Source organism: Balaenoptera physalus (genome assembly GCF_965194825.1).
Source record: "Balaenoptera physalus genome assembly, chromosome: 3".
In the NCBI taxonomy this organism is placed as follows: domain Eukaryota; kingdom Metazoa; phylum Chordata; class Mammalia; order Artiodactyla; family Balaenopteridae; genus Balaenoptera; species Balaenoptera physalus.
This window is the reverse complement of record NC_138890.1, coordinates 11,266,317-11,406,673: the sequence shown is the minus strand read 5'-3', so window position 1 is coordinate 11,406,673 and position 140,357 is coordinate 11,266,317. Positions and strand designations below refer to the sequence as shown.

Genomic DNA, 140,357 nt, shown 5'->3' with positions numbered 1-140,357 from the left:
GCACTAGTCAGTATCGCCAAAAGAAACAGAGGAATTCCCTGGTGGTCCAGTGGTTAGGGCTCCACACTCCCACTGCAGGGGGCACGGGTTCTATCCCTGGTCGGGGAACTAAGATCCTGCCTACCTCGAGGTGCAGCCAAAAAATAAATAAATAAGGTAGAAACAACCCCGATGTCCATCGATAGATGAATGGGTAAACAAAATGTGATCCAACCATACAATGGAATATTACTCAGCCATACAAAGGAATGAAGCGCTGATTCATGCTACAATGTGGATAAACCTCAAATAAACCTGAGTGGAAGGAAGCCCAGACACAAAAGGTTATATATGATTCCACTTGTTTGAAATATCCAGAACATAAAAATCCATAGAGACAGGAAGTAGATTGATGGTTGCCAGGGCCTGATGGACAGGGGATGGGGAGTGACTGCAGATGGGGACGGGGTCTCCTTTTGGGGGTGATAAAAATGTTTAGGAACTAGATAAAGGTGCTGATTGCCCTACACTGCAAATGTACTAAATGCCACTAAATCACACACTTGAAAACTGTTAAAATGGTAAATGTTATGTTATGTGTATTTTACCACAATTTAAAAAAATATCAGGCAGGGGCTGGCTAGGAAGAAATTTGGGCTACCATCAGGCCCGTGGCCAGAGTCCCAGAAGAGTTGTGAACAGGGACCCTCTTTGGTTGGATAACTGCTGCCAGGAGCTGTGCCGGATACGGATGTCAGGTCCCGCTGAATGCTGGGGAGCAGGGACCCCTGGTGTGCCCCCTTTACAGAAGTGGCAACTGAGGCCCATGAAGTCAGGGAGCTTGCACAGGGACTCAGCATGGCCAGCTGGGATTGCAATGTGGGCCTGTGTGGCCCCGAGCCCAGGAGGTCCTTCCAGGGAAAGCCATCTGCAGGCTGAGGGTGCTGAGTCACTGCTGGGGGTGGGACGACGCGAGCCATCATGGGACGTTAGGGAGGGAGGGGGCGAACGGCTCCTCTTCTGACAGCCCCCAGGCAGGCAGCCTCACGGGCTGTGACGCCCACCCCAGGCAGGCCCAGCACACAGGGGCCAACAGAGGATCAGAAAAGAGCTCGAATCCCAATAATCAGGAGGTGCTTTGGTTAAAAGCCTGGTTCTTGGAACCAGGTAGCTGACCCTGTTGGGCTGGGGGTGGGGCTTCACCCCTCTGAGGCTCAGTTTCCCCTCTGAACCTGCCCCTCTCCCCCCTGGGTCAGCGGAGCTTTAGCAGAAGGTGGTGCTATATGTGGGCTGGTGCAGAGTTGAGCTCAACCCCTGGAGAGTTCACCATCCTCCAGGGCGTCTCGCCAGGGACGTGAAACCTGTCCCCCAGGGGGCGTGGGCATCTACTTATTTGTTTAATTGAGAAACTCGAGTCACAGAGAAGACATAGGCTCGATCTGAAACGTTTGACCAGGACCAAAGTCAGCCCACCCTGCTGGGAAGTGGGGACCAGGGGCAGGCACACACAGCGTGCTCTGGCTAGGTGATTTAGGACAATCGATCGATCGACGATTGATAATCCTTTCTCCGATGAAAGAAAACGAGACAGCAGAACTGGTCATCTTGTTCTTGGAAGAGAGAGTGGTTCCGTGATCAGGCAGAACTGAGCAGAAAAGCCCTGCATTCCACGAGAAGGAGAGTTAGAGACAGACAGAGAGAGAGTGAGAAAGAGAGGGATAAAGAGAGGGAGAGAGGGACCCTGAGACTGGTTGATAGAATTCAGCCTTTGGGCTTCTTTGAATTGAAGCCCTGGTGGGATGCGAGTCTTCACTTGACAGATGCGGAAACTGAGGCCGGGAGGGGGTACCAGTCCCCTCTGTTCACCATCACCCAGGCCTGCAGATGTTGCTCTCCTTGGCTGGCCTGCCATGGCCCTCAGCCTCACTGATGCCCCCGATCACTTTCCCGCGTCCCCCAGCCCACAAGTCCCCTTTGGCCAGTTAAAAATAGCTGGTGGAGGACGCCGGTGACTTCTGAAAGGGGCCTCAGAACCCAGGCGGCGGCGACGTACAGCCAGCGACGGCGCTAATTGAGGCAGCCATACAGGGTACAAAGGCGCCTTCAGGGGAACTGGCGCGTCTGGATCAGATTTCTGGAGAGCAAACGTTTCTTTCATTTCCCTGAGCCCCGGCAGGGATCTGTCCTAACGGCAGAAGAAAACATCCCCTGGAAGGGAACAGGATCTCATTTGGGGTGTGAGGGTGCGGGGGGAGCCCCAGGGCACTACTGAACGGTGGCACTTAGGGAAGCTCCCAGCACACCCCGCGGCAGCCCCCCCGTTTAGAGTAAGTTGGGAAGACTTCCCTCTTCTCCAGTTTTATGAAAGCGTCTGTGTAGAACTGGCATTCTTTCTTTCCTAAACCTTTGGGGAAATTTACCAGTGACGCCATCCTGACCTGGCTTTCTACCTGGGAAGGTTCTCCACCACCCCATCAATTTCTTCCATGGATACAGGGCTATCCTGGTGATCCACTTCTTCTTGAGTGAGTTTGGGGAATTTGTGTCTTTCAAAGAATTTGTCTGTTGTCATCTGAGCCATTGAATTGATTGGAATCAAGTTGTTTATAATGTGCCCTTGTGGTCCTTTTAATATGTGTAGGATCTGTCCCGGGGTCCCCTCTCTCCTTCCTGACATTGGTCATTTGTGCCTTATTTTCCTGATCTATGTGGCTCAGCCCAGGATGAGAAGCCCCAAACCCTGGTGTTGAGTTTGTCCCCAAATTCGGGCAGTAGTGGGTTTTGTTGTCCTCGCTGTTCTGATGGCAATGACATCGGAGGCCCTTATGGAAAGGCAACCCCGCCCAGCTCAAAGCACAGAAAGCCTTCCTATGGAAGGGTGATGACGGTCCATCTTCTGACTCTGCCCTCCGAACTCCCAAAGTTTAACTTCTAAGCGTAGACCAGATAGAACATGAGCCCCGAAGTCCGGAAAACCCTGGCTCAAATCTGTTACTTTTCATCAGGGCTGGGATAGGGTAAGGCAAGTGAGGCATCCAGGTGCAAAATTTAAGGAGGTGTCCATCAGCAGGCTTGTGGAAGGCACGGTTGGAAAAAACTCTCTGAGACAACTTGGCCACGTGGTCTTGGGTTACCGTGACAACACATGATGCTACTCCTCCCTTGCTGCATCTCTGAAGAGGGGGAGGGGATGGTACTAGAACTGATGCATGGGTTAAATGAGATAATATATGGACGCCACGCCCAGGGAAGTAAAAGCCCTGGAAATAATGATAAGAATTCATAATAATTACTCAGCCTCCTAGAGCCTCTCTTCTAAGTGTTTAGTGCTTACAACAACGTAGGAACTATTGTTTGTTCCATTTTACAGATGAGAAGACTGAGACCCAGAGCTGGTGGCAGAGGCAGGATTCGAACCCTGGCTGTCAGGCCCCCAGCCTGTGTGCACTTTGTGCGTCATCGCTGTGCACATCCGAAATCACAGCTCCACCCGAGTTCCTCTCCCCCGATAGCGCCTGGGTTTGCATCCTTGGCTGGAGAAAAGTGATTTAAAACAGGAACACCCACGGTGGCCCTGACTCTGCCTAAGTTCTGGAAGCAGGGCAGCCTCGGGACTCTGAACTTGGCTGGTGTTTTCCCCCAGCCCCGGGGCCCAGGGACGGGGGTTTGGCCTGTCTCAGGCCCCAAACCACCTGCTCAGCCCAGCATCCAGCCAGCCTGCGTGCGAGTGAGGGAGAGAGGGGACCCTCCGCTGTCTTTATATACCGGGGTTATTTTTAACCCGGCCTTCCAGAACATTACGGAGCTTCCTCTCTCCGACTCGCAGGAAGCCCTACTTGGCCGTGTTTCCTGCTAACACGCGGCCCCGAGATTGCTGAGAACAACAGGCCCAAGACTGCTCGGCTCCGGGAAAAAAAACCTGGCTCCCTTTCAAAGCCCTGACAAAACCCTTTCAGAGCTCTGCGCTCCCGCCAGCCCGAGCATGGCCCCCACGGCGCTGACAAATTGGTGGAGACCATGCCCAGGGCTCGCAGGCAGGGGGCCCCGACTCCATCATCCCTTCCCAAGGTGGGAAAAAAAGTGTGTGCCCTCCCTCCACCCCCAACTGGATAGACAAATACCTGCATTGGTGGATTTTTTTATGCTTCTGTTTTTTATTTTTATCCATGTATTTTTATTGAGATGAAATTCACATAACATAAAATTAGTCATTTTAAAGTGGAAAATTTGGTGGCATTGGGTACATTCACCGTGTTATGCAACCACCGTCTCTGATTCCAAAACATTTTCGTCACTCCAAAATAAAACCCGGTCCCCATGAGCAGTCACTCCCCATTCCCCCTGCCCCAGCCCCTGGCAACCACTAATCTGCTTTCTGTTTCTGGATTTGCCTGTTCTGGACATTTCATATAGATGGAATCATACACTGTGTGGCTTTTAGTGTCTTGTCTTCTCTCACGTAGCATCATGTTTTCAAGGTTCATCCACACTGCAGGATGAATCAGTGCTTTGTTCTTTTTTATGGCTGAGTAGTATTCCCTTGTATGGATGCCCCCATGTTTTGTTTATCCACTCCATTGTTGATGGATGGATTTTGCTTTCCAACAGCGATTGAAGGCTTGGGTTTGGAAGAAATTATTTTTGTCAATGTCGTGTCATTTTCCTCTTGGAAACGTTGCCGTTTGCTGCAGAGCAATTCATATGATGTCTGCACTTTGGCGGAAGGTGCGGAGAAAACGTAGTTCTGGACAGAGGCATCTTAACACTTCTGTTCTGGTTTGACCTGTTCTTCCCGTGGTCTTCTATGTGCGGTGATGGTTTCTCACGGGGAGGCAGTGGGGTGTGGCGGGCAGCCAGGACCTGATTCAATCCAGCCTCCTTCACTTACCAGCCATGTGATGCTGGACAAAGCCCTATGGTTCTCTTAAAGCCTAAAACCTTTGTACTCTGACATTGGCCCCCAGTATCCAGAGAAACTTTGCTCCAGCAGGGCCCTCTCTTTTACAAATGTGGAAACTGAGGCTTGGAGAGGACGTGTGACTTGCCCAGGGTCTCACAGGTACAAGAAGCGCTGGGGATGCAGCCCCAGCCCCAGCCTAAACTTGGGTGGGCTCCTCTCCTGGTTGGGCTTGGGAATTCCTGCGAGCAGCCCCTCCCCTGTCCCTCCTGGTCTCTTTTCTTTGGCCACAGCCCTCAGAGAAGCCACTGCCTCCTTCTCTGATCTCTCTTGTCATCACCTCCTGGGGTCACCCATCCTGTTGTTTGCTCCTTTGTGGCTTTGTCTCAGATGGGATCTTGTCACCACATCCAAAGACATTTGCCTGAGTCAGTGGTTCTTACCTGGGGGATATTCTGCACTCCAGGGGATGTCTGGCAATGTCTGGGGACATTTTTGGTTGTCACAACTGGGGTTAGAGGGTGCTATTGGTTTTGAGTGGGTAGAGACCAGGGAAGCTGCTCAACACGCCCACCCCCCAAACAGGGGATGATGGATTCCAAATGTCGATAGTGCTGAAGACGAGAACACTGCCTTGACATGAAAGACCTTGTTTGCTGTCTGTTATTCTATCATCTTTCATCAGTCTATCTATCAATTATCTATTTGTCATCTGTCGATCATCAATCAATCTATCAATTATCTATTGACCATCCATCTAATAATCTGTTGTCTATCTATCAGTTATCTGTCTATATCTATCTACCACATCTTCTATCATCTATCAATTATCTATCTATCTATCTATCTATCTATTATCTATCTATGTATCTACCTACCTACCTATCACAGAGAATGATCCAGTCCCAAATATCAGCAGTGCCGAGAAACCCGAACCCAGTGCAGGCCCAGATGTCTGTAACAGAAGGGGCAAGGTCCTTTCTGGCCTGGGTCCTTCTCACCTCCCACCGCCTGTGATCCTCCTATAGCCCTGTGAGGTGGGATCCTTTATCCCCAGGTGAGGAAACTGGGACCCAGGAAGGTTAGGGGCCTCATGTGAGAAGCAGAGCTCAGGCTTCATTCTGAGGGCAGTAGGGAGCCATGAGAGGTGTTAGGGCAAGGGAGGGAACCGGTTGAGTCTGCGTGTTGGAGAGATGGCTCTGGGGCCAGCATGTGGTCTTGACTGAGGCAGGGAGCTTAAAGGGGACCCCTGTGGGAGAGCTAAAGAACTCCCAGAGGGGGGGGGGCGATCCAAGTGGGGTTCAGGAGAGCTACGGGGGAGAGAGAGAGAGAGAGAGGAGGGCAAGGGTGTCTCTGTAAAGCCAGCTGCAGGCTGTGGCCGCAGAAGGGAGGGGGCCAGATTCATTGGGCTCCTCCAGGTGAAGATGGGGGAAGGATGGCCATCTTCTGGGGGGCCAGCCGTGGAATCCCCAGCTTGTCACTGGATAAACATTCATCAACATTATTTCTAGGCCAGATACGGTTCAGTGGGGACACAGAGACTTCAGGGAGGACCTGGCATGGGAAACTCCAGTCTGAGGGACACAGCTGGACACAGACACAGTCCTATGGGGTTAAGACTGGGCAGAGGGAAGGACCCAGTGCTGGGGGCACCCAGAGGGGGAGCAGGCCAGGCTGCAAAGGGGAAATGATATATAGGTTCAGGCAAATGGGGGAAGGGTGTTCCAAGCAAAGGGCACAGCACAGGCAAAGGTCCAGAGGTGAGACTTTGGCAGATTTGGGAAACAGGAGGAGTGGTGTGTTGGAGGGAAATATAGGGAGCTGAGGCTGGATTATAAAAGATGGTAAAGCGAGTTGGAGGTGGTATGATGGGCAGTTATGGGGATCAGATGCTCTCTCTTGCCACCCACCCCCATCCCATCTTAGCACCCTACAGGTGGCAGCAGCTTTGGTTGGGAGCCTCATCTTTTTTTTTTTTTTTAATTTATTTTTGGCTGTGTTGAGTCTTCGTTGCTGCGCCCAGGCTTTCTCTAGTTGCGGCGAGCGGGGGCTACTCTTCGTTGCGGTGCGTGGGCTTCTCGCTGCAGTGGCTTCTCTTGTTGTGGAGCATGGGCTCTAGGCGTGCTGGCTTCAGTAGTTGTGGCACGTGGGCTCAGTAGTTGTGGCTTGTGGGCTCTAGAGCGCAGGCTCAGTAGTTGTGGCGCATGGGCTTAGTTGCTCCGCGGCATGTGGGATCTTCCCGGACCAGGGATCGAACCCGTGTCCCCTGCATTGGCAGGCGGATTCTTAACCACTGCGTCACCAGGGAAGCCCAGGAGCTTCATCTTAATAACAAGGGACCCTTGGCTCAGGGCGAGTTTAAAAGTTGCATCTCAATTTATATCCTAGGCAGCTTCCAAGCCTGCAGCTATTTCTTGTCACCCTAGTTTGGGTCTGCTGCCCTGGACACCTAACCCTTTGTATCTGGCTCCACCAGCCTGGCTGGTCACCCGCTTCCCGGCACTGAACTTAGCCATCCGGCTTCGCGCCACCCCGTGTTGAGCCCTGTGTCATAGTACGGGCTACTGAAGTCACGCAGGAAACCCTCAGACTTTGGGTTGCGTGAGGCTGGGACCCCTGGGAAGTCTCAGCTCCATCCAGGCCATGCCTGAGGGGCCCTGAGTCTGGGGAGAACGAGCAGGACACCCCAGCCTTTGTGGTCAGGGCTGGGTCTGAGGGAGGGACGGGACATGGGGAGGGGGAAGCAGCAGGCTCCAAAATGGAATCTGACACGTGGAGTTAAAATGGGGGGACAGAGTGGGGTTCCTCTTGCAGGGGAACAGCATGTGCAAAGACCCAGAGAGCTGAGGCAGCCTGGGGCCTGCTAGTGGGTGAAGATGCCCAGGGCCAGCTCAGGCAGGGCCAGGAAGCTGTGCCTGGGGACTGGGAGCCTGGACCTGACCTAAAGGCAAAGGGGTTCCTTGTAATCTGGGGAACGGCTGGGTTCCATCCCATTTGGGGAAGGTCCATGGCGGGGGGTGGGGATGGGTGTCAGCTGAGCTGGAGGGTTCTTGCTGCTTTCGCTTAGAAGAGCTGCAAGCATCTTTGGTTTCTCGCTTCCGTGGCCCTCCAGCAGTGGCTTGTCCAAATGTGGAGCATTTTACTTCACAGTGGACGCTCTCAGCAGCCCCACCCCTCCCCCGCCTCCTGCGATTCATCTCTGCACCCACTCACTCATTCCTTTATTCATTTACTCAGTCATTCCTTCCCTGTCCCTGGGGAGCCTGGCACTCAGCCTGCTTTGGTCCCCCGGGACCCCGGGCTCACCTTCCACAGCACACCCATCCTCACCCGGTTTTGCCTCGTGAGCAAGTCCCCCTTGAGTCTGAGTTCCACTGGCCATTCTGTCTGGGCTTCACACATTGTCATTCCCAGCGCCAACCTGTATGGAGTGGCCCAGGGGTCTGCAAACTACAGTCCGGGGGCCAAATCCCGCCTGCCGCCTGTGGTTGTAAAGCCTGTGAGCTGAGAATGTTTGCTTTCCTTTCTTTTTTAACTTGTGGTAAAATATGCATAACATAAAATTTACCATTGTAACCATTTAAAAATGTACAGTTCAGTAGCGTTAAGTACATTCACATTGTTGTACAACTGCCATCACCACCATCCATCCCCAGCACTTTGTCATCTTCCCAAACTGAAACTCTGTCCACGTTAAACCCTAACTCCGCATTCCCCCTCCCCCAGCCCCTGGCGCCCACCATTCTACTTCCTGCCTCTATGAATCTGACTCCTCTAGAGACCTCATATAAGTGAGATCATACAGTATTTGTCCTTTTGTGTCTGGCTTATTTCATTTAGCATAATGTCCTCAAAATTCATCCATGTTGTAGCATGTGTCAGAATTTCCTTCCTTTTTGTGGCTGAATAATATTGCATTGTATGGATGGACCATATTTTGCTTATTCTTTCATCCATCAATGGACATTTGGGTTGTTTCCACCTTTGGCTATTGCGTGTTTTCTTTTTATAACAGCTTTACTAAGATATAGCTCACATCTCATACAATTTCACCCACTTAGGGTGTACAATTCCATGATTTTTGGTATATTCATAGAGTTGTGCATCCGTCACCCACAAGTAGAATATTTTCATTACCCTGAAAGAAACCCACACCCCTTAACTGTCACCCCCTGATAAGAATGCCATTTACATTTTTTAATAGTTGAAAAAAATACGAAAAGAAGAATACTATTTTGTGACATGGGAAAGTTCTACTGAAATTCAAATCGTGTCCATAAATAAAGTTTTATTGGCACCTGGCCCTGCCCGTTGGTGTACATCTTTTTTTTGTTTTGTTTTTTAAAGTTTTATTCCTTCACCCACAACATGATCGTACTACCTTCTCTCTCTCTCTCTCTTTTTTTTTCTGGCCTTGTGGCATGTGGGATCTTAGTTCCCTGACCAGGAATAGAAGCCATGTCCCCTGCATTGGAAGCACAGAGTCTGGACTGCCAGGGAAGTCCCTGGTGTACATCTTGTCTGTGGCTGCTCTCAGGCTACAATGGCAGAGTTGAGTGGTTTCGGCAGAGACTGTATAGTTCACAAAGCTGAGCATCTGTACCATGTGTACCTTGGCAGGAAAAGTTTGCCGACCCTGCCATTTCTCCTCACCTCGTCATCCAGGCTCCAATCCAGCTGAGCCCCCTCCCTCTCGCCCAGGGATGCCAGCACCAGCCTCTTGTTTCCTCCCCTGATGGATCATACTGCAGTAGAGTGTGAGCATCAAGTGTGCCTCCTTCAAGGTGTGGCCTGTAAACATCACTGAGGATGGCGTGTTTAGATCTAAGTTCAAATGTCCCCTCCAGTGGCCCCTTTAGTTCAGGAACTCTCAGCCTCAGCACCATTGACTTCTGGGGCTGGATCCCTCTCTGTGCTGGGGCCATCCTGTGATTGTAGGGGGTTGAGCAGCTTCCCTGGTCTCCACCCACCAGATGCCAATAGCACCCACCCCCCACCAATAAAACCAAAAATGTCTCCCGACATTGCCCAATGTTCCCTGGAGGTTAAAATCACCTTCCCCTTCTGTCTGACCCCACCTATCCTGGTTTGGTAGGTGGCAGAAGGGGAGTGGGAGACCTACCCCTCCTCCCATGGATAGACCAAGGGATGGACTTTTCACACCTAACACCTCTCCCACCCTTCAGCACCCTCCTGTGAGATGTGAATTACTCGCCCCTTTAGCAGATGGGTAAACTGAGGTGCGGTGAGGGAAGCCAGTAACCTGTCCTTCTGCTCCCTGCCCCCTCAGGCTTTCTCCGGGCAGCAGAAATTACAGCCCTCAGAGCCCCAAATAGCTCCTTTCTCTCTCCCTTCAAGGCAGCCGCTGAGCACACTGGCCTGTGGTTCAGACTCCAAAGCTGCAGGGGTAAAATGAGAGATTCAAACCTTGTCTGCTGGAGATCATAAACTTCAAAGAAGGCAAAGGGGTCTGGTCCCTGATGATGGGGGCCTGATTGTGTTTGCCCGCTGCCTTGGGGAACCACCAAAAATGTCTGATGGGGAGAGTCAAAATGAGCCCCTGAATGGGGAGATGGTGAACCCCCTGGGCTGTTCTGCTCAGTGAGTTCAGAAGGAGGTTCCTACAGACTTTTTGGTGAGAATGTGGGACCCTGAGATGGCACTGGGTGCAGCCCATTTGCAGGCATGGCTTAGAGGTCTCCTCCTCCAGGAAGCCTCCAGGAATGCATTCCTTCCATCCTCACATAGTCCCCTTTACAAAACTCCTCAGGGTCAGGAAAGCCATCCCTGGGCCCTGATGGCTCCTCACCAACTGGCCAGACAAGATGTCGAGGTGAGGGAGCCCCAAGATGGGTGTGGAGGCTCAGGCCGGTGGAGCTTTGCAGTTTCTCTGCATTTTCAGAAAATAGAAGGTGAGTTAAGCTGGTCATTTTCAACTCTGCCTGAACATTCAAGTGCCCCCAGGGAGATTTTAAGATCTATGATCCCACCACCTGAACCCAGAGAACACAGTTAACATCACCAGCAATGGGACAAGCCAAGGTCAGGTGCCTCAGAATACGAGGCACCAGGGAGGACCAGCATGACTCCTGCAGATCCTGCCCCGAGACACACAACTGAGCTGGTCACCAGGAACCAGCAGGCCAGCCCACCGGGGGATGTGCTGCAAAACAACTACCTGGACTCTGCAAAAATGTCAAATGTGAAAGACACGAAAAGGCTGAGAAACCGCTCCTGATAAGGGAGGCAAGGAAGACATGAGAACAAAAGACAGCAGGTGAGTCTGTCCTGGATCCTAAATGAAGAAAGAAAAAGTTGCCATTAAAAGACTAAAAGACATTAAAAAAAAAAAAAGCTTAGTCTTTTTGCGCAGCCATAACACAATACCAGAGACTGGGTGACTTATAAACACAAATTTATTTCTCACAGTTCTGGAGGCTGCAAGTCCAAGTTCAAGGTATGGGCTGATTTGGCAGCTGGTGAGGGTTTGCTGGTTCATAGATGCTGCCTTTTCACTGCGTCCTCACATGGCGGAAGGGGCGAGGGAGCCCTCTGTGGTCTCTTTTACAAGGGCACTAATCCCATTTACTGGAGCTCCACCCTCATGACCTAATCACCTCCCAAAGGCCCCACCTCCTTGATACCACCACATTGGGTGTTAGAATCTCAACCTATGAATTTTGGGAGGACAAACGTTCAGACCATTGGGGGCAGTGGGGTTCATTTGACAACAAAATGTAAATTAGATCATGCTATTTCTCAATGAAAAATTTGGGGAGTGTGACATTTGTCCTGGAGTTGTGTGAGAATCTCCTGGTTCTCAGGATAGGCAAGCAGAAGAATTTAGGGATCATGGAGCGCGATGTCAACAGTGTATTCCCAAATCGTTCAAAAATGATATTATATTGCTATGAACTGAATACTTGTGTGCACCCCTCAGATTCACGTGCTAAAGTCCTAACTCCCCGTACCTCAGAACATGACTGTATTTGAAGGTAGAGTCTTATTTATTTTATTTTATTTATTTATTTTTGGCTGTGTTGGGTCTTCGTTGCTTTCTTCTAGTTGCGGTGAGCAAGGGCCTCTCTTTGTTGCGGTGTGCGGACTTCTCATTGTAGTGGCTTTTCTTGTTGCAGAGCATGGGCTCTAGGTGCGCAGGCTCAGTAGTTGTGGCGCACGGGTTTAGTTGCTCCGCGGCATGTGGGATCTTCCTGGACCAGGGCTCGAACCCGTGTCCCCTGCATTGGCAGGCAGATTCTTTCTTAACCACTGCACCACCAGGGAAGCCCAGAGGTAGGGTCTTTAAAGAGATGATTAAGTTAAAATGAGGCCATACAACGGGCCCTAACCGGATCTGACTGGTGTACTTATAAGAAGAGGAAATTGACACAAAGAGACACAAGGGATAAGTGTATATATGGAGAAAAGACCCTGCAAAGAAGCAAGAAGAAGGTGGCCATCTGCAAGCCAAGGAGAGAGGCCTCAGGAGAAACCAACTTGCTGACACCTTGATCTTGGACTTCCAGTCTCCAGAACTGTGAGGAAATTAATTTCTGTTGTTTAAGACACCCAGTCTTAAAATGGCTGTTATGACAGCTGGAGCAGACTAATACAATATTTATAAATATATACATTTTTCACCTGTATATGTAATATATACTATATATACAAATTTTATATCATTTGTATCAATTACATATATACACATATGTATAAGTATATATACATATATACTTTATATTTATATATACAAAGAGAGAGAGGGAATGTGATAAATTGTTAGCAGCTTGTGGGTCTGGGTGCAGGGTATGTATTATTCTAGCAACTTTCCTGTAGGTTTCACATTTTTCAAAATAAATGTTGCAAAAACGCAAAACAGAGCCTTGTTTCCTGGCCTCACCAAGCCCACTGAAGTCAGATCCTTGGGCATGGGTTGGGCACCAGGATTTTTGAAAGTGGCACCCCAGCTTCAGCACTGGGGTTTGTGGTGATGTGGAAGCATCATGGTTGCAACAGGGGGACCAGGACAAGGGCCCTTCTCTGAGGGCCGATGGGGTTGGTGAGGCCAGGGGAGAGCATAGGCTGCAGGCCTGGGCAGAGGTCCAAGTTGCCCCCTCTCCACTCCCCTCCCCCACCTTGGCGACCTCATGTCCATTTCTCTGTGTGGTCTCCTGAGTTGCCCCTCATAAGAGCAGTGTTTGCTCCATTTTGCTTAATTGGAAGTTACAGGCCTGGTGGCCATACGCTGAGGTGCTTCTCATGCCTGAGGGCAAAAAAACCCCCGTTCCCATTAGCAGTCACTCCCCATTCCCCTCCCCTGCCCCTGGCATCCACCAGTCTGCTTTCTTTCTCTGTGGATTTGCCTGTTCTGGACATTTCATATAAATGGGATCACATACTCTGTGGCCTTTCATGTCTGGCTTTTATCACTCAGCGTAACATTTTTCGAGGTCCATACGTGTTTAGTATATATCAGTGCTTCGTTCCTTTTTATGGCTGACCAAATACATTATTTTTTAAAATCAGGGCTTTGCTTATAGAAATGCAAAATGCTATATTTGTCAAACATCAGACGATGTTTTTTTTTTTTTTATCCCCTCCACAAATAGCTCAAAATCGACTCAAGCTGCCAAACATCACACACTCCCAATGTTTAACCACAAGCCCATGGGTCTCCTGTGGAAGGGGTTCGGGGCTCAGGCATCCTTGGATGGCCCCCATGGGAATAACATTTTAATTAAAAAGACTTACAATGACAGACTCGAAATGTAAACTCCCAGGCAGCGAAGGCCCGGGCCATGCCTGACATTCCAGGCCGGCCTCCTTGGAGCCCCAGCAGCCGCAGAAGTCCCCAAGCCGAGCCAGGAATAGTTCTGCCTTTTATTTGGAAAGAGAATTACAGGGCTTGCAGCCTAGCCCCAAGCTTGCTGCTTCGAAGCTGTATTTTTGAACACGACCATAACCGCACACTTGCCTTCGATGGTCCGTGCCAGGCTAAATGCTGCCAGCTGCTTAGACGCTCGGCTCAAGGCTCTAAACACAGGTTCTTTTTTATTCCCATTTTAAGGTCTGCCCGACTATTTCTGTGCAAAAACAGATTGAAAATCTCACTGGCTCGGGAGCCTCTGGCAGCTACCAAGGCCGCCCTGTTCTCTCCGCTCCCCGCAAGTGGATCTCGGGTCTGCCTTGTCCATGGGGATTTGCCTACCTGGAGGAGCTCTCCCTGGGTTCCCCAAATCCTCCCCTCCTCATCCCAAGCCGGGGGAGGGTGGGACTCTGGGATCAACAGGCTCACTGGCTAGGATGAGATGGGTGATTCCTGGAAGGAGAACCAGAAAAAGCAGGATGCATGATGGGAAGGAAAACGTTCATGTGGTCACAGTGGTTGAGCCAAGATTTGAACTTGGGTCCTAGTTAGGTGAGAGTCACAGGGTTAAAAAATGTTGAGCCCTTGCTGGTGGGAGTGTACAGTGGTGTAGTGACCGAATTTTGGTGGGTCCTCCAAAAGTTAAACATAGACTTACCAGCAATTCCAGTCCTACCCCAAAGAATTGAAAACAGGTGTTCAAATAAAAACTTATACATTCGTGTTCATAGCAGCACTAGTCACAATTGCCAAAAGGTGGAAACGACACAAATGTCCATCAAAGGATGAATGGATAAACAAAATGCGGTCCATCCATACAATGGAATATTACTCGGTCATAAAAAAGGAATGAAGCACTGACATGGTACTATGTGGATGAACCTTGAAAACATCATGCTGATTGAAAGAAGCCAGACACAAAAGGCCACATATTGTGTGATCCCATCTATATGAAATGTCCAGAATAGGCAAATCTATAGAGACAGAAAGTAGATTAGTGGTTGCCAGGGGCTGGGGGAGGGGGAGATGGGGAGTGACTTCTAATGGGTACAGGGTCTCTTTTGGGGGTGATGAAAATTTTCTGGAGCTAGGTGGTGAACTAGAGATGATTGCTACACAACCTTTTGAATGTACAAAATGCCACTGAATTGTTTACTTTAAAATGGTTGATTTTATGTTATGTGAATTTCATTGCAATTAAAAAAAAAAGCAACTCAGCTCTACCCTTGGGTTCAAGGAAAGGAAGTGTCCAGGAGCAGGTGGGGGAGATAACGGCATATCAGCAACACCTGTGAGAAAAACTTCGGGGTTCTGTTGGGTTGATATGACTCAGCAGGGGAAGGGGGTGGGGCCCGGGATGCGGTGAGTCTCTGCCACATCAACAGAGGTATAGGGTCCAGATAGAGGGAGGTGGGTTCCCTGGACAGACCACAGCCAAGGAGTTGGGCTCAAATCTGGGGAGGAGAGGCAAGGACAAAGTGGAGATTTGGGGAGGGGCTCAGTAGGGCTGAGAAAATTTGAAAGCCCATCCCTTCGAAGAGAAATAGTGCAGCATGAACTCTAGAGCTGGGCTAATTGCATTAAAATCCCAGCTCTGCCACTTACCAGCTGTGTGACCTTGGGCAAGCCACTTAACCTCTCTGAGCCTCAGTTTCCTAAGATGTGAAATGGGGTTAAGAATAGTACCTGTTTCATAGCAGGGTTGTGAGAATTCAGTGCCTTGGCGTAACTGCATTACTCCCAGCAGAGGGAACTGCACATGGAAAGCTGTGGAGATGTGAAGCCGTGAGGGAGAGTGGTGAAGAGTGAGCAGATCTGGAGAGAGGCTGGGTTTCTGCCTCAGAGACACTGAGCACACAGTAGGTGATCAGAGGGCTTCAGGTGCCTGCCCTCACCTGGAGGAAACTAGCCATTTCCATCCTCTTTGCTTCAGACTGGCCCCCAGGAATTAAAGGCCCCCAGTTCTAGTCTAAAGGAGTTATACAAATGGGCAAGAAGCACATGAAAAGGATGCTCAACATCACTAATCATCAGGGAAATGCAAATCAAAACCACAAAGCACTACCACCTCACACCCATGAGGGCGGATCCTAACAAAAACACAGAAAATAACAAATGTTTTCGAGGATGTCGAGAAACTGGAACACTTGTGCACTGTTAGTGGGAAAGTAAAATGGTGCAGCTGCTGCGGAAAAGAGTACAGGAGTTCCTCAAAAAATTAAAAATAGAATTACCTTATGATCCAGCCATCTCACTTCTGGGTAGATCCCCCAAAGAATTGAAATCAGGGTCTCAAAGAGATCCTTGTACACTCAGGTTCACAGCAACATTTTCCACAATAGCTAAAAGGTGGAAGCAACCCAGGTGTCTAGCAATGGACGAATGAATGAGCAAAATGTGGTCTATCCATACAATGGAATACTCTTCAGCCTTAAAAAGGAAGGAAACTGTCACACGTTACGTGGATGAACCTTGAAGACATGCTGAGTAAAATGAGCCAGTAACAAAGGGACAAGTATGCATGATTCCACTTATATGAGGTCCCTAGAGCAAATTCATAGAGACAGAAAGTAGAATGGTAGTTGCCAGGGGCTGGGGGAGGGGGACTGGGGAGTTAGCGTTTAATCGGGACAGGGCTTCAGTTTTGCAAGATGAAGAGTTCTTGGAGATGGGTGGTGGTGATGGTTACACAACAAAGTGAATATACTCAGGGCCACTGAGCTGTGCATTTAAAAATGGTTAAGATGGTGAATTTTATGTTACAAGTATTTTACCACAAATTTTACCACAGTTTGAAAAAAACCACACATTCTGAGACGTATCTGTAACAGAATAGATAATTCATTTATACCTGGGGTGGGGCTCGCTGGGTGATGCTGGGTGAACATCTCACTCTTTGGGTGCCTGTTTCCTCCGGTGCAAACTGGGGATGTGAGGCCACCCTCTGGCATCATTAGGAAGGTCAAGATGTCATATGGGGAAGCCAGATGGGGATGGGAAGGGGTCCCACCCATCCGCAGGTCCCGCTTGGGAAATCAAACCCTGAATGTTCCGTTTTGGCTGAGGGAGCACCATGCCTGCACTTTATTCCACAGAAAGATGCCAAGGACTTGGAGCAACTGTAAAACTAAAACTTGCTGGTGTTTGTCCCGTGCCTGCCACGTGCCTGGCTGGCGCTGCATCTGCCCATTTTACAGAAGAGGAAACTGAGGCTCAGAGGGGTGAAGTGACTTGCTCAGGTCACATAGCAGGATGTGGCCGGGGTGGGATTAGAAGCCCTAATTTGCCTGACCTCAAGCCGTGGAGGCCCTGAAAAACAGCGAGGGGGCTCCTCGTGATGGTTTAGAGACACGCGCAGCGTTGGTTTCTTCTGACACAACACACCACAGTTGGTTGAAGAGAGTTCTGTTCTAGCTGTGCAACTCTTCCATAAATGCAAAATGTATTGATTTTCTTCAATATGATGGAGAAGGGGGTGAAAGTGCTCTTTTAAAATGTGCTGCCTAAATGCTATTGTGGGGAGGGTGTCATCCCCGATGAGATCCTGGAACAGCAAAGGGATACCTGGAGAAAATCGGAAAAAGGTCTGGAGTTTGACAAACAGCATCGTCCCAAGGTTAATCTCTCTGTTTTGACAAATGTACCGCAGAAGTGGAAGAAAATGACTTTGCGGAGGCTGAGGGAAGGGGAGACAGAACTCTTTGTACCATCGTTGCAACTTTTCTGAAACAATAATCTGGATGATCTAAAATTATCCAAAATAAAAACTTCCTTTTTATAAAATCAGCGTAATTTCGGCTCAGATGGGGATGTGTCTGCGGGGGAGCCTTCTGCTTTGGGCTGGAGAGGAAACAGAGCCCTTTGTCCCCATCAAGAATTGGTGATCTTGGGTCAGATGGCCTTGGTTCGCCAGACTTGGGCCTCTGGCCACCCTGGGGCCAAGAGGATTGGAGGGAGGAGCAGGCTTGGGGACATGAGGGACACGTGCCCAACACTTTCTTTTTCTCCCCGCCTCCTCCAGGTCATTGGAAAGTCCTGTTGGCCCTGCCTCCAAAATGTATCCTCATTTTGTTCCTTCCCTCCACTGCCCTGCACCATCCAGCCTCCATCACTGCTCCAAGCCACCCCTCTGGCCTCCCCACCCTCGTCTCCCTCCTTCTCTCCCTCCATCACTCTGTTCCAGCCAAACTGGTCTCCCCGCCCAGGACTTCTCCACCTCAGGGCCTTTGCACTGGCTGTTCCCTCTGCCCAGAACACCCTCCCCACAGGAAGCCATATAGCTCCTCCTCTAACTTCCTTCGGTTCTGTGCTCTGGTGTCACCTGGGAGCAGTCGCCCTTAGTCACTCTGAACCAACAGTCCCCTCTCATTGTTTGCTGCCTTGCTTTATCACCTGTCTCCCCTGCTAGATCCTCAGTTCCAGGGGTACAGAGGACATTGGTTACAGCTTTACTGTGGTACAGTGGCTATACAGTGAGCCGCACTTAGTTAAAGCGTGTAATTGGATGACCTTAGGTAAAACTGCGTGCCCACAATGGAATTGGTGAACAGGTTTATCCCTGCAAGTTTCCTGGGTCCCCTGGTAATCCCTCCTTCCCCTCCCAACACCCACCTTCATCCCAGGCATCCACAATCTGCTGTCTGTGACTATAGATTAGTTTGTGCTTGCTAGAATTTCACATAAATGAAATCATCCAAGAGGTTGCTTTCCTGTCTGGCTTTTTTTCACTCCGTATCACGATCCCGAGCTCCCTGCAGGCCATCACGTGTATTTGCAATCCGTTTCTTCCCGTGGTGGAGGAGGGCTCTGCGGTGTGGACAGACACAGTTTCTCCATTTACTGTTTGTGGGGCGTCTCGGTTATTGCCATTCTTGACAATTATGAATAAAGCTGCTACGAACATTCCTAAGAACATGTGCTTTCATTTCTCTTAAGTAAATACCTAGGCGTGGAATGATGAGGTCAAATTGTATGTATGTGTCTAACACTTTTTTTTTTTTTTTTTTAAACGGAGGTGAAATTTGCATGACATGAAATTAACAGTTTTCAAGTGAACGGTTCAGTGCATTCAGTACATCCACAATGTTGTGCAACATCTCCTCTATTTAATTCTAGAACATTTCCATCACCCCAAGATGTTTAATCTTTTAAAATTGCCAGGGTGTTTTCCAAAGTGGTTGTACTCTTTTACATTCCCTCTGCAGCGTTGGACCGTTCCAGCTGACCCACGCCCTAAGAGTCAGCGTTTTTATCTGCCTGTTTTACCCAGAGCCAGCCCAGGCTCAAGCAGGTGCTAAAATATTTGTTGAATATGTGAACAAATGAACGACCGTGATGACTCCTGGGGTGGCTTCTGAAATGCACGGATGGGACCTGGACTAAATCCGCTGAGTGTTGAGGAGGGAGACACCCCCTGAAGTTCAGAGACCCTGGGGCATCCGAGTCATGGTACAGCTCCACGTGCTGGCCACCAAACAGTCCTCAGCTCATCTGCAGCACTAGTCCCATTTTACAGAGGGGGAAACTGAGGCTCCGAGAGCACCCGGAGGATGCGGCATTAGCAAGGACTCTGCAAGGGCCCAAAGGGCCAAGGCAAGAAGGCTCAGCCTGCACAGAGGCCAGATAAGAGTGGTTGGCCTGGTTTCAGGGGACTTGGCAGCTCTGCTGCTGTCGCTGTGTGAGCCCGGGCAGGGCAGCCACTGCCCTGATCTCCCCTTTCCTCTTCCATGAAGGACTTACTGAGGGTCTTGTGCACGTGGAGGTCATAGCTGTGACTAGGACACTTGGTCCCATCAAGTCAAATTCTAGGAGGTGAGACCAAGGAGGAGGGGCAAGCTGGGATACCATCAGGGCTCATTTGTCTCTATTTTTTTAACTAGCAAATATCCAATATCCCTGGTTTTCCTATACGTATAGTATCAATATATAATTACCTAAACAAATATTTATGAATATATAAATATTTACAGTAAGTCCCCTACATACGAACAAGCTCCGTTCCGAGAGCGCGTTTGTAAGTCCAATTTTTTGTAAGTCCAACAAAGTTAGCCTAGGTACCCAACTAACACAACTGGCTGTACTGTACTGTAATAGGTTTATAACACTTTTCACACAAATAATACATAAAAAACAAACACAAAAAATAAAGAAAACATTTTTAATCTTACATTACAATACCTTGAAAAGTACAGTAGTACCAGCTACATCACCATTGCTTTTACACTTGCTTCTGGACATCCTGGGCTTGAAATAAAGATACTGTACTACTGTATACGGTACTGTACAGTAAAGTACACAAAAGCACAACTACTTGTAGAGGACACGCACGTGACAATGTACGCCAGACACGTGAACTAATTTACATGATTGGACATGCGAACGCACGTTTGCATCTTTTTTATTAATTAATTAATTAATTTATTTTATTTTATTTATGGCTGAGCTGGGTCTTCGTTTCTGTGCGAGGGCCCCCTCCTAGTTGCAGCAAGCGGGGACCACCCCCCACCGCGGTGCGCGGGCCTCTCACCACCGCGGCCCCTCTCGTTGCGGAGCACAGGCTCCAGACGCGCAGGCCCAGCAATTGTGGCCCACGGGCCCAGTCGCTCCGCGGCACGCGGAATCTTCCCAGACCAGGGCTCGAACCCGTGTCCCCTGCACCGGCAGGCAGACTCTCGACCACTGCGTCACCAGGGAAACCCCAACGTTTGCATCTTTGAAAGTTCACAACTTGAAGGTTCGTATGTAGAGGAACTGTGTGTAAATATACAGTTATATATAAATATAAATATATTTACTGTATATAAATATATTTACTTATATATTTATATAAATATTTACATATTTATGCATCAATATATTATATATTTATATATTTTATATAATTTACTATGTTACATGCAGATATATGCAGTCAGTCCTCATTATCTGCAGATTCCTTATTTGCGAATTCTCCAACTTGCTAAAATTTATTTGTAACACCCAAATCAATTCGCGGACACACAGAGTGACAACAAATTTGAGTTGCCAAGTGCAGGGTCCCATCTGAGGTGGGACAAGGCGACACTCTGCCTTCCTGTTCCAGCTCTCAGACTGTAAACAAGCATCCTTTTCATGATCTTTTTAGTGTCACAGTTTCCCCACTTCTGTGCTTTTCTTTGGTGATCTTGCTGTTTAAACAGGCCCCCAAGTGTAGTGCTGAAGTGCTATCTGGTGTTTCTAAGAGCAAAAAGGCTGGGATGCACTGTTGGGGAAAAATACATGTTACTTCATTCAGGCGTGAGTTCTGCACAATATATAGTAAACAAAGTGTCTTTAAACAGAAACACACAGAAAACAAGGTCATGTATTGACTGGGTTGATGCAAATGTTGTCACCAGAGGCTCGCAGGAAACTAACCCTGTATTTCATTTAGGGTCAATTGTCCAGTATTGGCTAATTCAGTGTTTTTGGTGGATAATGAGAATTGACTACACACACACACACAATATGTAGACATATATAAATATATGCAAATATACTATAATGTGCAAATGTGTAATATATGTAAAGCTATTACATATAAATATATACTTATATTTATGTTTATACAGACATTTAAAAAATATATATTTTTTACAGTTGGTTTGTTTGAATCCTGTTCCGAGCCAATGTGCAAGGACCTAGAGTCTGTCCTACAGAGTGAAGTAAGTCAGAAAGAGAAAAACAAATACCGTATATTAAGGCATATATGTGGAATCTAGAAAAATGGTACAGGTGAACCTATTTGCAGGGCAGGGATAGAGACTCAGACATAGAGAACGGATGTGTGGGCACAGGGGGAGGAAAGGGGGGAATGAACTAGGAGATTGGGATTGACATATATACACTACCGTGTGTAAAACAGATAGTGGGAACCTGCTGTATAGCCCAGGGAGCTCAGCTCGGTGTTCTGTGGTGACCTAGATGGGTGGAATTTGGGGGTGGGAGGGAGGTCCAAGAGGGGGGGGATATATGTATACATATAGCTGATTCACTTCGTTGTACAGCAGAAACTAACATTGTAAAGCAACTATGCCCCAATTAAAAAAAAAAAAAAAGCAAGAAATGTCTTTTTTGTCTCTTTAACTTATAGCTTTTCCTCCCTCCTTTTCTTTTCCTCTTTACTTTTTATTTGTTGAGGAACTGGGGTCACACGCGTGTCCTGTAGTTTCCCCAAATCTGGATTTTGCCGCTGGCGTCCCTACATGTTGCTCACTTTGCTGTGACTCAAGGTTGATTTTCTGGCGCGTTGACCCCCTTGAGGCACGGGATGGGTCACTGAGCTCCGTGCCATCAGAGGGACCCCGCATCGTCACGTCCTGTCCTCGCAGCCTCCAATGACCTCCGCCTGGAGCCACGGCCTCTGAGGGGGCTGCGTTTGGGGCTGGACAGCTGTCCCTCTAAAGCCAGGTTTCAGTCTGGGACTGGGGTTAGGACAGCGACGTGGGATCCCACCCCTGCTGGGTCAGACTCGTCTTAATTTAGAACAGGGATACTTTGTTCATCGTGGATATTTTTGCACGCATTTTGATTTTCAAAAAGATCGCATTACATATTATTTATCTCGAAGATGGAGTTTTTTGGAGCACCCTGGGCCCCCCACCTCCCTCCTCTGGGTCCCCTGACTTTGATCCTCATCTGCATGGGAGAATAATAATAATATCTCCTCCCCCCACAGGGTTGGGGTGAGGCTGAAAGGAACCCACAGGCAAGAGAGTGGTTTTGGCCCCCTCCCCCCCAGGACGAGGTGGCCCTGGAAGGAAAGTGGTTCAAGGAGGGAAGTTGAGAAAGAAGAGGGTCAGCTGGTCACTGGGCAGCGGGGGTGGGGGACAGAGGAGCTGGGCACATTCCTGCCCTCCCTGGCTCTGTTGCTGCACCTGTAGCTTGAGGTGGCAGCCCCATTCTTCTGCCTCCCTCTCTGTCTACAGACTTCAGGCTTCCAAAAACTGACATCCCCTGGTTCTCTGAGTTTCCTGAACACCTACTATGTGCTGAGCTCAGTCCCTGACCCTGGGGACACAGCAGTGAACAGGACAGGTCCAGTCCTGCGTGATGGAGCTGACATTCCAGGGGGATCAAGTCTGATGATTTGATTACAGGTCACGATAGATGGGGAATTGCATTAAACAGGGTGCTGAGAGAGGGGGAATCTGGGGGCTACTTTAGTCACTAGGGGAGGCCCAAGGGGCCCTCTTTGAGGAGGTGACATATGAGTTGAAGCCTGAAGGAGGTGAGGGAATACACTGTGTGAGGATCTGGGGGAAGGATGCTTTGGACAGAGGGCATGGCACGTGCAAAGGTCCTGGGGTAGGGAGCAAGCTGGGCTTTTGAGGAGCCATGGGGCTGCAGAGTGTGTGGCCCAGGCAGGGAGGAGGTGGGGGTGGGGAGGTGGGCAGAGGTTTGCCAGAAACTTCAGGGAACCAGGAGATCAGTTCAGGGATAAACATGCGAATCAGACTTTCAGATGTAATTTCTCATAACATCTGCCTTTCTGGGGCCCTTTGGCTGTGTTCTGCCTCTGAAGCACTCTCCCTCTCCGACCCTGCACTCCTCTCATCTTGGAGCTGTGTATTGGGAAACAGAATTATCTCCCTTGGCTTTGGAACAGGCTATAAATGCTCAGGGGTGGGGTGAGGGAGGCAGTGAGCACTATGCCAGGTCCCTCCAGGTTTCAGGTGTGTGTGTGTTGGGAGGGAGGGTGTAGGAACCATGGCAGAGCCCTAGGAACCCCCAACCTGGCCCAGATGGGCATGGGCATCCTGGAGGCCTTCTTGGAAGCAGCGTCCAAACTGAGGCCGGTTCCCAAGCAGCCATACAGGGTAGGGTCTTGCTAAATTCTGTATCCCGGACCCCTGCCTGGAGCTCTGGTTGGCCTTGAGAGACCCAGTGTTCTCACATCCCCACTCTCCCTCCTTGCAGGTCCCTGAACCACCAGGAACAGAGCTCCTGGTGATGGCACACAAAGGTCTGGAGGGAAGGGTTCTTTTCCATTTTTTTTTTTTTTTTTTCCCGTCTTGGGACTCTCTGAGGGCAGGGGCAGGGCCAGGGCAGACCTTGGGGAGGTCCCAAGGGTCCTGCTCCGCAAACTTTGCCTCTTGGAGGTGGGAGGTGCGGGTGGGATGGGGCTGGACCCAACCTGACCCTCCCCTCAAAGCAGAGAATTTCTTTGAGGTTTCAGGGTATATTTTGAAAACTTCTCTGAAGTTTTCACTCAACCCCTTGACGTTTTCTTGTTAACTTTGCTGTAAAACCACGTGCGATTTTCTATTGAATCTGTGTGCACACTTCCCCCAGACACAATTTTCTCATTATTTAATGAATAGTCACTGAATCCATGATGGGCACCGGGGATGGTCGAAGTCCCTTCCCATATGGGGCTCTCGGGCCAGCAGGATGCGAATGATATCAGTAAATAGACACCAAATAGAATTCCAGGTACTGAGATGCTCAGAAGAAGGAAGGCCGGGGGGAGAGAGGGCGCATTCATGCCTGTGACTGTAAGCAAGCAGGAGGGCTTCTCGCAGGAGGTGAGAGAGGCCAGAGGGAACAGCCAGTGCAAAGGCCCTGCACCTCACAGCCATCCCACGTGGTGGGCGATTTTAATCCCATTGCTCAGGTTTAGAAACTGAGGCTCAGCTATTCTGGTGGACCCTCCAGTGGGTTAGTGGCAAAGCTGGCTCAGATTTTGGACGCTTGTTTCTAGCAGGAGGGTCTGGACTGGGCCTCCCTCCTGACCTGTCCCAGATTCATCCTGGGAGGTCCTGCCTCTATAGAACACTCACAAGGATGCCAGACAGGGGGATGCAGGTGGGGGGGGGGGTGGGGAAAAGGAGGGCCAGGCCATGCCAGGAGCCGGGGGGAAGCCAGGCACCTGCAGGCAGACAGACAGACAGGCAGCAGCCCGCAGAGGAAGTGGCTTAGCAGGTAGACAGGTAGCAAACGCATGGAAACCCCAGGCGAGCCTGGCGTCGTGGGCAGGTGGGGGGCCTGGTGACTGATGCCACATCTGAGGGGCAGCCCCTGGCACCTGTCCCACCAGAGGAGGGGCAGGAACACCTGGGGCAGTTGGAGTTCCCAGTGGAGGTTCACCTGGTCCCGGCTTGGGTGACGGGGAGCTCACTATCTCCCTCCTTCAGCATCCCTCAAAACACTTCTTACCAGGAGGTTCAGCACTGCGTCCTGCATTTTCCAGCTCCAAGGAAGAAAAGGTCTCCTTTGTGCTTAAGTTTTGTTGAGATATAAATGCACATACCATGTAATTCACTCATTTAAAGTATCCAATTCAATGGTTTCTAGTATATTCACAGAGTCGTGCAACCATCATCACTGTCCGTTTTAGAACATTTTCATCACCTCAGGAAGCAACCCCGTACACTTTACCTATCACCTCACTATTTCTCCCCATCCCCACCCCCGGCCCTAAGCAACCACTAATCTACTTTCCATCCATATGGATTTTCCATTATCTTGATGGTGTCACCGGTCCAGCTCCCTCCAGCCTGTCCCAAGTGGTCTCACTTTATCCTCACACCACCCCCACGGGGTGAGTGCTACCACTATGCCCATTTCACAGATGAGAAAACCGAGGCTCAGAGAGTGCAAGTTGTGGGGGGATTTGAACCTTCACCTCCCCCTGTCCGTGGCTTAAGCTGTGCCAAGTCCCCACTGTTTTCGAGATAAGGCCCAGCTCATTAACTTCAACTTGCCAGGTGGTCCTCACCTCCAAGCCTTTGCCCATGTGAGTCCTTTCTTCTGCCTGGAGCGCCCTCCCCACTTTCTGCAACTAACCCTCACTCACTCCCCCGAGACCCCCTTCCAGCGTTCCTTCCACCAGGAAGCCCCCCGGAGGCCCTGGCATAGCCGTTCTCCCCCTCACCCCAGCCCTGACCCTTGGCTGTGAGACCAGGAGGCATCCGGCTGAAAATCTTAAAATTAAGTCCTGTAAACAAGTCATTGGGTGCATTAAAGGCGCTAATCGGCCGGGATCATGATGGGGGACCTGATAACCCAGCTGTTTTGTACTAGCTGCCCTGTGATGACATGGGCCAACTCTTCTGAGAAGTGTGCGCATGGAGAGGCCCCAAAACCACCCTCCCCCCGCCACTGATAGCAGATAACATCCCCTGAGCTGTGGTTTTCGCAGCCATCAGACTTGTGGTGCCAGGTCGACCGAGCAGAGCGAGATCAAAACAGTATCTGGGCCCGGCCGTGGTCAGGAGTGAAGGGCAGCGCGTGGAGCGCTCGGGGATGCGAGGGGGAGGCAGGGGCCCCCAGTGCCTGATGAAAGCAGTGGGTTGGTATTATGCACAGTGGGGCTTTTTCCATTCATTTCACACTGGAGAAATTGAAGTCCGATCGGTCCTCATGCCGCATTCCCTGGGTCTGTCTTGGCCAAGTAGGCGTCCCGATGGGTCCCAAACACCCTTTGCTTCATAGACGTGGTTTAGGAGTACTGGAATGAACTGCCGTCAGGCCTGGGGCTGTCCAGGGGAAATGTGTGGATCGTCTTAGGGGTTGGCAGGAAGTGCCAGCAGCTCAAGATCCTCTGCCTAGGATGGTGGCCTCTTTTCTGTCACACGATCAGGTCTCTGCAAAGGGGCAGCATGTGGGGGGCAGTTCCATCTTCCTGGGTTCAGGTTCGAGGCTGGCAGTTGTTGGCCAAGGACTTGGGTCCTAGAGAGGCCAACTCAGCTGGGCTCTGCTGGAGACACAGCCTTGGCTCCAGAATGCACCCATGCTGTTCCACACCATTTCACACTGTTCCATCTTCCTCAGGAAAGCACACACAGGCTCAAATTCACTGCACCCTGGGGCTTCCAAGGGCAGGTCTGAAGGCCCTGAAGTTCCAAAGGCAGGGCTGGGTCTGTGGTACATCCATCCACTTTCAGCAAATATTTTCCGAACAGCTGTATCATGCTGTAGCATACCTGACCCAGGTATGTCCACAGGCATGTTTAAGATAAAATCCAAACCCTTTGTTGAGGCCCACAAGGCCCTGTGGTCTGGCCCCTGACACCCTCTGACCCCATCTTCTCCCATTCCCAACACACCAGCCTCCCTCCTGTGCCATGATCACATCGGGCACTGTCTGTCTCTGGGCCTTTTCACTGGCTGTTCCTTCTCAAGAATGCTGTTCCCTTGGCTCACTCCCTCTGGCTCACTCCCTCACCTCCTGCAGGTCTGAGCTCAAACAAGGAGGCCTTCCTTGACTTTCCCAGCTGAAATAACCTTCCTAGTCCCACCCACCTCCTTAACTTGATTCATTTTTCTGTATCATAAAGATTTGTCCTGATGTTATGTTGCACGTTTATACACTTACTGTTTCTTTCTCCATTGGCAGGTATCTTGTCTGTCTTGCTCACTGCTGTACCCCAGCCAGGCATGCTGCATCTGCATAATAAATAGCTGTGAACGGATGGATACAGTCAAGGGGAGGTGTGGGGGGCTGATTTGGGTTGGGGGAGGTTGGTGGAACCTCTCTGAGATGACACTGGATATGAGGCTTGGAGAGTTTGCTCCTGCGGAAGTCGGCCCAGGCGTGGCCCAGGACAGGGACAGAGCAATTGGGAGCTGCAAGGCGAAGGGGTAGCCAGAGTCCCTAGGCTTTGCTTGGGTCCCAGGTTCTGAGATTATTCTTTTTCTGTTCCCCCCATAGGATTTGGGGGTTGATGTGTGTTCATGTCCAGCTAACTCTTTAAATAAACTTTCTATTTTGGAATAATCTTAGGCTTCCAGACAAGTCGCACAGGCAGTACCCTGTAGCCCTCCTCCCAAGCTCCCCCATCAACATTTGACATTTTCACGGTACCTTTGCCAAATTGAAGGAATGAATGCTGGTGTCTTTACGTTACTATTAACGAAATGCCAGACTTTATTTGAACCTCACCAACTTTTCCACTGGTGCCTTTTTTCTGTTCCAGGATCCCACATTGCATTTAGTTGCTGGGCTGTTTTAAAAATATGGATTCTATGTATTGGAAACCCAGCTGTGAAACTGGAGAAGGCTTGAATGGGGGGCTGGGTGGTGTCTGTGGACCTCTGTGAGGCTGTCTCTGAGCAGGAGGTCCCCAAGGTCAAGGGCATGCTGAGGGGAAGCCAGGGGAAAGTTGAGGCTCCATCTGGGAAAGAATCTGCTAACCCTGGGAGCTGATTCAGGGGCGAGGGTCCCATCAGGTTGCCCCATGGGTAGTGAGTGCCCTGTCATGGGGGCATGCAAGGAGGTTCTGTTTGGGTTCCTAGAGATTTTATGGAGACCTCTGGCCTGCGCAGGAAAGTTGGATGGGATGAGCAAGTCTCTTATTCCTACTTGAGGCGAATTCCCTGGAGCACATCTGCCCTGTTCTCCTTGTGATCTACCCACATTTCTCTTTGCCTTCAAGTCTGAGGAGCTGAGTTTTCACGCTGTGCAAGCAGGTCCTCCTCTCTGAGCATGTTTCTCTGTCTGTAAAATAGGGGCTTCCACTTCTCACGCACTAGGATGGCTATCTTCAAAAAGACAAAAACAATCAAGGGTTGGTGAGGATTTGGAGAAGTTGGAACCCTCCTATACTTCTGGTAAGTATGTAAACCGGTTTAGTCGCTTGGAGAAGAACTTGGCAGTTCCTCAAAGTTAAACATCGAGTTACCATATGACCCAGCAATTCCCCTTCTAGGTGCAGACCTAGGAGAAGTGAAAACACGTGTCCACACAAAAACTTGCGCACACACACATATCCACACCAGCACTAGTCAGAGTCGCCAAATGTGGAAACAACCAAATGCCAATTGACAGCTGAGTTCATAAACAGAAAGTGGTCCATCCGTACAATAGGATATTATTCAGCCATAAAAAGGAATGAAGCTCTCATACATGTCACAATGTGGATGAACCTCGAAAACATTAAGGTGAGTGGAAGAAGCCAACACGAAAGGCCACATAGTGTGCAATCCCATTTATATGAAGTATCCAAACAGGCAAACCCGCAGAGACAGAAAACAGATTAATGGTTGTCAGGGGCTGGGAGTTGGGGGGGGGCGAGGAGGAGTGACTGCTGATAGGGACAGGGGTTCCTTTTGGGGTGATGAAAATGTTCTGGAATTAGATAGAGGTGATGATTGCACCACATTGTGAATGTGCTAAAAACCACTAAATCGTACACTTTAAAATGGTTAAAATGGTGAATTTTATGTTATGTAAATTTTATCTTGATTAAAAAAATCAGAGCTAGCCTCTGTGATCACCCCTAAAGTGGAGAGTTTTGGGGGGCACCTGTACTGTCCCCTCCCCCCTCCCTTTGGACCCTCAGAGCAGGGTGGGCGCCGGCAGCCAGCCCAGTGAGGGCGCCCCAGTGCCCACCGACGCTCCTGCCCACCACGCCCAGGTGGCAGCTACTCAGGCTAAGGTGGTAAAGGGGGAAGTGGGGCTTTTCGTGGTTCCAGGGCCCCTGGATTTGCATCGGCCACTTTTACATAAAAATCTTTCCAAGCTGTGCCCAGCGGGCCCTGAAGCCGGCCATGGGGTCGGTGGGCTGTGCACCGGGGGGCGAACTTGCTGGAGGCTTCTGCAATACCCAGTCCGACCCACTGGTTCCTGTTTTGGGGGAATGTTATCATTGCTGGCTTCTTAGAAAGAGCCCGAGGTGGGGGGAGCCTGCCAGCCCCCAGTGAGTCCTGGCGCCACCTTTGCTCTCTCTTTCCCTGGGGTTGGGGGGCAGACAGGAGCTCTATCCGGGGGTCGGCAGGGGCACGAGGCCAGGGGTTGGGGGGCGGTGATGACAGGGGCCATTTACCAAGCACTGCCTGTGTCCCTGGCTGTCTGTGTGCTGTGGGTTATCTCCTGGGACCCCCCCCCATAAAATGTGTTTCCCCCAAACCCATAGTTCAGCTGAGAACACGGGGGTTCATAGAGGTGTGATGGCCAGACTGAAGCCAGGCTGGGGTTCGAGCTGCTGGCCTGGTGTCAAGCCCAGGCCGATAAATCTCCTGTTGAGATAAGCTCGGGGGATGGCCTGCCACAGTTTATTCAGGTAACAAATATTTACCGAGCTCCTCCTGGTGCCAGGGTCTGGGCTGGGAGCCGGAAATTTGATGGGCAGCAAGCCGGCAAGGTCTTACCCTCCCAATGGCCGATGGCCGATGGCCAGGGGACAGATGAGAGAAAGTCAAATGAGTAAGGTGATATCAGAGAGCATGGTAGGGTGACAGGGGTGGGTCCCAGAGCCACAGGGAGGGCCTGAGCAAGGGAGGTGGGCAGGGGGGTCTTGGTGGTGACCGGTTGCTTGCTCTGCACGAGATGGGTGTCCCCTGACAGGCGTCTCTTCCATTGCTCTCCCTTTCCTGCTTTGGTTTCACCCCCTCGGGCCTGAATTTGCATTATTGGGACATTTCTTCTTTTTAAAACTCCTACCTTCTGCCTTCTCTGCAGAGTCTCTCTTGGTGCAGGCTGGAGGGTACTGCTCCTATCCCACGGTCCCCCATAAACAAAGGATTTCTTCCTTGGCTTCGGGTTTCTCAGAAAAACCGCCTCCGTGGTCCCCGGGTTATGAAATGCCCCCTGAGCTGACCAGGAAGACCCTGTTGGACTCACTGCCTACCGAGTGCCCCTTGCAACAGGACTGGAAAGGACCCCTCATAACTTTCCCGGGTCCCCATTTTACAGATGAGGACCCAGAGGCCAGTGAGCTCAGACTGGGACCCGAACCCGGGATGGCTGCCTCTTGGGCACAACGATCCTTCCTACCCTGAGGTGCACGGGGCATCCGACTGGAAAGAAAGAGACCCTGGGAGAGTCAGGCAGGCTCACACTGCACCTCCACCATTAACATGTAGCCAAATAGCCTGGCCTTGCTGGGCATCAGTTTCCCCCTCTGGCAAATGGGCTGAGCATTCCCCCCTCACTCCATCATAAACACTCCTGCTTGTGGCTTCAGTGGCCTTTGCTATGTCCACCCCATGTCGTCGGCCTCCACTTAAACCTCTTGATGGCATTGCTTTGGTTTCAGGATAACGTCCACGCTCTTGGCTGTGGCTTTTGAGGCTCTATGTGGCCAGTCCCTGCCCCCGCCCCAGACCCGGGTCTCTGCCAGATCCTCAGACACATGAGGCCCCCCCAGGCCCCCAGGCCTTTGCACTTGCTCTTCCTGCAACTATCCATGCCTCTGAACCTCAACCAGTTATTGCCTACTTACCTGTCAGTCTCAGCCTGACGTCAAACTGCCTTCTTTCTTTTTCTTCTTCTTAAATGTTCTCTTCAAGTGTAACATATAGACAGAAAAGTGCCTAAATCCTAAGTCTACAGCTCGATAACTTTTCACAAAGTAAGCACACCTGTGTAACCAGCACCCAGATCAAGAAACAGAACATTCCCAGCCCTAACCCCTCCTGCCGAACTTGCTGGTGGGCTCAACATTTTTGAATTGATGATTAATGATTACATGAGGGGCCCTCTGTCTCTGACGTAGCTGCCCAATAAGCTGCTGGGTCCTTGGGCTGCATTAATAGAGGTATAGACTCTAGAACAAGGGAGGTGATTTCTCTCCCCATTCTGGGTTGATCAGAGAAGGCAAGCAGCTGCCCCTGCCACTTTGAAATAGGGCAGACAGACAGCGGGTTCAGTGAAAACCCTGTGGTATGTATGTGTGTGTGTATACACTTCAGAGTGGTGCCCGGGGAGAAGGCATTGGAGGCTTTAAGGCATTTAACTTAGAGAAGGACAGACCCAGGTCCCTGTCACCTCGTCCGGGTGGTTCCATGGCAGAGCAAGGCAGGGTGGGGGTCCACTCTGAAGGAGGCACGGGTTCCAGGCTACTTTGATGGTAGCGAGCATCCCGTCAGGAGAACGATGGCAGCCTGATGCCCGGGGGGCAGCAAGCGGAGCAGGAGCTCATTACTGCAGGCTGGCCAAGACAGGGGTAGTCTAACGCCTTACCTCACACCAGGCCTTGTAGAGAGGAGGGGGAGGAGGAGGACTGCAGGGGACACACGGCCATGCTGAGACCTTCCTCAGGGGGGAGATGGAAGCCCAGAACCTGCCCAAGCTCATTCGGCCAAAACTGGCTTTCCAGGCACAGGCCGGCCTTGGAGCTCTGGCTTTGGGTGGAGTTCAGGTCAGGTTATATCTGGCATGGCCGTTCCCTCTCGCCGGCTGCAGCTGCCCGGGGTGGGGGCCACTGGGCACGCTCCAGCACCCGCACTGGCAAGCGGCCGCAGGTGCTGGGCCGGCCACTTTACATAGCCACGCTTGGTCTCCCCTGCCTCGCTTGCTGTCCTGCCCCCTCGCCTCTCACCAGGAAAGGGCCAGGGGTCTGAGAGCAGGCGCCGACTCCGAGCCCCACTGAGCTCTTGAGTATTTTTATTTCACTTCTGCGTTTCACTTTTACTGGTCTTGGGCGAAATGTGCATGCTAGTCAGGCCCCAAGCAGTAGCTACTGGGTTAGGGATGGTTCTGTTCTGTGTCGACCAGGGTGGGGATGGGGGAGCACACAGACCCGGGTTTGAATCCCACCCCTGCCACTGGCTGGCTGTGTGGCCTCTGGAGCTACACTCAGCCCCTCTAAGCCTCCTGAGAGGTGCATGGGGTGTGGGAAGAGACCTCGGGCCTGGGCTCTGATGCGACCCTGCCTCTGGCCTGCTGTGTAGCCTCAAGCAAGTCCCTTCCCCTCTCTGGGCCTCAATTCTCTCTTCTCTAAAATGGGAATAACTACAGCCACATCCTTGGAATGTTGTCTCTCTGATCCAGCACTTGTTCAGGGTCTGGCTGGGTGCTTGTCCAAGGGAGGTGAGGCATCCTGGAGAGTTTGGACCAATGGCATGTCCTTGAACTTGAGAAGCTTGAGCTATAAGGATCTCATCATGCAGCTAGTTTAAAATGCAGATTCCTGGGCACTTCCCAGGGTCAGGAGGGGGCGGGTTGGCCCTCAGGTGTCAGCAGGTGCCACATCAGACCGAGAAACTTTAGGAAAGGCTCTGGGACCCGAGTTTGTGTTTCCTGGGACAGGACGGAGGAGGGCTGTGGGGAGGGGAAAACCAAGGGCCAGAGAGGTGACGTCATTCACCCTGGGTCACTCAGCCAGCAAGTGGCTGCACTGGGACTGAATGGCGAGTCGCACACACAGGCCCCGGCCCCTCCAGCGAGCCAGGCGCGCTCTGCTCTGAGCACCCAGGTGTCCGTGTTCCATCAGCCTCAGGGCCAGCGGGAGCTGCCGAGGAACGTGAAGCTTCAAGCTTCCCCCGGGAACAACTGGCAGCCCGGTCGGGGTTTATATAGTGGCTCCCAAAATATCTGGCCGCAGATAGGCTGAGGCAGGCGAGGGCGCGGCTGGCCAATGCCGTAGCTTCCTGTCCTGCCAAGATGTTTCCTGCCGATAGCCAGGCCCAGTGGCCTTATCTATGACCCTGGGGCCGCCAGAAGGACAGCACCCCCTACCAGGGGACAGGCTGTTCTGGCCCGGGGAAGGGGCTGCAGGGACCCAGGAGGGGGTCAGAGCAAGCAGCAGCCCTCTGAGGGTGGTGGGTAGTTAGGTCAACTCACAAGTTTGGGGAAGGAGCACTGTACTCGGAGCCCAACTGCCCCAGGGTTGAGTTTGCGGCTTTGGGGCTAAATGACTGGGTGACTCTTGGGAGTTGGGTCCCTCTCAAAGTCACCCTCATCCATCAAGTGGGGATAGTGGTGTCTCCATTTTCATTTAACATCCCCCACCCTGGCCCCCCAGACTGGCCCTCAAGGAGCCCCAAGTCTGGGGGAGACAGAGCTGGACACAGATCCCGTCCCCAGCCCTGCAGCATCAGGGCTTGGCTAGAAGGAGGGTGGAGGCTGGAGGAATTCAGGTGTCTGTCTAGGGTGGCTGCCTGGAGGAAGGATGCCACAGCTGGGGTTTAGTGGATATGTAGGAGCTCATCAAGCAGAAGACATGGAAGGGATGACCAGGCTGAGGGAACAGTGTGTGAGAATGCTTGGAGTCAAAGTGACACTCTCCCCATTTCACAGAGAAGGAAGCTGAGATTCCAGGAGGAAGTGATTCCATGGCTCTGAAACCTGGCTCTTCCTTCTGTACCTGCTGACCCGAGCTCCTGGGAGGGGACATGTTCCCTCTCAGTCGAGACCCTGGGACGTGGGGGACTTTTTTTTTTTAATTTCAAATTTGATTTTACTGCAGCCCAAACAGTACAATTAATTATACATAAATAAACTATATATATGTATTATGTATATACATATGTATGTATATGTATATGCATACACATTTTAAGTTACAGGAAATAACAAAGTGAATAAAATTTTCTAGGAAATAAAGTTTATTTTGGTAGATGGTGTTAAAATTAAAGTTGCCTACAGCCATAACTCAACATCCTTAATTTGGTATAAGTGTGACACATTTTCTTGCCTTCCTGTGTCCTGCTAAGTCACCGTACCTACTGCTTTATTAAACTGATACGCTGATATTAAACATTACTCATTTCACTTACACTCTGATTCTAAAAAGGGGTTTTCACCTCTGACTCTCACCAGCTCCACCATGGTCCTCCTGGCCCTGGTGGCCAAGGCTAGGGGGTCTGATGGGAGCAGCACGGAGGGACTGGGGTCAAAGATGAGTCTCAAGTTTCCAGCTGGGGTCTGAGACAGGGTCACTGGTCCTGCCTCTGTCTTACCCTGTGGCTTCAGGGAGGTTGTCCACACCTCCCTGCCCTTGGAGGGAGGGGCCGAGATGCCCCAGAACACCAGCATCCCTGGACTCTTTACCCAGGACAACCCAGTTCCTGCCTGCTCACCCCATCCCCCCCTCGCTGGCTCAGGTTTGGAGATTTTGTGCACAACGCAGGGAGGGTTATTGGGGTGAGAGGTGAGGGAACTGCTGGTTTTCATCCCCTCTTTCATGTTTTTCAAGGGACGTGAGCAAAATATGGAACTTTGTTCTATAAATCAGTGCTGCCTCCATGGGGCCTGAGCCACTTGGGTCTCCTGGTTGGAGGACTCAAAAATCTGTGGCAGAGGGACTCAAACAAATACATGTACATGAATATTCACAACAGCATTTTCACAGTAGCCAAAAAGTGGAAACAAACCAAATGCCCATTGATGGGTGAAGGATAAACAAAATGTGGTCCATAATGCAAGGAAATATTAGCCATTAAAATGAACGAAGCCTGACACATGCTACAACGTGGATGAACCTCAAATTTGTCATACTGAGTGAAAGAAGCCAGACACAAAAGGCCACATAGTGCATGATCCCATTTATATGAAATGTCCAGAAGAGGCAAATCCATCGAGGCAGGAAGCAGACAAGCAGTTCCAGGGACCAGGGGAGGGGGGGACAGGGAGGGACTGCTCATGGGAACGGGGTTCCCTTTTGGGGTGATGAAAGCGATCTACAATTAGATACTGCTGGTGGTTGCACAACTTTGTAAATGCACAGAGTGCCTCTGAACTGTTCACTTTAAGATGGCTCCTTTTATGTCATGTGAATTTCACCTCCATTAGAAAAACGATTTTTAAACTGTGTGGCAGTGTCCTGGGGCTGGTTTCCGGGTGGTTTCAAAATTTCAAATGGTGAAGCCTTGTGCTATCATCTGATTTTCTTGGCTGAGGATGGGATGGGCTCCCCCATTATGCAGTCAGTGCTCCTAGGAAGGCCTGCTATTGGAGCTGGGGTGATGGTGGCCCTGCCTCTGCTGTTCTGACGTCCATGCGGACGAAACACCTGAGCGCCTTAGCTCTGCCAGCCTGCTGGACCCTCAGCTGCACAGGGCCCCCCTAGCCCCGAGTCCCCTCACAGAATCCTCCCTGAGAGGCAAGGGCCACTGTGAGCCCATTTCCCAGATGATGGATTGAGGCTCAGACGCTCTTGGTTACCCAGCCGGCAAGTAGCCGAGCCCCAGTCTCACTCAGGTCTGCCTGGCTCCGATGCCGTGTGCTCGGCACCTCGCAGGTCCTCACTGTTGGGTCTAGGACCCCTCCCTCCTCAAGCAGTGGCGTGGTGGGTGCTGCAGTGTGACTGCACGCCTCCACACACACCCACTCACGTGGCTGGGCTCCTGCCGCTCCAGGCCTTCTGGGAAGCCGTGCCAGGTGCAACCTGTTTCTCTTAGAAGGGAGTAGAGCCAGGAGGGGGATGGGAAATGCTCTCAGTGTCTGAGTGCGGGCGGGGTGGGAGACGGGCTGTGCAGGAACTGCTGAGGGGCTGGGAACGTTCTGGGCTATGTGGAGAGGCGGGCAGCCTGTGGTTTTGGGAGCTGGGACAAGCCAGCCCCTGCTGGTTGACACTAGGCACATCACGCCTGCCCTCCAACCTGTTTTCTTCTATGAAATGGGCTTTATAAGAGCCACTGCCTCTCAGAGCAGATCTGAGGGATGGATGAGACAATTGAGGGGTCTAGCCGACGGGGAGCCCTGCTTGGCAGGCGGAAGTTGGGGCAGGAAGGACTGTTCAGGTCCTGGATGGGACGACTGAGAAACACTCTGGGTTTAAAAACAAACAGCCAACAGTATGGCAGTTCCTCAAAAAAATTGAAAATAGATTGCGACAGATGAATGGATGAACAAAACGTGTTATATATGTATGATGGAATATTATTCAACCTTTAAAAGAAAGGAAATTCTGACACCTGCTACAGCAGGGATGAACCTGGAGGACATGATGCTGGGCGAAAGAAGCCAGTCGCAAAAGGACAAATACTGTGTGATCCCACTTATGTGAGGTCCCTAAAGTAGTCAAATTTGTAGAGACAGGAAGTAGAATGGGAGTTGCCAGGGAAGGAGGGAAAAATGGGTAGTTAGTGTTTAATGGGGACAGAGTTTCAGTTTTGCAAGATGAAAAATTCTGGAGATGGACAGTGGTGATGGTTACACAACAGTGTGAAATGACTTAATGCCACTGAACTGCGATCTTAAAAATGGCTAAGATGGTGAATTTTAAGTTATGTGTATTTCACCACAATTTTAAAAAAGGAGCAAACAGCCCGATGATCCCTCCTGGTGGAGCAGCTCTGGGCTCAGACTGCACTAGATGAAGTTACCAGGTTTGTCCCTCTGACTAGAGGACCCCCAAACCATCTGCCTGCCAAGCTCCAGCTCATCCTCAAATGTCCCCTCCTCCAGGCAGCCCTCCTTGATCTCCCAAGTAGATTCTAGCTCTGCTCTTGGGCACCCTCCAGCCCTTTCTCTGGTTCACCCCTGACCTCTCTGAGATGGGGTGTCTGCATCCGGCTCAGTCAAGGGGTGAGGCTGAGCCAATGAGAAGCTGGGGAGTGGGGAGCTCTGCTTTGAGGTTGGGAGAGTGTGGAGGCAGTAGCAGGGGAGAGAGGCTTAGGGGACCAAGACCTTTTGCTCAGTAGGCATTGTTGACTGCCCCTCCCACACCTGCCATGTGCCCCGAGGAGCTCCCAGGGTGGGGGACAGAGCAGGACACACAGTGTGTGGTCAGGACTGGGCAGGGGCTGAGAGGCAGAGAGGGACCTTTGACACCGGCTCAGTGACACTGGAACCTGGCCTGGCCCTGTGGCGGGAGCTGGGGGCCCGGGGGAGAGAGAGGGGCAAAAAGGATTGTCCCTCAAAGGCTGGCCTGGAGAGGGTGCGTGTGTGTTTGTGTGCTGTAGGCACACGTGTACGTGTGTATCTTTCTGTGTATCTGTGTCTGTTGTAGGCGTGTCTCTCTGTGTTGTGTGTCTCTCTGTGTGTCTGTTGTGTGTGTTTCGTGTGTATATCTGTTCACGCTTTGTGTCTCTGCGTGCTTATGCACGCGTGCGTGATGCACCCATGTGTGTGTGCGCGCACGTGCCTATGTGGCATTTTTGAGGAACTGAATCCCCTGCTCGGATGTGTTTGCTGCCCAGAGAGTATGGGAGGCCCCTCCATGCCGTCATCACCGCCACAACCTCCCTACCCCACAGCCCCAGGTCCCCAAGCCTTCTCAGCTCTCTGGCCACACCCCAAATCCGACCTCTTCTCTCCATCACCCAACACCCCAGGCCTCCCCACCTCCCTCCTGCCTGGGTTCTCCTCTCTCCCATCAGCCGCCAGGGGAAGCTGTGAAAACCTAAACCTCTCTGTGGCTCCCCATCCCCTTCTCTGGGGGGTCCTGGTCTTTGTTCTTCTCTCCCTGCCACGCCTGGCTGGCTGCGTCCTGCCCGTCCCAGGCCTCAGCCTCTACACTGAGTTCCCTGGGATGCGTCTCCACCCCATGCCAGGCCGGGGCCTCCCTGCCCTCATGCAGGTCCCGACATGCTGTGGTGGAGATATCTGTTGCCCTTACCTCATGCCTCCAAGGGGAGGGGTTTTGTTTGTGTGGTTCAGTTGCCTCCTTGCATTGAGGACGTGGCCTGGTACTCAGCAGGTTCTCAATAAATATCCGAATGAATGAATGAATGAATGAATGAGGGTGGGAGGAGGGGCTGGAGAGGTCAGAGGAACCAGATGCAGCAGGGACTTGCCTGAGGGCCTGGTCAGGGGACAAATGCTAAGAAGTGGGCCAGACAACACCTAAGAGGGGCAACGCACGGTCTTAGAAGCACGTGGTGTGAGTTGGACAAGAGGCAAGTGCCAGGGCTGGTAGGACATGCAGGACAGCTGGGCGCATCCAGTGGAGATGCAGGGGCTTAGGCTAGGAGGGTGCGGGAGGGGAGGGGAGAAGTGGGGGAGCTGAGGTGCAGGAGGTGGAAAGGGTGGGATCATCGATGATTCATGTGGGGGAGATGAGCCTCGATTTCCCGTTTGTGCTTTGGAATAGCTAGGCTGGCGCTCACTGAGGCAGGAGAGGCCCCCCGGGGTGAGGAGGAGAAGTAGAGTGTTGGGTCCTTCGGGGGATCCCTTAACCCTGTGGCCATTTCCTGGGAGGCAGGAGGACCTGGAGACCTTGTTTCAAGATCAAGCCGAGAAAGAGGATCCACGGAGGGGATGGAGACGAAACAGTGGTAGGAAAACACAGAGGGGGATGGTGGCCCAGGAGCCGAGGGCAGAGGGGGCCGCTCAGAAAGGTGGGTGTGGTCAGCACCCCACTGGTTCCTCAGTGGGGAGCTTGGCACAGAATCCGGTGGGTGCAAAGTCCAATTGCAGTGGGGTTGGAACATGCATGAACCACAGCCCTACCAGCAGGGCTGAAATGGAAAAGTCTGATAACACCAAGTGCTGACGAGGATGTGGAGCAAATGGGACCCTAGCTCACCTCTGTGGGAGGTAAAATGGCACAGCCACCTTGGAAGACTGTTTTGCAGCGTCCACTGAACATAGATCCCCCCTCCCCTATAACCCAGACATTCCACCCACAAGAGATGAAAACATGCAGTAGCCACAGGACCTGGGCACACCCGCTTGGAGAAGCTCTGGACACAAGCTGAACACCCATCGACAGAACTGGCCAAACAAATTGCTGTACGGCGGTGCTGTGGAATAGTATACTGCAAGGAAAAAGGATGGAGGATGTGGGTGAATCTTTCAGGTACGATGATGAGCAAAAGCAGTGAGATCAAAAACTGGACACTCTGTGTGAGTCTGTGTACCTGAAGTTCAAGAACAGACAAAATGAACCAATGGTGTTAGCCAGCAGGATAGTAGTTCCTTCTGGGAGGTGGCACGAGGGAGCCTGCCTGGGGGATGGAGCGGTGTTATGTTATGTGTCAATTTGAACATACACAGAGGTAAAAACGCATCAGGCTACACACCTCAGATCTGAGTATTTGGCACAAATTGCTGTGTGTTATATCTCAATCCAAAGGTGAGTATATACAGTCACAAAAAACAATTTGGGCAGCACTTGAAATACATGAGATTTGGTGGGGTAGGGAGGCTGGGCAGTGATCACTGAAAAGAACTTGCCAGAAATTTCCAGGCATGGTATTCCCAGTTTGGCCAGGAGTCATGGCCTTTTAGTCTTATAAAAACCAGTGAAATTCCTCAAAAAAACTAAACATGGGATTACTGTATGATCCAGGAATTCCACCCTTAGGTATATACCCAAAAGAACTGAAGGCAGGGATGAAGATAGATATTTTTACACCTATGTTTATAGGAGAATTATTCACATTAGCCAAAAGACGAAAACAACACAAGTGTCCATCTACAGAGGAGTGGCTATACAAAATCTGGTAAATCCACCCAATGGAGTATTACTCAGCCATAAAAAGGAATGAAGCACTGATACATGCTACAACATGGATGAATCTTGAAAACATCATGCTGAGTGAAAGCAGCCAGACGCAAAAGACCACACAGCACGTGATTCCATTTACATGAAATGTCCAGAACAGGCAAATCCACAGAGATGGAAAGCAGATTGGTAGTTACCAGGGACTGAGGGAGGGGGATGGGGAGTGACTGCTCATGGGGATGGGTTTCCCTTGAGGTGATGAAAATTTCTGAGATTAGATAGAGGTGGTGGTTGCACAATATTGTGAATGCACTAGATTCCGTGGAATTGCCCACTTCAAAATGGTTATGTAAATTGTTATATGTTATGTGAACTTCACCTCAGCTAAAGAAACAAGAGTGAATTGGCGACACCAGGGCCTTGCACCTTCTAAAAGGATCTTGGCCCCTAGAGAGGGCAACTGAATAGTTCCTACATGGTTGACAACAACCTAGAACTTCCTTTCTTCTAACAAAATGGCATGTAGAAGCCCCATGTGGACATGGAAACAGGCCCAGAGAGGGTCGGGAGTCTGCTCGAGGTCACACAGCAAGGGGAGCCAGTCTGTGGGGCTCGGCTTTGGACTGGGGTTCCCGGCTGAGCTTGAGCAAGGGACAGACCCAGTTCCACATCTGTTGAATGGCTGGAAGGAAGTGGGTGAGGGGTGCCCTGTCTGCTCTCCCCCAGGAGGCCCCCGTCCCGACCCCAGGGGGCAGCACTGGGTGTAGGGGACCTGCCCAGTCCTGGTGCCCTGAGGACTGCTCCAGCCTGTCTTTGGGCCTCAGTTTCCCCATGTGTTCAGGGGGGCTGCAGGGCTCAGGCAGGTACTGGGCCACCTGCTGTGAGCTAAGGTTCCCTGAGTCTGGGAGGGTCAGACTGACTCCTTGGTGGCCCTAACTTGATCCTTTTAGCCAGGACAGGCTGGCCGGTGGGGATCACAGGCACCACCCGAGATCAGGGCCCCCAGTGCCCCTGTCCTCCTTCCAACCATAGTTTCCCTAGCTTCTTCTGGCGGGGGCTGAGAGAGCACAGCTGAGTGATCTGGGAGCATTCGGAACCTGAGAACTTTCTATGACATTTCCGAGCCTCAGTTTCTACATCTGTCACGGTCAGGCTAAATGAGAATCCCCCAGAAAGGATAACATGTGTCTGGGGCACCCCCATGCTCAGAGAGGGCCTGATCTCCCCATCCCCAGGCCTGTCCCGCCCACCTTTCTCTGTGGCCTTGGACCCAAGTCTGCAAGCATTTATTTCTGACCCGTGGGCGCCCCCTGATGGCCATGACTGGCAGAGCCTTGTGGGCATGTCCACAGGTCCCAGTCCCAGCCTAGCACTGCCCTGGACCCTGGGGACACAGCAGTGACAAACCAAACAGGGGACCCTTCCCTTGGGGGGCTTCTAGGCAGATAGGGGACACAGGAAATGTGGAACAAAGAACAATTGTATGTATGGACAAGCTGGCCTGGCTCGGGGAAGACGAGATTTGAATTGAGACGTGAGTGTCAGGAAGGAGGCAGCCGATATGGGTACACGAGGTGGAGGTATCTGCAAGTGCAAAGGCTCCGAGGTGGGAACAAGCTTGGGGCACATAAGTGGGGGTGGCAGGAGCAGAGGGGAGGAGGGCGAGACTGGAGGCCTGAGAGGGGATGAGACCAGACACTCAGGCGAGGAGGGAGGGTTTTACTCTGAGGGCACTGGGAGCTATGGTAGGATTTTGAGTGAGGGTGGGACAAGCTTTATTAACAGTGATCTTGAGCTGTCACAAAAACACTGATGATAATTTAACATGTATGCACCACTGACCAGAAGAAATATAAAACTTGACAATGCAATCAAGGCCCATGGTCTCCAGCTCAGCCCTGGGCGTTCCTCTCCCTGCCCCAGAGGGTACCTCTGTCTAGAATTTGGAGTTAGTCTCTCCCGTATACCAGCGGTCCCCAACCTTTTTGGCACCAGGGACCGGTTTCATGGAAGACAATTTTTCCATGGGCCCGGGGTGTGTGTGGATGGTTTTAGGATGATTCAAGCGCATGACATTTATTGGGCACTTTATTTCTATTATTATTACATTGTAATATATAATGAAATAATTATACAGCTCACCATAATGCAGAATCAGTGGGAGCCCTGAGCTTGTTTTCCTGCAGCTAGATAGATGGCCCCATCTGGGGGTGATGGGAGACAGTGACACCCGAAGTGTGTTGCTTATATCTAGCCTACTCTGTAAGATGCAGCTCCATGGTCACTTGCCACTCACTGATAGGGTTTTGATATGAGTCTGCAAGCAATTGAGTTATTATGGTCTCTGTGCAGTCAAACCTCTCTGCTAATGATAATCTGTATTTGCAGCCACTCCCCAGCGCTAGCGTCACCGCCTCAGCTCCACCTCAGATCATCAGGCACTAGATTCTCATAAGGAGCGCACAACCTAGATCCCTCCCATGCGCAGTTCACAGTAGGATTCTCGCTCCTATGAGAATCTAATGCTGCCCCTGATCTGACAGGAGGCAGAGCTCAGGCGGTAGTGCAAGCGATGGGGAGCGGCTGTAAATACAGATGAAGCTTTGCTCGCTCACCCGCCGCTCACCTCCTGCCGTGCAGCCCGGTTCCTAACAGGTTGGGGACCCCTGCCTTATACGATTTTATATTTTATTATATACTATGTGACCATAGATGTCGAAGTGTTGTTTTATGTGATTTTAAACTTTGTATAAATAAGGGGAGGGGAACATCCTCCTGCAGTTTGCTCATTTCATTAACAAGGTTTATATATTTTTAGCTATTAGTGTTTCAGTTTACTTCTAAACTTTGAAAAACTGAGGTATAACACGTGCACATAAAGTGTTTAGAGTGCATGTCTTCAGTGCACGTGACTTACACATGTGTAAGCAGCACCCAGGTCACAATGTAGAGCTTTCCCATCATTCCAGAAGGTTCCCTCCAATCAGTAGCCTCCTGGTCCCAGCAGCAGCTGCTTTCGCTCGTGCCTGTGATCCGTTCTGTGGTGGCGTGGGGAGAGCCCTTCTGCTTTTTTTGTCGCTGTATAATATTCCATTGTGTGGCTCATCTACACCTTGTGTTTCTAGTCTGGGGCTATCATGTGTCAGGCTGCTGTGAACATCTGAGCCCCTGTCTTTTCATGGCATGTGTGCTCAGTTCTCTTGGGTGAATGCCCAGAGGTGGAACTGTAGAGTCGCAGGCTGGGCAAATGGTCAGCTTTGGTAGAGACCACAGGGTGTAGCTGAGAGATGTGGCTGTGTCAGCATACCCAGCCCTGGGCCATTCACTGAGCGAGCAGAAAATGTGCATGGATAAATTGACAACTGTTCTGCCATCATCCCACCAGCTCCCATTTGGTTATTTCCCATTGTTAGCTCTTACAGAGCTATGGTGAGTGTTCTTGGACCGTTTGTGCTTGTGTGAGGGGTATACAGGGCACTTGTGATGGAATTTGGGCCAGGGCCATAGGGCAATGACATCGTTACTTTAGCCTCTAATTAAAATTCAGCATTTCTGAGGCGGGGCTGTGAAATCATAGGGGGCTTAGGGGGGCATTGATTACTGGCCCTTCCTGCCGGCTGTGTGCCTGTGCCAGAGAAAGCCTTTCCTTCTGTGCTTGTATACTAGGATCTCTGAGAGGGGCGCTTTCTGATGTTTGATGGTAAATGGGAATCGTTTATGATGGGGAAGTAGCTTCCTTCTATCCCTACACCTGTTTCTACTAGAAAAGTCTGCTGTGTCTTAAGCATTCCTTTCCCCAATTTACTGATATGGTTCAGTTTGGTGGTGGGATGAGTTATGTGGATCGAGTGGACACTGTGGAACCCATATCCTTCCTGGAATAAACCTTGCTTAGTCAGAGCATGTTGTAGTATTGACCTGCCGCTCAATTCTGGTTTGCTAATATTTTGTTTAGAAGTTTTGCTTCTAAAGTAAGGCTCATCTACAGTTTCCTTTTTTTTTTCCTATCTTTTTAAAAAAAATTTATTTATTTGTTTGTTTTTATTTTTGGCTGCGTTGGGTCTTTGTTGCTGCACACGGGCTTTCTCTAGTTGTGGCGAGAGGGGGCTACTTTTCGTTGCGGTACGCGGGCTTCTCATTGTCGTGGCTTCTCTTGTTGCAGAGCACGGGCTCTAGGCACGCAGGTTTCAGTAGTTGCGGCACGTGGGCTCAGTAGTTGTGGCTTGCGGGCTCTCGAGCACAGCCTCAGTAGTTGTGGCACACGGGCTTAATTGCTCCACAGCATGTGGGATCTTCCCGGGCCAGGCCTTGAACCTGTGTCCCTTGCATTGGCAGGCGGATTCTTAACCACTGCGCCACCAGGGAAGCCCCTTTTCCCCTATCTTTAACTGGTCTGGGTATTCAAGTGCTGGCTGCTTCAAAGACTGAACTGGGGAGCTTTCCACCATTTTGATTGCCTGGAATTAGAGTCATCTGATTTGTAATACATTAAACTGGGGGGAATTATAATATCGTACTGTAAAGTACATGAAACAGAAATGTACAGTTTAACAGAATTATGAGGCAAACATCTGTGTTACCACCATCCACTCAAGAAACAGAGTACGGACAGCATCGCAACCCACACCCCCTGGTCCTTCTCCTCTCCTCCCCCTCCCCCAGGTAGCCCTGTTCTGACTTAACCTTCATCTTGCTTTTTAGAGTTTTTCCCTTACTCTGGAAGCATCCCTGAAGAATACAGTTTAGTTTAAGCCTGTTTTTGAACTTCATCCCAAAGGAATCACCCTGTTTATGTTGTGTGTCTGAATCACTATCCATTAAGTAGGTCTTGATGCCCAGCTAAGAAAGCCATCCCATCTTATTCTTCTTCAAGATTCTTAATTATTCTTGGCCCTTTGATCTTCCATGTACATTTTAGAATTCGCTTGTCAAGTTCCACAAAAACCTGACTGGGATTTTGATGAGGAATGCATTTAATCTATAATTCAATTTGAGGAGGGTATTAGTTTCTTATTGCTGCGGTAACAAATTACCCCCAAGTTAAAACAACACAAATTTATTAACGTAACAGTTCTGGAGGTCAGAAGTCTGGAATGGGTCGCACCATGCTAAAAGCAAGGTGTCAGCAGGGCTGTATTCCTTCTGGGGGCTCCAGCGGAGACTCTGTCTCCTCACCGTTTCCGGCTTCTAGAGGCTGCCTGTGTCCTTGGCTCACGGCCCCGTCCTCCATCTTCAAAGCCAGCAACAATGGGCTGAGTCCTTCACACACTGCCACTTTCTGGTTCTTCCTCTTCTGTCACTTTCTTCCACATTTAAGGACTATTGTGATTACATTGGGCCCATCCAGGTTATTCAGGGTAATCTCCCTATTAAGGTCAGCTGATTAGCAACCTTAATCCCATTTGCAAACTTAACACCCCTCTGCCATGTAACTTAACATATTCATAGGTTTGGGGGATTAGAATGTGGACGTCTTTGGGGGGCATTTTTCTGCCTACCACAAGGAGTACTGGCATCTTTGATACTGTGACCCTATAATCATGGTATATCTACCCACTAGGTCTTCTCTAATGACCCTCCATAAAGGTCATATACAGGCCTTGTATACTTTTAAAAATTTAATCCTAGGTACTTCATTTTCTTGACACTATTGTCAATAGTTGTAGTCTGCTTAAGAGTTGTTTATTCTTTTAAATCATAAATGAATGTTTAATTTTTTCAAATACTTTACCTGTACCTACCTATTGAAATGATCACATATGTTTTCCTCCCTTACTCCTTTTAAGATAGTGGATTGCTTTTCCAGTATTAACCCAATTTTGCCTTCCCAGGATTTAACCCAATTTAGTCACAACGTTATGTCCTTTCTATACATTGCCAACTCCACCCCCCACCCCACCTCCTGGAATTTTATTTAGGATTTTCACATCTATGGTCATCAGTGAGATTGGTCTATAATTTTCTTGTCTCAGATTGTTTCATGGACATGCTGATTTCCTAAAATGAGTAAGGGAATGTTTCTTATTTTTCTATTCTTTGGGCAGAGTTTGTGAAATTCTTCTTCTTTTTTTTTTTTCTTTAATGTTTGGTAAAACTTTCCCAATAAAGGCATCTGGATCTGGAGTTTTGACTAGTTTAATTTCTTTAGTAGTTATAGAACAATTCAGATTTTTCATTTCTTTTCAGTTTTTTTCCCCTCTAGGAGTTTATCCAAGTTATCTAAAATTTTCAAGTTTGCTGGCATAAAGTTGTTCATAATACCCCTTTATCCAGTACTCCTTGCCCATATGGTATCTTCAGGTGGATTAGAAAAAGACAGTCCTCCTCGAGGTGGATGAAGCTTTGGGCCAGGCACACAGTTTGGTAGACAGAAAGTGGGCTGAGTGTATTTGGGAAGTGCCACTTGCCTTGTTCTCATCTTTTTAATGTTTCAAAAGCTACAGTAATCTTTTTTTTTCTCCCCATTTCCAATAATAGCTATTAGTGCCTTTTTTTCATCTTGCTCAAAATTTCCAGTTTTTCAATTTCATTCATCTTTTAAAATAGCTGACTTGTTGATTCTTTTTATTTGAATGTTTGTTTTCTATTTCCTTCATATCTGCTCTTTATTATTTCCTATCTATACTCAGGTTTATTTTGTTCTTTTCCTAAATTCTGGAGACAGATGCTTAGCTCATCATTTTCAGTCTTTCTTTTATAATATATATTTTATCAATATATATAATGTATTACATATTACATATATGCAACATATATTGCATATATTTTAATATCTAGTATTAATACACTTAAGGCTACAAATTTCCTTCAAAATGCTACTTTAGCTGCATTGCACAAGTTTTTAAATGAAGTATTTTCATTATCTCTCAGTTCAAGATAATTTTCCAAAAATTTAATTATTTCCTAAAAATTAATTTCCCTAAAATTTCCTAAAATATAATTTTCCTAAAATTTCTTCCTTGGTCAATGGGTTATTTAGAACTGGTTTCCAAAAAATGGAGATTTTTCTTATTATTGTTTTAAAATTGATTCCTAACTAAATAACGTTTTGGTAAAGGGACTATTTCCTTCAATCTTGCTTTATAACCCAGTGTGTGCTTCAAAGAAAAATGTATTTTGTAGTTGCTGAATACAATGTTCTACATATACAGGCCCATTAGGTCAAATTTATTAATTGTATAGTTCAAATATTCTGTATCTTTACTGACTTTTTTGGTTTATTTGTTCTATCAACTGCTGAGAGAGATGAATTTAAATTGCTCATTATTACTGTGGATTTAACTATCTCTCCTGGTAGTTGTGTCAAATTTTGCTTTATGTATTTTGAGGCCATGTTATTAGCATCACACAAATTAAAAATATTTTTATCTTCGTGATGAAATGAATCTTTTATTATTATTATATGTCCCGCTTTATCTCCAGCAATGATTTTGCCTTAAAGCATATGTTGTCTAATATTAATATAACCATTCCAGCTTTCTTATGGTATTTCTATGGTTATTTTCCCCATCTGTTATATATTTTTTAAAAATAATTAATTAATTAATTTTATCTTTGGCTGTGTTGGGTCTTCATTGCTGCACATAGGCTTTCTCTGGTTGTGGCGAGCGGGGGCTACTTTTCGTTGCAGTGCACGGGCTCTAGGCTCACGGGCTTCAGTAGTTGCAGCACGCAGGCTCAGTAGTTGTGGCACATGGGCTGTTGCTCCACGGCATGTGGGATCTTCCTGGACCAGGGCTCGAACCCATGTACCCTGCATTGTCAGGCAGATTCTTAACCACTGCACCACCAGGGAAGTCCCCATCCTGTTATTTTTTTAACTTTCTGTATTTTAACGGTTTTTATGTGTCTCTTATAGAGTTGAAATTTTTAAAAATCCAGTTTGACAAACTGACCTTTAGCTGGAGTGTATAGTCCATTTACATTTAATGTAATAATTGATATCACACTTAAATCTAGATTTAAATCTACCCTATTAATTTACTTTTTATTTTTACCCTTTCTATGTTCCTTTTTATCCCCCCTCTGGCCTCTCTGGCCTCCTTTTAGGTTGTCTGTGGCTTTTTAAAAAAATCATTGTCTTCCCTCTGAACATTTGGAAGTTACAATTCTGCTTTTATTATTGTAGTGATTCCTTTAGAAGTTATAATGCATGCTTATCAAAATGCAGATTTCATCAACGTATTTTACTTTTGTCCCACACAATCGTGGACTTGGAACACTTTAACTCCATTTACTCCCTGAGGACTTTTTTTTTTCTGTTGTACATTTTAATTCTATCATTTTTTTTAACTCCAGGAAACATTATTATTGTTTTATGCAACCTATGTTTGTTTAGGTTTTCCCATGTATTTACTCCTTCTTTATTCTTTATTCCTTCTTACATCTTGACCTTCCATCTGGGATCACTTTCTTTTTGCCCAAAGTAATATAATTTAGAATTTTCTTTAGTGTGAGTTGGCTGCTGGCAAACTCTTACGGGCTTTGTCTGAAAAAGTTTTTATTTCAACCTCATTCTTGAAATATTTTTGTTGGGTTGGCAGTTTTCTTTCAGCACATTGAAAATGTCATTTTGCTTTCATCTGGCTTCCTTTATTGCTGATGAAAAGTAGACTGTTTACCTTGTCACACTTTTGAAGTTAATGTGTTTTCCACCCCCAGCTGCTTTACAGATTTGTTGTCTTTTTTTTCTTTATAAATTTTACTGAAGTGTAACATATATATAGAAGAGTGAGCAATCATAAATGCTTGATTAATTTTCAAAAGTGAGAACACTCATGTAACCTGCATCCAGATTAAAAACAAAATCACTGGTATTTTCTAATTTCCTTTACATTTTCTTCTTTAATTATGCATGGTAATTTAGAAGTGTTCTTAAAAACTATATTTGGGCTCAGTGACATGGCGGGGGGGGGGGCAGGCCCAGGGCGTGGCAGTCTTGGTGGTGGCGGCGGAGCTAGAGCAGAGCGGAGCCACCACGGGGGCCCGGCTGAGCACGCTGGGCCACGTGGTCCTCTCCCCAGTCTGGTTCCTGCACAGCCTGCTCATGAAGCTGTTCCAAAGCTCCACCTCAGCCATCACCCTCGAGAACCCGGACATCAAGTACCTGCTGCGGCTGATTGACAAGGAGGTCATCAGCCTTGACACCTGATGGTTCCACTTTGCTCTACCGTCGCCCCAGCACATCCTGGGCCTCCCCGTAGGGCTAGCACATCTACGTCTCGGCTCGAATCGATGGGAACCTGGTCATTCGGCCCTACACGCCCGTCTGCAGTGATGACAAGGGCTTTGTGGACCTGGCCATCAACGTTTACTTCAAAGACACCCACCCCAAGTTTCCCGCTGGAGGGAAGATGTCCCAGTACCTGTAAAGCATGAAGATTGGAGGCACCATTGAGTTCCGAGGCCCAAATGGGCTGCTGGTCTACCAGGGCAAAGGAAAGTTTTCCATCTGTGCGGACAAGAAATCCAACCCTGTCATCAAGACGGTGAAGTCTGTGGGCATGCTTGCGGGAGGAACGGGCATCACCCCAATGCTGCAGGTGATCTGCGCCATCATGAAGGACACGGATGATCACACCGTGTGCCACCTGCGCTTTGCCAACCAGACTGAGAAGGACCTCCTGCTGCGGCCGGAGCTGGAGGAACTGAGGAACGAACATTCTGAGTGCTTCAAGCTCTGGTACATGGTGGACAGAGCCCCTGACGCCTGGGACTACAGCCAGGGCTTCCTGAACGAGGAGATGATCTGGGACCACCTTCCGCCCCTGGAGGAGGAGCCGCTGGTGCTGATGTGCGGACCCCCGTGCATGATCCAGTATGCCTGCCTGCCCAACCTGGACAGCGTGGGCCACCCCAAGGAGCGCTCCTTTGCCTTCTGATGGGCGGGCCCGGGCCGCTGGCTCTGCCCCACACTCACCGTGCCCTGTCCGCACTCACCCCTCCTGCTGTTGTCTGTTAACACCACTCTTCCCCACATCTCCTGCTGCGGCCGGGTTCAGCCTGGCCTGCCCGTGCCTGGGAGGTCGCCCCGCTGGGCTGGTCCCCAAGGGGCCCCTTTGGGAGCAGGGCTCTGTTAGAGGTGGGCCGCTGTCAGCCACCTTTAGGGCAGATTCCTGTCTGGGCCTCACTGGAGATGCCCTTCCCCACCCCCTCTTGGCAGAGGCTGCTGGGTGAGGGGCTGCCTCGATCCCAGGGTACAGAAGGCCCAGCCAGCAGGGAGTTGCGCTCTCCCTGGGGCTGGAGTAGGAGGAGGGGGCTGGCCGAGGGCCCTTCCAAAGCCTCAGCATTTCCCCAAAACACCCAAACATTCGGGCAGCTTTGGAAGCTCCAAGCAGTCAACCTCTGATTGACCAGCTTGGGGTCCCAGGCTGCCAGCCCTGATGGCAGAGCTAAGACGATGTATTTATCCCTCTGTCCCAGACCCCCCTCCTGCTGCCCTCACCCCAGCTGGGGGAGATTTTGAGCAGAGCCTCTTGTCTGAGGGATATTCTCAGTGGCCTGGACGTTGCCTTTAGACTACAGCGTGTCAGCCTCTTGCATATCGGCTTTTTAGAGTCATTTTTATGAGCAAACATAACGTTGAAGTAAAACTGCTAATTTGGAGAAAAAAAAGAAAACTAATTATATTTGTAAATATTTTAAAGAAATTCATTTGTTGTTGAATTCTAACTCAATTCTCTTGAGAATTCCTTACAGAATGTGGACTCTAATACCAAGAATTCTTGGGAATTTGTGAAAAGTGTTTCAGGGTCTAGTACACTTTGTTTTTTTGGCCTGAAGTCTATTTGGTCTGATATTAATATAACTACATGAGGTTTATTTTGGTATTGGTTAGCATTATTTTCCTTTTAACTGTGTTGTGTACTTATATTTCAGGTGTATATTTCACAAACAGGATATAGCTGGATTTTGTATCTTAAACTAGCAGGTTTGCTTCGTTTACATTTATTGTGATTCCTAACATTTGGATTTATTTCTACAATCTTATTTTGTGGTTTCTATGGCACAGTATGAAAAGTTGTGCAGTTTTAAGTGTTATTATTAAAAGATTCTTAGGACACCTTGTATTTATCCCGCTTTTTCATGCTCCTCTCTCCTTTCCTGTTGGTTTGTTAAAATTTTCTTGAAACCGTTTCCCAACCACTGGTTTGGAAGTTATACAAGATATAGCTTTTTTAGACTTTAGTCCATCTTCTTCCCAAACAGTATAAAGACCTTGGGAGGTATCGATGCCAACTGCCTATCTATTTTGCAGGATGCTGTCCAGAATTTTAGTTGTACCTTATGTTACTACTCAGACATTACTAACTCATCATTACCACTGCTTTATACAGTCAATGATAGTTTAGATATTCCCAATGTTTTCCAAGCTTTTTCAGCAATCCTCAAGTCTCTTTCCTTCCTCCTGCACTGAATCCTTTTTTTTTTTTTTTTTTTTTTGTTGGCGGTGTTGGGTCTTCGTTGCTGTACACGGGCTTTCTCTAGTTGTGGAGAGCGGGTGGCTACTCTTTGTTGCGGTGCGCAGGCTTCTCATTTTGTGGTGGTTTCTCTTGTTGTCGAGCACGGGCTCTAGGTGCATGGGCTTCAGTAGTTGCAGCACGCAGGATTCAGTAGTTGTGGCGCATGGGCTTAGTTGCTCCGCAGCATGTGGGATCATCCCAGACCAGGGCTCAAACCCGTGTCCCCTGCATTGGCAGGCAGATTCTTAACCACTGAGCCACCAGGGAAGTCCTGAATCTCCTTCTTGTTGTACGCCAAGTTGCTTCGTGAGGGTCTGCTATTGTTAAACTTCTAATTTTGTTCTTTTGCTGGGCACAGAATCGGTCATCACAGATTAGTCATCTTCTCTCAGCAATTTGAGCCTATTCTTTATCTTCTGACTTCCATTCTTGCAGTTGTGAAACCAGCTCTCAGCCTAATTGCTTTTTTCTTTTGTGTGTGTGTTGTGTGTTTTTATCTTCTTTGCATTGCTTTTTATGATCTTCACTGAGTCTCTAATGTTCTGCATTTTGACTGTGATGTTTTTTAGTTTTAGACTTAGGTTTGTTTATCCTGATTTGGGCTCACTGGTTTCCTGAATCTGAGAATGTAAAGATTTTACATTTAAAATGTTTAATTTTGGAATATTCTGGTCATTGTCTCTTTGTATATTGTGGCCCCCCAGGGTCTTCTGGAGGGAGGCCACCAGGGCTTGCTGCAGATGTGGGCATGAGAGTGAGGGGTGGGGCATTAAGGGTACCTGCAAGGGCTTTGGCCTGAGCCCTGGGCCAGGGCAACGTCCTTTACTCCACGCGGTAGAAGGCCAAGATTCCACTCAGGCTGATGCCCACTAGACCTCCAAGGAGGAGCTGGGTGATATGGGAGAGGGAGAAGAAGACACAGCCCTTGAAGGCAAGAGGGTGTGGGCCAGGCAGGGCCACCAGCGTTGGAAGGACAGTGGGTGCAGTGCCTGCAGTGGGAAGACAAGCTCCTCCTGCCCATGTGCCCACCATGATCCCCTCTATGGACCAGGCAGCGGTTCTCAGACTCCAGTGCATGCATGAATCACATGTAGAGCCTGTTAACCGGTCTCCTGGGCCCCATCCTGAGACTCTGCCTCAGCAGGTCAGGGTGGGCCTGTGAACCTGCATTTGTAGTGAGCTCGAAGGGGATGTTGATGTTGCTGGTACCAGGACCACACTCTAAGGAAGACCACTGGGCTGGGGAGGGATGGGGGCAAACTGCTGGTGATCTGAGGATTGGGGGTTGTAACAGTCATCTCAGATGGGAGGGATACATTTTGCTCATGTGCTCTCCTCTGTGTGGCCCCCCTAGAAGGGGTGGCCCTGGTGGCCCAGTGCAATGGCTCTGCCGCCCCACTGCCTGTTCCCGTCTTCCCTGGGGGATGTAGGGGCACTGGGAGCTGGTGACACCACACGGAGCCACACATAGGTTGGCGTGAGCCTGCACCTCCCCCTGGTCATCCAGGGGGAGTCAGCACCACGCTGTATCAGACGGAAGGCAGGCAGCGTGTTTAATTGGCGGAATTTAATGTACTCATGACACAAACACAGACAGGGTTGAAGGGGGTGGTGTCCAAGCACGGATGCGGATGACCCGTGCGCCCCACCCTCCGAGGCCGGGGGCCCTTCCTGGACCCCACCTCCCCTGGTGGGACAAACACTGATGTGGCTGAGTGACAGCATCGTGTGGCACAGGCTGGCCCTGAGAAGGCGCCTCTGTTGAAGCCTATGCGTCCAGGCCAAGGAGCCTCCAAGGAACAGCCATAAGCTGCAGCCTCCGATCAAAGTGCCAGGTTCCGGCCTGATGTGGGAAGGCGACCCAGCGTCAGCCTCGCTGGGGAGGAGGGCGAGGGACGGGGAGGTCCTGTCCTCGCTAAGTGCTGCCTGAGCGCTTCAGGATGAGGGGCAGGAGGCGTGGACAGTGAAGTTCACGTAAACAGCAACGGACCAAGACAAAAATCCAGGAACACTCAATAAACCTACAACATTCAACAGAACGGCAGCAAAACGGTGGCCCTGCCAGCCCGGCCAGACAGTGGTCTGGCGAGCGTTTCCCAATCTTTTTGTGACTAGGAGCTAAACAGCACAGAAGGCTGTATTTGAACTCTGGAGGGAAAGATTTCTTTCCTTCCCTTCAAACTGACTTGGGGGCAAAGAGACGAGACTTCTTGAAGATACGCCTCTTCTGGGAAAGGGACTTGGGAGGTGAGAGTGGTGACGGCACAGCAGGTGCACCTGGAGGAGGAGGGGCCCCTGGGTGGCGCCGGGAGGGTGGCTGGTGTCCAGGGGAGCCCTTCCTTCCGGCAGGCTTGGCAGGTGCTTCCTCCCGGTGCTTCCACCAGGAGCCCCGGTGCCGGGCCGGGAGCGCTGGCCACCATGGCCCCTCACTGGGTCCGGAGCTGGTAATCTAGGAGTGGGGAGGAGGCGTCTGTCGTCTGCTCTGCACCCTGGACCCACCTGCCCCGACCCTGGGGCTGCTCCGTGAGCACCACCCCGGAGACAGCGGCATGCCCACCAGGGACCTTTTCAGCACCCCCCGACCTGCCCCACGGGTGGGCCGCACGCACCTCCGTTCTGAGTGATGTAACGAACCCACGGCAGGGCCTGGTAACCGCTCTTCTCGATGATCTTCAGGTAGCGCACCTGGGGCACAGGTACCGGGGCCCTAAGCATGCACACGCCCCCATCCCCCTTCCTGGTCCCCCCTCCGTCATTCCTCCTGGGGCCGGGCTGTGACCAGGAGGGCGAGGGAGGGGGCAAAGGGCCTTCATCTGTCTGAACCTCTCTGAGGCTGAGGGAGGGTGGAGGTACTTCTAGAAGATGCGGCAAAGAGCCAGATGTGCACTCTCGGGCACAGCCCTCCAGCAGATTCCTGGAGAAGGGGCCCCGTCCAGGGTTCTCGTCCCCATGCAGGTTTTCTGCGGAGGTGCCCAGGAAAACGGGTCCCATGGTGGCAAGTGTGTGGATGCTAGAGGCTCAAACTCTAGTTTTGGGGACTGGATGCGTCTCTGAGCTTGGAGCTCAAGCACAGGTCAGGTCTGGGTAGACAACTGTGGGCCTCTTCCCATTAGGGCCGGGCTGCCCTTGGAGACAGGCAGAGCCGGGGAGCACCGCGGAGCCCCGGGACAAGCCAATTAGCACCCTTTTCTAACTGGTTGCACTGATGTCTGTCACCTGCAGCCCTGTGAGCCTGGACTGACACCTGGTCCCAGTCCCTGTGAGGCCCCCCTGGGCCTGTCCATGTCTGCTCTGGGGCCCTGGCAGCCCTGGCCGCGTGTACCTGGATGCCAGAGGTAGTGAAGTAGGGGATCTCAAACTTGACACTGATCGGGGGCTTGCCTTCCTTGTCCTCCGCCTCCACGCTGGGCAGGCCGAAGTGGGCCCGCATCAGGTACTCCTTGCCGCCCTGGGGGAGAACACCAGGGTGGAGGTGGTCAGGCTGAGGCCCCGGGCAAGCTCAGCCAACGGCTGCCCCTGGAGAATGCCAGGCTGCTGGCTCGGCCACCAAGTCCCTTCCTGTGTGGCCTGCAGTCACCCAGTGCCTTGGCTTCTCCAAAACGCTCATACTTGTCCTCCAGGCCTCACGGGCTGCCCCCACCAGCCCCGCTGGGGAAAACTGTTGAATTCTGAGGATGAAGAGAAAATTTCACAAGTTGCCAGGCACAGAAGCCTAGCTGCTTCAAGGGAAATAAGACCAACAGGCCTTGGGAGGGAAGAACAGAGAGGGAGAGCGAACGCACACAGCGCAGAGGTGGGCTGCCGTGGGACAAGGGCCCTACCTGCCCAGGCCAGAGTCCAGGTGAACACCCCCAGAGCCCAGTGTCAGGAAGGTGTGTGAAAGCAAGAAGGACATGTCAGAATGAAGAAAAGGGAACAGGGAGAGGCAACAAAAATAAGAGACCAAGGTCGGGGGCTGACTGATGAGTTGGCCCTGGGTCTTGCCCCCAAAGGGGGTGGCTCTGGCCCTGGAAGCTGAGCAATGACTCCAGAGATGGGGCTTGGAGCAGGGCCAGGAATGGCTGGAACCCTCCTCTCGGCACGAGGAGTCAGGAGTCCTGGCCTGGCTGTCCAAGCGCCCGGTGAGTCTCACCCAGAACAGCAGGGAGCGGTGGGAAGCACAGCTCTCGTCACACGTGGGACATGGAGGGTTTTGATCCCCAGGCCTCTGGCAACAGGAGTCACTGCCAACCAGAGCTACTTCTGCATGCCTCGGGCAGGCCACAGCAGGGCAGAGCCACGCCTCCCCAGGGCTGAGCTCATGCTCCCCTCCCCGGGATGAAGCGAGTGGTCAGTCTCTGCTCATCAGTGCACGAATGTGGACTCTGCCTGACTCGGTGCTATGTGCTGAGCGAAGATTCTGGGACAACGAGGGGAGAATTATGTGGTCTCAGCAATAAACGAAGCAGGCAGCAAAGGAATAAAATCAGCTCCATCAACCTGTGTATGAAACAATAACGGGACCAAAAATCTGAGCCTTATAAAAACAAAGTGGAGGGACTTCCCTGGTGGCGCAGTGGTTAAGAATCCACCTGCCAATGCAGGGGTCAGAGGTTCGATCCCTGGTCTGGGAAGATCCCACATGCTGTGGAGCAACTAAGCCCGTGCACCACAACTACTGAGCCTGCGCTCTAGAGCCCGCGAGCCACAACTGATGAAGCCTGTGTGCTCTAGGGTCCACGTACCTACATAACTACTGAGCCTGCATGCCGCAACTACTGAAGCCCACGCGCCTAGAGCCCGTGCTCCATAACAAGAGAAGCCATCACAACGAGAAGCCTGCGCACCACAACAAAGAGTAGTCCCCGCTCGCTGCAACTAGAGAAAGCCCGCATGCAGCAATGATGACCCAAACGCAGTTCAAAAAAAAAAAAAAGTTAAGAGTAGTAATTAAAGAAAAAGCAAAGTGGAAAATGAAAGCAAAACAAAATGCAGAGAGGCAGGCCCTCTCTGGGGGGTGGTGGAAGTCTGCAAGCCTACCTTGTGTCAGTCATGTCCATGTAAATGGGTTTACTTCTCCTATTAATGAGAAAGACTTAGAGGTTGGCTCACAGACCAAAACCCAACTCCACACTGTAAAAGCAGAGTGAGAAAGGCTAAACCAGTAGAAAGAATGGGTGAAGGCGTGCCAGCCAAAGTCAAACAAAATAGAGCAGGGCTGCTGCCACAGCAGAGAATTCAGGGCAAAGAATTACAGGTGCAGAGGACGATAGTCCACAATCCTAAAGGCTATTCTTATGATCCATAGGGAGGATACAATAGATAGGAGTATCTATGCACCAAATAACATGGCAGCAACTTTTGTTAAGCAGATGCTACAAAAGAGGAGAAGAGAACCAGAGGAAGGCAGAGCTGGCCCAGCTCTCTGTCTGACTGATGCTGTCATGGCATCATGGCAGACCTCATGGCACATGTGTCAAATTCTCTACCCCAATAACAGAGGCCCTATCTTCTTCTCAACTACATATGGGATATTCACAAACTTTGACCTTCTATTAGTGCACAATGAACACTTCAATAAATTCTAAAAGTAGAAACAGCATGAATAACATTCTCTGGTCTCAAAGCACCAAATTTATAGTGAAGACAAAATGGAAAAAACCCCTTGACCAGGAAATTCAAACAAAACAAAACTAAACAAAAAAACACTCTCCATTCAATTACAGAATTTCTAGATAATATCAAATATTACATGCAAGATCTATGGGCTATACAGCTAAGGCAGGGTTTAGAGGAACATTTGTGGCTTAAATATTCATTTATATCAATACAAATTTTAAAACAAAATAATCAAATTAAAATACATAACTTGAAAACTAGAGCAAAGAAAGGATGAAGAAACTAAAATTAAACACTTATAAAACTGAAAACTATTACAACAAATAAACTAAAAAGTGAATCTGGAAAAAAAATATGCAAACCACCAGGTAACCTTATCAAGGAAAAAAGAAGGCACAAGTACGCAAAATAAGATATAACAAGGGAGAAGTAATTGTCATAAGAGAAGGGGAAAAAAAGACACCAATTTTCTACAACTCTGTGTAGACAAATTTGAAAACCTGGTTAGGGTGGATAATTTTGTAGAAAAATACAATTTACCTAAACTGACTCCAACAGAAATAGAAACTCTAAATGGTCTAATTTCCACAGATGAGTTAGAGAAAGTAACAGAGATACAGATGGTCACCCAGCCAAATTCTACCAATCCTCTCAAGGCGAGATGATCTCAAGGCTACTTAAACTGTTCTGCATCATGGAAAAGGGAGACAAAAAAATAATGAAATGGGTACAATATTGATACCTGATAGAGACTGTACCAAAAAAAAAATCAATCTCAGTTACGAATCTCAATGTAAAAATCCTACATACAATGTTAACCAACAGGATTAATAGCACATTAAAGAGAAAATAGATCATGATCAAGTGGAGCTTGCCAGAATGCATGGATGGTTCAAGATCCATCCTGTATTAATATAGGAACTTACAGACACTGAAGAGGCGTTTGGGTAAATTCGCTGGCCATTTGTGCTAAAAACACAGTAAAGGGGACTTCCCTGGTGGCACAGTGGTTAGGACTCTGCGCTCCCAATGCAGGGTGCCCGGGTTTGATCCCTGGTCAGGGAACTAGATGCCACATGCATGCCGCAACTAACAGTTCGCACGCAGCAACTAAGAGTTCGCATGACACAACTAAGGAGCCCGTGTGCTGCAACTAAGGACCCCGCCTGCCACAACTAAGACCCTGCGCAACCAAATAAAAATAAATAAATATTAAAAAAAAAAAAACAGTAAAGTAGGACTGAAGTGAATTGTAGCCCAAAGCAGCAACACACTTAAGAGGGGAAACCCTGCCAGCTCCAGCTGGGGGCAAAGCCAGGAGGCTGCTCTCTCCACCGCCATTTACAGGCAATGGAGACAGCAAGTGAAGCAGTGAGACGCCAGAAGCCATAAGGTACCCAAGAATGGGAGACGAAAAGGGGAAACTGCATCTGGCTGCAAACAGTATGGAAGAATATCTAAAAACCCATGAGAATTGAAAGAAAAACTACCACAAACAAAAAATTTAGTAAGGTACCAGGACACAAAATTACCATACAAATGTTAGCAACCTGTTGTAAGATATAATGGAAGAGAAGACCCCGTTTACCAAAACATCAACTTAAAAATTATCCTAATGAGAAATATGCAAAACCAGAAGAGATCCTTGGGGTGTCCTGGAGGCAAGGAGTGTTCTGTGGCTTTTATCCGGTTCAGTTGTGTTCACTCTGAGGAAATTCACTGAGTTGTGCACATATCACTTGTTACTTTTCTGCATGTTATATTTAAATAAAAGTACCTTTAAAAACAATGGGCAAGGCCATATGAGGTATATATAAGGTAAGCATTAAAACATTCCCAAAAGGCACAAACGTTAGACTGGGACAAGGCTATTGATAGGATAATTCGGCCTCAAAAAGGTGTTAATCCTTCGCAATTAACTTACAAATTTAGTGCAAACAAACTGATTCTAAAATTTTTAAGAAAAATGAAACAAGCAAGAGTTGCCAGGAAACAGACAAGCAGTGGGGTTGTGGGGAGTTACGACGGTGGGGGTAGGGTTGGCCCTACCAGATGTTAAAACATAAAGTTAAAATGTGGCTTTGCGGCATGGAGAGACAGACAAGAGGATACCCAGAAAGAGACCTAATGCCGCATGAAAATTTGATTTTTGAAAAACACGGCATTTCAAACCGCTGGGGAAAAGATGGGACTTTTTAGTAAATGATGTTAGGAAGCTGGATAGCCATGTGGGAAAAGATAACGTTGGATCTGTATGTCGCCCATTTACCAGACTGTGCTCCAAAAGGACCTAAAGTCTAAGGTGAAAAATACTACTGTCCTCGTTCTAGAAGCAAACATGGGTGAACTGCTTTATAGCCTGGAATGGGGAAGCCTTTCAAATCATGACTTAAATTCCAAACACAATAAAAGAAAAAGACTGAGAAATGTGACTACATTAAACAACAATTAAAAGAAGAAGCAATCAAAAAGGTTACACAGCAAAAAACACCAGAAGCAAAGTCAAAAGACAAACACCAAACACTGAGAAATACCATTTGCAAATGATATCAAAGAAAAGGTACTAATCTTGCCCATGTGTAAACAGCTTTTGGAAACTAAGAAGAAAATGAGCAGACTTGATAGAGAAGTGAGCAAGAGACAGCTACGACAGTTTCCAGAGAAAGAAGCACAAACAGTCCTCTGAGACATGGAAAAGGTGCTCCACCTTGTTCATCATGAGGATGGCAACGGCCACACCCTGAGTCGGCACAGCCGCGTACCCATCTTCCAGTCCCAGGGCACTCTTCCCACAAACCCAGACTCAAGTGCTCCAAATCCTGAACACAAGCCAGGTGGCTCTACCAGCCTGTGGGCCGGGGCAGGAAGTGCTCTACCTTCCTGGAGCTGGTGCTGGATTCCCGTGAGGCTCTGGCCCCAAGGCGGTCTGTTCCCCAGGAGGGAAGCTGAGTTCTAAACAGGAGTGTCAGAGGGAGAAAGAAGGAGGGAGAGAGGGAACCCTGCCGTGACTCTGAAGACAGGCCGGCTCACACACAAGAGGAAGGTGGAGTGCCCCCCTACCCTGGGCCCCGGCCCCGCCCCTGCCCCAGCCAGGCTGAGCCGAGCCGGCCTCTGCCCACGCCTGTCTGGAGGCGGTGCCCCGCCGAGAAGGTTGCTCACCGGGAAGGACTTGATGGACCACACAATCTCACTGTTCTCGGGGACCCACTTGACGCTCCCCACTGTCGTCTTGAACTTGGGTGAGTCGGCATCGTTGGGCACGGGGATGTGGATCTCCACGTTGTTGGCTGTTGACCGCCGCTTGAACTGGCTCTTGGCCTGGAGACGAGGCCGATGCGGCCAAGGTTGTGGCGGGCGAAGGTGAGACAGCCTGGCTCCCACCCAGCCTGCTCCCACAAGGGCCACATGCCCCTTGGCCTGGCCTCTGGGAGTCCCCCCCCCCAGCACCAAGCTGACCCCCACGCCCTCTTCCCACCCTGAGGTTTTCCTTAAGCTCAACTCCGGACAGTCAGTCTCTGCCCTCCTGTCCCCTTGGCCTTTGGGACTCCCGATCCCTCCCTCTGGCCCTGGCCTCCACGGAAAACGTCTGTGTGACCAGGGCTGGCCTGGGCTAGACGAGGTGACTGAGTGGCAGGAGTGCTCCACCTGGACACTTGGTCACAGGCCACTGCCACGGTGGCCGCACACAAGACCTGGGCAGTGTGTCCTCTCTGTGCCCAAGGCCCACACTGTGCATGAGCTCACAGTGAGGCAGCACGGATGACAGCCACAGGCCTCACCCCCTGGACAGGTGTCACAGAGCCCCAGCGTGCCCCCAGTCCTGGGTTAGGACCCTGTGCCAAAGGCCCCGGACAGGCCAGAGATACCAGAAGGCCTGCACCAGGCGGGGAAGCCCAAATCCCCCCTCTTACGGCCCGCACGCCTGGCTGACGCAGCGTGCAGGATGCACACGCACCTTGATCATGTACTCGATGCGGCTGTGGGAGTGCTTTTCAATCACGGACTCGATCCAGATCAAGGGCTTGACCTGTCGGGGAGAGTGAAGATGGCGCTCACAACCAGTCGTTTTACAAAGCCCTGTTTCACAGAGGGGAAACTGAGGGCAAGGGACCACTGGGCCAGGTGTGAGCCCAGCACACTGCTGCTCGGGGCTCCACAGCTGGTGCCAGGATGGGTCAGAGCATTAGAGAAAATGCAGAAAACATCACCGAGGACGCTCTGGTGGGGATGCCTGGGAAAGGGGCAGTGGTGCCAAAGGCCCCTCAGTTCAGAAAGTTCAGAGCCTTGCATTGTCAAACAGGCTCCTTGGAGCCCAGGCTGCTCGTGGGGAGCTGTGCCCATCCTGGGCATCACCTCACAGACGTGAGACTCGCTGGGACGGGGACGGCTCCCAGCCAGCAGGAAAGAGGAGGGAGGCTGCCCCAGGGGAGGAGCAGGGGCGGGGGCCTGGGGGCCCTCTTGGCTGGCGGCTGGTACACTCACATGGGTGTTGAGGCGGTAGGACATGAGCTCGAACTCGCCATCAGGTGGGATGAAGGAGATGGTGCGGTCGTTCTCAAAGCGAGAGAGCCGCACACACTGGTGGAACTTCACGTCCTCCAGCTCCACGGACTTGCTTTTGCCACCTGAGGGGAGGTGGGGGTGAGGGCGGGACAGTCCTTAGGCCCCCCAGGCCACTCTCTCAGCAATGCTCCCACTGTCTGGGGTCCACTCCTGACAGAGCGCAGCAGAGCTGCCCCCAAATCTGTGAGAGTATCTTGGCTGCGAACACCAAGGGGGCCGGCTTCTGAGGCAGCCACGCCCCATCTCTCCTCACCCCCCTGGAAGCCCCATCACGTCCCAAGATCGGGCTGAGGGCAGGGCTAGTAGGCCTAGTTCACACTGAGTCCCCAGCCAGGGTTGCTGCCTGGGACATGTTTGCTGAATGATTAACAGACCCCACTGGAGGTGCTCGGTGACGACTTGGGGCTCCCTGAGGGCCCCGGTCCTGTCATCTCTGGGGTCCTGTCTTGGTTTCCCAGCCCAGAGAGGCTGTGTGGGTTGAGCTCAGTCCTGAGAGCGCAGCTGCTCTGATGGGCTAACGTCAGAGAGGCCCTCACTAGCGATGCTGCAGACGTAACTCTGACAACACGCGCCACTGCTCCGGCCGCCGGTGGACCTGTGGTTGGCGGGGAGGTTGGTGGTCCAGTTTGCAAACACGGAGCCCCAGCCACCCTGGGCTCCTGAGGCCGCTCTGGCCATGCCCCACCATGGGAAGTGCTACATCCAGGCCAGGCAGCGCATGCTCGAACCACTGTGTGTGGCTTTTGAACAGCCCAGACCCAACGCCAGAGGCGAGGGCAGAAACTGGGCCCGGGAGGGGAGAGCGAGCCCCGCGGTCCCTTCCAGTAGGTGGAGGCGAGGACCTGTGGCGTGATGCCCCACGCGCTTGGCAGCTACGGTACTCACCTGCACCTCTGGCCCTCGGAGCAACACGGGGGCTTGACTTGAGGATTTTCACTCCCCCATGTCCTCCAAGTCCAGGTGTTAGTTTATTCGTTTTCACAGTTGTCTTGTAAACAACGTGAAAATGTTTCTAAGCCAAGTGCTTGAGATGAACTTGTTCATCACGCAGATGAACAGTCCCTCAGCTGCCCCAGGGGTGAAACCTGGACCCCGGTGGCATACTCACGGCCCGTGTTGTCGAAGAGAACCTTGTCGTTGAGGCCCAGGCGCAGCTCAGGCATGCCCGACAGGAAGACCCGCATCTTGATGGAGCCCACAATCTCACTGCGTAGGACGTTACCGTTGGCGCTGACCTAGGGGGTGGGAGGAGGGGGTGAGGGGAGGCCCCACGCACCGGTCACTGTCCCCCGCACACTGTGTGACCCTCCCGGCCACTCCCGTTCTCGAAGCCCTTCTCACTGTCCCGAGCTGGGGAGGCAGTGCCAGGCCAGGCCAGGGAGGCAGACACTTACAGGTCCCACCTTCTAGGCCTCAGGCCACACGAGGCTCCTCCCTCTCAGATGGGCCAGGCGATACTGTGCCTGGAATCCTCTCTGAGGGCTCTACTCTAAGTTGCTCTTGGGATGCCCGGGGCAGACCTGGTGGCTTGAGGCTGCATGCTCAGCTGGCCTGGGCAGGGACTCTACCAGGTCTGCTCATCTGCTGGGCTCTCTTGGAGCAGGCCAGACTCACTTTCCTGGAAATCTCTGTTTCTCCATGTGGGGCCTGGCAAAGCCCCTAGGGCTTGTTGAAGACAGAGCTTCCTGGGCCCTGCTCCCAGGGCTGCCCTGATGTCTGATAACCACTGATGCAAAATAACAATACACTTAAGCAAATACAATCAGAGCTACAACACTCCTCAACAGGGCGGGGCTGTGACTTGGGCGACCTTTTAACTCCTGTGCAAACCAGAAGGCATCTGAGAGTGCAACTAAAAATCACAGCAGGACGATGGGCAAACCCGGAGACTGTCCTCAGGGACCCAGGCTGCTGGAGCACCTCTCCTTGGGCCCATTTTAGAGACGAGGACACTGAGGCACAGAGAGGATGCCACACGCCGAGGGCACAGAGTGGCTGGCAGAGGTGCTGGGGCCACAGCCTGGACCACCACCCCGTAGTGCCATTCTGCATGAGGCCACATCCACACCAGCAAGTGAAACAGAGGGCTACAAACTCAGAGGCCCTAGGGCCATATGGGCCGTTCCTTGGAGGGCCCGAGTTTCCGATTTCTGCAGAGAAGCAGGAAAATCTGTCCAGTCTTTAACTCAGATGTCTGGAAGTAACTCGTGCACACATGAAAGCCCTCCGCCTCTGAGGGAAGTGGAGAACTGAGGCGCCACGTGGACGACGACCCCGAGAAAGGCACAAAACAGGACAGAAGGCCCTGCAGGGTGTGGCTCCGTCACTTCCCGTCGCTCACTATACTCTGACCACGCTGGCCTCTCGCTGTCCTCGCCTCAGCAGGCAGCAACCTGACCCCGCAGCACACAGAAGCCGCTTCCCCCTCTGCCTCTCGCCAGCCCTGTCTGCCCGTCCACCCATCCTGTCCGCGCTCTGGCGAGGGGCCATGGCAGGCTGCTCACTGCTGGGTCCAGCACGAGGACAGTGCCTGGGGCAGCGGGCACTCGGTGAGCCCGTGCAGACATGGCCCTTCGCCCCTGGGCTCTGGGCAGCTGGCACTACCACCTGCCTTCCTCTGCAGGTCCTCCGTGTTCCCCCCGACAGTCTGCCCTTAGACCCCCTTCTCTGGGGGGCTATCTCCCCTTGGGGAGTTGGGACTGCACCGCCCTCTATAGCTGAACGATGGGAAAGAAGGCTCAGGAAGTGGAGACAAAAGCCATGCAGCCTCTAAGGCTAATCCTGGCTCTCTGGGCAGCAACCAGGACGGTTCTGAGGCATGACTGGCAGCCCAAAGCTGGTGCCTTCCCCAGGGGGGCATGGAGGAGATGTTTGCTGGGGGATCAGCTGCCTAATTATACTAGTACAACAAGATTTTCAGAATCTGGAGGCCAATGTTGACTCTGAAGGCCGCCAGTTCTGCAATCAGACTTAGGAAGGTGTGTTCCAACATGCCTGGGATGTCCACACCTGCCTCTTGCTGCCCCTTATATGGAAGAACAGGGGTCCTTGGGCAGTGCCATGTGTAGGGACACACTGTGGCTGGGACGCCCCTGAACTCCCAGCACTTTCCCAGGCAGTTGTTTATAAGCTGCTCCCTGGGATTGCTTCTCCACCTTAGGACACCCTACAGCCATGTTCTGGGCTCAGTAAACAATTCAGACGAAGGTTCTCAGGCAGGAGGGGAACGCAGTGAGTGAGGCCACTGTCTTGCCTCATGGCTTAGTAAGTAAGACAGCAAATACGTTTACATTCAGTCCACTGGGAGAATCTTTTCGGAAAGCACTGTTACTTAGCAATTGCATGTCTGGGAACTCGGCCCTCCAGAAATCCTGCCCAGATAAGGGAGATGCCCAAGCACACATCTGAGGATGAGCAATCATGCTCATTTCTGCCCTGGCTGTAACAGTCAGAAAGGGGCACACCTAAGTGGCCCACATGACTGGATTGGCCCAGCCAATCCTTGTCTGCCCAAGTAGTGGGAGCGAGGCCCTCTCCCGTGCGGCGACAGGCAGGCTGCAGGTGAGGTGGAACTGGCTTGCGTCACCCTTCTCTACCACTGACCACAGCTATGAAACCTGGGCAGGAGGCACGGGCAACTACTGGAAGGCTGAAAAGGTGGATCTGGGAGGAGCCGACTGAATGAGCAGTCCTCCCTAACCCCCTACCCATGTGAAAGTGCAGCAGAAACCTGGAAGTGGAACCAAGAAGTACGGTGCAGTCAGAGCTTGTGGAAGCCTCTGGCTCTAGCTCCAGGGCCAGAAGGGGAACTCCTGCCGCTCAGAAGGAGTATGGAAATCCCTCATTTACCCCCTTTTCTCTGTTTTCTCACATCCCAGGCCCTAGGCAATTCAGCTACCTTTCCAAGACGGTGGGGCAAACCCAGGATTTCAGCCCAAGTGCAGACAAGCGTGAGAGTAGGGATCTAGAGCCCCAAGTTTTTGGCCACAGAACCAAAAAGGGAAGCCCCCAGCCAGAAAGCACCAGGTAGAGAGCAGAGAGTGAAAGGTTCAGGTAAGCAACCTAATGAAGTTGTTTATGTCTCCAGATCTCTCTAGAACCAGGCGTGCATGGATATGATCTTAATTAGCACGCCAAAGACATCAAGAACCAAACTCTCCCCAGTCCCTGACGGACCACTGGGCAGTGCATATTTGGGATAGATTTAAATAGCAAAGGGCACAAAGGCTTTGAGAACTGAACTGATACTCATGGCCCATAGATTGGGGGTTGAAACTTGTGGCCTGAACCTAACCAGGACAACTGTCAGCTAAAACAAACAAACAAACAAAATCAACATTTTCTGTATAATTTAAATAAGACCTAGAATCTTACCCCAGGATATAATCTAAAATTACTCAGCATACAAAGAACCACGAAAATTTCAGCTCACATGGAAAATACAATCAACGGACACCAACAATGATATGGATATTGGGATTATCTGACAAGACATTAAATAGCTAGGATAAAAACTGCAAACACTCTTGCAACAAATGTCAAACTAGAAAGTCTTGGGAAAGAAACGACTATAAGAAGAAGAATCAAATGAACATTTTAGAACTGAAAAATAAAATAACAAATAAATCACTGGATGGGCTTAATAGCAGAATGGAGATAACATAGGAAAGGGTCAGTGAACTTGAAAGCAGATCAATAGGACTTATCCAATCTAAACAATAGAGAGAAAAAAAGATGGAATAGAATGAACAGAGCCTCAGAGACCCTTGGGACAATAACAAAAGGTCTAACATTTATGTCACTAGAGTCCAGACAGAAATGAGAAAGAGTGAAATGGTGAAAACATATTTTAAGAAATAATGGATGAAAACATCCCGAGTTTGGTAAAATACATAAATCTACAGATCCAAGAAGCTGAACAAGCCCCAAACAGTAGGAATCCAAAGATATCCATACCTAGACACATCATAAGCTATCTGCTGAAAACTAAAGACAAAGAAAAAATGTGGAAAACAGCCAGAGAAAAACAACACATTACCTACAGGGGAATACCGATTCGAGTGACAGTGGATTTTCATCAGAAACCATGGAGCCCAGAAGGAAGTGACACAACATTTTTAAGGTACTAAAAGAGAACTGTTAACCCAGAATTTGATATCCAGTGACAATATCCTTTTGGAATCAAGATGAAATAAAGACATTCTCAGATGAAGGAAAACGAAGGGAATCTGTAGCCAGTAGGCCTGTTTTGAAAGAATTGCTAAAAGAATCTTTTTAGATGGAACTGAAATTGTACCAGAAGGAAACCTGGAAAATTGGGAGTGAGGGGAGAGCAACAGAAATAGTAAATATCTAGGTAAATATGGTAGAGAGTCTTCTTCTTTTTGTCCTCTTGAGTTCTTTAAAGTATGTTTGACAATTGAAAGCAAAAATTTTAACACTGTCTGATATGGTTTTCAATGTATATAGAAGAATATATAGGACAACTCTATAAGAGGGTAGTAAAGTTTCTAAATTCCAATTGAAGCTGTAAAATATTAACTCTAAGTAGAGTATTTTATAGCAACCACTAAAAAAACTATACGAAGAAAAAAAAGATAGAGTGAAGAAACAAAATGGAACACTACAAATGTTCAAGAAGATCACAGAAAGATAGGAAAAGGAAACAAAGGAATGAAAAACAGAAGGCAAGTAATAAAGTGGTATATTTTAATCCAAGCAAATTAGCAGTTACAGTAAGTATAAATGCTCTAAATATATAAAAGACAGAGACTGTCAGAATGGATTTAAAAAAATGAATAAATTATATGTTTTCTACAAGATATATGACACAGCTTAAGTTAAAAGTAAAAGGATTAAAAAAAAAAAGGAGTAAAAGGATAGAAAGACATATACCATGTTAACACTAATCAAAAGAATTCTGGAGTGACAATATTAATAGCAAAACAGACCTCAGAGCAAAAAAATTATCAGGAATAAAGAGGGGCATTATATAATGATAAAGGGGTCAGTTCACCAAGAAAACAGAAGAATCCTAAATCCATTTGCACCTAATAGCAGAACTTCAAAATATGTGAAGCAAAGACACAGACAAATTCACAATTATAGCTGGAGATCTTAATGCTCCTCAGTAACAGGTAGAACCAGTAGACAGAAAATTAGCAAGAATTGCTAGAAGAATTGAACAATGCCATTAACCAACTGGATTTAATTGGTATTTACAGAACACTCTCTCCAACAAGAGCAGAATATACATTTTTTTCAAGGGTACGTGGAACATTCACCAAGATAGATCATATTCTGGATCATTAAAACAGACCTTAACAAACTTTAAAGAACTGACAGTATATAAACTATATTCTCAGAGAGTAATAGAATTAAATTAAAAATCAATGACAGGGAATTCCCTGGTGGTCCAGTGGTAAAGAATCCGCCTTACAATGCCAGGGACGTGGGTTCGATCCCTGGTCAGGGAACTAAGATCCCACGTACCACAGGGCAACTAAGCCCGCGTGCCACAACTATTGAGCTTGCGCGCCTCAACTAGAGAGCCTGTGTGCCTCAAACTACAGAGCTCAGGTGCTCTGGAACCTGCGCGCCACAACTACAGAGCCCATGCGCCCTGGAGCCTGGGCACCACAACTAGAGAAGAGAAAACCTGCACGCCACAAGTAGAGAGAAGCCCGTGTGCCGCAATGAAGATCCCACATGCTGCAACTAAGACCTGATGCAGCCAAAAATAAATAATAAAAATATATATATAAATAAATAATAAATAAATCTTAAAAAAAAATCAATGACAACGAGATAACAGAAAAACCTGCAAACATTTAGAAATTAAACAACACTTTTATTAAATAAGCCATGGGTCAAAAGAAAGTCTCAAGGGAAATTTGAAAATATTTTGAACAAAAATGAAAATCCAAGATATCAGTGTAGGACACAGCTAAAGTAGTGCTTAGACAGAAATTTATAGCATTAAATGTTTATATTAGAAAAGAAGAAAGTTTCAAATTAGTATCTTTAGTTTCCACTTTAAGAAACTAGGAAAAGAAGAGCAAAATAAGCCAAAGTCATGAGGAAGAAAATATTAGAGATAAGAGCAGAAATCACTGTGATTGAAAACAGAAAAATAATAGAGGAAATCAATGAAATCAAAAGCTGATTCTTTGTGAAAATCAATAAAACAGATAAACCTCTCATAAGGTTGATGAAGAGAAAAGAAAGACAACATAAATTACCAATATCAGAAATGAAAGAGAGGGTATCAGTACAGACCCTGTACACATGAAAAAGGTAATAAAGGAATACTATAAACAACACTGTGCATATAAACTCAGTGACTTAGATGAAATAGATCAATTTCTTAAAAACAGCAAACTACCAAAACTCACTCGAGATGAAACAGAAAACCCAAATAATCCTATAACCATTAAATAATTGAAATTCGTACTGAAAAATATTCTGAAAAAGAAATCTCCAGGCTCAGATAGTTTTGCAGGTGAATTCTACCAAATAAAATAAAAAATAAGCAATTTACAATGGCTTCCAAAAAATGAAATACTTAGGTATAAATCTAACAAAAAATTTGTACATGGTAAAAACTAGAAAATGCTGATGAAAGAAATCAAAGATGACCTAAATATATATAGACATACTGCACTCATGGATTGTGAGACTTAATATACTAAAGATACCAAATCTCCCCTAATTGATTAATAGAGTTATTTAACACAACACCAATCAAAATCCCAGACAAGCTGATTCTAAAACTCTACACAAAGGAACTAAAGAGCTAAACAATTTTGAAAAAGAAGAACGTTGTGAGTCACATTATCTGATTTTCAGACTTACTATAAAGTCACAGTTATCAAGACAGTGTGGTTTTTGCTGAAGGAACAGATATACAGATCGATGGAAAAGAACAGAGTCCAGAAATAGACTTGCACAATATGGCCAATTGTTTTTTGACAAAAATGTAAGAGCAGTTCAATGGAAAAAGAATAATATTTTCCAAAATGATTTTACAACAAATGAAAAAAATTGTTCGATATGCAAAAAAATGGATATATGCCTCATACCTCAAATAAAATTTAACTCAAAAATATCATAGACCTAAATGTAAAACTATAAAACTTTAGAAAATTTAGGAGAAAATCTATGTGACCTTGGGTTTGACAATGAGTTCTCAGACATGGCACCAAAAGCATAATCAATTTAAAAAACTGACATTGGACTTTCTCAAAATTAAAAACTTTTGCTCCGTGAAAGACAATGCCAATAGAATGAAAAGAAAAGTGACAGACTAGGAGAAAATATTTGCAAATCACATATCTGACAAAAGACTTTATCCAGAATATATAAAGAACTTTCAAAACTCAACAATCAGAAAACAAACAACTCAAAAATGATCAGAAGATATGAAGAGGGACTTCCCTGGTGGCGCAGTGGTTAAGAATCCGCCTGCCAATGTAGGGGACACGTGTTCGAGCCCTGGTCCGGGAAGATCCCACATGCCGTGGAGCAACTAAGCCCGTGTGCCACAACTACTGAGCCTGTGCTCTAGAGCCTGTGAGCCACAACTACTGAGCCCACGAGCCACAACTACTGAAGCCCACGAGCCACAACTACTGAAGCCCGTGGGCCTAGAGCCCGTGCTCCGCAACAAGAGAAGCCACAGCAATGAGAAGCCCGTGCACCACAACAAAGAGTAGCCCCCGCTCACTGCAACTAGAGAAAGCCCGTGCACAGCAACGAAGACCCAACCCAGCCAAAAATAAAAAAAATTAAAAAAAAAAAAAGATATGAAGAGACACTTCTCAAAAGAGCATAACGATGACAAAGAAGCAGATAGAAAGATGCTCAACATCATTAACCATTAGGGAAATGCACATTAAAGCCATGATGAGACACCTATTAGGATGACAAAAATAAAAATGTTGATCGAGGATGTGGAGCAACCGGAACTCTCATCCGCTACTGGTGAAAATGCAAAAATGTTAACAGCCACTCTGGAAAACAGTTTGGCAGTTTCTTACACAGTTAAACATACACTTAGCATATGACCCAGCAATCCCACTGCAGAGTATCTGCCGTAGAGAGATGAAAACTTCTTTCCACACATAAACCTATACATGAAATGTTTATAGCAACTCTTTTCACAACTGCCAAACATTGGAAACAACCCAGATGCCCTTTGATGGGTGAATGGATAAACATACTGTGGTTCAAAATCTAAAATAAACAAATATAAGAAGAAATAAACTTTTGATAACAGAGCAACTTGGATGAATCTCAAAGGCATTATACTGAAAGAAGCCAGATTCAAACTGACACACTCTGTATGATTCCACTCATACAACAATCTCAAAAAGGCAGAACTATAGTGATGAAGACCAGATCAGCAGTTGCCAGGGGTTGGGAACAGGCAGGAGGGTGTGACTACCAAGAGGCAGCATCCAGGGAGGTTTTTGAGGTGATGGAGCTGTTGTGATTCCTGGTTATGATAATGGGTACACAAATCCGTACACGTGCTAAAATTCATAGAAAATATGGTCAATTACCAAATAGTAACTTAAAAAAATAAAATTAAAAAACAAACATAAAACAGTAAAAACCAAAAACCAAAAAAACCCCAAAAACAAGTCACAGGAGAACTACATCTTATGCTCTCAGTTTCACAGAAAAACAACGTATGTCTGTATATCTACAGCACGAGGTCCCAAAGGATGACAATGAATCCTTAAGCGATGTGGCCTTTCTGATTACAGAGCCCTGCACTTTCAAACTCTATACACTGCTTTTTTTTTTTTTTTAAATGATGTGCATGCATTCACTCTAAATAAGAACAGAAACTAACGAAGATAAAACAAGCTCGCATTGCAATGAGCAGCCCAAACTGAATCCCGTTGATCTGCTATCACACAGAAACTACCTGTTTCTCAGGGCCTTGCTAGTTTTAAAAGTCAAGCTGCTTTTATTTCCAATCATGGAGAAGACAAAATTTTAAAAAAAGAAAAGGAAGCCTACCAGGAGATTGACGGACTCAATGACGTCCAAGAACACCTCGTTCTTCCGGTACTTGATGCCCTCAGAGCGCCAGGACACTGCGTTGGTGACGGTGGCTGGGGGCCGTGGGGCCCCTGTTTCCAACTTGTGGCCTTCCTGAGTTATGTACCTGTGGGTCCGGGCTCATAGTTAAGCAGCTCAGGCACTGACATTCTTCAAAACAGCCCCTCCCTGTAGCAGGCACCAGGAAAGGCAGGCTCTGGTTTCACCTGAGGCTGTTTAACACAAGAATATCTTACGATTTCCAAAGCCTCCAGCAAACTCTTCAGTTACAGTGAGTGCAGAGTGGTCACTTTTAGGGGGCCAAGGAGACAGTGTTGCTGAGGAAAACAAGAAGTGGGCATGAAGTGCTCCCCCGCTGGGGGTGCAGAAGGGACCAACCTCCTGGGGGTGTAATCTGGTGACCCTGACTCCACTTGGGGAACAACAGATGTGAGCTGTGCTGAAGTTATGTGGCTTCTCTGAGTGCCCCTCTGCTCCCCTGTAAAATGGGAAGACAGCACCTCTGATTGTGAATGGAGTGAAAAAAAGTGCTTGCACAGGGCCTGGTTCACAGAAGTGCTTAATTCACGGTGACTGTTATTTGATGGGCAGGATTCCAAAGGAGGGAGATTTTTCATCACAGCTTCATTTATGACAATAAAAACAAAGGCAGGTGACTCCCTAACAACAAGCCATTTAGCACAATTCTGTGGATGGAAATGAAGACCTCGCAACAGGAAAAACGCTCATGCTACGCATGGATGCTGAGTGGAAAAAGGACCCACAACTGTCCCAGTGACTTCTGGTGCGGCTGGAGACAGGGCAGGGGGACCAACAACATGAACATACATTTGCTTCCTCCACCTCCAAACCTGCCGACGACATCAATGTTGTGACGTCACCCAGGAGGGGCCTGACCCCCGCCCCCCATCCCCGGGCCCCATCCCACCCACTCACTCCTGCAGGATCTTGCTGTCTGTGGTCTGGGGGTAGCCGAAGTCCATGAGCTCATCCAGCAGCTCGTAGATGATGACGAAGTTGTCGCGAATACTCTCCTCTTCCAGCTCCTTGAAATATTCCGAAAATACCTGTGGTGTTGCGTGGGGGGCAGATCGTTGAGAGGAAGGACGAGGAGGTGACGAACGTTTGCACGAGTTCATCGGCCCTTCATGCCCTGAGGCCCCTGCTAACAGCCCCTTTGTCCACAAGCTGCGTTTGCCCGTTTCCCAGAGTGCTATGGACGAGGCCTTGGGCTCAGGGAATGTGGGCAGGAGGACAGCAGTGGCCGCCTATGAGGCGGGAACCAGGCTGGGGTAGTACAGGCATCAGGCCTGGTCAGAAGCCCGAGTTCCCACCCCTGCGGGCCCACTCTCCTCCCCTCCCTGACTGACACTCACAGGCCTGGGGCCCCTTCCCATCTGCTCTTTAATCCTGACTGTAACTATCACCCTTTGCCTCTGAGTCAGGAGCGACTCAGGTGAGGGAGAAGAACCACTGCGGACGGGACAAGCGGCTCTTCCAGCCTCCTCTGGCCTCCCTGAACTCCAGTCTGTACAGCTGTGCCTGCAGACGAATCTGCCCCATCTCAGCAGAAAATTAAGAGGATCAAAGCAGGGACGCCAAAGGAGACCAAGGGAAGAGGGGCTTGGCAGAAGCTCTTTCATGAGCACAAACACTGAAGCAGAAAGGCAGTGCCAAACACTTCAGGGAGAAGAACCTTCCTCCTTCCCGCTTCCCCGTCTCCACACCCCAGGACTGCAACCGCTGGGCCTCTCCTCTGAAACCACAGGCAGCGCAGCCCGGCCTGCGACAGCTCCGGAATGCAGGCCTACCCCTCAGCCTGCACTCGGGGCCTCCCCGGGGGACATGCTGCTCTCCTGCCCCCATGTCCTCACTGCCCACGCCAGCCTGTTCCCTAGCGTCTGGCGTAGGTGCCTCTTGATCGGGCTGCACAGGGCACCATCTGAGGGATGAAAGCTTTCCCGGGCCCACCCCAGGCCTCCTGGGCCCAGCTGCCCACTTTCTTCAACCCCACAGCCCCCACTTTGGCCGCGCCCCTCCATCTCTCTCCTGGAAACCTGTCTGGCCTCCCAGCTGCCTTCAAGTGCTTTTTCTACTCAGCAGCCAGAGATGATCTTACCTCAAATCAGGTCTTGTCAGTCTCCTGCTTAGTGCCCTCCACCACCTCTCGCAAGACTTGGAATGAAATCTGAACTCCTCACTAGGCCCTGTACATCCCACCCCCGCCCACCCCGCCCACCCCTATGGTCTAGCCCTGTCACCTTGCTGACAGCAGCCCCGCACTCTGTCCTGAGCACACTGGCCCGCCTGATGTTCCCTGACTGCACCACGTGCACTCCCACCCCAGGGCCTTTGCATGTGCTGCTCTCTGCCTCCCCAGCTCACTGTCAGCTGGGCCTGCTGTGTGTCACCTCTCTCCAAGGTAGGGTCTCGGGCCTCTGCGCCTTTAGGCACTCCCCACCCCCCAACCCCGCAAGATTCTGAGCAGAACTTGGCTCCGCCCTCCTCCCGCTTATCCCACCTTCCGAATCTCTGACGCATCGGGTTACCGTCCACCCTTCCACAGCCAGCTAGGGAGCGTACCTGTCCCTCTTGGAGTCATGGCGCACCCCTGGCCTGAGCCCCACCTCCCATTCACTTTCCTCTCCTCACCAGGCAGAGGGGCAACTAAGGCCGCAGAATCCCACTCACGGATCACGTGGAGCTCCCCCATCCCACTTCTGGGGTTCCAGCTCCAAACTCCCTAGGGATGCTGCAGCCCTTGGGTGGCTGGTATGGCGAGGCACACTGCAGTGCCAGGGCGACGGATACCCCTGTGGCTCAACTCACCTGCACCACCTTGTAGAGGAAGGAGAACACCAGTGACACGCACGCGTTCTTCTTAGAGGTGGCGACCACTGCGTGGCGGCTGCAGTTAAGGAGCAGTCAGAGGCCTGGGCTGCCACCCCACAGACCCCAGTTCACTGCGTGTTTTGGAGCCACCCCAAGCCATGACTCGGCCCTCAGCGGGTTACCGAGCTCCTGGTCTGAGCTGGGCCTGGGACACAGCAGTTACAGCCAGAGGAGGTCCCGGCTCCCAGGGAGCGCTCAGCTGACAGAGAGGCAGCAGGGGGCACAGGGAACCCACCCCAGCTGCTGGGCAGCGGGGGCTGCCCTGAGGAGGTGATGCCTGAGCTGAGGGCTGAAGCCCAGGGTGTGGTAGAGGGCACTTCAGGTGGGGTGAGCAGCCTGGGGCAGGAGGAGGTAGTGCGGGTCGTCCCAGAGCGGGAAGCAGGAGCACAGTCGGCCCTTCTCCAAAGCCCATCGCTTACGTGACCCTCCTGAGGTCCAGGGCTCCCCGGGCAGGTTCCGGCGGAAGCAGCCGGGGCCAATTCTAGCTCAAGCCTTTCTTTGAGCCTTTGCCCCTGAAGCAAACCTTTTGAATGAAGCCTCCATTTTCTCACTAGTATGATGAGGGCCTGAGAGTGGATTTACTGAGGTGATGTATGTAAAGTGTGTGGCACACTCCCTCTGATGGGCGGGGGGGACGGGGGGTGGGTGGGAGGTATGTCCCTATCTTTTGGGGTCAGTGTATACTGGGCACTTCCTGTTCCTCTTTCCTTAAGGGGCCTCAAGCCATCCAGGGAGGCCAGTTCCTGTGCGCTGCACCCTGGCCATTCACAACAAGCCTGTGCCACCCCAGGGCCAAGCTGTGAGCTCTGGGAGGGAGAAAGGGACTGCCTCCACCTCATTTCCTGCCTCAACCGGCCCAGCGCAGGGCCCCAGGAAATGGAGCTGGGCCAGTCAAAGGAGTGCTGGCTTCCCACCTCTAGTCCGGGCAACATGCCGTCCAGGTGCTTTCTAAGGAGGGCGGAGGGCACCTCTGACCCTCATGGCTGGGCCTTGCTGGAAACTGCCACCTGACGACGGAACTCAGGCTGGAGGTGAGAGGGTGTCCACTCAGGCAGGGTGTGCTGGGCACTGGCACCCAGAGGGGCAAGCCCTCGATGTCTCCTCCCTGGCTGCCCATGCGTGAAACACTGGGGCCCAACTGGAAACTGGTCTGACGGCTCCTGCTGCGCTGACACAGCTGCCCCTCCCTCCTCTCCATACCTGGGCAACCACTGCCCAGACCCAGGGCAGCTTCCAAGATAGCCAACTCTTGGCTCACAGGCCACCTGCCATACTCTACAGAGCTGCCCCTGAGGCCTTCCAGAGAGGGGTGAAGAAACAGAGGCACGATGAAGGGAGCCAGACCTCAGGGCACTGGATGAAGGTCCCAGGCCAACACCTCCCACCCTGTAACATGTACACAAATCACTAGGGGTGGCCTTGCTACAATGCAGATTCTGACCCGGCAAGGCTGCATGGGGTCTGGGATTCTGCATTTCCAAAAGGCTCCCAGGGGATGCTCGGGCCCGTGGACCACACCTGCACTAGCAAGGTCCTGTGTGTCTCCATGAACATGGGAAAGGGGACAGAACCCACGTCTGCCGGGTGTGATGCATATGCACCAGCTCAACGGACCCTAACAGTCCTGCTCTCACTGGACCGTGGGAAGGTGAGGACTTGCCTCCTGTCACATAGCTACTGGAGCTTGGGTCTGAACAGGGCTGTGTGCTGCAAAGCCACGCCCTTCTTGCAGCAGTGCGGATACCGGAATGTGCCTGACCAAAGCCATGGGGGGGCCGGTCAGACATCACGGATGGAAACTGGCTCAGCCAGGTCTCCACATGAGCCTGAGCATGGGGGACTCTGAGATCTGGGCAGGGTTGGGAGGAATCTCTCCCCTCCTCTGTATCCCACCACCCTTCATGGTCCAGGCCACCACCCCACCCACGTGGATGCCAACCTCGGCCTCCCTACCCCTCCCTATGTCCACTTCTGATCCCTGAAGTCTGGCGTCCACTCAGCAGCCAGAGACTTTCAGAAAATGCAGACATGCCCGTGTCACCCCTCTGCCTGAGACCTTCCAAAGACTTCCCAACACACTTAAGGTGATTTCCTGTGAGGCCTTGCAGTGCACACCCTGCTGACCACTTGGGCCCTGCTCCTACCACGCAACCCCCTCCAGCACTCCGGTCACCCCCACTGCAGCTTCGGAATGGGACTTCGCCTGGGCTAGCGCTCCTCGTGCCGGCCAACTCCTGTGGCCTCCCTGCAGGTCTCCTCCAGGATGTCACCTCCTCAGGGAACCCTTCCTGGCTCCTTGGACCTCTGTCACACTGGTCATCCTTGGGCAGCAGGGAGCTCCAGAAAGACAGGGCTGTGCCTCATGGCCCCCACTGGCCTGAGCCAGCCCTGGGTCAGCGGCGCAGGGGCCGGCAGCCCTCAGTTGCACGTGCGTGTGTACGCACACACGTCCACACAGGAGCCCCCTGGGAGCACCCCAGCCAAGGGATACGATACAGGTTGTTGTGCTTGATCCACATGAAGCGGACTCCCCCATGGGCCAGGATAGGTGACAGCATCCCCTCCTCCTCTTTCTCCATCAGGATGGGCATGAAGTGCTCCACCTCCGACATGTCCACGTCGCCGCGGTAGTTCCGGCAGATGAGCACCTGCGTGGAGGTGGAAGAGAGGGAAGGCACTTTCATCTTGAGTTCCACCAGCTGGATGGCTGGGGTGGGGGGTGAGACGCACCAGCTTCCTTCCCTCCAGGGACCCCAAACACACCTGTCCATCAAAGGGCCATCCGATCTCCATCCCCCAGGGGATTCCTCAAGGAAAGCATTTCGCCAAGTGAACTTCCACAGGGGCCAGTGGGAATCTTCCCAGAGGGAGCGTTGGGGGTGGGCTATGGGGCAAGAGTCCAGGACCGCGTCACTCGGGAGATGCCAGGTTAAACAATGTCCCGTAGGCTCTCATTGCAGACCTTCTCAGAGCCTTTGTGCTAATGAGCCCTGCTCTTCTGCCTGTGTCAGGAGAGGGACACTGCTAAGTGTTCGCATCCACTAGAACCTGCCTGTGGCCCGAAGAGAAGCCCTGCTCCTCATCTCTCACGGCCTGTGGGCTTGGATGCGCAGCAGCGCTGCCGATAGGAAAGGAAAAGGGGACAACCACTTTGGTAAAGTTTGACAGGTTCTCAGAAAGTTATACTCCAGCTTATAACCTAGCCATTCCTCTCTTAGGTAGTCACCCAAGAGAAAGGAACCATACGTCCACATGAAGACGCGTGCATGGGTGCACACAGCAGCTTATTTTAAATAGACTCAGGCTGGCGAGAATGCCAACGTCCTTCAGCAGGTGAATGGAGACATAAACTGTGTCCATCCACACCACGGAACACTCCTCAGCTATGAAAAGGAATGACTGCTGACACTGGCGACAGCATGAGAGAATCTCAGGATCACTGAGCCGAGTGAAAGAAACCAGACAATGGAGAACATATCTATGTGATTCCACTTAAATAAATAAATCCTGGGAAATGGTAACAGAAAACACATCAGTGGCTGCCTGGGGACACGCTGGATACAGACGGGTGTGAGGAAGCTTTAGGGGGTGATAGAATGTGTGCTTATGGTTTCCTGGGTATACACAATGACTGAACTCATCAAACTATATGCTTTAAATAAACACAGTCTGTTACATGGAAGTTACACCTCCCTGAAGGAATGAAAAAGGAGGTGTGAAGCTATGCCATGCTGAGCAAGGCCCCATTTGGAGATGCCGCCTAGAGCTGCCGCCACTCTTGTGTGTCCATGAGGACAGCTGGCGCCATAACTCAGTAATGTGCTGAGAATGACACCACAGAGCTGACCAGCCTGGGAGCCGCCTGCCTCAGAACCTGTAGTTTCGTAAGATACATTGTCTTACTGTTTCAAGCCAGAGAGAGAGAGAGAGAGAGAGAGAGAGAGAGACACAGAGAGACAGAGAGAGAGAGAGAGAGAGAGAGAGAGAGAGAGAGAGAGAGGGCGAGAGAGAACCTTCCTTTTCTACTTTCTCCTTTGTGGCCTATGGGCAAGGGACCCTGTGCCCTCACTGCTGTTCAGAAGGCCTCTTAGAGACTCAGCACCCAGTGGGTGAGCTTGTGGGTACCTGGACCAGGCCCTGGCACGGGGATTCCCACGTACCCTCTCATATATTCTTTGCCAGGAGTATATATTGCCTCATATACTCCCCCCACCATGAAGCAGGACTGATATTTTTAAAGAGATGGACAGTGATGTCCAGAGAGGTGGCACCACCTGCCTGAGGTCACACAGCGAACAAAGGTGAGCCAGGATTCTAACCCCACTTCTCACTCCCTGCAGGGCCACTTCTGCTTGATAAATATTGCTTTCCTGGGCTTCCCAAGCCCACCTTCTACCCCAGGTATCCAATTTTGGGGGATGCCATGGGCATGGAGTCCCCGGGCCCCCAGTGTGTTCAAAGGAAAGAGCAGGGAGCAATTTATTTTGCCCACCTTCATCACCAAGGCTGCAGAGAGGTCCACTCATTCATACCGTCTACCGTACATCATGCTGGGCCTGGAGACACAGGGGTGACCAAGACAAGCATGGTCCCTGAACTGAGACAGCTACCTGGTCAGGGGGAAATGAGAGACTCTGCAAGGGTATGACCTTCAAACTGAGGCCTGAGGGGACAGGCAGGATAGAAGCAGAGGGACCAGTGTGGCTAAAGCCATGGGGTTAGGGGTGCAGCCCATGTGGGCATACCCAGGAGCACTGGTTAGGTAGAGTAGGGGCAGCCTCGGACCTCAGGCTGCAGGTCAGGACAAAGGCAGGAGACAGGACAGATTGGAGGGAGGCAGGCAACGATGAGGGGACAATCCTCAATCCCTGCTGCTGATCTTGACCCCACAATTCCTTCCTCGCAGAGAGTGAGACAGGCCTTCTTAAACAGAATCAGATCAGATTGCTTCTTGTTTAAACTGCTGCTACCCCAGCCTCCCCTCATACAGAACAAACTGCAAGTCCATCCCCATGGCACGTCTTCACAGCCCCTCCAATGCCTCTCCATCCACGCTCCCCGGGCTCACCCCATTCCAGCCATCCTGGCCAGCGCCCTAGCTCTCTCTAAGCGATCTACATTTGCTCCTGCCTCAGGGACTTTGCACTTGCAGTTCCCTCTGCCCAGAATGCCCTGGCCTAGATCTTCTCGGTTCGCAGACCTCAGCTCAGATGGCACCTCTTCCAAGAAGTCTTCCCTGCTCACCCTGGCTAAAATGATATCCTGCCCCTTTCCACTCCCAAGCCCACTTTACCTTTACTGCCCACATCACCACTGCATTATATATTCATATCCTCATTTATCATCTGTCGCTTCTACCAGAGTCTAACACTCCCTGAGAACAGTGACCACTTTCGTCTCGTTACGGCTGTGTCCCAGCACCCACAACAGAGCCTGGCCTACAGTAGATGCTCAGTAAAGTCTGTGCAGTGAACATGGCGGTGAGGAAAAGGAGGCCAGGACAATGCCCATGTCTCCAATGTGGGCAGCTGCATGGATGGTGGTGTCAATCACTGAGATGGGGAGAGAGAGCAGGGCTGGCGGGTGGCGGGGAGCTCATCTGGGGAAATGCCAAGTTTGCGGTGGCTGTGCGACCTCCAAGGTGTCCTGGAGGCCAGTGGATCTCCAGATAAGTGCTCTTCGGAACAAATTTGAGAGTCATTGGCAGTGACATAAATCAAAGCCTGCCTCGAGAGCAACAGTACGGGAGGCACGCCAGGCCCAAGCACGAGGAGCCGACATCCAAGGGGAGGGGAGAAGATGAGGGGCAGCAGTCAGTGAGAGAAACGGGGAAAATAGAGAGCACAGCAACCTCGAGGCCAACAGAAGCCTGCTGAGGAGGAGCATAGTAGTGGTGTCAGAAGCTGCAAAGAAGCAAGAAAGATAAGGGCAGAGAAATATCCATGGAGGGCTTTCTATCAGCTGAATGTGGCCCTGCTGGTTTCCTCGGTGATCAGAGGCTCTGGCTGGCAGGTAGATGTGTGGTTGTGAATTTCCTGACCTTATTTTTTATTAAATGCAGTCTGCGCAGAAGGCAAACTTTCAAAACATGAGGTCCGTGGGGAGTGGAATAATAAATGGCGTGATGGTCACTGAGGACGGGAGGCAAACCCACAGCTGCCTCAGGAGCTTCCTGAAAGGCACGTATAATCATGCTTCTTCCAGGCTATTGTCTCCTTATGGTGGCTGTTCCTTCTTGGGATCAAAGTGGTCCCCTCTGTCCTGCTCTCCCGTCTGGACATCCTCAACACCCACGGCCCTCTTGGTGCCATCCTCCAGGCTCCAGCATTACCCAGGACTTCTGGCTTGCCAGCGCCAGCGGGCTCACTGTGACACCTCCTCGTTCACCTGACTGCCACCTGGTCACCTTCCCAGCTCTGGCGTCTCCCTCCTCCAGGAAGCCTTTCGTAACCACTTCTCCTCCCGCCAGCCCAAACTGAGGTTGGGTAACTGCATTACCTGGGGCCTTGTCCTTGTGGCTAATGGGATCTGACCATTTGGATCCATGCGTCTGCTTGGATCTGTCAGCTTCCATGCACCTCCCCTACCAGAGCTCCAGGTCCGTGGGGACTAACGTGGCCTGTGGACTATGGGTGGTGCTGAGCCTGTCCGGTGCGCCTGCTCAGCGAGTTCACACACTTGCCCTAGGTCATGCAGCTGAGCAGCAGAGACAGGTTTTGAGCCCAGCCCTAACTCCTCAGTCACAGAGCGATGGTCCGCACTGGAATTGGTGCCTACTAGGTGCTCATGAAATGTTTGCTGAAGAAATGAGTGATCTGAGTAGGCAGCCTGTAGGACCTCTGGCGACACAGTGGCCAGAGAGGAAACAAGAACACGTGCTACAAAGACTTGGGGAACACTGCACCCTCCCAGCCCCTGGTGTGCCCTGTGTCTTTCTTTGCCTCCAAGAAGGTTGAAGAAGGGAGCCTAGTACTGGGTCTCACTAGCTGTTGACTTTGGGTGGCATCCAAGGCAGGCAACCCACTTAAGGGACTCTGGGAAAGTGCTGGGGGTGGGGAGTGGAACAGCAAGGGACAGTCACTTCACCTCTTCACTCCCTACTGCTTCTGAGCTAACTCCTGCCCACTTCACCTAGGCCCGACACCCATGTTTCTCTCACTCACTGATGTGGGGCTTGTTTAATATTGTTGGTCCTGTCCTATTCTTGTTACTCCCCAATGCAAGAGGCCAGATACTCGCTTGGCTTCTAGCCAGGATGGACTTGGGGGAAGGCAGCAGGTCACTTCTGAAAAGTTTTGAGATCCCTCCTTTATGAAGCTTTCCCAGAAACCCCTGGGAAAGGCACCCAAGTCCTAGTTATGTCCAATTCCTCCTTCATGTCTCAGCCGGGTTTGTCACTCCCCCTGCGCAGCCCTTCCTGACCCCCAGCAGAGGCTGACTCTCCCTATTATATCATCACTGCTCCACCACTGCAATTTACATTTATTTGTGCTTTTTGAGATCAGTGCCCCTCTCGCCCACCAGATTGTGAGCTCCAGAAGGACAGGGACTGATTCTGATTTTGCCTCCCAAAGGCAGCCCAAGGCTTAGCACCCTGCCTGGCACTTAGTAGGTGCTCCTCAAATATCAGCTGAATGAACAAATGATTCTGGGTTCAATTCCTAGACCTGCCACTTCTCTGTGACCGGTGTGACCTTGGGCAGGTTGCATCGCCTCTCTGCGCCTCAGTTTCTCCCTCTGTTAAATGGCACTCCCACCACCCACTTCACCTGACCGTTGTAACTCAATGTCACAGTGAACGTTAAGAAATCCCTACAGGGACTGGCACAGAAAAACCGCTGAATAAACATAAGCTGCTGCGCTCCCAGAGGGCGGGACTGGCCCGAGGGCACATTGTCCCGGCAACGCCTCACCACCTCTGGTCAAGGGTCGTGCAGCCCCTCGGCGCCAGGCCTGGCTTCCAAGCGGGCTGCGGCCCGCGCTCCCCGTGGCCTTGGGTTCACCGAGACCCCCACGGAGGCCTGGGCCACCAACCCACAGGGGTGGGGATGAGGGTCTTGCAGCCGGTTACCTGGCAACGGCGGCAGCCCACCGCGTTACCTAGCAACGAGGCAGGGCTAAGGAGGACCTAAGACCCTTTCCTGGATACTTAGCAACAGGGTGGAGGCCTCAGGTGAGGCCAAACGGCTTCCTTGCCTAAGACCAGGATGGCTCCCATTGGCCGGTTAACTAGCAACAGGGTGGGTCCCCATGGGGCGAGGCCCCTGCCAGTTGCTTGGCAACGCGGAAGGTGGGGCGCCCTCGGTACCTTGCCCTTCAGGTCCAGCACGTAGACGGCACTGGCGGACATGGCGGCTGCGGAAAGCCTCGGCACTGGCCGAGGGCGGCGGCGACAGCGGGGACTGCCAGGCGGTGAGCCAGGCCGGGCGCGCCCCGCGACAGTTCCTTTCCACTTCCGGTCCAGGGAGCCGCGCGCGGACCGTTATGTCCGGCCGGGGACGAGCTGCCAAGAATGCGCCGGCGCAGGGCGCGTGGTGCGCAGGCGCAGTATGTCCAATGCGCCCTAATTTCCCGCTCCTCCCTCAAGCATCACGGAAGTAAGACGAGAGGGGCGCGGCGGGAGGGGCGCGGCGGGGCGGGGCGGGGCGGGGCGGGGCGGGGCCGGGCCGGCCCGGGCCGACTGAGGCAGGGCACTATAGCTGCCTGACTGGGCGAAGCCCCTGCAGCTGAAAACCCCACTTTGTGGGCCAAGTTAGGTAAGAGATCCTGGTGGTTGAACCCACCTGGGGCCCAGCCGTATGGAACTCATAGCCTGGTGGGAAAGTCGAAAACAAATATAGTCACCAATTGTGATACCCTTTATAGGGAGGGGTAAGGTGTGGTTACTTGGAAAGAAGTTAAACTCTCTGGCAATCGAGCCGTATCAACAGTCAGTTCCTGTCACCTGTCAGTGTCAACGTTTGTCAGTGGACAAGTGTGCCAGTTTATTGCCTGAAATGATCTCCTGAAAGCCACACCCCACTGAACCTAGGCAAAAAGCAGGTGATTTATTTCTGTAGTTAGTGGTCACTGTGGGTAATGCAAACTGTGACCCCCAATTAATCTAATTGAATTATGTTTTATTTGCTTTTATGAATACTCAGCCTTTGGAGAAATGCCTGCATTCTGTCCCAATGAACCATCACAGTGCCCTGGGCCCAGTCCTGCCGTATCAGAACCATTTACCCAGGCTGCTTGCCTCTCTCTTATCTTTTATCTTCTCTACTACCTCCACTTAGGGTTTTCAAAGATAGTTTTTGCAACTCTGTGGTTGTATATCCTCTACTTGGGGTAGAGATGTAAGTGCAAGAAAATCCAGAGAAGAAAACTGGAATCTTTAAAGGTTATCGAGTGAATCCTGGGCTGGAAGAATTCTTCCACAAAGCAGCCAACTGAGGCTTTTTGACACCAACTCTCTCTTAAGAAATCCTACCGTGCCTAGCCTCATACCTTGCCCAATTTATTGCAGTGTTTTAGAAAAACATGTCTTTTTTCTAACTACAAAACTGTACATCTCACTGAAGAAAAACTGAGGAAATGCCAAAAAGCATAAGGCAGAAAGAAAAGCCACCCAGGAGAGGCAACCCTTTCCATTATGGAGGATTTCTTTTCAGGCTTGCTGTGGGCATTTTAGATGTTTAATACAGTATCGGGGGGCTAGGAGGACAAAAGTCTTTTGAGGAAACAAAGACTTCCAAGTGCCAAGAGTACTGTCACAGTAAACACTGTTTACACATAAATTACTTGTAACCTCCTTTTCTCCACATGTGGAGGCAGGAATTTGAATCATATCTGAATTTCATTCTTGGCAATTAATGTATAAGTCAGATTTGACCTCTGTGACATCTCAGAAAAGACCATACTGATTGTGCTAGACCAGAGTTTTTCAAACTTTGCTGCATGCTGGGGTCACCTGGGGAGCTCTGAAAAATCTCACGACAGAACCCCACCCCAGGCAGCATCAGTGGTTCTTAATGCTCCCCAGGAGAGCCTAACATACAGATTTTGAGAACCACTGTGGTAGACTGTAAGTGATGGCCCTCAATAAACCACATCTTCTGGTGTTCGTGCCCTGTGTAATTCCCTCCCAGAGTGGGTTTGGCAATGACTTGTGTTGGCGATGGAACAGGTTATGTAAAGGGAGATTCTGGAGGACGTTCTGGCCCCAGGTAAGTCAATGTAACTTACACATGAACTAAACTACACCTCATGGAGCAGAACCATCCAGCTGGGCATGGTCAACACACAGAATCGTGAGAGAGAAATTCCACTGTTTTCAGTCACTCAGTTTTGGAGTGATCTGATGGGCAGGGAGAATTGGAATAGCTGTCTTCCCCACTACTGAAGCAGGCTTTTCACAGCGCCACTGCATCATGCTCACAGACCCCAACTGCTGACTCATGAATGGCAAAGGCCTGAAAGTGCCTTTCTACCAGTCAGTGGGGGAATCCACCGCAAGGAGCCATGCTAGCGAGAGAGTATGTCACCTCCTTTAGGTGGGTTGCAAACCCCAGGTGGAAACACGTCATCTAAATTTTCTCCAAATTGAGGGAGAATAGTTGTTTTGTGGTACGCACATTCTTTGTGTGTGATAATCCTAAAGGCAGTGTTTCTAGTGGTAGTCAAACAGCCTGTAATTATGATACTCAGACTCATAGTTAATAACTTTTTTTTGTTTTATTCTGCATTTCACATATGACAGTCCCAAACCCAACACATGGTTTTGTTTTCTGCCTTTCTTATTCTCTCAGCATCTATGTCAACACATTTTTTCCCAACAGCATATGCAATCTGATCCTTATCTGGTGGGTATACAGAGGCCCTCAAAGATCCTGGCTCTCCAGCACGGGAACCTGAGTCCTTCCTTTCGACTACACCCACGTCTGTCTGTGCTGGGGGTCTGCCTCGGTCCCATCACCCTCGAGGTGTCCTTAGGCCAGTAACGCCAAACATGTTATGTGCCAACTCTGAATAAATACGGGGGGCTGCTTGGAGCCCAGGGTTGAAGGTAAGGTGGCAGGCCGTGTCTGGGTTCCATTACAAAGAATGCTGTGCTTGACAGGCAATGCCTGCCATGGCAACACCCACAAGACATGTCTGGAATGGGGATATTGGGAGAAGAGGCTACATGCTGGCCACAGGTTTAGAAAGGGACAAGGGGTACGTTCCATCCTTGCCTTAGGTGGTTGTTCTGTTTCCCAGGTTGTGTTGTCTCACTGGCCAGGAGGCTGAGGGGGCAGTCTGAAGACCGTGAAGCTGCAGGTGGCTTCCCCAAGCCCTAGATGGGAGAGCATAAGCCCCAAGCTAGAGGGAGCTTGGAAGGGCAGCCTGTGCAGGGCCCTACAGGGGTCTATGTGCTGCAGGCCATGCTGGCATTAGCTCCTTGTCCTCTGGAGTCGGTTTCATCCAGGCAAAGCCAGCTGGCTGGCTGTCAAAGAGTCAGATACAACTCGGGGGTAAAACCACTCTTCCATGGCACTTACACAGAAATAACCTTAATCTCTGGATACACTTTCCAAACTAAAAATGTTTCTCTTCTATGTGCTACTGAGAAATCAAAATAGAGTAAAAGGACGGTCTTATTTTAATCAAGTTCCAGAATGAGGACATACAGCTTTGAAAAGCACTGTCTCAGCAGATAATGCAAGGATGAGTGTAAAAGAATGTTTCTAGAAAATACCAAAGGCACCAAATATAACCCCAACTTTGCCTTCTGCTTCTCCTTGATGCCACTCCATACCCCAGGAGGGGAGGCTACTTTGTCCAGCTGACTTTGGGAATGTCATAGTGCTCCGTGAGTGTGTCCAGGTGTCTGTTGAAGTCCTGGGAAAGCCGAGGAGAAAGCCCATGTCAACACAGACCCAAGCAAGGCACTAGGGATACGCAGCACTGCCCACTCCCACTTCTCCACATCCTGTCTCTCCTCAGTGAGCCCCTTCCTCTCAAAGCCACCCTGCCAGGCATTATAGATGCCTGACCCCTGGCCTTGCCCTTCTATGACCCTGGGGAGGTTGGGTAAAGCCCCTCCCCGCCAACACTCCAGTGGCTTCTCTACCAGGCTCCTAGCCTGTGGGCCCAGCCTGGTCCCTGCACGGCTCAGTCTCGCCCACCAGCACGTGACTTACCTCTACCCTCTGCTTGTGGGTTTTGGACGCTTTCTTCAGGATCCTTTCCATTTGCTGAAGAGAGGAGAGAAATGGAGGTGAGTCACATGCCTGATGCAGCCCAGGCCAGCACGCGATGGAAGATGAGAGCCCCCAGCCAGCCTGGCTCTCACACTTAGAATGGCTGGAGGTCTCAGGGTGAACACCTCGCCCCTCCCTCAACTCCACTCAGGTGGGTCCAGCAGGGATGCCTGACCATAACACACCCCAGTGGGAACTCACGTCAGCTGCCCTTTGGTCTGAGTGGCGGGAAACGTCCTAGCACTGACTTAAGGAGACTCCGCTGGGAGCTGTACATGTGCTTCCTGCATCCTTGGGCAACTGACTGCATTCCCAGTTTGCAGAAAAAGAAAGCCTCAGAAGGGGTCTGAGGAAGGATGATAAATGAGGAAGGTAAAGAGGCTGACACAGAGTAGGTGCTTGAGTGACAGTACACACAGCCAAGAGGGTTACGAGATCCAGATCGCCTTGACAAGTATGATTCTGGAACGTGCATCCTGTACCACCACGACCTACCCGGCTCCTCATGCTTAACACCAATTGTAGCTGGTATGAGTTAAGAGCATGGGATGCAGAGCCAGACAGAGCTGGGGCCGCACCTGGCTCTACACTTACTAGCTGGGTGACTGTGGCCGACTCACTTTGGTGCCCCCCACCCCCATGAACTGAGCTGCCTGGTACTGGTGCCCTGGTGCAGTCCTCTGTCGCACTGACTCTGGGTTGGTCCTGTGACATGGTTTACTTAACAGAATGCAGTGCCAGTGCTGGGCTGAAGCTGTAAGGAGACCTAGCAGGTTTTGCCTTGTGTTCTTGGAAGCTAGCCACCATTCGGGAAGTCTGATGACCTTGCTGCAAAGAAAGGACCTGGAGAATGAGATGACATGTGGGGAGGGAGGCCATGGAAGGAGCAATGAGGCACCAGACATGTGATGGTGAAGCCATCTTGGATTTTCAGCCCAGATGGGCCTCTAGCCCCAGCTGCCATCTGATTGCACCAGGTTCCAAGGGAGGCCAGCAGAAGAACCACCCAGCTAAGCCCAGGCAACCCACAAAAGCATGAGATACACTGTAGACTGCCCCCTGGCTGCTCCTCCCTCTCCCTCCTCTTCTCCTTTGCTGCCTCTTCATCTCCCTCCGTGTCCAGTCAGCTCCCACCTGGCTGACGCTCCCTCTCCCTCTGAAGTATCTGCCTTGTCCATCCCTGCCCCTTCCTGCTGCTGTGAGCCCACGTGAGGCCCGTGTCTGCTCACAAGAGGCCACACTGACTTGACCAGCTGTCACCAGTGCCAGGCACTTTGGGGGGCTCTGCCCTCCCTCTTCTCACTCCACGCACCAAGTTCAGAGGGTGTCATGGGTGCTGTTGCAAACCCCACTTCACAGACAAGAGAAAATGAGGACCAGAGTGCACAGTGGGTGATGAGGCTGGAAATGCCAAGCTCTGATCCTTTCCACCAGGCTGGAGCCTTCCTTCCAGGAGCTGTCCAGCCTATAAAGCCCTCTGTGCTCAATCCAACACTCTTCCACAAGGGAATCTGCATTTCCCAACTGTACCTCGCTTTGTCCACACCTGCTCGCTTCTCTCTCATCCACCTCATGCACCTCCCTCTCTTCCCCTCTCTTTCTCTCTCTCTCTTCCTGCCCCCCTCCCTTCCTCTGCTGGGTCAGACAAAACCCTCAGGAGTATTTCTGGTATTCATTGCCAACAACGAAAACTTCACCTTGACCTGCTACCCTCCACCTAGAGGCCCATTTCTCCATTCCCTTTGACAGCAAATCTCCCAAGACTTATTTCTAATCCTTGTCTCCATCTCTGCCTTTCCCTGCCCCCACTTGGATCCACTCTAATCAGCCTTTCCTCCTTCTCATACCAAACGCCAACTAAGGGCTCTGAGTGCTCACCCGCCTAGACCTCCTGCCAGCGTATGACACAGCTGATCACGTCTTCCTTCTTGAAACACTTTCTCCACTTGGCTCCTAAGGACACACTCTCTCCTGGTATCCCTCCGTCCTGTGCTCCTTTGCAATTTCTTTTCTGCCACCCTCTGATCACCAGGGGTCAGATCCTAGACCTCCTCTGTCACTATCCTTCCTCCAAGGATCTCATGCAGTCCCCAGAGCAATTCCCAAATGTTTATCTGGGCCCAGAGCTTTCCTCTAAACTGCAGATTCAGGTATCGAACTGTCCATGAGAACTCTCCGCTTGGGTTTCTAACAGGCACCTCAAATTTAACTTCTAAAATGAAGATCTTGATCCCCCCACTTTAGAAACCTGCTTTACTTACAGTCCTTCCTATTTCAGTAAAACAGCAACTTCATTCACCCAGCTTCTCCCATCAAAAATCTTGGTCATCCTTGATTCCCCTTTCCCAGCCCACACCCAACCCATCAGCTAATCTGGCTGTTCTTCCTTCAAAACCTATCCCAAACCCGATACCTTCCATCACCTCCACTATTACTGCCCTGCTCTGAGGGGCCATTATTAGTCACTCTGATGGTTGCATGAGCCTCTCCCCCTCTGCACCTCAACTCCAGCAGTAAAATCCCCGTCCTGCCTCTGACGATAACCTTAAGGAACGGGCTTAAGTGCATTCACTTGTTAAGTCCTCACCACCTATGAGGTTGGAACTTGAGTCCCACTTTACAGATGAAGCAATTAAGGTGTGGGAGGTGAGCCAACTTGTCTAGACACCACCAACAGTGGTAGAGACAGAATGGGACGCAGGTCTGTCGTGTCAAAGTCGGTGAGTCTCTCTCTCTCTCTCTCTCCTTTTTCTCTTCTATGACTCAATTAGGCCTGGGAGTAATGAGTTAACTTTTTCCTGATGTTACTGGACCAAATCACCAAGACCACCGTTAGCGTTTCTCAGCCTGGGCACTATTGACGTACGTTTCGGGCCAGATCAATCCTTGCTCTGGGGAACACTGTCTCAAGCACTTCAGAATGTTGAGCTGCATCTCTGCCCAGCCCCGCCCCACCCAAGTGGTAACAAACAAAAATGTCTCTAAACATTGCCAAATGTCTCCTTGGGGCTGGAGGTGGGGGACAAAATGGCCCCCAGTTGAGAACCACTGGCCTAGACTGATTATTCCCGCCAAACACAATGCGCTGAACGTATCTATCCTACGCTGACCTCTCCTATCCTCCGCCACCCAAATTTATTAAGTATTTAATATTAAGAGAAATCATTTTTCAGAGCCTGAAAATACAACGTATTTGAAGTTGCCGAAGTCGTCATGGGAACACTTCGTGGTGACCTACAGCAGTGAGTATGCCCATTTAATGTCAACAGCTAACATCCACTGAGCACTGACTTTATGCCATGACTGAGTGCCATTTGCCCGCGTTACCTCATCCAAAGTTCCCATCCCTCGTAGGAGAAAGCATGATCCTGACCCCTACATATGTGGAAACTGAGGCATCAAGAGGTGAGTCACTGACCCAGTGTTACGGGGCAAACGAGCGACAGCGCTGGAATCCAAAGCCGGGTCTCTAGCTCTCCCCTCTGCGGTCCTAGCCGGCCAGAAAACCTTCTTGTTCTCGGAGCTCCCCCACCGTGGCCTCTTCCTCTCTTACTCACGCAGCCTCTTCTCCCCGGAATTAAGGTCCTCACTGACCGCTTGCCCTCCCCGGAGCGTTCTGGGGTAGATCCCGGTTACGGGTCTCCGGGTCCTGCCTCTGAATCCACCCCAGGAGACCCAGGCCAGCGATGCGGGACATCCCTAGGCTTCCCACCCGCCTTACCCGCTTTTCCTGCATCTTCTCGAAGGCCGCCTGGGCCGGTGTCCGTTTGTCCAGGCCGCGCCGCTTCTCCTCCTCGTTCTTTTTGCTTGTTCCCATCGCTTCCAGCAGTTTCGCCTTGTCTTTGTCCTTCTTTTTCTTCTTCCTGGGAGGGGAGACGGGGTAACGGCGGGTCAGAGGGCAACACTCCGGGGTCTCAGGAAGAGGCTCAAAGGGACAACCTCTCGGGACTCACCGCTTAGTCACTCCGAGCTCTGCCACGCCTTTCAGCTTCAGGGGCGCCTTCTGGACCTGCTCGTAGGCCTCCATGGCGCCCGGCTGACGTCCGGAACGTAAAAAGGCCACACTTCCCTATTTTCACCTGAACGCCCGCCTTCCTTCGTTTTGATTGGCCGATCTAGGCTGTGCGCATGCGTAATTGCATCTGGACGTGGGCCACACTTCCGGGTTCAGGGCCGGACTTGGAGAGTCAAGCGCGTCCCCAGCTTCTGCATCCTGTTTCCTGCCACGCTTCCGGTTTTGGCGCCCACTTCCAATTTCCCCCGCCTTGGGCACCTAGACCTGGGAAACCTTTTTGACAAAGCACCGGTTTCCTAAAACCCAACGTTCTATTGAGTGTTTTGCGCGTATTTGAGTGCTCTGTTCTCCTTTATTGCGATATTTTGAGGGTTCAATAGATAACCTAATTTTGTAAGCCTAATAAGTACTCGTTAGTTTTTCAGCTTTTGGTAAATGACGGTAGTATGTGAAATATATGTTCGTGGTATTTAAAATAAAAATCGATTTCATTGACGTACAATTTATAAACAGTAAAATGCACCCATTTAAATTGTAGCCTTCCACGAGTGTAGTCACATTTATACACCTATGTAATCGCCTTCAGAATCAAGATAAAGAACATTCCTTCTCCCCCAAATTCTTTTGTTCCTCTTTACAGTTAATTCTCCCATCCCTTTCCCCAGGCAACTCCAAATTTATTTTCTCTCACTATAGGTCATAATGGTCTTTTTTTAAAGTTTCATATAGGTGGAATCATAAAACATGTGTTCCCTTGAGTTAGAGTACTTGCACTGGGCATAGTGTGTTTGAGATTCTTCCTGTTGCTGGGTATAACAGTACTGCATTTTTATTGGTAAGTGTTATTCCATTGTAACTGAGTAGGACCCTTCCTGGAACACACCCTCCCCCACCCACTCACCCACCATGTCTTCTGCCTGCCTCTCGTTTGTAGAAGAGATTTAGCCTCCTAGGCTGTCCCCAAGTTCCAAAGTGTAAATTTAATCAGAGAAGTGAGACAAGGCAGAAAGAAAGGAAGACAAAGTAATAATAGTTTAGCCATTAAACAAAGTCAAGGGGACTTGCCTGGTGGTCCAGTGGCTAAGACTCTGCGCTCCCAATGCAGGGAGCCTGGATTCGATCCCTGGTTAGGGAACTAGATCCTGCATGCATGCCGCAACTAAGAGTCCGCATGCCGCTACTAAGACCCAGCGTAGCCAAAATAAATAAATGAATACTTAAAAAACAAAAACAAAGTCAAAGACATTTAGTTCCTCCTCAAGGGCTACAGATAATATTCTGAGTCATACCCTTTGAGGGTTTCCCCACCAGGTAGAAGAAGTTAACTGTATGCTGACCACAAGCACATAGATCCCAGACCTGTTGGAACCAGAAGATTGATGATGTTGACTCCCAATTGCCTCATGACCAACCAATCAGAAGAAAGTCCATGAGCTGATCACATACCCCACAATACCCCTTCCTCACACTGTCACTAAAAATCTTTCCCTGAAAGCCTTCAGGGAGTTCAGGCCTTTTAAGCACTAGCTACCTGGACTCCTTGCTTGGCACCCTGCAATAAACGCTGCACTTTCCTTCACCACAATCCAGTGTCAGTAGATTGGCTTTACTGCACACAAGCAAGCGGACCCAAGTTTGGTTCGGTAACACCATTATATATAAATGTATTCAACTTGCTTATCCACTCACCTGTGGATAGATATCTGGGTTGTTTCCAGTTTGTGGCTATAATGAATAGAGCTTCTGTGAACATAGTATATATCTTTGTATGGACATATTTCTCATTTCTCTTGGGCTCACTCCAGATGCCTTTGCTTCTTGAGGTAGAATTGTAGCCAGATTTGGTTTTCCTCAGAATAAAATGTTGATTCTCAGCCACTCTGGCTTTGAGGCTGTGATAAGAGAAAATAGTTGCAGAAGGTGTACCAAAAAACCTGATCTAATAGTGTCATAACACTTGGGACTCCAGTGAGTTGGGCTTTTAATTCCCTGATATCACAAGTAATTTGTTTGTTGAATAAGCAGAACTATTGTCATAACCAAAACACAGTTCTATCTTTGTTTCCTTCCATTCTTTTAAACATTATATTTTTCAATGTGGATCATCTTACTCTGCCTTGGATGAAAATGCTGTCAGCCCCATGGCTCTCCTCTCATTTTTTCATGTGACATAGAGAAAACTCACTTTATGTAGTAAATAAGCCTCAATTCAATAAATGGAAAGTCCAGAACTTGATTTAGAGATAATAGTCTCTTCTCTCCCACAGCTGGAACCTACACACTGCTAAAAAACAAACAAGACAACAGACCTCAAATGGAGTCACTTATACTAAGTGCCACATCACCAAACTGCGACTTAACTACATTTTTGGCTCTTCCAGAAATGGAATCTCAAACTAGTCAATCAGGAATTGCCTGGTCAGCACTAGTTAGGTCATCTGCCTGATAGACTCCTACCATCCCCTAAAGAAAAGTAACCTTGCAATAACCAACCAGGTAAATAGCACAAAACATAAAATTTACCATTGTAACCACTTTAAATTGTACAACTCATCAACATTAAATACATTCACAATGCTGTGTATCTATTTTTTTTCAGATTACAAAAGATATACAAACATTAATTGTGGAATACACAATAGAAAAAAATACAGAGAAACCCAAAGAAGACAGTAGAAATCGTTCCCATCCAGAAAAAAAATATCTGTTAGTGTTTTGATTTCTTTATTTCAGTCTATTATTATTTATAATTTTAAAAAATAAAAATGGGATCTTATTCTATACTTGCTTTGTCACTGACCCTTGCCCCATCAGAATACTGTGACTGCTTTTATGTATTGAGTTAAAAATTTTATCATTGGGTTTTTAACACTGAGAGAAACAGGGAAGAAGCCCAAAATCTCCCATAATCCTTTGCTGACTTTAAGATATATGTATAAATCCACATGTTCCGCATAAGAAAACCACACAGTAAAAAAAAAGGTTAAAAGAAAGAAAGAAAAAGGAAAACAAAAAAGTAGAAGTTTCCCTTCCCACCTCCTTCCAAAGCGATTAACAAGTTCATTTTGATTCTTTGCAGCACAAAATGTGTATATGCCAACATATATATATACATACATACATACACACACACACGTATATTTATCTTTGTGATGTTCTTTTATTTCTGCCTTCAGCTTTTCACTTATCAAAATGTCTTGAAGCTCTTTACAAGACAGCAGGTACACTTCCACCCCACCTTCCTCAAAGCTGGATGTCCTGTGGCTGAGTGAAGCCCTCCCCAACCAATGACCATCTAGGTGCCCACAAATCTTATCTGACTTTTGCAAGTGGCCTGAATCTGTAGCAGTGGAATTGCGGAGTCCAAGAGTATGTGCATTTGTGCATTTAAATTTGGACTGCTGTTGCCCAAATTGTGCCAGGGACCGTTTTTGGAGGGCATTATGGGGGTGGAGGAGAGAGAAGAAGAGAGAAGCAAGCGCCCCCAAATCTAGAGGGGGTCGACAAAGGAGGGCACGATGCCTGCCTTTTCCCATTCTACCTGCAGGGGGCAGCAAACGACTGCCCAATTCTCCAGCCATAGGCTCAACCTTTGGCGAACCGGAATTGATGAGATCGCCAAGAAACGAGTGGATGTAAGTATATATATATATAACAGATTCACTTTGTTGTACTCCTGAAACTAACATAACATTGTAAATCAACTGTACCCCAATACACATTTTAAAAAAAGAAAAAGAACGGGCTTCCCTGTGCCTGTGAATGGGGGCGACCAAGTGGCGCCAGCCTACTTGTGGGGCTGTCCACGACAGAATCAACTCCGCAGGGAGGGACAGGACAGATTCAGGTGTGGAAATCTGTCCTCCCCAAGCCAACCCAGCAGCCTTGGAGCTCCTTTTTGGCACTTCCAAGGCTGTGTGCCCTGGAGCAAGTGGCCTGACGTCTCTGAGCTTCTCTTTCCTCTTTTATAAAATGGGAGTGATGATGATGATAAAAACAACAGCTAATACTTTATATGGACTCATATGGAGATCATCTAAGTTACTCTCACAGCCACCCTATTATGTAAACCATCCTGATTTTATAGGTCGGGAAACTGAGGCACAGACATAATCCAATGCACACTGAGGAGTGTTTGATCCTTGCTTTTGTTAACCACTATGAGGCCATCCACTCAAATTAGATGCATCACTATTTTTTTTCTTTTTATTTTATTTTATTATTATTATTTTTTAAAACATCTTTATTGAAGTATAATTGCCTTACAATGGTGTGTTAGCTTCTGCTTTATAACAAAGTGAATCAGTTATACACATACAATATGTTCCCATATCTCTTCCCTCTTGCATCTCCCTCCCTCCCACCCTCCCCATCCCACCCCTCTAGGTGGTCACAAAGCACCGAGCTGATCTCCCTGTGCTATGTGGCTGCTTCCCACTAGCTATCTATTTTACATTTGGTAGTGTATATATGTCCATGACACTCTCTTACCCTGTCACATCTCACCCCACCCCCTCCGCATATCCTCAAGTCCATTCTCTAGTAGGTCTGTGTCTATTCCCGTCTTGCCACTAGGTTCTTCATGGCCTTTTTTTTTTTTTTTTTCCTTAGATTCTGTATATATGTGTTAGCATACTGTATTTGTTTTTCTCTTTCTGACTTACTTCACTCTGTATGACAGACTCTAACTCCATCCACCTCATTACAAATACCTCCGCATCACTATTTTATAAACCTTAAGAAAGTGTTTTTCAACCTTTTTTCCCCCCTTATTACCCCCTAAAGAGACCATTTTAATTTAATTTAATGAGAGAAGTTAAATGCTGATGAATAAGATTTTGCCAGGGAGGGTTAAGCTTTGGAGGGCCACAAACCACTGAAATATCTAAGATTTTTTTGTCACCTCCTCCCCCTAAACCAATTTCACCCCCTTGGGGGCAGTATTACCCCCATTGATAATTTGTGTTCTACGAGGGAAAATGTGACAAGTGAACTATGACACAATGCTTTCGATCCCTTAGAAATTTTATTTTATATCCTTTTAAAGAGTCTTGAGATTTTCATTATATGCTACTGCTGTGTATACATACAAAGAAAACCAGTAAATCAGTTAAGGCTTCCTAAATGTCTTCATATTCAGAGTATACTCTTCAAAATCACTTTCCAACGCTAGGTTGTCAATGCCTGTGCTTTATCACATGACATCTCCCTCTGTGCCATCAAGGACTCCTGTAAGGAGCATTTCTTTAAGACAGTCTGCACTGTTTCCAAAGAATAGGGTATGGAAAGGGAAAAAACATAGGGTATGGTGGGAAAACATGGGACATATCGCCTTCCAAGTGATCAAAGCCAACGTTGTTGTTGACATGGTATAGCTCCTGGTATGATGTGATGATGAAACTGAGCAGGACCCTGCAGGGCCTTCCTGGGAACACACCCCATGTCCTCCACCTCTTGTTTGTAGACAAGCTTTAGCCTCCTACGCCTTTCCCAAGTTCCAAAGAGCAAACTTAATCAGAGAAGTGAGAAGATGCAGAAACAAAAGAAAATAGTCAAGTGAGACAAAATTATAATAGTTTAGCCATTAAACTAAGTAAGGGACCTTTGGTTCCTCCTCAAGGTCTACAGATAATATTGTGAGCCATATCCTTGAGTTGTTTTGCAGATACTAAAACCCCTACCAGATGGAAGACATTAACTGCATGCTGACCACCAGCACATAGACCCCAGACCGGTTGGAACCAGAAGGTTGATGATTGAGATTCCCCAAATACCGCCCTGCTACCTCACCACCAACCAATCTAAAGGACATACACGAGCTGATCCCATACCCTATGACCCTCTCCCTCACCTTGCCTTTAAAAACACTTCCCTGAAAGCCATCAGGGAGTTCAGGTCTTTTGAGCATGAGCTGCCCATTCTTCTTGTTTGGCCCTGCATTGGGCACCTTGCAAAAAACACTGAACTTTCCTTCACCAAGACCTGGTGTCAGTAGATTGGGTTTGCTGCATACAGGCAAGCAGACCCAAGTTTGGTTCAATTACAATGAAGAAGGGCAAATGAGGTGTTTCCTGTTTTGGGCTATTATGAATAAAATAGCCACTATAGGTTTTTGTGTGAATATAAGTTTTCATTTCTCTGGGGGTTGCCCATGAGTGCAAGTGCTGGATCGTATGGTAGTTGCATGTATTTTATTTTATTTTATTGTGGTAAGAACACTTAACTTGAGATCTACCCTCTTAACAAAGTGTATACTACATTATTGTTGGCTAGAGATACAATGTTGTCCAGCAGATCTCTGGAGCTTATTCATCTTGCATGATTGAAACATTATGCCTATTGATTAGTACGTCTCATTTCCTCCTCCCCCAAGTCCCTGCCAACCATTTCTACTCTCTGCTTCCAAGAATTTATTTTAGATATCTCATATAAGTGGAATCATGCAGTGTTTGTCTTTCTGTGACCGGTTTATTTCACTTAGCAAACATCCTCAAAGTTCAACCATGTTGTCACATATTGCAGAATTTCCTTCTTTTTACAGGTTGAATAATATTGCATTGTTTATATATATACCACATCTTTATCCATTCATTCACTGATGGACTTTTAGGCTGTTTCCACATTGTGGGTATTGTGAACAGTGCTACAATGGACATAAGAATGCTAACATCTCTTCAAGGTCCTGATTTACATTCTTTTAGATGTATACCCAGAAGTGGGATTGCTGGATCATATGGTAGTTCTATTTTTAATTTTTGAGGAACCTCCATACTGTTTTCCACAGAGGCTGCACCATTTTGCATTCCCACCCACAGTGTGCAAGTGTTCCAATTTCTCCACATCCTTGCCAACACTTGTTTTTTGTGTTTTTGTTTTGTTTTGTTTTGTTTTCGTTTTTTGATAGTAGCCATCCTGACAGATGTGAAGTGATATCTCATTGTGGTTTTGATTTGCATTTCCCTGATGATTAGTGACATGCAGTATTGTTATTATGATTCTGAGTTCTATAGCCTATATTATTATTGTTTTTTGTTTTTGGCTGTGTTGGGTCTTCTTTGCTGCACGTGGGCTTTCTCTAGTTGTGGAGAGCGGGGGCTACTTTTCTTGTGGTGCGCGGGTTTCTCATGGCAATGGCTTCTCTTGTTGTGGAGCACGGGTTCTAGGCACACAGTCTTCAGTAGTTGCAGCACACAGGCTCAGTAGTTGTGGCTCGCAGACTCTAGAGCGCAGGCTCAGTAGTTGTGGCACACAGGCTTTGTTGCTCTGTGGCATGTGGGATCTTCCCAGGCCAGGGATCAAACCCATGTCCCCTGAATTGGCAGGCGGATTCTTAACCACTGTGCCACCAGGGAAGTCCTATAGTCTATATTATAAGGGGATTTAAAAAGACCTCCTTGTTCCCCATTGCCTCATGGTTGAAGTCCAGGATATACTATAAGGTATTGTTGCATATAGTTTATCATAATAAAGCTGAAATTGATCTATGCCAAGATAAAATTTATTTATTTATACCATGAAAAATGATTTCTTGGAAATGCAAAAAAGAAAAAAATTCCATCATTGGAGCTGTTGTATCAGAGAAGCAACCTCTAATGACAGACATGAGCAGAAGCTTAATTAACAGCTATTAATTAACTTAATCATAGTGCTTGCTGAGCCCCTACATACAGCACTGGCTGGCTTGCTCTCTCTCAACTGTGTGATGCTAGCTCCAGCCTCAGGGCCTTTGCACTTGCTGTTCCCACTGCCAAGGACTCTCTTCCCACTTAGCTTACTTCCCACTCACTTCCTTCTAGTCACTACTCATATGTCACCGCAACAGAGGTGCCTTCCCTTCCTAATCTACATAGCCCACCCTCATCTCTCTCTATCTCTGCCCTGTTTTATTTTTCTTCTTAGAACTTAGCCCTCCTGACTAATTATGTGTTTATTTGGTTGCTTGCTCACTGGAATGTGAGATCCATGAGATCAGGAACTCATTTTTTTCACGAATGTATTACCAGGACCTAGGACAGTGCCTGGCACACAGTACATGTTCAATCATTAATTGAACATTAATTAATTGGGGAGGGAGTTACATAACCAAATCACAAAGTGTTTGATGGAGTCAGGCATAGGAATTTGGACTTCAATCCTGAGGCAATGGGGAGCAAGGAGGTCTTTAAAAATTAGTTTTGTTATTGTCTTCATTTAAAAAATGTATTGACAAGCAATAAAATTCACCCTTTTTGTGTACAGTACTATGAGTTCTCACAAATGAATACAGCAATGTCACCAACACTACAATCAAGATATAGAACAGTTCCATCACCCCCCAAATTCCCTTGTTCCGCTTCCCGCCCCCCAGCCCCTGGCAACCATTAACATATTTTCTGTTCCTATAGTCTTGTCTTTTTGAGAATGTCACATAAGTGGAATCGTCTAGTAGATGTCTTCTTGACTCACTTGAAAGAAGTGAGGCTTCTTTCACTAAGTGTAATGCATTTGAGATTCATTCACATCGTGCTTATCAATAGTTCATTCTTTTTTATGGCTAAGTAGTATTCTATTGTATGGACAAACCACAGTTTGTTTATCCATTCCCCAGGTGAAGGACATTTGTGCTGTTTCCAGTTTTTGAAGGTTATGAATAAGGCTGCTATAAAAATTTATGTACAAAAAATTTTTTTAAAGCTGAAATATAATTCACATACCATAAAAGTCACCCTTTAAAGTGCACAATTCAGTCACATTGAGTACGTTCACAATGTTGTGTAACCTTCACCACTATTCAGTTCCAGAACATTTTCATCACCTCAAAAAGAAACCCCATACCCATTAGAAGTCACTCCCCATTCCCACTCCCTCAGCCTCTGGCAACCATGTATCTATTTTCTGTCTCTGTGGATTTGCCTGTTCTGGACATTTCATATAAATGGGATCATACAACATGTGACCTTTTGTGTCTGGCTTCTTTCACTCAGTATAATGGTTTTGAGGTTCATCCACGTCATAGCATGAATCAGTGCATCATTCCTTGTTATGACTGGATAATATTCCGTTGTATGGATAGACCGCAATTTCTTTATCCATTCACCCATTGATGGCCATTTGGGTTGTTTCTACTTTTCTTTCACGTACAAGTTTTTATGTGGACATATATTTTCAATTCTCTTCACCTAGGAGTAAAAATTCCTGGGTCATATGGTAGCTATAAGTTTAACTTTTTAAAGAACTGCCAGACTGTTTCCCAAAGCGGTTGCATCATTTTACATTCCCACCAGCAGTGTATGATGTTTCCAATATCTCCACATCCTGGCTAACACTGTTATTGTCTGTCTTTTTTAGTATAGCCATCCTAGTGGGTGTGAAGTGGTATCTCACTGTAGTTTTGAGTTCCATTTACCTAATTACTAGTGATGTCGAGCATCTTTTCACGTACTTACTGGATATTTGTATATCTTTTTTGGAGAGATGTCTATTCAAATCCTTTACCCATTTTGTTTTGTTTTAATAGACTTTGATTTTAGAGAAGTTTTAGGTTCACAGCAAAATTGAGAAGAAGATATTCAGAGTTTTCCCTTACATCTCCTGCCCCACTAATGCACAGCCTCCCCAGATATCAACATCCCCCACCAGAGTGGCACATTTGTCACAGGTGGTGAACCTACATTGACCCATCATCAGCCAGAGTCCATAGTTTAATTAGAACTTGCTCTTCATGTTGTACATTCTATGGGTTTGGACAAATGTGTAACGATGCAGAGCCATCGTTATAGTATCATACAGAGTAGTTTCACTGCCCTAAAAATCCTCTGTGTTTCACCTATTCATCCCTCCCTCCCCCCAACATTTGCCCATTTTTTTCTGGGGTTATTTGTCTTTTTGTTGTAAACTTCTAATAGTTCTTTATATAGCTTGGACACTAGTCCCTTACCAGTTATATGATTTGCAAATGTTGTCTCTGTTTCGTGGGCACATACAGGTTTTTGTGTGCACATAGGTTTTCATTTCCCCTGGACAAATACCCAGGAGTGGGATTGCTGAGTCACGTGTAAGTGTATGTTTAACTTTATAAAACACTGCCAACCCATTTTCCATAGTGGCTGTACCATTTTGCATCACACCCGCAATGTATAAGAGTTCCAGTTGCTCCACATCTTTGTCAACACTTGGTATTGTCAGGTTTTTTTCCCCCAAAAAATCATCTTCAGGGGGGTCTTTAAAGCTTGATCATAGTCATATTTTACAAGATGGCTTCACACTCTGGGGCAAAGTATGGAAGTTGAGGCAGGGGCCAGAGGAGTCTTGTGGGAGGAACTGCAATGGTCCAGGCCAGGGAGAGTGGGGATGAGGGAAGGGGAAGACTCAAGAGTGATTCAGGGGGCCTGGGGTGTGGGGCTGGAACCGGCTGAGCAGGAGAGGAAAGTGGAAGGAGGCCAGATCCAGAGTGAGAAGGGCAGGGAGTGTCAGGCTGGGAACTTTCAACTCCCAGATTTTCTGCCCAAGAGGATTCTGAGTCTTAATAAGGTTGGGAGCTGCTACATTGTATTTACCCCTTGAGGATGCATGGGGCACATTAACATATTAAAGCCTCGGACAAGTCCTGCAATAAAGAACTCTGGCGTTATTTAACCCAAACGTAGACACTGGATTGCTTTCCTCAAGCCATAAAACATCATCCTCACCGTCACCTCCAATGCAGACCTCATCTAGATTGTTTACCATTATGTGCCTAGAACTTGCTTGTATCCAGTGGTCAAATACTTTTTGGGGGGTTGTATTAATGATCTCATTAGATCTTCAGAACAACTCTATGAGGTAGGTCCTAATATAATTTCCATCTTACAAACAAGGCTCAGAGAGGCCAGATGACTTGCCGAAGGCCACGCAACTAGTGGGTAAAGAGCTGGCATTTGACCTGGGGTGTGCTGGCAGCCTCTCCACCACCCTGCCCATCTCTCAAAGGTGCCCCATACCCCCGGTCTCACCTGGTGGTGGCAGGTGTGCTCTACCCACTGAGGGCTACCCTGTGACCTCCCAAAGCCCTTCTCCCTGCTCTGGTGGCCGTGGACATACTCGGGCTGTTGCCCAGAGAGCTCGGCTGTAACTTGAGTCTCACTCAGGCTGGGGGTGATGAGGAGGGTGGGCAGGTGACAACCAGGGCAGGGAGATTTGCCCAGACACTGGTACACAGCAGCCTGCCGACCGGTGTGGCCCCGAGGAGTCTGGGGGCTTTGGGAGCTTGTTCCAGAGTCCTGGCAGTGGTCTTCACCATGGGCAACAAGCAAACAGTCTTTACTCATGAGCAGCTGGAAGCATATCAGGTAGGGGTGATGGGCCGGGCCCTCGGTGGGTTTGGCAGCCTTGGTTTCCTGGCCCAAGAAATGGGGACAGCATCCCTTCGTCCTGGGTGTGCAGTCAGCAAGCGTTCTGGGGAGGTTCTGTGTGTGGCTTCGGGCAGCGATGGGCGTGGGCTTGTGGGAGAGGAAGGAGGCCTCCCCCCAGGCAGGGTCTGGGTCAAGCCAACATCTCTCTCCGCAGGACTGCACCTTCTTCACGAGGAAGGAAATCATGAGGTCAGTCGAGGGAGGAGGGAGGAAGAGCTGGAAACTTTCTATACGTTGCTTGATTTGCAACTTGACCACACTCAATGCTTCATAAGGGTTAAAGCACTAATGGGGGGATTGCGTGCATGGTCGGTGGATGCATGCAGAGACGGGAAGGCTGAGAAGTCACATCTGGTCCTGTTGTCATGTCTCTAGGCTGACAAGCTTGGGCTTTCTCCCAACGGTGGCGGGGAGCCATAGAGAGTGTGTGAGCATGGGAGATGCAGATCAGCACGTTAGAAAGATCCCCCTGAGGCCAGTGTGAAGAGGCTGGGAGGCCAGGGGCAGAGTCTAGAGCCAGTTCTGGGCTGTGGGGTTGACATCAATGTTAGAGAGTGAGAAGGTGGCCCCAGGCTGCTGCAGGTCCCTGGTGTGAGCGCGACAGGCATAGGTGGGTATTCTACATCATCACTCATCCCATGGAGCTGTTATCCAGAGGCCCCAACCCATGAACTTGGAGCTGTGAAACCGAAGCTGGCTGGGGTTTGGCTGCAGAGTGATCGGGGCCAAGGCCCCAACTGTGTGGGCACAGGACATCCATTATCGATGGACACACCTTTCACCAGTGAGCCCCTTGTCTGGGTGAGGACAGCTTGCAAGGTCACCCTGGTCATCACGACTGGATTACTGATGGGGAAACTGAGGCTCAGACAGGGCAGGTTGACCCCAGGCCCCTGGGTAGATGCGTAGAGCCCCAAGGAGCTCGAGACTAACATTTTGTCTGCCTCAAGCTTCTCGCTTGTCAGACAGACCTACTGAGGGGAAAGGGGTTCGAGGGGAAGAGGGACTTACTCAAGGCCATACAGAAGCCCAAACCCAAGCCCAGGCTATTCTCTGAAGGAAGCCAGGACTGAAGTTCCAGATACCTCCTCCTCAAGTTCCTAGCCATCATGTGACCGAGGGGCTCCTGTCCCCCTCAGAGACAGTCCCTAGCAACTTGGGGACCTCTGACTCATCAAGGATGGTCTCTACAAGGCTACTGCTCAGCATGCTTCAATGATGGTATGGTGTCACCAGGTGAGGGCATTAGGGTGGAGAGCTGGCTCTACCATCTAGGTAGTGTGTACAGCATTTGGTGTTTTGCAAAATGTCTTTCATTTACCCTTTTGAAAAACCTGAATATTAGATTTTTGTGTTTGCTCTGCCCCATTGAGAGAACCCTGCCCCCCATTATGAAGGCAGAGAAGGAAAGTGTGAGGATGTGGGCCTTTAGAGAACTTGCCAACGATATGATAATGTCCAGAGATACATAGATTGGCTCAGATTCTCTGAACGTTAAGTGTGAATGCTATTTCTCTCCTAGCATGGAGCAATGCTGTTTAATTTTTTGTTCATTCATCTGCTTACTTCTTATTGCCTTTCTCTCTGAGGAGACCCAAGGGCAGTGACAGTGTCTGTTTTGTTCACCATCCGTCTCTGTGCCTGGCACATAGTAGGTACTCCGTAAATACTTGTTGAATGAATGAATGAATGAATGAATGAAAATTTATCACAGTGCCTGGCACACTGTAGGCATTCAATAAATACTTGTTGAAAGAGGGAATGAATGAATGACCTTGCCTTAAACACTCTCCCTTTGTCAACCCCATCTGCTTGGTAAGCTCCTACTCATGCTTCAAAGCCCAGCATCAATGCCCCCTTCTCCAGGAAGAATTTCCTCCTCCCTGGCTTGCTTCCCGCACTCTAGTTTTCCCTAGCTCTGGAGTCCTCTCTTTACCTTGGCCTTGTCCCCAGGGTGATAGAGGCACCTGTGTCTGGCTTTGTGTGTGTGAGGCTTGGGCCCAGGGCTAATGGCTCTTGGGGACTCAGCATCTTTCAGTGTAGAGTAAGCAGCTGCAAGAGTGAGAGAGTAGGGACAAGGCCACACACACTCATCTCCCAGACCTTCTCGTTGTTTCTGTCCCCACACCAGGCTCTTCTATCGCTACCAGGACCTTGCCCCCCAGCTTGTCCCTCTCGACTATACCAGCTACCCTCATGTGAAGGTTCCCTACGAGCTCATTGGCAACATGCCTGAGCTGAAGGTATGCCTGGGCCATGGGGCAGGCAGGGAAAAAATAGTAGGGATGTCCCTTGCTGCATTCCTATGAGGTGAGTACTGTGATTATTTCCATTTTACATATGAAGAAACTGAATTTCAGAGAGGTTAAGACACTTGTTCATAATCACACAGCTAGGATATGACATAGACAGGATTTAAACCCTGGGTTGTTGGGAAGATGAGATGAGATAACGCAGGTAAAGGGCTCTGTACAGGGCTTGTGACATGGCAAGTACTCAGGGAACATTAGTTTTTCTTTTCATAGTAGGAGCTATTAAATGTGGGTTCTTCTCAGCTGGATGTTTGACCCATAGTTTGTGACTCTGGAGGGGACTTGTGGGGTGAGGGACTGTGAATAGAGATTATTTTATCACAGGGGACAGAATGGGTTGGATCACATGAACAAAAAATGCAGGGCGAGGCCTAGCATCACATACAGCTGGAACCAGGGTCTCTGAGGATATGCTTGGGAATCTCCCTCCATCTTTCAGCTTCTCCCAGGAAGAGGCTTCAGTCTCAGGCAGCCTGTTCTCTTGAGGTAGTGAAGGGAAACACCAGCTGCCTCAGATTTCCTCCCATAAGCTCTGCAACAAGCAGAAATAAGGTTCCTCCACCCCAACTTTTCAGCAACTCTCCCAGGGCAGCCTCTGATTGGCAAGTTTGAGTCATATGCTCATCCCAGAGGCAATCGTGGTTGCCAGGTGAATGGAAATCCCTGACTGGCCTCACCCGGGTCATGTGACTGCCTCTGAAGCTGGAAATGGGGTTAACGACACCCAGACTATTGGGGTGGAGATTGGAGTTGCCTGAAGTCCTCTCCCGGGATCATGGGAGGAAGAGAGTCTTGGTGAGGGGTACTTGGAGGTTCCCAGGAAGGTGGATGTTGAGAGTGAAACCATGCGGAGCCCTCCCCCCAAGGTCCTGGTCAGGGATTGGCTCCCTGCTTCCTGTCTCTAGGACAACCCTTTCCGTCAGAGGATCGCCCAGGTCTTCTCCGAGGATGGGGATGGCCACATGACCTTGGACAACTTCTTGGACATGTTTTCTGTGATGAGTGAAATGGCTCCCCGCGACCTCAAAGCCTACTACGCTTTTAAAATTTATGGTGTGTGCAGGGCCCCGGGGTGGGGAAGCGGGAATGAGACCGGGTCGGGCCAGGGGCTGCCCTGCCATCACAAATGTCTCCCCAAGGGCTCTGAGGCCCTGCGTGGCCCTGTCCTTCACCTCACCCTGGTACCTCCCCACCCCATCCGTTTACTGACTCCATTCCAGCCACAATGGCCTGGCTCTTTCCCCAACACACCAAACTCTTTCTGCCTCTAGGTCTTTGCCTCTGTTGTGCCCTTGTCTAGAATACCTTTCCCCTGGCTCCTTCTTACCTTGAAATTTTGGTGAAAAGTAACCCCTGCCCCCAAGTTACTCTCCATGCCACAGCCTATTTCTCTCCTTGCATGGAGCAATGCTGCTTAATTTCTTGTTCATTCATCTGTTCACTCCTTACTGACTTTCTCTCTGAGGAGACACAAGGGCAGTGACAGTGTCTTTTTGGTTCACCATCTGTCTCTGTGCCTGGCACATAGTAGGTACTCAGTAAATACTTGCTGAATGAATGAATGAATGAAAATTTATCACAGTGCCTGGCACACAGTAGGCACTCAATAAATACTTGTTGAAAGAGGGAATGAATAACAATTATCACACGCCTGACACATAGTAGGTGCTCAATAAATACTTGAGTGAATGAATGACCTCCCAGGAGTTCCAGGCCCAATTCCAAAGCAGGATCCAGCTATTACCCTAGGGTCTTGGGTTCCCTCCAGTGGCTCAGTTTCCTCCTCTGTAAGACAGGGACAAGATGTGCCCGTGACTGGCCCAGCCTGCCTGCCCCTGTGTCCCCTCACCACCACATCCCCACCTGTTCTAAAGTGCAGACTTTAACAACGACGACTACATCTGCGTGTGGGACCTGGAGCAGACGGTGACCCAGCTAACGCGGGGAGAGCTGAGCGCTGAGGAGGTGAGCCTGGTGTGTGCGAAGGTGCTGGATGAGGCCGATGGGGACCACGACGGGCGACTGTCCCTGGAAGACTTCCAGAACATGATCCTGCGGGCGCCGGACTTCCTCAGGTGACATTACTCTCCACCCTGCACAATCCGTTCCCATGTATGAGAGAGACTCTTATGGAACGGGTTCATAGACTCCCTTTGTGAAAATCCCCCTGTTCATTCATTTGTGACCTTGGGGAATTTTCCCGACCTCCCTAGCCTCAGTCCCTGTGTCTTTAAAATGGGGATAATTAGAGACCCTGTGAATACTTCCTCTGGGTGGATACAGCTCTTCGGGTGAGTGGAATAGGGTTGGACTTCAGCCCTCAGTTGCTTGAACATTTTGTAGTGAACAGACTGTACAATAGCACTTGGCAGCCCTGGGGAGAATCAGTGCTCCCACTGTAGGGCGGATAGCATGGGTTAAATGAGTTAATACAGGGGGTGGCCCACCGCCTGTTTTTGTACCTCCCGTGAGCTAAGAATGGTTTTTACATTTTTAAATGGTTGGGGGAGAAAATAAAAGAATAATCATACTCCATGACACATGAAAGCCCTATGAAATTCAAATTTCCGTGTCCATTGCTAGTTTTATTGGCACACAGCCATGCCTGTTTGTGTACATAGTGTCTACGGCTACTTTTGAGCTACGTGGTGGCGCTGAGTCATTGTGAAAAGTTGAAAATATCAACTATTTGGCCCTTTGCAGAGAAAAGTTGAGTGACCTCTGAGCTAGTATATGGAAAGAATTTAGAGCAGTGCCTGGAATACAGTAGGTGCTCAATAACTGTGCTTTATGGTTGCTGTTGTGGCTGTTATCATTGGTGATATCCTTTCATGACCAGAGGGCCTCCTTCCTCTACCCTGGATAAGCAAGGCTGGTCTCCTGCCACAGAGACATGAATAATGACACCAGGATGAATCCCTTGCTACTAACTGAGCACCTACTGTATGCCCCGCGCTGTACATTTGCCTCTTTTTAGCCCTTATTACAGCACAGTGAAGGAGGGACAGCTATTATCCCCATTTTACAGGGGAGTAAACTGAGGCCCAGAGAGGAGTAGCCACGCACTTAGAGTCTGGGGCAGAGCCAGGATGTAAACTCTGATCCAAAGTGATGTGCTCTCAACCCCTGTGGGGGTCAGGAGGGCCACGGCCTGGGGTTTATTGAGGGGGTCCATCTCCCCCCCCCCCACCCTGCACCGTAGCTCCTTGCATGCCTCGGGGACTCCCAGTGGGAGTGATGGGGAGAAGGACGAAGGAAGGGTACCCTCTGCCTGCTGACAGACTCCTTTTCTCTTTGCACCCAGCACCTTCCACATCCGCATCTGAGGGTACCACGGAGGAGGAGCCGGGCCAGAGGAAGGCAGGGCGACCCCTCATCTCACTGTAGGATCTGGTCTCCCTGGGCTCCGGGAATAAACACACGTCACTGAGTCACAGCTGCTCCGAAAACATGTTTCCCAACTTAAGCCTGGCAGACGAGAGGGAGGCGGCCAAGGATCTAACCTCTGTCCTCACCATGTGATCCTGGGTGTGGCTGCACCCTCTCTGGGCCACAATCTTCCCATTTGTACAAGGAAAGGGGTGACTTCTGGATGTCTCTTCACTGAGAGGGCTGGAAGTGCCTCACTGCGGGTCTCCGTGGGCAGAGGCGAGGTGTGGAGATCAGGCCTGTGCTGTCCCAGCTCAGGGCCTCCCAAGGCCCAACCCTACCCTCGACTGCTCAAGTCGCCTTTTTCCCCCTCAATCCCTGAACTCCTCAAGGGAACTAAAGCTTCACCTCCGCATTGATTCATTAGAACCGCCAGAGGAGGCCTCTGGAGAGGGTGTGGTGGCAGGAATGTCATTCACTGAGGCTGGCACAGTGCTTTACAGTTCATGAGACACCTGCCCTTCTTTCCTCACATTGGCTGCCTGTGACATCCCAGCAGGGTTGACTGAGGAGAACTCACACTTCATTCAGAGGCAACGGGGTGACTTGCCCAAGGCCACCCCTGAAGTCATCTGCAGAGGTGGACTTGAACCCAGGCCCACTTCACTCCAGATCCCAGACCTCTACATCTTGCAGATTTGGGAAGCCCCATACCCAACCCCCCTATGGTCAGCCTGGGGGCCCATTCCATGTCCCCAGTCAATCCAAGGAGTGGTCATTCCTGCAACAGAGACCAGACCCCCAGGGACCCTCCCAGACACCTCCACTGTGTATCATTTCTAAGGTGCCCACTCCCACCCTAACCCCCATTTATTAAGCACCTACTGTGCTTTGAATTCTGCTGGTTCATCCTGAGAAAGAGGGACTGCTCTTCTCCCCGTTTTCCAGATGAGGAAACAGGCCCAGAGATGCCTAGTGACTCACCAAAGGTCACACAGCCCCACAACCCAAGATTCCCTCCAGAGCCCATCCCTATCCACAGCCCTAGGCTGCCTCTCCCTTTTTAAAGGAAAGGGCCTCTTATGCTTCTCCTAAAGCTGCCGTTGATGTCAGGAGTGCTTACTGTGTGCCAAGCCCTCCACAAGTTTCATCTCCTCCATTTGCACAAGAACCCTGAGAGGAAGGCATGAACGGCCCTGTTACAGACAAGGATGTACTCTATGAGTTGTGCCTAGGTTACGTGGGGAAAGGGCTCAGACTGACCTGGCTTCGCATCCTGGTGCTGACACCCCAGCCATGTGACCTTGGCCACACCTCTTCTCCTCTCTGAGCCTGGCTCTTCTTTATTTTGTTTAGTTTTAATTTAATTTAATTTAATCGTTTTGGCTGCGTCGCGCAGCTTGTGGGATCTTAGTTCCCCGACGAGGGATCGAACCCAGGCCCTTGACAATGAGAGCACGGAGCCCTAACCACTGGACCGCCAGGGAAATTCCTGTCTCTTCTTTAAAATGTGCAGCATGAGTCTACCTGATGGGCCTGCTCAGAGGCACAAAAGAAATAATGAACATGGAGGGTCTGGTGTGAGGCCAGGCACAGAGTAGGTGCCCTAGACACCACTGCTGTAACATTATTATTATTATTATTATTACTATTACTAATTATTATTAAAATGACCAGGTCACCCTACTGGCAATCGCAGGACCAGACCCAAGCAATGTCTTTATTACATTCTTCAGGTCCCTGAGGGCTAGTGGGTCATGGCAGAGAGCAAAAGGTCCAGGTGTGAACGGCCCCCGGCAGAGCGGGTCCCAGAGCCGGGGCGCACCTAGCAGTACCCGGGGGCGAAGGGTGGCGGTGAGCGGTACTCTTCAGGGAGACAGTCCTGTGGTTCTTTCAAGTCCCTTGGCTCCGGTTTGGACGCCTGTGAGGACAGGGCCCTCACGACTGCCTGGTGCCAGTCCCTGACCCTCGAGGTTGTGTCGCTCCAGCTGGTCGACCTTGAGGCTTTCCTGGAGGGCTCATCTCTGTTTCTTGGAGCTTGGGGCTGTGAGGGGCTTGTGGCCACAAAGGGGTCTATGTAGACGTTATTTTTCCAGGCTGAGTCTCCTGCTCCAGCTCCAGAGCCATGGGTCACCACCAACGGCCTGGGGTCCCAGAGCGATGAGGAGCTCGCAGCCACCAGCTGGGATTTCAGCTGCCGCTGGACCTTCTTGCCCATCTCGGGGAGCATCTTGAGATTCCTCCAGATTTTCTGGCGGGCCTCCTCAAGAGGAGCTTTCGGGGAAGCTTCCTCCGAAGTAGCTTCCTCCGTGGACGCCCCGTCCGGCTCTGCCAACGGCTTCCTTTCTTTTCGCCGATGGAGCAGGACTGGGTCTGTGAAGGTCTGAAACCGGGATCAGGTGAGACCTGGGGCCACCCCGCCTACCACAGCTCTGAATCTGCCCCAGAAATTGGGATCTGGGTTCCACCCAGACATCCTGGGGCCAAGAAAGTCCCAATGAAAACCCCCCAAGCTGATCCCACGCCCCACCCTTCCTGTCTCAGTAAAGGGCTTCACTGTCTCCCTCAGTGGTTGGCAAACTTTTTCTGTAAGGGGTCAGAGAGGAAATGTTTTCAGCTTTGCAGGTCAGTCTGTGTTTCATTACTCACCTCTGCTGTTGTAGGGCCAAAGCAGCCAGAGATCATACGTCAGTGAGCGAGCGTGCCTGTGTCCCCATAATACTTTATGGACACAGAAATGTGGGTTTCATCTGGTTTTCAAGGGTCATGAAATACTATTTTTTTTTAATTTCTTTCAGCCATTCAAAAACATAAAAGTCATGCTTAGCTCACGGGCCATACAGAAGGAGGCAGTGGGCCAGATGTGGCCCTTGGGCAGTAGTTTGCCAACCCCTGATCTACCAGGTTGTTCAGGCCCCAAACTTGGGTGTCATTTGTGGCAGATGCTGTCAATGCCCCATCCACATCCCTTTGTCCTGAGCATTTTGGTGCCCCCAGCTCCACTTCCAATACGCCAGCAGTGGGGACTCTGCCTTGGGGACTTCTTTGGCCACTTTGCAGACCAGAGGTGCCAGAGAATTAAAACCTCCCAGAGACAGCGCTTGACTAATGACTGATGGAAGGGAGGATCAGTACCACAGCTCCTTGCCCCTAAGGTGGGGTAACTGAAGTGCGTGTTCCACAGGGTCCACAGGGGTAACCTGCTCACTACAGCACCCTCCTTTGGTGGCCCTCTCTATCCTGACCCACTTTCCTGCTCCCCTCATGGCACCTCCTGGGATCACTTCCCAAATAATGGATGACCGGGGGACTCAAACCATGACAATGACCCTCTTCCCCTCACCCTCCGCCTCCAAGCCATCAGCAAGATCCACCCTTAGGGCTCCCTTTCTAGTTTCTCCCACGTGGATACTGTCCCTGCCTCCTTCCCGCCCCCAGACAGCCCCTTCTGCAGCCGGCAGCCACAGGGAACACCATCAATCCCACCATGCTCAAGCTCTCTCATGGCTCCCCAGCACACCTGGAATAGATCCCAGCTCCTCACCCTGGCCCCAAGACCCTGCATGACTGATCCCTGCCGACTCTGGCCCCTCACCTCCCAACAATCTCCCTTTTGCTCACTCCACTCTGTCCACACATTGGCTTTTGTTGTTCTCCTGTTTTTCACGCTGAGCCTCAGGACATTTGCATGTGCTGTTTCCTCTGTCTGGAATGCCCTTCCTGCATCTCTGTGTCTGGTTGGCTCCTCCTCATCCTGAATGTCCCAGCTCTATGCCACCTACTCCAGGAAGCCTTCCCTGACTGTTCCCCCACCCTCACCTGCAAACCCACTGATGTGCCAGGTCCTCTCTGAGGGACAGGAGAAGCAGTGGTGAAAAAGCCAGATTCCCAGGCCTCCCAAAGCTCACAGTCTGATGGGAGAGGCAGGCAGGAAACATGAAAACTCATAAATAAACAAGACTTTTCAAATCTTACAGACTGCTCTGCTGCAAATAAACAGGATGATGTGATGGAGAAGGCAGAGGGGCTACTTTAGGTCTGGAGACTGCGGAGAGAGATACTTGAAGAAGAAGTGGTGAAAGAAGCCAGGCATGGGAAATCTGGGGGCAGAGCACACAGCACATGCAAAGGCCCTGAGGTTAGCTTGATGTGTCAGAACAACAGAAGGGTTGGCAGAGGGGCTGAAGTTGGGCTGGTGATGGGTAGCAGGACCTGAGATCATAGTTGGGATTTTAATCTCAGTGCCTTGGGAAATCACTGAAAAGTTTTTTGTTTGTTTGTTTGTTTGGTTTTTTGGGGGTTTTTTTTGCCACACCCCACGTGGCATGTGGGATCCTTGTTCCCTGACCAGGGATCAAACCCGCGCCCCGTGCATTGGAAGTACAGAGTCTTGACCACTGGACTGCCAGGGAAGTCTCCCTGAAAAGTTTTAAGCTTGGAGCTACGGGATCTAATCTTCATTCTAGAAAGTCTCCTCTGGCAGCTGTTGGCCACCTCTGCTCCTGCATCCCCCTGCCCCACCTCCCACCTTCCAGATTGAAGGTGCCAGTTTTCTGTCACATACCTCCTCAAGTGGGGCCATGGGACAAGAGGCGGGATTCTGATGTTTGCTGAGGCCAAGAGCAGAGCTGGTGGCTTCCTCAGCCAATGCGTTGGAGAAAAGGAAGAGATCCTTATAATCCGCATTTGCTGGATCCTTCTGCGGGGCAGAGGGGACATGCAGCTTAGTCCCAAGGAGGGTACAGGGATGGGGCTGTGGTCCCAGATCCTGGAAATGGGGGCTCAGAGGTTGCCCCATCCACAAACCTTGTAAGGAAGAATGCCCCTCCCACAGCAGCTACTGAGGGCTAGGCCCTGCCCTCTGGGCCTTATAAGGAATATGCCACACTCACAGCCCCTTCTGAGGGCCTAGGCCATGCCCATCAATCCTTATTAGGAGATATGCCCCTCCCACAGCAGCTTGTGAGGGCTGGGCCCCACCCACTGAGTCTTGTAAGGAAATATGCTATTCTTGTAGATCAGCCAAGGTTATACCTGGCACATGAATTCCTGTAAAAAAATCAGCCTGCGGGCCAGGGAACAAGGACCAGGAGGGGCGGGGCCACAAGGGAAACGGGGACCACAAGAATGACAGAATCACAAGAGGCTGAGGGGGCTGAGGGAACAAAAGAGTCTGGGGGGCTTGGCCCTTGGGAGGGCGCTATGGCCCTTGGGAGTCCCAACCCTCACCTGCTGGCTGGGCTGCGTCAGCAGATCCCCGTGTGGCCGCAACGGCTGCTGCTGATGGAAGGTGACCAAGGCATGTAGAGAGGCATGGGCTCTCTCTTCCCCAGGGATAATGAAGCTCCCATCGTCCAAAAGTTTCACCATGAAGTGGCGGCAGCAGTTCTGAGCTCTGCGGAGACACTGCCATCGCATTCCCCATCATTCTGTCCCCACCCCCCCAGCCCTTGACCTGGCAGCATCATGGCTGCAGCCCAACTGCCTAGATTCCCTTGTAGGCTCCTCCACTCACCAGCCATGTGACACTTGGCAGGTGACTGCGCTGTGCCTCAGTTTCCCCCTTTATAACATGGGGCTACTAAGGCTGACCTCAGGACTTCTTGTGAAGATGGAACAAGCTACTGCAGGTAAAAGCTTAGCTCTGTGCCTGGCAAGGGGTAAATGATCAATAAAGCTGACAACAATGAAAACTGGTACAGGTACCCAATAAATGCTCCATTATTAATGAACGGATGCATTTATTAATGGCCCACTACATGCTTATTACGTCTCATTTAATTCTCCCATCATGACTCTGAATTAATTTTAGCATTCTTATGTTAGAGATGAGGACTTTGAGGGAGGCACAGAAAGGGTGAGTAACTTGTCCAAGATCACACAGCGTCTTAAGTGGCAGAGCCAAGCCTTGGACTGTGTGACTAAAGGCCTAAGCTTTTCCCTCTATGGGTAACTCTGTAATAGGTCCATTAAAAAAATTTCTTTGGCCTGGAATCCTTTTGACAAGTAGTTTGTGCTGCCGAATCCTCTAACTGAGATGCTGGATCAGGCATTGAGAACTTAAGGAACTGGGCTGCCCTGGTTTCCCTTAACATGTCCCCCTGGGTGAAGTCAGGGAGTTGACATTTAAATGGTGGGGGAGAGGGGTAGTAAGGGGAAATGCAGCTGCCACTCTTGGGTCCCCAGCAGTTCCTGTTCTCAAACACACAGTCTCAGTTACTGCCAGGCCCAAGTCTGCTGGTTACAGCCAGACCTGCAGCTGCCTACTCTTCAGTTAGATCTGGCCAGACCCTCGCACTGGTTGCTCACTGAGAAGTTGTTGTATGAAGCACCACTTGCTCCTCCAAGGAAGCCCCAGAGCCCTCCTGTCTCTGCCCTGGTCCCTAGCCCAGGCCTTACTTGTAAGAGAGCGTGTAGCCCACGTGGCTGTGACTGACCCTGATGAGGAAGGATCCCAGTGGCTGTGACTCCAGCAAGTTCTCGGCATCCCTGGAAGGGCAAATACAGGAGAGAGATGGCTGAGCATACTGGCCAGACATCCGGTATACCAGTCATCCCAGTACTGGTGCCCCCTCAGCCAGAGAGGCCTGTACTTTTCTGTTTTCTAAGTGAACAAACAGCCTAAAACTCCTTCTTTTCTTGGTTATTTCAGACCTTGGGATATTCAGGGACAGGGGTGGCAGGAAGCCTCTGATGACCTTGACCATCTCTCAGAGCCCCTGCTTGCCTTCCCAATGCCTGGAAGGCACCCCCCAGAGGCACCTTTGGGTAGATCAAGGTGTCACAGGTAATAAAGCAGGAGCTGCTCTTAGATGCATTTGATTTTAAAATCCAGCACTGCTTTTCATTAGCTGTGTGACCCCTGGTGAGGGTCAGTCCCTTTCTGACCTTCAGCTTCCTTAAGGCGAAAGTAAACTCTTACTCTCAGGGCCCCACTTGAGGACAGATGACATGCATGCAGCGTGAGTGTGGGAACTGCCAGCTGGTAAGAACACACAAAGATGTTCACTACAGTAACTCCCCTACATACGAACCTTCAAGATGCGAACTTTCAAAGATGCGAACGTATTATAAACCTCTTACAGTACAGTACTGTTGGGTTGGCCAATAGTACTGTTTGGGTTGGCCAAAAAGTTCATTCAGGTTTTCCATAACATCTTATGGAAAAACCCGAACGTACTTTTTGGCTAACCCAGTATATAGCCAATTGTGTTAGCTGGGTACCTAGGCTAACTTTGTTGGACTTACGAACAAATTGGACTTCCGAACACGCTATCAGAATGGAACTCACTCGTATGTAGGGGACTTAGTGTATTATTGTTACTATTATCCCGGGTTCACAAAGAGTAATGTGGCCTTCTAGGAGACAGAATGGGGATTTTGGGCCCGAGCTGTCTAATACAAAGGCCACTGGCCACGTGTGGCTGCTGAGCCCTTGAAATGTGACTGGTGGGAATCGAGATGTGCTTTTAGCATATAATACGTGCTGGATTTTGAGGACTTAGTGCTGATTACATGTTGAAATGAGAATATCTTGGATATACTGGGTTCAATAAAAAATATGATAAAAATTAATTCCACCTGTTTCTTTTCACTTCTTTTAACAAAGCTACTAAAAAGATTTAAAATTGCAATGTGTGGCTCACATTGTATTTCTTTTGGTGCACCCCAGAACTCAGACACCATGCCCAGTTCCTCCTCTCTGTGGCTTTCATAGTTTCTTCAACTTCCTGCATGCAGAATGTGGCAATAAATGTTCTTCTAGCCATTTATTTAGAGCCAGCCCCTAGGGGTGACTAGGTGGATTTGTTCATATCCTCAGAGCTCAGTCTGATGTAGGAAGTGCATGTTGGGACTGAGAGCAGCTGTTTGGGGCACTGTGTTAAGAAAGATTCTGAGGCTGCATTCCGCCATCATTGACTGGTGAGGTTGCATCCCCACCTGGGTGAGGTGGGGGGCGGGGGCCTGTCAGGTCCCTGGCAGTACTGGTCTGGTGGCCACTTGTATAGAGAAAGCTGAGAACCCGTAGCTTGCTCAAGGTCACATAGTGAGTCCATGGAGGAGGCAGGATTCAAGTCTGGGACTCCAGAGCTCTTTTCACCCACCCTCTTAACACACTTAGCTGAGCTAAGCCCAGAATTCTGCAATAAAAGCCTGCCTAGAGTCGGGACAGACAAGGGAAGAGGGTGAAGGGCAGGGTGGAAGGTGTGGGTGTGTCCTTACTCTCTCGAGATGGCACCATGGAACCACTCAGGGACCCCTCCACAGGTCAGCTGGTCCACCTGAGTCTGCACGAACCAGTCCAGTCTTGGAGGCAGTGGTGGGGGCAGCTTTCTGGCCTCTGTCATGGCTTCCAGGGGTGAGGGGTGACCTGGGAATGGGAGGGAGGAAAGAGAGTCAAGCCTGGTCCACCTCGCACCTTTGCTCTATTCATGCAGCTCATGGTGTTTCCTCCTTTAAGAAGTCCTCCAGGCTGGACAGAGCAACAGGATTGAAGTTGGCTTGAGTTTCTTGAGCACCTACTATGTGCTGGCACTTTATGCACATTCATTCATCGACTTGTCCCAAAACACCCCCCCCCACCAAGGATTTTTCCTTTTCCTTTTATTCTTATTATGTCATTACTACAAGTATTAGAAAGTCCCTTTTAAAAATATATTTAAGAACTGAGTTTATTTAAATATTAAGTAAATATCACTGTCCTGGGAGGGACGTGGAGATGGCAAAATGATAAGTGAATGAATGAAACAGCAGGTACACAGTGGGTGCCATAAAAGGTTGCCATGGTTTCATTAAACACTACAGAGATGTGGCCCCAAACAGTTGCTTCTGCCACCATCGTCACCACAAGTGGTGGCTACAGATGGCACACCTATAACTTGTCAGGTGCATGGTTAATTCACACTCATTCTCAGCAGTTTTAAGCTCAGGTACCACAGGACTTTGTGAGCCAAGACAGAGAAAACAGAGCTGGAAAACAGAAAGAAAACAGTAGCAATTTGCAAAACAGTATTAAGTCAGTGAAAAACCAGCAAAAGGGTTGTGCCCTGCTGGGTTGTCCACACATGACCCCTCACTTTTACCCTTAATTCTGTCCCCAGACTGCAGCTCGCCCCTTCTCCTCCCACCCACTGGTCTAACTTTTCAATATATCAGAAGGTTTTTGTTAGCAAGCTGTTTCCACAGGGAGGGGATGTGTTTATCAACCCAGTCAATACTGACTTTCTCCTGCCAGAAGACAGACACCAAGCACACCCTCTGGGGAAGGACCCAAAGGAATTCTGCAGCAAGTGAAATTAAATAGATCCATTAAGAAATGTTAAATGAAGCAGGGTGACAAATCAGTTGAGCCTAATCGAGGCAGACCACCTGGGTTCAAACCCCAGCTCCCTCACTTAGCTGCTGTGTGACCTTGAGCAAGTCACTTAACCTCTCTGTGCCTGAATTTTCATCTGCTATTTGGGGCTAATGATGGTAATTACCTGAGAGGGTACAGTTGGCACAGCGGTAAGCACTGTATGCATATAATGAACATTCATGAAACCAGTAGTGACCTAGCATGAGGTAATGTTTACAAGCTTGTTCTTTTTTTCTACCTGGAAGAACTCTTACTTATCCTTCAAGAGTCAGCAAAAACATCCCTCCTCCAGGCAGCTTTCTTGCCTCTTCTCTAAGACAAAGCCCTGGGCATCCCTCTCTGTCCCTCACCTTCCCCACCATTCTGGTCTAGCCTTGCCTCATGGAGCTGGAGTGTCTCTGTCTGGCTCTGTCTCCCCCATATTAGGAGCTCTTGAGGATTGGGTCCAGGGCTAGGTTCTTTTGGATTTTTCTGGGTCCCCAGCATCACCTGGCACTGGGTGGGCACAGAGGAGGGTGCAGGGCTGTTGGCTGATGAATGAAGTCATACTGTTTTAAACTTCTGACTCTGGCATTGAGGCCTCCCTCACCTCCTCATCCCCACATCCTTGCTCTACCCAAAACTGATCAAGCTGTCTCTCCTCTCCATGTCTTTGCCCATGCTGTGCCCCTGCCAGGAATGTTCTTTCCCTAATTCCAGCTCTATTTCCCAATGGTCACCTACCAGTGCCCCCAGAAAATTCCTCCTGCCTCTCTGGACCCCGCCAGCCCTGTCCCTCCTTCTGGCCCAGCCTGGCCCCCATGTGCTATCTTCTCAAGGGTGGAGATGAGGCTGAGGCTCTGGGGGCCCCGGTCTCACCCACCATGGGGTGGGCACAGAAATAGGCACGTACCTGGGAGAACCCTGGCGGGGGCCCGAGGCCCTCACTCTGGCTGTGCCGCGGCACCTGCAGGAGCCTGGGTTTCTGTTCAGGGACTGCACGTCAGCGGGGTGGGGCGTTGCCCCAAGCGGTTCCTGTTTCCTTAAGTAGGTGAGCCCTGGGCGGGGACTAGGACACCCCCCTACTCCCCGCCCCGTCTGCAGTCTGACCGAGCTGCTGAGCTGCATGCAGGTGGATAGACACCCTTGCTCCATCCAGACCTCGACGAGCCTTTACTGAGCACCTATTGTGTGCCAGATCCTCAGGGAACAAAAGAGGTGACCCCAAGACAGGCATAGGTCCTGCCCTCCCAGCATCTATAACCTGGTGAGAAACGAAGAGAAGTGAGAAATGATTAATGTCATTGTTTCAAAGTAGACAGCCTGTCAGGAAGGGGGAACTGGAGTTGCAAGAACCCCGCAGAGGGGGGCCTAACTGATCTGGAGGAAAGGGCTTGCTGGGGGGGCAGGTAGGAGTCAACTTGATTGCCGGGTTGTTGCACAGAAAGAGTGCTCTAGGGGGAGGGAATGGCACAGGCAAAATCCCTGAGGCAGGATTGAGCCTGCACAGGCTGAGGCCTCACTGGGTGCCACGGGGCTACATTATGACTTGCTCTGTAAGAAAACAAACAAACAAAAGAACACACCCATTTAAAATTATATTTTACAACCGCCTTGATATCAAGACCAACGTACCCTGGGCTGGATTTATTTTATATATTCATTATTATTGTATCCATTTTTTTCTCCTGATTTTTAAACACTAAAACATTTTGGGGGCCCCTACACACATTGTGGGCCCTGAGCATGGGAACCCCTGCCTAACAGATCAGCAAGCCCCAGATGCGTGCTGGCTGCCTCACCCGTCCCCGGCACACAGGCAAAACCACTTCCTCCTCCCCTTTCAGAGAGAAACGGCCCAGATCCTTGTGGCTGAGCTGGGGGCCTCCCTGCGGACCTATCACCCTTGTGCAGCTGGTCTAGATAGCCCCCCCATTGCAGGCTCAAGCTGGATGCCATCACCATCCCCTGCTCCTGGGGTTGTTGACGGGGGTTGGGGGTGGTGGTGCTGGCCTTGTCTGGAGCCTGCGGGTCAGTAAGGCTCAAACAGGAGACACCTGGAACCTGGTTTCTCACTCACTCACTGTGCGGCTTTGGGTGAGTCACTCAAACTCTTCTGGGCCTCAGTTTCCTCATCTGTGAAGTGGGCACGAAGATAGCCCTCCTTAGTCACGTGACGACGATTAGGCAAGACAACCTTCAAGCATGCAGCATGGGGCTCAGTTAAGAGCAATATTAGGACTCTTCCCTGTGACTTAAGCTGATGCCTTTGTGCCTGGCTGGGGTAGATGCAAGTTTGGCCTCCAGATCTCACAAGCTGGGCTGCCTTGGGCAACTCATTTCACCTCTCTGATCCTCCATGCCTTCCACGGCCCAATGGACCAGGTCCCAACCTCGAGGAGAGGAGCAATGCTTTGGGCAGGGGATCAGAATTGTCCAAGAGACCCTTGTCACTTAGAAAGTCTGGCCATCGGGGATCTCATTTACATAGAGTTCAGTCTCCAGAAACATGAGGTGTTTCAGTTCACCTCCAGCCCACACCCCTGAGGCCCCACCACAGAGGGCACCACCCTGATTACCCTGACCTGCCTGGGGGGGATGTGGTCTTTCCCAAACTAATGTCCTCCCCTGAGACTGTCACAACAGAATCATCCCCCATCTCTTGGTGGCCACAGTCTTTGAACATGGCCCTCAGAGGAACATTCCAGAAGGGGACCAGCAGGGAGATGGTGGGGCTGGGAGACTCCAAGGCCCCTGCCCCTCTGAAGTCAGCCCCTTACCCTTCCAAAGTCAGGTCTGGGCTTCTCACTGGAGGCCCCAGCTGGTGAGTGGGACATTCACTGGCCCCCATGTGGGGTGGCTCTCGGGGTAGGTGGCCACAGTGGTGTCTCAGCCCAGGGATATGCTGGGGCTGTCGATGTCAGGAGTGGGGAAGCCCTTAGGCTCTGTCAACTCTGGGCTTGATGCAATTTCACAGTTCTCTCGTTCTCCAATGCCTCCATCCTATTCATTCATTCCACAAAAACTGACTGAGCCCCAACTGTGGGCACCATGTTAGGTGCTGGGGATGAAGCAGAAGACAAAACAGGCCCTGTTCATGTCATGCTGGAGCTCACACTCCACCGGGAGACTGATGCCACAGAAGTCCACATGCAGGAGAGGCTGGCAGAAGAGGAGACAGCAGGGGCAAAGGCCCTGGGATAGGAACAAACTTGGCACACTTGAGAAGCAGACAATAGGCAAAGTGTCCAAAAGGTGGAGACAACCCAAACGTCCATCAGTGGATGAACACATAAAAGATATGGTCCATCCACACAATGGAATACTGTGCAGCCATAAAAAGGGATGAAGCTCATGACTGATCTCTAAAACTTTATGCTGAGTGAAAGAAGCCAGATGCAAAAGGCCACATAGTGTGCGATTCTATTTATACGAAACGTCCAGAACAGGCAAATCCATAGACAGAAAGTAGGTTAGTGGTTGCCAGGGACTGAGGGAGGGAGAATGGGGAGTGACCGCTAATGGGTACTGAGTGATAAAAATGTTCTAAAATTGACTCTGGTGATGGCTGCACAATGCTGTGAAAATAGTAAAGACTACTGAATTGCACACTTCCGTGGGTGAATTGTATGGTGTGTGAATTACGTCTCAATAAATCTGTTATTAGAAAAAGAGCCAATGTGTCATCTGTCTCGGTACAAGAGGATGGTAGCTGAGGAGCTGCTTCCCCACCTGCCACCCCATCAAAGTCTTTAGACACAAGGAATAGTAATGACTCCCTGAGCAAGAGGTTGGTACAAGGTCGGACTGAGGAGTTCAAGGATGCCACCTGACCTGGTTGGGGGGGGGCCACTGGTGGAAATTTGGGGCATTATGGGGCAAATACTTACAGCTCAAAGCTGTAAGCTACTTGGATGACTTGTTCCCCATTAGAGACAAAGTGCAAAAAGAGAGGTGAGCTTTTCTCTTGGGGCACAAGACAAATAATGATGCTAATGATAATGGATATGAATATGATGACACAATGTGACAGCAGTTAGCTTGGGATGCGCCCTCTCGCGGGCTCTTCATAGCCATCCTATGAGGTGGGAGCTATGATCGTGCCCAACTGAGGCTCAGCCCCTGGTTGTGCCGTCGGTCTGCAGCAGGATCATGGGGAGGAGACTTCCTGAGAGGTGAGGGGGCTGCTCAGAGTGGAGCGCTCAACTTGGCAAAACGGGTGCGGTAGGGACCAAGACGAGAGACACTTGGTGGCATGAAGGGGACTGATGTGGACCGAGCGGGTTAAGCCGGGGGTGTGGTGTACGAAGTGGTGCTGCGGGGAGGGACACCTCCTCGTTTTCCTGTGCTGCGTGTGTTTGGGGAAGGGGGCAGGTTGGGAAGCTTATTTTCCCAAGTCAGTCTTTTGATAACGGTGTCACCTCCTCAGAGCTTGGGGTGACCTTCTCCTCCAGCCTGGGGTAACCTGCCACCTCTACTTTGATCTTGTCCAGACCTGAGGCCCCTGCTGACCTGGGCTGTGTTTTAAATAGCGGGCATCCTGTGAACCCAACATCTGGCCACATCTGTGTACCTACACAGAGAATGCGGACATAAAAATCCGTTAACTTTAAAATGAGCTTTAATTTGTTTTCCTTAAGTGCATTTATCGATGTAAACAGAGCATGTTAAGAGATACCAAGGGGAGAGCAGACGATTGCTGGTATGTTGGTTTTAATTCAAAAAAAGAGAAAAAGAAAGGCTCCCTGGTGACACCCCCCGACCTGGTTACCTGGTCCCGACTGCAGTCTCTACGGGAAGGCAGAGCTGTCAAAACAGAACTGAGCAACGGCAGTTAAAAACCCACCCAGAATGCTCTGCAGTCGGGCCCCGCAGGCCACCCGCACTCTCAGCCATGTCCCAGAGGTTGGGGGAGGGGGGGTGCGTGTGTTCCCGATCACCTGGGTCTGCTGTTGGAAATCAAGGACAGAATCACCTCCTGACACTACAGATCTGGAAAAATAAAAATCTCTAGAAAGAACGTCCGATTTGGAGACAGCGGGAGGACGAAGAGGAGTAGGTGCCCCGATCGAGGGTGGGCCGTGCGTGGTTGCATTTTGGGCTCACCCGTGGCATGCACGGAGACCCCTCAGTGCTCAGGTGGGGACTGTGGAGGGACCTACTGGCCATGCCCAAGGCCCGGCTGGACCACGGGACCAAACCTGGCTGTAAACAGGAAAGGCCACTCCATGCTTCTTTCCTCAGGATTTCCTTAATTTGTGCTTCCCTTTGGTTTGACAGTTAACATGGGGGTGGGGGGGGGGAGCCGGGGGGGGGTGCGGGGAGTAGATAACGGTTTCTGTCACTTGTCCAAAAACTGAGAGAAGAGGTGAAAGCAGGCGTTGGATTGGTTGGGCAGACGCTTCCTGGGCCTGATGTGAGTTGCCTCGCTCAGGGTGCAGAGCCCGGCTCCCCTGGAGCTATCACTGGCCTTTGGGGGCCTCGCTTCTGTCGCGGGGGACATGGACGGGCTTTCCGGCGGGGCTCTAGCTATGTCGAGGCCCAGAGATGGAGGCCTGCCGTGTGGGCTGCTACTGACGGCCGTGCCGCGGCTCCACCTCTCTCTCTAGCTTCACACGGTGCGTGGACCCATTCAGTGGATGTCGCAGGACAGGTAGCAGATTCTTAACTTCTTCCGTCTCCAGAGTTGAAAAAGATCAGTTACTAAAATAAACAATTTCTCGATTGTGTTCTGGTGGCCACGGGCCCGGTGGCCGCGGCGTGGCGGGGAGTGGTGAGGGGGGAGGGCCCCGGCTGAGTGAGGGGCTCACTCAGGACAGGCACAGTCAGCTCGGCTGAGCGAGGCTCAGGGTAAGGCGGCATTCCTCACAGAAGAACACATCGGAAAAAGCTGCTCCTCTTCTGCTGGTCCGGTGTGATTTTGACTCCCTGGTTGCTCCCCTGGGGGCTGTTGCCTTCCTGAAAATCACAGGAGGTTTTCTGAGGTTATGGCTGAGCAACATGAGCTCTATGTCTCTTAACCAACCAGCCAGTCAACTAATGAACTAACCAACGAACCAACTGCCAGCCTATGTACCCATCTGTCACCTTCCAACCAATCCTCCATCCATCCCCTTCCATCCAACCACCCATGCCCTCCCATCCATCATCCATCCATCCCCTTCCAACCAACCATCCACCCATCCATCCAGCTGTCCCCTCCAACTACCAATTCATCTTTCACAAACCCACAGATCTGCTTTTTATCTACTACCCATCACTCCTTCCAACAATTCATTCCTTTAATCACTCATTCACGTACCTATCCACCCCTTTCCATTCACCCTCTCAACATCTTTCCAACCACTTATTTACCCATCTCACTCTCTTCTTTCCCTATTTCCTTCTTCCCATTCACCCACCCCTCCCTCCTTCCCATCCATCTACCCATCTGTGCTGAGCACCTATCAGTGAGGCAGCTGAGGGCAGCAGAAAGGCACTCTCTCTTGGGATTTGGAAGGGCTGGGTTCAAGATCCCAGGGCCACTCACTCACCCGGCTGGTCTCCCTGCCCCTGTGCCAAGGCTCTGGCTCCCCACCTCTCCCCACAGTTCACCCTCCACCCTTCTGCAGGTGAGGTAAGCCCTAAACTCAAGCCCTGTTGAAAATCCATCAGTGCTGTCGCCTGGCATCTGAAGCCTCTTGTTCTGGTCCCTGCCTACCCTGGGAACTGAAATCCTATTTTCTCTCACATCACCATGTTTGGAAAGGTTCAGCCCTGTTTCTTTGACTAATTCCTTCTCATCTTTCAGCTCTCAGATAAAACCTGAATTTATTCAACAGTAACTGCTGAATGCCTACACGGTGCCAAATTTACACAATGTCCTATGTCAATTACATTAAAAAAAAAAAAAAAAGAAGACTGATAGAAGTGGTATGGGGTTGCAACTCTGAACATAAACAAAGGTGGTAGGAAATGAATAGAATTTAACTGTTGGTGATTTGCAACTTAGTTAAGAAAAAAAGAGAAACTGCAAGGATTATGGTGAACATCAGCACTTCACAATCTGTGCCTTGGAAGGACATGGCACATTCTGGAGGCAATCAACAGGCCGGTATCAAAAGCACAGGCAAAGTGTTGCCGTGAGGCTCAGTGTAACTCCTGGTGGGCATGAGTGAGTCAATAGGATCGTTAAAAATCAAAATTTTACTGTTATATTGAAGAGAAAAGAATTCTAAGAAAATTACAATTGTAAGAAAATTCTTCTCAAAGTACAGTGGTTTACACAGACTCTTTTCTGTTTTGGCTAAACAGCTGTTACTAAATTGATCGTGTGCCTTGCAATTCAATTCACAGCATCTTAGAATTATGAAAATGACACTCATTTTAAGTCAGACGTGAACTACTTGAATGGCGTTTTGTATTGTGTACGCAGTCCTATATGCGCAGACATAGAACAGGTCACAAATAGAGTGCGTCATGCTCTCGTATCAGACAACAGGGAGCATCACTTGGCGGGAAGAGTGGTCGCTGGGACAGAGGCTTTGGAGAAAGACTCACGACAGCGTTTAGCCGGTAACATGCCCAAAATATAGTTCAGTGTTCAGACCCTACCAAGAAAGCACTAGTTATGCTGCATGCTGGGGACTGTGCTCATGTGCTAAACAGAAAAGCTAGAAATGAATGAAAGGGTGGATGCGGAGGGATTCAGGCAGGGCCTCCTGGAGGCCTCAGGGCCCTGGCACCCACTGAAGGTTGTCACAACCTGCAGAATTTGGGGCTGGAAGGAGGAAAAAGGCTATCGACCTGCTGGACTCGTCAGGATGGAAAGCCGGCAGCTGTCAGACACGAGCCTTGCTTGGGGGCCTTGTTACGGGGTGGACCGTGGTTCTGGGCCTGCCTGGGGGGCTTTTCTGCAGGAGGCCCTCTAGCTTTGTGCAGGCTTGGCTCCCAAGAGGGACGGAAAGGGTCCGGTGTGCCCAGCTAGCTTGTGTGCTTAGTGAGCAGCGCCTGGTACTGAGCAGCTCCGGGCCACGGAGGAAAGATGAAGTTGAGAGGCATGTTCAGGGTGGATGTCCCTGCCACACCTGATAACGCTACCCCCCTTCCTAGAGATGCCCTACTAGGTGCACCTGGGCCCTAAGAAGCAGGATCTGCCCGGGGATGCATCACACCACTGAGAGCGATGCCAGCCAGCAGGGAGGCACGTGGGGATCCCGGGGAGGACACACACTCACCAATTTTTTATCCATTTTTGCTTTGATGTCTCTGGCGAGAGTGAAAAATGCCTGTGGAATAAGCACGTAGTTAGTAGCCCAGGAGTGGGAAGCAGGTGGGGGCCTGCTGGTTCCTGGACGCTGCCACACAGAGGGCGTGGCTCAACAGCAGGGCCAGTGGGGGGAACAGTGTTAGGACAGAGACCTGGGCATGGGTCTCACCTGTTCAGCCCCATCTCCTGCCCCTACAGGGATACCCCCACCCACCAGGACCGCCACTTTCCCTAAACCAATGACCCTGGAAGGTGGGATCATCCTTGGCTGGTCAGAGAGGAAGCTGAGGCTTGGAGAGGGGGTGCCCAAGCGACTTGTCTCAAGGCACTCAGTGGCTGACTGACTGATCGAGCTCTCCGTCCCTGACCCCTGTGCTCTATCTGCCCACTTTGCCCCACTTTTAACAGTCAGGGGCAGGGCAGAAAGACAAGTGGCTCCTTGGCCAAACGAGCGTCATTCTGGGTCCTCGCCCAGTAAGAAGGCCTGGTAGGTAGGGTGAAAGGTTCATCTTCCAAGGGTTGGCGAAGGCCTGACCCCAGGCTGTTGTCTCTGTCACAGGCTCCTGACCGTTTCTTCTCTTCGCCCATCTGGACAACACTTATAAACCCCACTCTGGCACCAACCCTGCTCCGGGCCTTATACAGAGATGAGCTGGCCTCAGCATTTGCAGTCGAGGGGCTCCTGGTTCGGCGAGAAGCAGAGTCTTAGCAAACACCCATGTGATGTGGAAAGTTCTGTCGCGGAGGGTGTCTCGGGGTGCTGGGGATGCCTAAAGTGGTGGGCCTCAGGGCCTGGGGAACGGCAGAGGCCTCCTCGGGAAGGGGCCACATGGGCTGGTCCCTGATGGGAAGCGGGGGGCGTAGGAATTGTGGCAAAGGCCTGGAGGAAGGTGAGGCACAGGCGGCCAGGGACGGAGAGTGGTGGGCGAGGCCTGAGCTGTGGGTGGCACACACTGGATGGGGCCAGCTAGGGAGGGCCTTCTGTGCCTCGCGCAGGGGCTGAGGTTGGGAGTGGCGTGGAAGATCTATTTTGGAAAGATCACGGGAGTGGCGGAACGGAGGAGAAGGCAGGTGAGCTGCAGGGCTGGCGCTGCTGGTGGACAGGAGAAGGAGGCCTGGGCCAAGGCTCGGTCAGGGTGCCCTACTCTGTATGGGCTTGTGACCCTGTCTGTGCAGGTGGTGTGAATGAAAGCACAAACCCGGAGGCAGGCCTGGGCGCCAGCCAGCGCAGAGACTCTCTGAGCCTCGGTTTCCCCACCTGCAGAACTGTGCCTGCTCCCCAGGGCTGCGTGACAGCCAGTGAGATCATGTCCTAGGCGCCCAGCTGGGGCAGGCACCTGCTGATGTCAGAACGGGGGGCGGTTCCCCCAGGCCCCCTGGGCCTTGCAAGAGGCCTGGCACACGATGTCGCCCAAGAAGTGCCTCTCAGCCGTCTGTCCAAGAGGCAGCCGAAGCTGTGACCAGTCCCTGTGACAGAGCCTCCCTGGAGGGTGCAGCCCGACCCTTAGCCCTAATGGGCCGGCGCTGTGGGCCTGGGACTCACGTTCTCCACGTTGATGTTGGCCTTCGCGCTGGTCTCCATAAACTTGATTCCATAGTCCAGGGCCAGCTGCGAGGGAGGGAGAAAAACATGCGAATATCAGCCACCAGGCACCCAGACCTCTGCACAGCGCCCTGAGGGGGGCCGAGACAGAGAGACAGAGTGCGGCCTGCTCCCTCAAGCCACCAGTGGAGAGCAGGTGGTGAATGTCCCTGGCAGGAGGGTGGAGGGAGCCTGGCTCAAACCATGGCTCTGTTCTCCGCCCCCTGTGGCCTCGACGGGTCCCACGAGGCGCTGTGCGGAAGCAAGCAGAGCACACCCAGAAGCCCTCGCTGCTTTCAGTCTTTAGCCTGAAGCCCGGCTGGGCGTGTGCTTTCCACCTTCCCTTCCCATGGCATGTGCCCCACTGGGACAACCGACTCATCTGCGTGCCCAGCCAAGCCCTGCATCCCGGAAGATGGGTCATCTTATGCTCAGAAAGATTGTAAGGGAGTCTCCCCAAAAGCCCAGCCTCGCCATTAGTGAGCAATCGGGGGGCCCTCTGGTGCAGGGCAGGGCTGGCCTCCATGCAGGGAACCCCAGACGCTGAGGTCCCTCTGCCCCGAGGTGTCTGGCAGTGCCAGGCCCAAGCCGGCCACCATGCCCACCTTTTCTCCCCGTTCCTTGGAAACTTGTCTCTTGTCGTTCACGTCGCACTTGTTCCCAAGTATCATCTTTTCGACGTCTGCAGAGGCGTGCTGGAGGGGAGGGGCAGATGGGGGAGGTGAGAGGTAAGGTCACACTGGACTACCAACCAACTGGTAGCCCATCCCCCAAGACCAGAGTGATGGGGCCAGGGCTGCTAGGCACACCCTGCACAGATGACAAGCTGAAGCTCAGAGAGGCTGAGAGGCCCGTCCTATGTCACTGAGCCAGTGCCAGGACGGAGTTCAGGGTTCTGGCTGCTACCCTGACCAAGCGCACGCCTTCTGGCTGCCAAGGACAGCTTCTCTATGGGCCACGCCAACTAGGCTACCATGACTGTCCTCGGACTCCTGGCCAGGTCTGGCCTATGGGAGGCAAGTGGGGCTGGGGTATTGACCCCTGCTCGCCTCCCTCCTTCCCCGGCTCCTCTGCTGGAGACCCCAGCTGCTGTCCTGGGACCTTCTGCCCTGCTCCAGCGCCCCTATTCTGGGCTCCAGAAACAGGCTGTGCCGGGGATGGGCGCAGACCTCGGCCACCACCAGCCCTTTGTGCTTTGCCATCCCCTGGCGTTCCCTTAACTCTGCCTTCACGCCTGAAAACAGTCCCTTCCTCCAACCCGCCTCCACATTCCAACCCAGTGGGCCTCGCTTCCTGAAGGACTGGACCATCAGAAAGGCCCTTCTCGCTGCAGCTCAGATCTGGTCTCAGGGAAACGCGCTCCTGTGCTCCCTAACTTCCTACTAACTGGAAGGCTCTCTTGCCTACTGGCTGGAACACAGAAGTTCCCCAGAGACCAGTGTGAGGAGCCCCTCCTCAGGCCAGGCGCAGCCTCCTGCCAGGAAATCCGGGGTCATCGGGAGGTGGCCCAGTGCAACCGCTCACAGGTGCCGGCTGTGATGTGGCCTTCTGCCATGTCTTCATGGGTGGGCAAAGTTCTCAGACCCGAACCCCACCTCGTGAGTCATCACAAGCCACAAGCACCTTGTCCAGGGAGGCTCGGGGGGTGAGGGTGAGCTCTGTGGAGAGCGGGGAGGTGACGACACTGGCTTTGGGACAGGGAGGCAGCGCTGGCCGCCTTCTCTTCCCTCGGGGTTCAAGGTCTCCTTCCACAGGCAGCTACTGCTGCTGGCCTGAGCACGCGCACAGAGAGCTCATACCAGCTCAAACCCTGCTCCGTTGCAGTTCAAAGTGCAACCTGACACATGCCCTCACCACACCCACCAAATACAAAGGTCACGGCAACTCTAGAACCTTCCTTCTCTAGAAAGCACCAAATGCTCAGTGACTGGATATCCTTCTTCCTTGACCTCGATGTCGCCCAAACCCGACAGCCCGGCTGGGGAAATGGGCTCTTGGGGTTGCTCTGTGATGAGGCCGGGCCAGCGTGTTCTCCAGGGTTGACTGCGTGGGTTCCCGTCTCCCTGACTCTGTTCCCAGCGAGTTACTTCTAGGTGCCTCTGGGCTCAGTGACCTCATGTGTAAACCAGGAAGCTCCGGGGTGAGGGCTGAGGAGAGGACGCGTGGGAGGTTCCTGTGCGTGGGAGGGGTCCCCAAGCCTCACCTCCTCAATGTTCCGAATCCAGTTCCGGATGTTGTCGAAGGACTTCTCATTGGTGATGTCGTAGACCAGCATGATGCCCTAATAAGCAGGGGGAGACAGAGACCCGCGCTCTGGACAAGCCGCGAGCACTCTGAGGGGGAGGCCCCAGCAAGGTGGGCAGCAGGGACCCCGACAGGACACCACCCCCGGGACCCTTCCTTCTGCTGGGCTCCACCACTAGCCTCTCTCTGGTGTCCCAGGCTCCAGTCCCCTACTCCTCGGCCACTGATGTGACCCTTCACCCCACAGACCAGACCCTACCACACCTGTGCTTACAAAGGAGCCCTGCTGTTTCCCCACTACTGGCAGGATGAGTGCGGCCCGTGTGCCTCGGCAGCCAGCGAGGTCCCAGCGGTCAACCTCTCAGCCTCGCATCCTGCAGCCCCCTGCTCTACAGGCTGTATTCCACGGCCCTGATGCCCACCGGGCTCCCCCTCTTGCCAACCCTTGGCTATGCTCAGCCTCTTCCACACCCTCACTCGCCCCCCACCCTGCCCTGAGTCATCTCCTGGGCTCAGCCAGGGCCGCCTCCACTGGTCGCCCCAGCTTCACCCCTCATCTGGTGCCTACCATGAGCCAGGTACTGCGACTGGGTCTCCCTGAGCCTCACAGGCTTGGGTCGGGTGGTCCCGCTGTCTGCACTGTGAGAACGGGGAACCTGAGCCTGGGGGGTGGGGGGCTAGGTCCCTGTCCCCAGTCACACGAGGGAGAGTAAAGGATGCAACTGGGGTCTAAGCCCAGGGGGACACACCCTAATGCCCACGTGCCTTCCAACAACCCCACCGGAGTCGGGGCTGGCTTCAAGCACTGGGGCAGGCAATGCTGAGGCCTCTGTGGTTCCATAACCAACGCGTGAGCAGCTGGGAGACGGTCCGTGGGTTCTGAAATAGCTGCAGAGTGAACCCGTCTCTGCTTGAGCCCACAATCTCACCACTGCCGAGGAGAAAGGCAAATATCCCCACTTGATAAAAGGGGAAACTGAGGTGCAGAAAGAGGTGACCTTTAAGATTCTAGCCCAGCTCTAAAGGAGCTGATGACACTGGCTCCCGTTAGGAATCTCCCTGGGTCCTCATCAGGATCAAGCAACGCTCAGGGCCACCCTGCGACAGTCCCCGTGTTGCCCTGGACATCCTCGCAGGGCACGCGTGGTGAGCCAGCCTGCAGCAATACTATCGCCAGCCCCCGTGCGGCTCAGCCCCGGGGTGCCAAGGCCCCAGCTGTCCTGCCCAGGCCCGGCTCACTCCATTCCCTCACTCTACCCGCTCCAAGGGCCTAGCCCTCCATCCACAAGCTCTGGTGCTGGCCAAGACGTCTCTGAGGCTGCCTGAATTTGCAGAGTAAGAACTCGGGCCCTGTGTGCTGGGCAGATAACTGCAGGGGCGAGGGTGTGTGACAAAACCACACAGACAGGGCAAGCGAGCCGCTGCAATTCCAAATCCCCGCTGTGACCTTGGGGATATGCACAGCGGCCTTAGAGCCTGCTGCAGCCACAACCCCTCAAAAATGCCAACTGGGAACCCTCATTCAGTGGTCTCTTGGGGAGACTGAATAGAGACTGCTGACGGGAGGACTTGGAGGAGCTTTTAGTGGCCGTGACGTGTGACGTGCTCCAGCCAAGGCCAGAGTGAGTACAGACACTGGTGGATGGACTCTGTGAGCCGAGCATCACTGGGGCCTCTGCGCAGCAGCTGGCCTCCCACTGTCAGGGGCAAGAAATGCCACAGGGCTCTGAGGGCTCTTTGCCCCTTTATCCAGGGATTGGCCCTTTTGACGGCCCAGGATTCTGCCACCACCGCCACTAGGCTGGCACCATGTATGCAAGATTCCAAGGTCCCAGATTTTTACCTATGAGGTGTCGGGGGCAGTGAATAGAGCTCTCTATCAGGAAAGAGCAGAAGTCCCTGGAAAACATAGTGTCACCCTATTCCAGGTTCTCCACGAAGCTCCCCTCGGGGCTCCAAGTGACCATTTTCCTGGCCCCAGTCTGGGCACAGCTCCCCATATCTGTTTGCAAGCTCACAACAGGACACCAGACATCCGATGCTCCCCAAATCTGGGACCCAAGGGTCCACTGCCACAAGGACAAAGGTGATGACGGGGCTGCAACGTTGCCAATGTTCTCTGTGCTGTCCTATACGGTCTCCACTGGCTGCACGTGGCTCCGGGGCACCTGAAATGCAGCCAGTGCGACCGAGGGGCTGGATTTCCTACTTTTACTGATTTGGTTTCAAACAGCCACACACAGCCAGCGGCTTCTGTACGGGTTAGCGCAGGTCTAGGAGGATACAATCATCTTGGGGCTGGACAAGGTCTTACAGATGGCTCAGTCCAGCCTCGTCAGGGGCTGGCTGAGACGTGGGGGCTGGAAAGGGCCAGCCGCTACCGGCCCAGACATTTACCCTACGTGTGAATTTAAGCAGGGCCTGGAATGGTGCCGAGCCTCAGGCTCCTCATCTGTCAAATGGGGATAATACGGCACCCACACTCAGGGGTTTATGGCCAAGACCTGGGGCCACTGCCTGCTGGAGGGAAAGGCTTGGTCAATGGGGCAGGGGGTGCTATTTCAACCCAGAGAGGGATGGGGCCTACCTGAGGCCATACAGCAGAAGCTCCCCCAGGACCCCAGTGCCCCAAGGCCCCCCGCCCCAGCAGAGCAAAGCAAGGTGAGGGGAAAATTAGTAAATTAATTTTAATGAGGAGCACTAAGGTTGCAACCCACATGATTGAGTTTCTGTTCTGTTCAGACGCTGTGTGGGATGCTCTAAATACTTAATGCCTCTATTCATTTCTGCCGTCCACCAGTATTTCCTGAGCTCTACCGCATACTCCGCCTGGTCCCAGGCACCGTGCATGTGGCAGGGACCAAGAGGTGGCCCAGCCCTCCTGGAGCTTACGGCCTAGTGGAGGAAACGGGTCTATAGCTGATTGATGGGGTGCATGATGGAAAGGATGCGGTGCAGCGGGAGCTGGAAATGGGGAGCTGGCCATCTATCCTCACAGCTGCCTGGAGCATACTCCTCTGTTCCACTTTCCAAGTAAGGAGACCGAGCTCAGAGGGTGACCCAGGGGGCTGAACGAGGTCCTGGGGATCTGCCTCCCACTCCCCACGGCCCCCAAGCACCCCGCTTTGTATACCCCTTGCAGGTGCATGACCAGCTCAGGGCTCTCGAGGATAGGACCCTGGCCCAATCCAGGTTGCCCTCTGCATCTAGTTCGGCCTGGCCTGGAGAAGGTGCTCGGTAAAAATATTTGAGGGATGGGCTTCCCTGGTGGCGCAGTGGTTAAGAATCCGCCTGCCAATGCAGGGGACACGGGCTCGAGCCCTGGTCTGGGGAGATCCCACGTGCTGTGGAGCAACTAAGCCCGTGAGCCACAACTACTGAGCCTGCGCTCTAGAGCCCAAGAGCCACAACTACTGAGCCTGTGAGTCACAACTACTGAGTCCACGAGCCACAACTACTGAAGCCTGCGCACCTAGAGCCCGTGCTCCGCAAGAGAAGCCACCACAATGAGAAGCCTGCGCACAACGAAGAGTAGCCCCTGCTCGCCACAAGGAGAGAAAGCCCACGCGCAGCAACAAAGACCCAACATAGCCAAAAATAAATAAATAAAATAAATAAATTTATAAAAAAAAAAACCCACATTTGAGGGATGATGAACGAGTCTTCCTATCACATGACCCCGCCTCAGGCGCAGGCAACAGATGTTAACAGCCAACAGCCCTGAGCAAGTCAGCTCCTGGATGATCTTCAAGTTTTCAGTAGCGAGTTCCAGAGAGTCTGACATGGGCCGCATGAGCACTCCTAAGTGTTGGGGCATGCTGGCTCTGATTTCTCTGACCTCACCTGGAAGAACCGGCTTCCTGTGTCTTTCTTCATTCCTGGAGAACTAGGTTTCCTTGAACCCTGTATTGTCTCTGGAGCCAGAAGGGGAGGTATGGAGGACGAGGGGGCAGAGGTGGGGCACACAGCCTTTTCCTAAAACTAACCTGGGACCAAGGACCCCTGAGAAGCCAGAGCACGGGCTCCTCAGAAACATCCAGATTTTGGTATCCAACGCACTGATGTTCATTTTGACTTAAGAAAAACAAAAGACAACCCCCCCGTGCCAAACCAATCCATACCATGGCGCCTCTGTAGTAGGCCGTTGTGATCGTCCGAAACCGTTCCTGACCAGCTGTGTCCCTAACGATGAGGAGAAAAAGGGATATTAGCGACACAGAAAGAGAACGATCGTCACAGTGAGAATGAGGGGCATTTACCCAGTACGGACGCCCAGCTTTCTCATGGGTCATCTCCTGATTCATCGTCCTGCTGTGGGGCAGCCCCCCATTGGTACAGAGAAGGAAACTGTGGCTTGGGCAGGTGTCTGATGCCTCCTGGCTAGGGATGTGGCAGAATGACTCCTCTGCTACATCTTGTCGTCCTGGGGATTTTCCCCAGAGTTTCTGGGCCACAGAAGAGCCAAGGTTGGATGTTATTATTTGTGAAAATCTGGGGCCTTGTATGTGGAAGAGGCTGGTCACGTGGCACGGGAACACAGCCCTTGCTGGTGGGCTGAGCTGGTCGAGCTCAGCGGGGCTTAGGAAGCACTTCCATGCTCGCCATCCTGGTGGAGGTCAGGGGGAAAGTCCTTCCTCGTGGGTACGGTGGAGGTACCTGGGTAAGACACACCCGTGCCTAGCCCAGCTCCTGGCACGGAGGGTATTCAGTGTTTGGTTTAAAGGTGACAAGTGGTCAGTGGCAGAGCCAGGGCAAGACCACGTCTTCTGTCTCTGGGCCCAGGGCTCCTCCTCTGGCCCTGCACCTCCCCCTGTGCAGGGCTCTGCACGTCTGGACTGTATAGACACACCTCATTTGGGGCTAAGGTGACTTTCTGCCGCCAACAGCAGGTGATGTTAGCGGTTATGATCAGTTACTTTATGACTGTTCTAGAAGAATTCTAAGAGAGTCATTAACCCCCCTGCGACTGCTAAGAGCAGAAGCAGGAGGACAGGAGGAAAAGAAATCAAAACTTCTGCTTGCTGGTACAGTGTCACTTTGGACTTGGGCACTGAGACTGCTGGGGAGCCAACGTGTTGTAAACAGAGGAACTTCTACGGCCCTGTAACTTACGAGGCGGCCAGAGACTGGCTGCCGCCGCCGCAGCTCAGTAGGATTGGTTAGGCCACACCCAGATTTCGATTCTGAAGTCAGGTTCAGAGGCGGATACCACCGAAGTCAAGGGGACCTGCTGCGCAGGCGGGGCTGTGTTCGGGCTCTGAGACTTGAGTTGGGGAGACACGCTGCAGGGAGGAAGGCTTCACAGCCCATCTCACGGCATCCCTCCCACCCACAGGCACGTGCCTGGACCGGAAGGACCGAGCCACTCTCCCAAATGTGACTTCTCTCTCTTTTGCTCAGGGTTCGTGCCTCCCTGCAAGTGATGCGGCTGCAGGGTAGGACTCTCCTAGCCTCTGACCATCTGAGCCCAGCCTTCCTAGCGCAGTGGGCTGCAGACCAGAGTCACCATCCGTGACGGGGACTCACAAATGCCCTGACTTTATGTAGCATGGGAAGTCAGCCCCAGGTGAGCAGAACAGAAACAGGTCTCACTGCTGGGCCTGGCCTCAGCTTTTTTTCAGTTCTGGGATTTCAGGTCTCTGTATTAGGAAGTGAGGCCTGGGCGTCCCCAGGAGACAAAAGAGGAAGCGATGTCAGGCCTTCTTCAGCGAGCTGATAGGCTTAGAAGGAAATGCCGGGCTGTGGTATCTTGCTATCCTGGCAGCCTTCACCGCCACCAGGAGGGCTCTCTCCAAGTTCAATGGGAGCAGGTGCCTCTGAAGCCCAGGCCCAGGCTGTGCCCACATCGGAAGTGGGCCTGGGAGCTATGTCCTCAGAAGGGGCCGACACAGACTCTAAGCCCCAGCAGCCAGCAGGGCACCGTTCCTGGGGCTTCTGAAGAAAGCCTGATGTGTCCGGGCTGGGCACAGAGAGATGGCGGCCGTGGTCACAGGGAGGGGGACGGGGCACCAGGGGCTTCGGGCTCAAAGCACTCGCTGGGTGAGGGGCTGATGAAGGAAACGACTCTTACCATATCTGTAGTTTAATTCTCTTGCCATCGAGCTCTATGGTCCTAATTTTAAAGTCAATTCCTGAAAGAAAAGAAAAGAAAAAAAAAGGCACATCATTGTCAGTCCATCTCCCAAGCTGTGTCTAGGACGGACGGTGACAACCTGTGCAGGTAACAGCTGCCATGGTTTCTGGAGCACTTGCCGGGCACGCGCGAATCTCGGAATCCCGCAAACCGATCTGGAGGCACCCGGCCAGCTTTCTCCTCCCACAGAAGGGGAGGCTGAGGCTCAGAGGGCAGAAAGGAGCGGCACAGAGTGAAGCTGGTGAGGGGCAGAGCTCGCGGGCAACCCCAGGTAGCTCAGGTGCCAAAGCCGTGTTCTCGTCCCTTTCCCGGGAGGCAGCCTCGTGAAGTAGGCTCCACAGCCCTTTCCGGGCCAGAGCCCCACGCTTCCCGCCGCCCGCACCTGGCCTTCCAAGCACACGGGACGCTGGGCCCCGAGATGTACCCGATGCAGGTGGGCCTCTAGCATTTACACGTGCTGTTCCTTCTCTGTGGGTGGTCCCTACCCTGCCCGCCTGGCAAACTTCTCCTCCTTTAAGACCTGCTGGAAGGTCACCTCCCAAGAAGCCTTCCTGACCCTGCCCTCCTTCTCTCCCACCCTCTGGCTTTAGTCCCCTTTCCCGAGGACCAGGGTGACCTCTCAGCCTCCTCGGCTGCTCTCCAGGCTCCCACCGTTGTCCCCTCAGGCCCCTCCCCAGCTTCCAAAACACACACTCAACCATGTCACCAAGCTAAGCTCTGCTCCGAACCTTCCAGTGTGTTCACCAACAGATGAATGAATAAACAAAATGTGGTCTTTCCCTACAGCAGAATATTACTCAGCCATAAAAAGGGATGAAGCATTGACACATGCTACAACGTGGATGAATCTCGAAAATATAATGCCGAGTGAGAGAAGCCAGACGTGAAAGGTCACACAGTATGTAATTCTATTCATATGAAATATCCAGAATGGCAAATCCAGAGACAGAGGAGAGATTAGTGGTTGCTGGGGTGAGGTGGGGGGCAGGAGGGGGGCGTGGATGTGAGGAGATGAGGAGATGAATGAGATTGACCAAGGGCTGTGGAGTGTCTTTTTGTCATAATGAAAATGCTCTGGAACTGACTGTGGTGATGGTTGCACAACTCTGTGAATGTACCTGAAGCCACTGACTTGTACATTTTAAATGGGTGAGTTGAATTATATGTCAATAAAACTGTTTTGGGGTTTTTTTTTTTGTAATTTTTTTTTTTGGCTGCGCCACGTGGCTTGTGCGATCTTAGTTCCCCGACCAGGGATTGACCCCGGGCCACAGCAGTGAAAGCCCGGAATCCTAACCACGAGGCCACCTGGGAATTCCCAACAAAACCGTTAAATGGTTAAAAACCTTTCCACCTCCTCCTGGGCCCCAGAATAAAGTGAAAACAGTTGCCTGAGTGCTCCTAACCTTGTCACCTCAGCACCCATGGCTCTCGCCCTCCTCTCCGGCCACAATGCCCAACCGTGTACCAGCCTCAGGGCTTTTACGCTTGCTCCTTCCCCTCCTGGAATGTTCTTTCATGCCATGGCCATCTGGCTCCCCTCTCCCTTCACTCAGGTCTCTGTTCAAGTCACCTCCTCAGGGGAGCCTTCCTAACCATCCTTTCTCCCTTCACCGGCTGCATCTTCTTCACGCACTATCCCTGACATTGTATATTCGCTCCATGCAAATGGGAGCAAAACTTGCCAACTGGAATGGCCTGCGTGGAGGGGTAACAGCCAAATCCAGCCTTTGCCCCCAGGAGTTGGTTCTAAATCTCCGCCTGTGAAGCCTTGAGACTGAGGCCTGGCTTGACCCCCTCAGAACACGGCACGGGGATGCTAATTCCATCCCTGCCCGCCTCAGGAGCTGTCCTGGGGACCACAGGGAATATAAGCCTGTATTTGAGTTTTGTCTCCTAGAACATAAGCTCCAGGAGGGCAGGGGCTCACACGTCTTATTCATGGTTGCATCTCCATGAATGCATGGCAGGGGCTGAGTACGTATTTGCTAGAAGCCGATCATTCCGTCCTGCACACACACTTTGACTACAGGCCTTGCTACAGTTCTGCTTCCCTCTGGTTCACCCCAGTCATCTCTGCAGCCCCTGCACTGAGGCGGATGCCTGGTGCACAGCAGGCACCGGGGAAAGATGGCTGGATGAAAAAATAAAGAGCAACGGGATCTACGTGGTGCCGCACAGTATACCAAGTAAGCACTTTCACGTACATCAACCACTTCTCTGAAGGAATGAATGAATGGGGCCCTGAGGAGGAGCTGGGGGCTGAGCCAGGCTGGGGAGAGCCAATTCCAGGAGCCACGGGGCCAAGTTCACACCACAAATGATCGATTGACGGAGCTTATGAGAATAGGCTTCAGCAAAATGTAACCTGGGCAGACAGTGAATAGCCACTTAATCCCTGATCCATACAGAAAATACAGAGATACACTCAGTGCCAATACAGAATCACCTCTATGCATCAGGTTGTATTTCAGGACTAAGCCACCCAGTGTTAACTCTTCCTAAAACATACCCCGCTCCTCTCACAGATGCACAGGACATATGAAATCAAGAAGCACTGTTCAGTCCACAGAACCCAAAGCATCACTCTGTTCTATCTTCCTCCTGGGTTTTATTAACACACCAAATTTAATTAGGAAGTGTAAACTTTACGAGGCCTAAGAGTCATGAGGCCATAACTTCAAGGTCAGGGAGAATTAAACTTTCCTGGAAGACAGAGGCCTGCAGGAAGGCTACAAATGTAATGAGAATCCCGGGGTGGGAGGGAGGGAACCTGGGTTCGAGTGCCACGCCCACCTCCTTAGACGACCTTGCCCAAGTTACGTCCTCATCTGCAAGTGGAGGCTGGCCTCCTCAGAGCCCTAAAGGACTAGACTGGGTTTTCTGGTCAAGAATTAAAAAACAGACAAACCACTCAACCCCCGAATTGATCTCACTAGGAAGGTTCTGACTCTGGGAAACTGAGGTCTGGGTTGAGAGCAAGCCACAGTCTACCAGGAGTTAATATCACTTCCTGATTGGTGGGGACGCACGGGCTATCCCAAAGTTTGACCTTGGAGTTAGGGAAGGGCAGGAATCAGAAAGACATGGGCCTAGGGGAAGGATGCGGTCACTACAAGAGACATTCTGCTTCCTCTCCATGGTCTCTGGCAGTGGTGACAACCCCCTATTCATTGTACAGTTCTGATCCTCCACCGTCCAGGCGATGGCCAAAGCAAAGAACACCACTCCTAAGCTGAAGAAACAGGGCTCAGAGAGGCGAAGTGCTTGTTCAAGGGCAAACAGCAGCTGGAACCCAGGCATGGTGATTTCCAGTCCAATTCTCTTTACATCTGGCAGCTAAGTGTCTTGCAAAGTGCAGCTCCTGGAGGATGGCAAGGATGGCATCAGCAGCTCATTGTGGGGTTTAGGAAGATAAGGTACACAGGGGTAAAGCAAAGCCCATTCCCTAGGTTTTTTCCAGCTCTTGGGCTTGGGGACCATTCTCCTGCTTCCCCACTCCAGAGCAAGACTGCATAGCTTACAGGCCACTCTGCTTGATGCGTGTTACTTCCAGGTCAAACTTTTCATGTGGGCAATGGCTGTTTTTGTGGTGTGGGAAGAAGTCAGCTCCACTTTTGTGGATGTCAGAACTGGGTAGCAACAAGCCAATTCTGCTCAACCACAACGTGGGCTGGCCCTGCAGGAAAGGCTGTTCTGCAAAGTGACAACCGGTGTCCTGGGTCTAGCGATAGGGAAGTCAGGGCTGTCTGTGGCAGCCGCTGATTTTGGTTTCTCACTGAAGCTTTTATCTGGCATCTCCTCCGGATGACAGGTCCCAGGGCAGGCAGCTGTCACTCGCCATTTCTGCCACCCTCGAGTGAGATGGAAGTCCGCGCAGGGGAAGTGTCTGGACTCCCTCTCATCATTCCTTCCAGAAGAAATTCATTCATGGGGGAAACAGGGTCAGGGAGAGGGGCTCAACCCCTGAATATTCCAGAGGAAAGAGCAGGAGAGGTCTGGGTTGGAGTCCTGGCTTCGAAGTGGATCAGCTGTGCTCGCATCTCTCTGGGATGGTTGAGCCTTGAGTTTTGGGTCAGACACACCCAGGTACAAATACCATCCTTGCCACCTGTAGACCGAGTGACCTTGGGCAAGTCCAGTATCCTCCCTGAGCCTCAAATTCCTCCACTGTGAAACGAACTCATAACAGCACCTGACACAGAGGACTGGAAAGTGTGGTAATGCACATAAAGCGCCTGGCACACAGTAAATGCTCAATAAGATCAGGTGTCACTTGTCACTGTCCTTTCCCCATGGACAACTCTCCGCGCCTCAGTTTCCACTTCTGTAAGACGAGGACCCCAAAGAACTGCTTCAAGGTATGCTGCGAGGACAGAACAAAATGACGGGCGCCAAGACCTCGTCCAAGCCATACACTCCCTGAGTAGGCTGAGGGTTGGTGCCTCAGTCTCCCCATCTGCGAAATGGGCACCTGGTGCCCACCCCGCCCATGGCCCGGGAACCGCCAAACGGCGGTGCAGGCGACAGCTCTTTTCCCCTCCGGCTCCCTCGACCCTCTGCTCTTTTCCCCATCCGGCCCGGCCGCTCCCTCAGCCCCAGCCCCTCAGGGGCGCGCCCGGCCCGGGCCTCCCGCACCCCCGGCCGCTCCCCGGCCCTGCTACCTATGGTGGAGATGAAAGTGGAGTTGAAGGCGTCCTCGGAGAAGCGGAACAGGACACAGGTCTTCCCCACCCCCGAGTCCCCGATCAGCAGCAGCTTGAACAGGTAATCGTAGGTCTTCGCCATATTACACTCTCTCCCCGACGGGAAGTGCTGCCAGCGCCTCGCCACTGGCCCCTGGGCCCGTCCATCAGCGCCGATCCCACCCCCCCATTGGCTCCCGGCCCGACGCGCGTCACCGCGGCCGCCGCCCGCCCCCGCGCCCCGCCTGTCTCGGGAAGATGTGGGGAAGGGGCGAGCTGGGCACGGAGCCGGAAGCAGCCCGAGCGTGCCGCTCATTGGCCGGCGCTCAGGACAGGGAGGACTGCGATTGGCCAGCGGTGAGGAGTCGAGGGGCTTCAAATGGGGACAGGGTAGAGGCGTGGCAGCCCGTGTCCCCTCCTTCTGCCCTCCACTCTG

The 140,357-nt window shown here is 50.7% G+C and overlaps 5 protein-coding genes, 1 long non-coding RNA gene and 1 pseudogene across 10 annotated transcripts; 2 read left to right on the top strand and 5 right to left on the bottom strand.

The window, feature by feature from the left end:
- The first annotated feature begins 38,387 nt into the window (after positions 1-38,387).
- Positions 38,388-53,280, top strand: LOC309658691 (NADH-cytochrome b5 reductase 3 pseudogene; annotated as a pseudogene). Its single transcript has one exon. The product of its transcript is annotated as an NADH-cytochrome b5 reductase 3 pseudogene (transcript).
- Positions 52,827-82,884, bottom strand: AP1M1 (adaptor related protein complex 1 subunit mu 1). 2 transcript variants are annotated; one of them, XM_082457517.1, is made up of 13 exons: positions 82,712-82,879; positions 77,167-77,287; positions 76,895-77,051; positions 74,341-74,408; positions 72,448-72,578; positions 71,470-71,617; positions 62,549-62,675; positions 61,360-61,502; positions 60,833-60,904; positions 60,037-60,195; positions 54,602-54,727; positions 53,889-53,964; positions 52,827-53,728 (listed from the first exon to the last, which is right to left on the bottom strand). In XM_082457517.1, the coding sequence occupies exons 2-13, from the start codon at positions 77,194-77,196 to the stop codon at positions 53,706-53,708; spliced, it is 1,260 nt and encodes a 419-aa protein (XP_082313643.1). In that variant the 5' UTR covers positions 77,197-77,287; positions 82,712-82,879; the 3' UTR covers positions 52,827-53,705. The 2 variants fall into 2 exon arrangements, with proteins under 2 accessions (XP_082313643.1, XP_082313642.1); XM_082457516.1 differs by lacking the exon at positions 77,167-77,287 and having other exon boundaries at positions 82,712-82,884.
- Positions 82,885-85,100: 2,216 nt separating this feature from the next.
- Positions 85,101-90,738, bottom strand: FAM32A (family with sequence similarity 32 member A). Its single transcript, XM_082457580.1, has 4 exons — positions 90,581-90,738; positions 90,349-90,490; positions 86,568-86,621; positions 85,101-86,265 (listed from the first exon to the last, which is right to left on the bottom strand). The coding sequence occupies exons 1-4, from the start codon at positions 90,652-90,654 to the stop codon at positions 86,197-86,199; spliced, it is 339 nt and encodes a 112-aa protein (XP_082313706.1). The 5' UTR covers positions 90,655-90,738; the 3' UTR covers positions 85,101-86,196.
- CIB3 (calcium and integrin binding family member 3) lies at positions 86,629-109,274 on the top strand. The gene is made up of 7 exons (XM_082457583.1): positions 86,629-89,869; positions 93,024-101,948; positions 102,166-102,200; positions 104,143-104,254; positions 105,229-105,376; positions 106,203-106,398; positions 107,628-109,274. The coding sequence occupies exons 2-7, from the start codon at positions 101,898-101,900 to the stop codon at positions 107,647-107,649; spliced, it is 564 nt and encodes a 187-aa protein (XP_082313709.1). The 5' UTR covers positions 86,629-89,869; positions 93,024-101,897; the 3' UTR covers positions 107,650-109,274.
- On the bottom strand, positions 104,322-106,284 carry LOC309658707. The gene is made up of 3 exons (XR_014262380.1): positions 106,068-106,284; positions 105,651-105,783; positions 104,322-104,855 (listed from the first exon to the last, which is right to left on the bottom strand). It is a non-coding gene; the product is annotated as an uncharacterized lncRNA (long non-coding RNA).
- A 105-nt stretch (positions 109,275-109,379) lies between the features above and the next one.
- Positions 109,380-118,281, bottom strand: HSH2D (hematopoietic SH2 domain containing). Of its 3 annotated transcripts, none has more exons than XM_082457518.1 (6): positions 118,140-118,281; positions 115,916-116,063; positions 114,092-114,181; positions 112,922-113,087; positions 112,257-112,391; positions 109,380-110,075 (listed from the first exon to the last, which is right to left on the bottom strand). In XM_082457518.1, the coding sequence occupies exons 1-6, from the start codon at positions 118,264-118,266 to the stop codon at positions 109,518-109,520; spliced, it is 1,224 nt and encodes a 407-aa protein (XP_082313644.1). In that variant the 5' UTR covers positions 118,267-118,281; the 3' UTR covers positions 109,380-109,517. The 3 variants fall into 3 exon arrangements, with proteins under 3 accessions (XP_082313644.1, XP_082313645.1, XP_082313646.1); XM_082457519.1 differs by having other exon boundaries at positions 112,922-113,098; positions 114,130-114,181; XM_082457520.1 differs by lacking the exon at positions 118,140-118,281 and adding an exon at positions 117,943-118,101.
- Positions 118,282-121,632: 3,351 nt separating this feature from the next.
- RAB8A (RAB8A, member RAS oncogene family) lies at positions 121,633-140,057 on the bottom strand. The gene is made up of 8 exons (XM_082457544.1): positions 139,901-140,057; positions 135,174-135,234; positions 133,225-133,285; positions 129,063-129,140; positions 127,465-127,554; positions 126,821-126,886; positions 125,246-125,296; positions 121,633-122,987 (listed from the first exon to the last, which is right to left on the bottom strand). Exons 1-8 carry the CDS (start codon positions 140,022-140,024, stop codon positions 122,895-122,897), a joined length of 624 nt encoding a protein of 207 aa, XP_082313670.1. The 5' UTR covers positions 140,025-140,057; the 3' UTR covers positions 121,633-122,894.
- Positions 140,058-140,357: the final 300 nt, after the last annotated feature.

Excerpts from the sequence above, each read along its gene's own strand:
- HSH2D (XM_082457518.1), bottom strand. The coding sequence starts at position 118,266 with ATGCCTGTCTTGGGGTCACCTCTTTTGTTCCCTGAGGATCTGGCACAC. Across the intron at positions 114,182-115,915 it reads CATGGTGCCATCTCGAGAGA|GGATGCCGAGAACTTGCTGG; the intron begins GTAAGGACACAC and ends TTGCCCTTCCAG. Across the intron at positions 112,392-112,921 it reads TGACGCAGCCCAGCCAGCAG|AAGGATCCAGCAAATGCGGA; the intron begins GTGAGGGTTGGG and ends TCTGCCCCGCAG.
- AP1M1 (XM_082457516.1), bottom strand. The coding sequence starts at position 82,753 with ATGTCCGCCAGTGCCGTCTACGTGCTGGACCTGAAGGGCAAG. Across the intron at positions 71,618-72,447 it reads GACAGCAAGATCCTGCAGGA|GTACATAACTCAGGAAGGCC; the intron begins GTGAGTGGGTGG and ends CCGGACCCACAG. Across the intron at positions 53,965-54,601 it reads TCACTACCTCTGGCATCCAG|GTGCGCTACCTGAAGATCAT; the intron begins GTACACGCGGCC and ends CCTGTGCCCCAG.
- FAM32A (XM_082457580.1), bottom strand. The coding sequence starts at position 90,654 with ATGGAGGCCTACGAGCAGGTCCAGAAGGCGCCCCTGAAGCTGAAAGGC. Across the intron at positions 90,491-90,580 it reads GAGCTCGGAGTGACTAAGCG|GAAGAAGAAAAAGAAGGACA; the intron begins GTGAGTCCCGAG and ends CTCCCCTCCCAG. Across the intron at positions 86,266-86,567 it reads CCCACAAGCAGAGGGTAGAG|GACTTCAACAGACACCTGGA; the intron begins GTAAGTCACGTG and ends CGGCTTTCCCAG.
- CIB3 (XM_082457583.1), top strand. The coding sequence starts at position 101,898 with ATGGGCAACAAGCAAACAGTCTTTACTCATGAGCAGCTGGAAGCATAT. Across the intron at positions 104,255-105,228 it reads GCAACATGCCTGAGCTGAAG|GACAACCCTTTCCGTCAGAG; the intron begins GTATGCCTGGGC and ends TCCTGTCTCTAG. Across the intron at positions 106,399-107,627 it reads CGGGCGCCGGACTTCCTCAG|CACCTTCCACATCCGCATCT; the intron begins GTGACATTACTC and ends CTTTGCACCCAG.
- RAB8A (XM_082457544.1), bottom strand. The coding sequence starts at position 140,024 with ATGGCGAAGACCTACGATTACCTGTTCAAGCTGCTGCTGATCGGGGAC. Across the intron at positions 127,555-129,062 it reads GGATTCGGAACATTGAGGAG|CACGCCTCTGCAGACGTCGA; the intron begins GTGAGGCTTGGG and ends CCTCCCCTCCAG. Across the intron at positions 122,988-125,245 it reads CAAAAATGGATAAAAAATTG|GAAGGCAACAGCCCCCAGGG; the intron begins GTGAGTGTGTGT and ends TGTGATTTTCAG.